Source organism: Canis lupus, chromosome 10 (assembly GCF_011100685.1).
Source record: "Canis lupus familiaris isolate Mischka breed German Shepherd chromosome 10, alternate assembly UU_Cfam_GSD_1.0, whole genome shotgun sequence".
In the NCBI taxonomy this organism is placed as follows: Eukaryota; Metazoa; Chordata; class Mammalia; order Carnivora; family Canidae; genus Canis; species Canis lupus.
The window spans coordinates 2,674,172-2,806,365 of record NC_049231.1 but is presented as its reverse complement, the minus strand read 5'-3'; the positions used below and the strand labels follow the sequence as shown (position 1 = coordinate 2,806,365).

General features: G+C 38.6%; 1 long non-coding RNA gene across 1 annotated transcript; it reads right to left on the bottom strand.

The window, feature by feature from the left end:
• Nucleotides 1-12,980: 12,980 nt before the first annotated feature.
• Nucleotides 12,981-72,044, bottom strand: LOC119873578. Its single transcript, XR_005365313.1, has 4 exons — nt 71,868-72,044; nt 32,854-32,962; nt 17,401-17,581; nt 12,981-13,328 (listed from the first exon to the last, which is right to left on the bottom strand). It is a non-coding gene; the product is annotated as an uncharacterized LOC119873578 (long non-coding RNA).
• Between the last annotated feature and the right edge of the window lie 60,150 nt (nt 72,045-132,194).

Genomic DNA, 132,194 nt, shown 5'->3' with positions numbered 1-132,194 from the left:
TTCTTCGAGAGCCAGGACTTTGCTATGTTCCTAAAAGCTATTAATGACCCATGTGTAGTAGATGCTCTATAAATATTTGTAGAATTATTGAGTAATATGCAAACAGAAGTATAGGAATAAAAAAAATCTCATGATGAGATGCAATTAAAGCCAGAGAAGTAATGAAGATGAAAAAGAAAGTATTTGATCTGAAATTGAGCCCTAAAGCAGAACTTTATTCTATGAATTTTTCCTAAGCATAAATTATCAACATCTCAAATATATATGGCAAATTATTTAAGGACAAAGAACTTACTTTTATCTCTTCGTACACTCCCTCTCCCATTGCCAAGCAGAGTACCTAGTGAAACTAGATAAAATGTTAGTTTATTTGTTTACAAAGACATCAGTTCAATGCAATGCCCCTGACAACTTACTAGGGTATTGATCTAGTACTAATTCAGAAGAAAGATAATGGCCCCTAGACAAATTATAGACATTGTTTATGTCACAATTATATTTCTTCACGATGTCTTGCCTAAATAAAACCAATGCTTGTAAAAATCTGTTAAAAATCACAGCCTGAGGTAGAGAGGAATGCTCAAGAATCAAAATTTATAGAAAAATATCTGTCTCTTCATGGATTTCCTCTGTTTCTTTCTCTCTTCTTGGTGTCACAACTCTGCAAGCTCAATAAAGATGGTGATAAATTAGGGGAGGAGAGATGGCTGGCGGAATGATTGGAGGAGGAGAAAAGAGAACAGAATGTAAGGAGATGGGATCCACGTGAGGGCAGATGGATATGGCAGGAAATCTATGAACCGGGAAGATCTAATTGAATGTGTATCTTGTCAATGACCTATTTTAATGAAAGCCAACTGCACAAAAGTACCTACAAAAATCTTGCAAATTGTAGAAAAAAAATCAAGGAGTAGTTATTTTAGCATATGCATATAAAGTCCTTATTAAAGCATTAATTATTCTTTTTTAAAAAGATTTTATTTATTTATTCATGAGAGACAGAGAGAGAGAGAGAGAGCGAGAGAGAGGCAGAGACACAGGCAGAGGGAGAAGCAGGCTTCCCGCTAGAAGCCCGATGTGGAACTTGATCAATCCCCGATCCCAGGATCACTCCCTGAGGGGAAGACAGACACTCAACCACTGAGCCACCCAGGCATCCCAGCATTGATTATTCTAATCAATTTACTGCATGTATATGTAGCAAATACTGACTGTGGGCATGCCACTACCAAAATACAGATTTTATTTTATCTTATTTTTATTTTAATTTATATTATTTACTTAAATATTTAGGAATATTTGTATCATATTCTTTGAGGGCATGACTAGGACTACTGTTCACTTACTCAAATTTGTCCATATTTACGTAGCCAAATGTATCCGTTTATTTCAACATTATTTAATAAGACTTACTACATTTTGAAAAGTTAGTGCAGGGGACTCAAACTATATGACTTTTTTTCTTGTCCTCAAAGCACTTACACAGACAGGAAAAGAAAACAGGTAAACAAATGAGTATGTCTAACCAACAACTGTATGCACTGTCATCGGGTTTGCATTGTATACCTATGTTTGTGTTTTATATTTATGTGTAAAAAGGAGCTGAAGAGATGCCAGCAGATACTCAGAGATAGTTTCAAAAAGGAGATACCATGTGTATCTTGAAGGGCACCCATCAGAAGAATAAAAAATGAAAGGACATTCCAGGTGAGGGAGAAACCAGAAACAGAGAATAGGTAAGATCTCTTTCAGGTGAGTGGACAGGAAAAAAAAAAAAAAAAAAAAAAAAAGATCTAGTTTCAGAACTCTAAGAAACACCAACATCCAAGGCTTAGACCAAGTAAAAGGAACTATGACTGATAGTTGTTCCAAATTTTCCATCCCCTCTTCCAATTAGGTTGGCTCTCGTGATTGGCTAATGGAATATGAGAGGAAGTGGATCTAAGGCTGATGCATAAAATCACCTTGCTTCCCCTGATTTCCTTGTCTCTCAGCCGGATACCAATGCCCAAGGCTACATGAGCCATCCTGAAGATGTCAGACCCTCCATCGACTTAACTCCCCAAATGGCTCTTTGAAACAGAACCCCTCATGCCCTGATCCAATCTCTACTACCACCGCCTCCATAGACATGACTAAAAAATAAACTTGCTATGTCAAGCCATCCATATTTATTCTAAGACCTAGCCTAGCATAGTGAATTCAGAGAAATTTATCTCAAGTTGCAGCATAATACTAGTAATTAGGGATTTCCTCAGCTATTTGAAGGTACCAAGGTGAAAGGAAAATTACAGCTGGCCTTTAGGAAATTTGCATGGATAGGAATCCTAGGAAATCTCCTACTGATAATCAGCCCTGGCTACAACACCAAAGCAGGCAATTTGCAGGAGCTCTCTGAAGCTGCTGTAAATCTCATGACTGTTGACTTCTCCATGCCTGCAGCTGCCACCAGAGAAAAACAGCTTTTCCTTTCTTCTGTCTTCCAAATTTTATGCAGTACTTCTTTTTTGGCAGAAGCCAACCCAGAATCCTCTTGGAAGGAGAATTCAGCAATTTAATTTAGCTCCTGAGATGCAGAAGAGTTTGGAAGGAGACCAGGATGACACTGAGTTGATAACAATCAGGCACAAGATGCAAGGAAGGAAGGAAAGAAGGTAGGAAGAAAAAAAGGGAAAGAAGGAAGGCAATCCTTTTATGGACTCCAAAGGAGAGGGAATTTAAGAAGGAATGGTATCAATGTTGCAGAAATACCATATAGGAGGAGTACTTAAAATAGACTTTTGGAGTCACCAAAATGGTCACTAAGGATGAGCAGGAAAATATCTCAGTAACATAGAAGAGTAGGTGCCTGACACAGCTGAGAAAAGGTAGGACATTTGGACCAAAAATATGGAAGGAAAGACTAAGTTTTAAAAAGGATGCCAATTTACATAACTAATAAAAGAGAGAATTGCATCAAAAATAAGGAAGATAACAAGAAGTTTGGGAAAGGGAACTAAGCAGTGTGAATGAAGAAAGATGGGAAGGAATTTAGGTCCTTATTTTGAAATCCAACAGAGATTTCAAAATGTGCAAGGAATATATACAGAAGGGTGTGAGAAAAAGCAGAGATCATCAGGGCTGGACAGGACTTTGGGGAGTGGCTATGCCAAGTTTTTCACTCTACAAGTAAGAGAATAGAGCTCTGTGTCAGCCCAGTGAATTGCCAAGTTTGCAAACAGAAAATAAAATACAGAAACTAGACTCCAGCTGGAATCAGGGGTTGTAGTGAACCAGACAGAAAGGACTCAGCTCTTTGTCACCACTAGCCCCTCTCTCCCCACCCAGGCCTAGGATTAAGAGAAATTTTCCTATGGCTAAAATTAGTGGGAATAAGAAGGTAGAGCCTTGTGCTACCCTGTTTCAGGCTGTCCTTTAAAATCAAACCCAATATCAGTCTCAAGAGCTGGCTTATCACTACACACTCACAAGAATGGCTAAAAGTAGAAACACTGACAATGCCAAGTATCTGCAGAGATCTGAATTAAGCAGAACTCCCAAAATTTTACTCCTGGTTACATGCTCAGAGAAATGTGTGCCAGTCCACTAAAAGACATGAACAAGAATGCCTATAACAACTCAGCTCATAACAGGACAAATCTGGAAACAACCTAGATGTTCACCAACAGTTGAATGGACAAATAAATTGTTGAATGTTCAGATAATGGAATACTAAACAACAATGAAGAGAAAGAAATATTGGTATACACATCAACATAGGTGAATCTCAAAACCATTACACTGCACAATAAAGCCAGACATAAAAAAGCACACGATTTGTGATTCTAATAATACAGAGTTTATTAACAGGAAACACTACTTACGGTGGAAAAAGTCAGAAAGTGGTGGTTATTTTATCATTTTATATGGCCTACTTGAATACAGATAATATGTGGAAATTCTCAGCCTCTGCAGCCAACTAACCCAGCATTTATAATACAGAAGACTCATGGAATACGTAACTGAAGAGGACAGTGATGGGGGCCCAATTCCAAGGCAACTTGATATTCTAGGAAGCCATTTTTTCACAAGGCCCTAGATTGTTGATGAATAGTGTTAGAAATAACCAACACTGAATGCAGGGAGCTTCTCTTTAGTAGACTCTTGGCATGGAAGAGTTTCTTCACGAAAGCATAAGAGATTAGAGAAAAGGTGCAGAGGCATGCAAATTGGGTGATATGTTACTGAGGCCACATTTCTAAGGAAAAAAAATCCTGCAGTGAAGGAAAGAAAGAGAAAGAAAGAAAAAGAAAGAAGAAAGAAAGAAAGAAAGAAAGAAAGAAAGAAAGAAAGAAAGAAAGAAAGAAAGAAAGAAGAAAGAAAGGAAAGAAGAAGAAAGAAAGAAGAAAGAAAGGAAAGAAAAAAGAAAGAAAGAAAGAAAGAAAGAAAGAAAGAAAGAAAGAAAGAAAGAAAGAAAGAAAGAAAAGAGAAAGGAAAAAAGAAAGGTCACATAGCTGCTAGCCACTATGCCCTGGAACACCCCTGTTTTGGAAATCCCTCCTTCCCTCTCCGTTTCATGCTCATTACCACCTGCAAGGCATCACCCTATAGCTTCCTCCTCCTTCAGGAAGACTTTGGGGATTAACAATCTTGAACACTTCTTGACTCTGCCTCCTTCCAATATCTCTCCTTTTCCCCTTGGTGACAGGATCTTTTGTCATTGTTTACATGGCCTTTCATATGTATGCTTTGTAAACAGCACTGTGCTTTCTTTTCCAGGAGGTTCTCCTTCTACATTCCCCTACAAAATAGTGCAAGACAAAAGAAGTGCTCAGTGAATGTTAGCTAGAAATGTGCCTATCACATAAAAGGTGCTCGGTAAAGATTTCCTGAATGAAAAATGAGCAAACATGAATGGACAGCATCTCACCAAAATCCTGACTAAAGGTCTCTGTTGGGCCTGGAACAGTCAGGGCACTAAGAATAATGGAGTTTGATGGGTATTTGCAGAAAGTATCTCATTTATAATATAAATTCCAGTTGACCATTCTCACTTTTGTTGAGCTAATAGCTTTAGTTAGATCAAGAGTGTTGTTTGATTTGCCTTTTAAATAGTGCATAAGCTTGCTTCAGATCTGTCTTATCAAAATCTACTCCATCAAATTCACCTTTTCAGGATTTATGATACAATAAGATCAACAATGGCTTAGAAAACAAACACTGCATTTTAATTGTAAAAGCACACCAGACTGGAGTATCTCCCATGCGGGTCTTCGACCACCACCAGCAACGTCAACAGCAACAGCATCACGACAGTAATACTGACTCGTACCCTTTACTGAGTTCTTACTAAGCCACGTCCTAAGCCAAGTGCCTTAAGCCCCATTTGGTTCTCACAAAAATCTCTATGAAATTGGTTAAAATACCTACATCCATATCGCATGAGCTTTCTGAGCTTCAGGTTTCTCACCTCCAAAGTCAAAGTGTTGAAGCAAAGAATAAGCAACTTAACAGCCGATTACCACATTCATTTCTAAGGCATTTTCCTAAAGATTATTTAATTTACCATTCAAGTTATCCACATGTTGAATTTCATGGGAATAGCCCTGAATTTACTAGAGACTGCCCTAGTGGCCAAGGGCTTACACCACGACATCTGGAAGTATGAAAATCAATTTCCAAAATTACTGCAGAGTGATGGGGTTTCATTGATGTTTTCTTGAGACGACCGAGGGAGGTGGCTCTATCACAAGGCCTCCATAGCTCCTATCTTTGTTGGAGACCCCTTGGCTCCTCCAGGTACACCTCCTCACCTCTGACACCGACAACAGCCTCCCCCCCATTGTTATTTTTTTTTAAGTGAGTCTAGAAACATTAAACAGAACCATAACTGATGGTTGGTAAAAACCATAATCCCCTATTGACATTCCCTCTCAGGCACTCTCTTGGGGAGCCCCTGGATCACCCCCCCTCCCCACCTGAGGCTCATCAGCACCACGAAGAGCCAGCACGAAGAGACCTCCGGTTAGTGTGCTACAAATCCAGGCCTCGAATCCTTATCTTCTGACCCCACACATGATGTTGTTTCTACTATGCCACAGAATGTTCTGTATGGGCTCTTACAGCTCGAAAAGAATAGGATTCTTGGAGATGGAGAAACAAACGCAATGCAACCGTGCAAACAAGAAACAGCATGTGTCATGTCCTTGAGTTTTTTTTAAATTCCCAAACTCGGTTTTCCCATCCCTGTTTTACAGGGCATGTGGATTGAATTTAGTTACTGCTTGCAGCAGTCCTCGTGCCCATTATGGTCATGGTTCAAAAACGCCTGGGATCACTTTCAGAGGTTTACAGCCCTGTCTCCTAGGCCTAATCCGAGAAAAACAAAAAAGAAGGAATTAGCATTCACGGAGTGTCCAGAATGGGCCAGGCACTCTGCTTAGCACTTACACTATCCCCAAAGGAGAGATTGTCCCCATTTATTTTATGAGAACACTGAGACACCTGGAATCGAAACCACTGTAGTACACACAGCTTATATGCGGTAAAGCTAGATTTTGAAATCAGGTATATTTGATACGAAAGCCCCCAGAACAGCCTCTCCCCCACACAACCCAGGATAGGAAAACCCAACAAACTTGAATACGTACAATCTGCATCCCCATCCCCTCTCTGCTGGGAAGGGGATTGTTCAGAGCAGCTCTGCTCCTGTAGGAGCACCAGGTGGCAGCCAGGGTGAGGAAGGTGAACCTAGTATCTCAGCCTGAAATTCTTCCTGTTTGGTGTTACGAAAAGAGACAGCTGGCTTTCTGCCAGTCTTCTAGAGAAGGCTGGAAATTCTTGGTATGGATGAGAAATGGCCATAGGTCAAACTAACAGTTGGCGGTGGTAAGGGTAGCCAAGGAGCCATGGATTGGAGAGGATTTGTTCAAAAGGCTGCAATGGCAGGCCTCACGGATGGAGGAGAGGTGGAGCACAGGACACAGGGACCAAAGATAACAAGCAAGGGAGGTCAGTGAGGTCTCTCCGAAAGGCCTAGAGAGGCTGAGGCCATGCAGCCACATTAAGGGTCCAGGGCCTAAGGTGGGAAAGAGATCCGCACCCTTGAGGAGCAGAAAGGAAGCTAGGATGGCAGCGTGAGAAAGCAAGAGAAATGAAAAGAGAAGAAAAAGAATTTAAGGAATCAGGTCATGTGGAGATCTTTCAGACTTCCGTAAGAAATTCTGAGTTTAATCCAAGCATACTAGAAAGAAGTCTTAAAAAAGGCAAGAAAATGAACTCCCTTCTGGAACCCTCAGAAAGGACCGCAGTCTTGCCAACACCTTAATTTTAGACCAGTGAGACCCATTTCAGACTTCCGATCTCTCAAATTTTAAGATAATAACCTTGTGCTATTTTAATGTGTTATAGCAGCAATAGGAAATTAATACACGTATTAGCTAAATTCCGGGCTTTTTTCTAGATTACACTATCTTGATTGATTTCCTACCTCTTCGACTCATTCTTCTTGACTTCCTTCTGAAGTTCTTCTTTCTCTCCTTAATCCCTTAAGTATATATATCTATCCAACATCTGTTTTTTCTCCCATTACCAAATGCCAGCTAAACACCTCCCCATGGACATTCCACTGGCACTTTCAAGTCAGCAAGTCCAAAATAAAAATGGGTGCTTCCCATCAAGTAGATTGACTGTAAATCTAATGAGGTTTACACTTCAGGCTGTTCACAGGTCTTTTCTGAGGACCTAGGAGAAGCCCAAGAACATGTTCACATAGTCCTACATTTCTGGGAAATTTGCAAAAGTAAGATATTTTAACCACCTTTGGTTAAGACCATTCTCTCTTTCCAGTATGACTTGAGTGCCATCACACTTTCCCTCATGTCAAGTGGTATTCAAATGGCCTGGGGCATTTGGGGATCTGACTAAAGGAAGAATGCTATGTGTTTGTTTGTTGGTTGGTTGGTTGGTTGGTTTGTTGGTTGGTTGGTTGGTTTGTTTGTTTAGGGATTCATTGATGTGGTTTGCAGTCAATTAGGTATATAATTACGTTATGGCAAACCATCTCAGAAATATTCCTATTGTCTACTGTATGAACTCGCATCATGATACAAGGTGCTGGAACACAGGACATACCTTAATATGAATGAGTCCTATCATACCTGCCCCTAGAAATATGTGCATAATGAGGAAGACATAAGGGTAAAAATGTACAAAACCAGAAGCTAATCTGTGGAAAATTCCTCCAACCATAAAACAGGTTAAATTATAAGCAGAGTTTGATTCTCATTGATGTCTAATCAAAATGGAAGTTCTTGTCTGTTAGGAAATATAATTTAGTGAATACAATTAGAAAAACATTTTTTTTTTTACTTTTTCCCTTGGGCATTGCACAGAATAGAATTTCTTATAATTCCTATAGTTTTAAAACACACTTTTGACAGTTCCACAAACAGTGAGACTGTCAATGAAGTTTCATGGCTTATAAATCCCAATTAATTTAAATTAATTTAATTAAATATTAATTTTAAAATATTTTGATTAAACATGCTGGACAAATGTTCCAATTACCTTTTTATTCTCCCTCTGGATAGTATTACAAAATCATTGCCAGAGATTCCCATAAAGTGAGATTGTTGAAACCGAGTATTTTATTTTTTTCTGAGTATGTTTTCTCTTGTTCAGATATTTTATAGATAATTCAATAGGCTTAATGGTAAATTTTCTCAGAGTCCAGATATCCCCTATACATATAATTCTCCTTCCTGCTTCTGCTAAATCTCACATGTGTCTCATCAGTAATGTCCTACAAAACTATTCAATGACTAGTTGGTCTCAAGAGGTAACTGGCCCAGAAATTTGGCTGGGTTGAATCACTATGTGCTTCAATGGGATGCCAACTGAGTTTGTATCTTACTGCAGAATGAAGGAATTGTACTGACTGAGAAGTTCTGCAAGTGAGAAGGGTAGGGGAAATCACAGTGTATGTAGTGAGAACATTTTTCTATTTCCTCGAGAGGTGGTTCCAGTGTCTGAGAGGTTCCACTAACAATGGAGCTCAAAGGCGAGCTTGTTGAAACCCAAGGATCTAACCAATGCTGTTCTAGACTCTATTGACTAAGTACATACAGCCTTTAATTGCCTAAAACTCAAGACACTTTGACCAACCTTCTTATGGACCAAATTTACACGTCTCCCCAACACATTTCTTCCTATGTCCAACACTATCATCTCCAGAGTAAGCATTCCTCCAAAATTGATTTCTGGAGAACTTCTCCATCCCTTTCTTTGAAAAGACTGGGATGAGGGCATAGAATTTCTAAAAAGAATCTACTGGAGTAATAAAAGATGTAGGTTTTCTCAACTCAAATTGCATTTTTAGCTGTGAGATTATTTGCTTTTATCCTAATTCATATGAGGCCATACCTTCTTTGTTTTTAATTCATACCATCACAACCTCCTAAAAGATTTGAAGGCAATTAAAACAATTTTCTAAAAAGACAATTAGGGATCCCTGGGTGGCGCAGCGGTTTGGCGCCTGCCCTTGGCCCAGGGCGTGATCCTGGAGACCCAGGATCGAATCCCACATCGGGCTCCCGGTGCATGGAGCCTGCTTCTCCCTCTGCCTGTGTCTCTGCCTCTGCCTCTCTCTCTCTCTCTCTCTCTCTCTCTCTCTGTATCTGTCATAAATAAATAAAATATTTAAAAATAAATAAATAAAAGGACAATTAAGTCCCCAAGTGAAAGGATTAGAGACTACTATTGAGTATCGATATGTTCACAGCATTGACTCCATGACAGGTGGAACCCAACATGCGCCCTAAATGAGACACCCCTCTTCCAAGCTGTGATGGTAGTGAGTGAGGGATTTGCAAAATGATTTGTCCAGTGGCTGTATTTCTAAAGCCTCAGAAAACACGGCTGTCAAACCGATATAGCACATCCTGACCCCACCAAGATGACACAAGATGTGGAAGGAAAATCTCAGAAAGCTGAACTGTAGCAACCAAACCCTTCATTCACCATGTTCAACAGCTATGACTAAGGAGGACAGCTCAGTGTCCAAGCGCATCGCTATTGAACACATTTCTGATTTAGATTTGCATTAGAATCATGATATTCTTGCCTAGAATTTCACTTATTTGGGGCTCTTTTCTTCTCGCTTAGTGTTATAACACAATTCAGCTGACCTTTGTTTCTTGAAGTAAATTAGAGACAAAATTATTTTTTCCTGCTTAACATTAATAATATGACATCTATTTAGCTTTGCTACTCTGGCAAACCCGACTTTTAAGGGGAAGTACCATAGTTCTAGTGGGTAATTAATAGTTTTCTGTTTCTGCCAGATGTGTGTACGTGTGTTGTGTGTACGTGTGTGTGCACCTGTGTCACAGAATTTGAATTTGGTTTCCAAAACAGCAATGCACTGTTTCATCTCTTCTGTGATGCCTCTAGGGATTAGCTAAAGGGCCACAATTGCTAATAAAATTTTACACCAGTAAACTTGGCTTGAAGAGCTGCTGTAAAAACCCCACTGATTGTCATAGGCATTCATTCATAAGAATGCACACTACCGAGCATATGTGGGACAGGATGTTTTGCTATGCCAAAAGCGAATTTTCATGCTGTTGAATTTATGCATTTCCCGCTGCTACTCAAAAGGCTTGTCTGAATGTTCGGGCAGGGGAGAGTGCTCTCTGTGGAAAAATGTTCTCTTCTGTTTGTGTCAAAAGGTCTGACCTGTACTCCAGTCCCCAATCAGAAGTAATTTGCACACTCTCTTAGATAATCTTCCAAAAATCCAAGAGGATAGAATCCTGGCTTATTTTTTGCTTAAAAAGAAAAGGGCTATAAAAAGAATATTAGGAAGGGAGAAAATGGTCTTAAAATGGAAACCAAAACAGGCATTTGGGAAAGATAAATGCAACATCCCCTTCACCCTCAGGAAATGAAATTTTTCTGACAGGGTCGGAGACTCTGCTTGGCAAACCTTCTTAAATTAATTACCTTCTTGACATTTTAAAGGAAGGTTTCAGATTGTAAATTTAACCCAGACAAAGCATTCTTTTTAATCTTGTCAGTATGCAAACTACTTTGCACTGCAGTCTGTGAATTATTTATCAGAGGAACGACCCCAAAGGGCGAAAGGAAAAAGCAGGCATATTTGATCTGAGATCCACAGCTAGATGTAGTTCTTTGCCTTAGATCTGTACCTGTTGCAACTACTTAACTTTTTTTTTGCTTTTGATGTTTTTAATACCCTGAGCATTCTTTGTCTCCTAGAGGAAGACATTCGGTACCATTTTATAATGTGCTTATTAAGATGAGTAAAATATATGCCTCAGCAGGTTTTATATGGCAGCCACAGTTCAGGTTGGTGGGGAAAACAACAGGGCTTCTTTTCAATTTTCTTTCACGTTCTATATGCTAGACAAGCAGCATCTCAGCCTACTCTTGGGCCCATGTGAAAGGGAGCCTGCAGGGATCAATGGTCAAGGAAATTAACTCTTCCAGGTATCAATAAACTTGTGTACATAAGATTTCAACAAACATTTTGCAGATTAGTTTAGGGCTTAAAGAAAAGTGAAATTTGCAATGCCTAGAAGCTATAAAACAAAGTTGTGGCTTTCGTTCTAAAATTGAGTGTTCTTAGATTAAATGCTTTGGGATCAAGAACACCCATACAATGGGACATGCTTATTAGTTCTAAAGCATTAGGCCTTAGACGTGGTACTAGAAGAGAAACAGGGCACATAAAGTAATAGAGAGCAGTTTTTGCTGCCTCCAAGGAGAGAGTTTGCAGAGTGATGGTAAACTCCACTCTGAAAGACCTTTCCCCTGGCTTTGGTCTTAGCAGGTGGGATCTATGCATAGGGCACAACATCTCACCTGAGAACTCTTCACATGTCCTGCCACTATCTCTTTTCAGGAAATCCCTGGGCTGCCCTTCAGAAAAAAAAAAAAGGAAGGGATGCAACTTTGTCTCTTTTCCTGCCACATGTGCTTGTTTCACTTTGAACAGATAGCCCCAGCCCATCAAAAGACTGGGGCACCTTTGGTAATTGTAAATAAAAACTCCCAGCATGCACAGCTATGTCTTCGTGAGAGACTCCTCTCAAAATTAATAAAAGGCACACATGTGATAGTTAAAATAAAGCTAAAAAGCAGACAAAATTTTTCATTTAACTCTTAAGAGCATGTGGGGCTGATTTATTCTCCTTCAAAATGCTGCTTTGTTATCATAAGAAGCTACCATTTATTGAGTAATTACTATGCTCTGTGCTCTTACAACTCACCTACAAGGAACGTCTTATTGTCCTGTCCACACTCTTCCTTTAAAAAAAGAAATATTTATTCATTTATTTTAGAGAGAGAGAGAACAAGCAGGAGGAGCATAGGGAGAAGGTGAGAGAATCTCAAGCAGACTCCATACTTGAGGGTGGAGCCTGACCCGGGACTCGATCTCACATGACCCTGAGATCATGACCTGAGCTGAAGCCAATAGTAGGACACTTAACCAATGGCACCACCCCAACACCCTTCCACACTCTTCCTTTTTTTTTAACAGCTGAGGAAGCTGAAGCTTGAAGGGCCATTAAGTCTTAAGCCAATGGTCTTGCAGCTTAGCTACCTGAGATTTAAACTCCGGTCTTCATGACCCCAAATTTCATGTGCTGTGCCTCTCTAATAGTGAGATGTGACCCTAATTCCATTTAATTGCCTGTAATTCTTCTCTTCATGAATGTTTAAATCTGGTAGAAGTGTAATAACCCTAACATAGAGGGCTGAACAAAGAACTATACTTTATAATTTGGGGGGTCATGCTAGAAATGTTTCAAACTTGTGCTTGTATCTTAACAATCTATTTTCTAAATAAACTATTGTGTGCAGTTTACATAAACCAACAAATGAAAGACAGCATATAAATCTGAGTTTCAACAAGTATATTTTCCAGAAGAATTACATAGGTACCTGCCAAGGATATAGCATGCAACCAGCAACAAGTAAATTGATGTTTGTTAGTCTGTGCTTTCTCAGATATGCAGGGGATTTACCTACTTAATAGGACTTATAAGAACAAATCCCCTGAGCATGAATTAGAGAGACTGGGCACTCTGAGGCTTATCCTTTCATAGAGCTGTCACACATATTAATTGAAGGACCACGAATGTCTTGCTCACTTTTTAAAATAATTCCTTTTTCATTCACCTCTTGAATAAGCACCAAATGGAGAGCACTAGATCCTCTACAACAAGGTCATCTTCCCTGGGTGAAGCTGAACAGTGATATCCAGACCCAGGGAGGACGTCATTTCAGAGTCATGGCATGTCACTGGCATGTCATTTTCAGAGCTGGAAGGAAACGTAGAGGTCAGCAGAAGTCCAAAATTTTATTCACAAAGAGATGAAGAGACAGGTGCAAACTTGTCTGAATTAGAGCAAGGGCCAACTAGACCACATGTGTCTTGAGACTCCTGGAGGCTTTAACTGGAGACAGAATTTTTTATTTTAATATCACCTGGATTAGTCAGAATTCTCCAAGAAAACAAAACCAACAGAAAGAGAAAGATGGAGATGAAGAGAAAGAGGGGAAAAAAAAGAGGATTTATTAAAAGGAATTAACTCATGTGATTATGGAAGCTGATAAATTCCAAGATCTACAAAATGGGTCAGCCAGCTGGAGATCCAGGAGAGCCACTGCTCTGGTTCCAGTCTACATCATGGGCTACTGGGCTTGAGACCCAGGAGATCCTATGTTTCAGTTCAATTCTAAGGCAGGAAAAAAAACCAATGTACGAATTTGAGGGCAGTCCGTTAAGGAGGAATTCTCTCTTATTCAGGGGAAGGTCATCTTTTTTCTTCAAATAGGCCTTCTGTAATAGGTCCCATCAGATTGGACACATAAAATTAAGTATCATTTCACCTAACCTGATGACTGTACTCTTTTAATTCACATTTCTGTTAAGAGTTAATTCTCACATTTGAAAGTTAAAAGAAAAGCAATTCAGATATTCAAAAAATACTGCACTTATTATCAAAGCATATCAAAAGCAGTATGCTTTTGTTTACCTATTAAAAGGTTATCAGTTCAGTGAAGAAGTTGCTTTACATTTAACAAGATCCTCAGTGACATTTATTGGCTCTTCCAATGTTTCGATCTCGATATTGAAGTTATCATATTCTCTAAAATGCAAGAGCAAAACTCACAGAGATAAGTAATACAATAAACCTTAAAGTCTAATTAAATTTAATGTTTATTTAGACAATTAAATCACTTAGGCCAACATATAGTGAAAATTTTGGGTATTGTAACTTGTTTTCTAAAGGATATGAGACGCTGGGGAGGACCTTTCTTCAATCACACAAATGTAATGATCCATTTTGTTCGGTATTCCATGAGCATTCGATACCAATGGAAATAAAACAAGTTTGTCATCCATTTATTAAGTAAATCCATACAAATGGACATATATTTAAGATCATGTAGGGGTAGTTTTAAAGTATATCCACAAACTCTTCCTACTTCCCCCTTCAAGAGGTAGAGTTTAATCCCCCTCCCCTTGAGTGTGGGCTACATCCAGTGACTCACTTCTAACAAATAGTATACAGCAGAATTGGTGGTATACAGCTTCCGAGATTAGGTCAGAAAAGATAGTGTGGCTTCCACCTTCCTCTGCCTTGGATTGCTGTCTCTGGAAAAAGCCAGCCATAATATCATGGGGGCTCAGAAGCAGCCCCATGGAGAGGTCTGCGTAGTGAGGAACTGAAGCTTCCTCCCAACAACCAGCAATGAGCTGAGGGCCCCTGTCAACAGCCATGTGAGGGTTCATCATAGTGGACATAGGTCCCCCAGCTCTGGCCAAGCCTCCAGATGACTGCAATCCCTGCTGAGGCTATTTTTGCAACTGACTATAACAGGAAAGACCCTGAGTCAGAATCAACCAGCTAAGCTTCTCCCACACGTTTGAACCACAGAAACTGTGAGATAATAAAAATGTGTTGTTTTCAGCCACTGAGTCTGGGGGTAATTTGTTATATAACAATGGATAGGTCACCCATGTGAAGTCTAAATTGCCATTATCCTAAGACTTTTTGTCTACAAATTATCATCCATTTACAGTATATTATATTTATAATTTATAGATCATGTATTTAGGGGGCCAAAATAGATTTACGTGTGTATCTGTGGAAATAATATAATTTTAATATCTGTAAAACATTCTTTTTCCCATGTGAATTTCACTCTGAGCACAAGTGATAGAATTGTTTTCAATATTTTGTTGAAAAAATTGCTCTACTACAATAGCAGAAGCTTGACAGTTGTGTTAGAACCCATTTTAATCTCATTCCCTTTTTTTCAGTTGCAATGTAATAGTTTTATGAGAAAATATGAAGATGGTTAGTACTTTCATTCTTTTATTTACAGAGTTCAAGCATAAGTTGAAAGCACAATTAGTTCTTCTAAATAAACTCCCTACTATAAAAAATAATTAAACATTATCTATACCTATTCCTCCAAGATTAAGAATCATACTCCCTTTTATATCAACTCATTTCTAATTTTTTTTACTGATCCATTCATTCTACATTGATTCACTTTACTGATCTTTTACTATCTGTGCAACTCTAGATTTTTTTTTCTAGCTACTTTCTATTTTCACCTCTTTCCTGATATTTTTTCCTACTCTTTCTGTTGGCACTAGCCCCTCCCTTCTCTTCAACTGTACTTATAAGGTAGCTCCTTAAAATAAAATACAGTATTGTTTTTATCAGCTTCCAGTTATTTCAACTGCACATTCCTTCGATTGTTTCTTTTTCCTTTATCATGCTTTTGATACCTAACCCAATGGTGGCACACAGGAAGCCCTCAGTAAAATTACGTCGCATTGTATTTATTTCCTTCTCTCAATGGTTCTAGCCTCCTAGGATCTTACTCTCTGCTTTGGGGAAGAGCTTTATCTGGAACTAACCACAGCTGCAAAGGAACATAGAGGTACAACAGACAAGTTGCAAGGGGTTATAGAAAAAGGAACTAACAAAGAAGAGACATGGCCATACCACTCTCATGGCTTCTAAATACATTCCTAAATACAGGGACACAAAATCATTGAGTCTCCTCTTTTTTCTATTTTTCCTTTGACTATCCTATGGGCAGGGTAGACATATATATGTAGTGTCACTGCCCTCTTTCAATAAAGTTTGAGCTTAAGGTTTGCTCATATCTGCCCAGCCAGCTAGGTTTATTATCTTCTACTTGAATGTACATTTCTGCATCCTTTAGAATTTCAATGTTCCCCAAATGCCCACTCCAATATATTTTTTCTCACATTTTCTATGGTCTATAATAGAGTTGGCATATAGATGGTTGGATGGTTTTACCTTCTATATATGTATTTGTTCATTGCACTTCCTAATATAGCATTCAGTATTTATTTTTCATCATTAACAGTTGACTGCTCTGTTTCAAATATTTGAGAAAGAGAAAAAGTGGGAGAAAAGTAAGTGAGAATTACTGATAACTCGGGTTTAGGAGTATTAACAGTAATGATTTCTCCTAGAAAATACAAGAGTGAAAAGGATGGCAAAGATATACAGGGTGGGACCAGGGGAGAGGCTGCACCCTCTACCCATTACTATTTGGTAGCTAATATTAGAGGGGTCTTTTTGGATAGTTTATTCAGATTTGCTCAGCTCTAGAACTATATAGACACATAATGACTGAGTTTGGTCGAATTATTTTCTCTAACCTGTCTTTGCTGGGTTATTTGTCTCCTCTAGAACTTGTTAGATGAACAACTTTCTTACACTCTTCATCTACACAAAATATTTATAAACAGTGTGAAATAGAAAGAAGAAAGTGAGAGAGTAAAAGCCGGTGTGGAGAGCAAATATGTAAACCTTTTATTAGAATAGATTACGTTTGTGTGAATGAGAGACAACCATAAGGCAGTAATACAGTGGGCTGGCTTATCGTTTTACTTTATTTAGAGACTTGTATTTTGTCTAAAGGAGTGCCAGTTTCTAGAAGGAGAAGAAACAAAGGGAAACCGAGCCAAAGAGAAGACATGGGACTGTGGAAGGGCATATCATCTTTAGAGAAATTTAACATGGCTAGAGTTTGGTATATATGATAGGCAGTCGTGAGAGTAATGATTCTGACAGGATATATTCAGACTAGATTGTGAAGAATTTTGTGCTGATTCATTCATTCAAAAATATTATGAGGGCAGCCCTGGTGGCTCAGTGGTTTAGCACCACCTTCGGCCCAGGGGTGTGATCCTGGAGACCTGCGATTGAGTCCCACGTCGGGCTCCCTGCAGGGAGCCTGCTTCTCCCTCTGCCTGTGTCTCTGCCTCTCTCTCTGTGTCTCTCATGAATAAATAAAAAAAAAAATCTTTAAAAAAATATTATGAAAAATACCTACCGTGCACACTGTGCCAGATGAACAAGACAGTCACAGGTCCTGCCCTCAGGGAGCTTGTGATCCGTGTATGTCATTGTTTGAACTTGATCGTCTATGGGGATGGCTTATTAGACTTTATTGGATCATTACTCAAACAGTTGGAGCTTGAGATTTTCCAGGGACTCGTAGATCAATTAGAGATCTGTGGTAATGGTAACCGAGATTTAAAAAAATAAGAAGAAGAAGATGAGGGGTTAATAAGACAGTAATGAGAGGTGTAGAAGAAAGGTTAGAACTGGGGTACATTTTGGACTTAGAACTAACAATTAATTAGGTACATAGATATGAGATAGAAGGAGAAAAAGTGAAAGGAATCCCTGAGGTTTCCAGTGTGGAGGAGAGATTGAACAGAACAGACAGGATTGAAGGAGGAACAGGTTTGATTTGGAAGAAAAGGAGCTCACTTCCAAATCTGTTAAATTTAAAGGGACCTCCAGAACTTCTTTAGGTATTTAATTAAACTACCCTAATCTTAAAAGCTACCCTTTCCCTCCTATTTACTTTTCACCTTTACTGTTCTTGACCCCAGAACTTTGGGAAGGTGGGGAGTGTGATCAGAGTGTGTGGGGCATCAGGGAACCGGACCTGGATGTGTAAGCCGAGGTCCTGGAAACACCAAAACCACAGATGGGAAGGAGGAATCTGTAATTGGGCGTCTGATTTACATGACGTCAAACAGCAGATTGTTTGAACTATTTATTTTATTGGATTGCAGTTTTTTAATTGGCTGTGCAAAATTATGGTTTGCCATATAGTGTGCAAACATCTTTCTTCCTCATAACATAAAAACACCCTAAAGCTACTTCTGGCAAGGCTTACAGGCGGGGCCGGCTGACTGGGTAGATGAGTTCATTGGTATGAGCTCAGAAACACCAAGAAGGGAATCTACTCAAATTATCTTCTCCAGAGGCTAAAATTTCAACATGAACGGATCCATTTATTTGGCCCAAACACTATCACCCTACAAACATGCCACAGTGCTAATGCATGTATTATGGCGGGGACGTGCATTCATATTTAGATGCCTTTATTCCTACTCTTTCCTGTCTGAAATAACATTCCCCATGTAATTTATCTCATTTTTCAAAGACAGTTCAATTGTCACTTCCTTCCACATATTTCCTTGAACTTCCCCCGTGTGCCTGCCCAACACACACACATACACACACATACACACACACACACACTTTCCCTGAGATAACATATTTCACCCTTCCTAGGTTCCTATATCTTCTATATGTGCTTCTAAATTAGCAAATATCATACTACACTATTATTTTGAGTTTGGGGATCTTTCTTCTTCACTGTGGAATAAGCTTTTTTAAAGATGGGAACATAGGGGCACCTGGATGGCTTAGTCGGTTGAGTGTCCAACTCTTGATTTCAGCTTAGATCATGATCTCAGGGCCATGGAAATGAGCCCTGTATTCAGCTCTGCACTCAGCAAGGAGTTGCTGGAGATTCTCTCTCTCTCTCTCTCTCTCTCTCTCTCTCTCTCTCTTTCTCTCCCCCCCCCCAGCCCCTTCCCCTCACCCCCACTGCCTTCTTAAAATAAGTAAATAAATAAGTCTTTTAAAAAATAAAGATGAATATATTCTTATCTTATACATTTTCACACCCCTAACGTGCAGCACAATGACTAATAAATAGTAGATAAATGTTTATTGTTGAATCCTAACCAGTATAACACCCCTAACTGGGTGACCCCCAGGGCCCAGCTAAGATAGTAAGACAGGGATAGGAAACAGATTCCAACTTATCAACTCCAGTAAATTGCTTACACTGCCTGGAGCTTTGGTGAGGAAGGAGGCCATGATCCTTTCTAATCTCAATGTGAAAGAGACATTTGCCATGACACAAGAGGCAAGAGTGACAGCGTCATTTTTTTCTGTCCCTGAACTAGGTGTATTCTCAGTAAGGTAATCATTTACTCACTCAACAAATATCCTTCATGTGTCTGGCACTGTTGCTGAGCACCAGGGGACAGAACATGAAGATAATGAACATATAGCTCCTACCCTCAGGAATCCCAGAGACCTGGGAAGTAAATGATGTGAAAACAGTTGTAATTTACCCAATTTTATTATAATAGTTATATAATAATAATTTGCTAGATAGGAGGTAAAGGTGATTGTAGTAAAAAAAAAAGAGTATATATGTCTGTTTCCTATATTGCCCACAGTAGACAGCATGGTGACCAGTGCTCAAGAGAAATCTAGTCTCCAGGGTGGGTGATTACGTACATGGCATTATTGTTTAAAGACACCATTCATTCACTTGAAAGAATGTTTAGCAAATTCCTACAACATGTCAGTCCATGTGCTAGACATTGGACAGACTCTGGCAAGTAATATAATCTAAAAAAGAGGGCAAAAAATAAACTGGTAATCACACAATAAAATGTATAATTACAAATTATGATCAGTGAGAGCCCCAATCTGTTTCTTCAGTCATTCTGAACAGTCTTCAGGGTGCAATTTTGATCCGTAGGTTGACTCCTTTACTGAGATCGAAATTCATTAACCATTTGCATAAATATTCCATTCTGCTTTTCTCCATCATAGTAAAGAAGCTTACCAATTAGTCTCACATTTTCAGTGCTTGTGCATCAGTCCTCCAGAGCCCAGCCACCTCCAGGGTAACCAACCTGCGCATTTCTAGACAGTAAACCTGTGGGCCTAATCTGGATGGTTTTGATCTCAAAAAGTCAGTGCTGCCCAGAGGGACATTACTTCAATAGCCAATCTTCCTCTTGACATCTTTTAGATGTTTTGAAATCTACATTTCTAATAAGCCTAACCTCTTACCAAAACATCACCAAAAAAAAAGAAAAAAATTCCACTAAATTTTATTTGCAAAACTTAAAAGCAATAGAAAATATCTCTAGAATGAAGAGAATATATACCTATATCTGACTGACAATGCCCATTAACTAAAAATCCATTTATATTAGCTAATATTCCTTTTACCATAAAACCCTCATGGTCTCCAAAATTTATTGAAAACTATGCCCTAGCATTTAGCTTTGTTTCACATTCCATTTTGCAGGGAATCATATTTCACAAAATTTTTCACATAACTTGTTCTTAGCTTTGTGTTGTTGTTTACTATTTTAGACAAATTTATATTGCCTGTGCTCTCTATCCTTTTTATAGACCCACTGCTACTGCCCATACAAGATTCCATCTGGAAGCCTACCTATACTCAACACTATTATACTGCACTAAAATAACTCTTTATTTCCTTTTTGTCGTGAGTGTTATAAAAAGGGGAGTTAAGTATAAGCAATTGAGGATCATAGCCACTTGGGGTTGTTTGCTTGCCTCCAAATCGAGACTCCCTCTTGGTAAAGAAATAGCCTCTCCAACATGTCCTAAAAGTCCCTTCTGAAAAGTGCCCTTCACTTAAAGCCAGAGTTCCAGCTCCACTGACACCTGGCTGTTTGACTCCGAAGTGGTCAGTCCTTGCAGTAGGATCTAGCTCCCTTTTTATACCTGTTTCAGAGATTTGTCTTAACATGTACAGAAGTGCCACATAATCTATAAGTTACTCCACTGATGCAAGCGTGAACTGAGAGCTCCATTTCCTCGTGGGCAGTCCTGTCACGCGGACAGTGATGTCCAACTAACATAGAGAATGGAGCACAGGCTCGGCCAACGAATAATGTGAATCTGCATTCAGTCCCTGCATGGCCTTGCACAAATAATATGCTCCCTCTACCCTTGGTCTCCTCTTTTGTGCAATCAGGCATAGGTGCCAGAGCTGGGCAGGGGCTAGTACAAGAAATGTGTGATTATCCAGACAACAGGCTGATGTTGAGTAAATGTTAGTTTGTTTTGCCAGTGGTTTTTGGTTTTGTTTTATAACTGCAAGTAGTGGTCTCTGGGATAACCCAGAACAACCCTAAACCCCCTTTCACATGGCAGTCCTTCAAATGCGGCTGGGAAGCTCTAGAGCCCTCCCATCACTTTTTTACCATCAAACAATTCTTCTTTCTTGAATCGTTCCCCCTCCCAGCCTCCCATCAAGACGTCTGGGTTCCCTCCCTGCTCCACCCATCTCTGGGCCTTCTCCAGCCTGCCAGTGGTTCTCTACAAAGAGAGCCACCCCAGGTTGCCTTCCCGGCTGCAGCAGTTTCTGGTGGTAATTACTTCTGCTGCATCTGTGTTTACCTTAGAACCTGTGGCTAAGGTAATTAGCTGGCAGCTGGCTAAGCCTTGGATAATAATGTGCCTGACATTTTAGGTATCTCTTTTCTAGAGATCTTTTTTTTTTTTTTAATACTTTCTTTCACTTACACAGTCAACAGATGATAATGGCAAATCATCCCTATGTGGAACACAATCAGGATTCATTTGCATCTGGGAGGAGATCCGCTTTTTTAAATGTGGCTGAGTTCAAAATGACAGCTTCTACACTTAAACAGTGTTTTTTGATTGCAGTCCTTTTTCACTTATTCACCAAACATTCATGGAGGTCCTGCTATGTGGAGGGCCCAGCGCTAGGTGCTAGGGACACAAACGCAAATATGACATCATCCCTTTCTGCGAAGATTTTGAAATTTGGAGAGAGGCAGGCATCAAACAATCAGGTGTCTGTGCCAAGTGCTGTGAGGTCGGCAGAGGGGGAGTGGGTCCTCAGGAGGAAACCCATGAGCAGGGCCTTTAATGGAAAATAAGTATGTAAATGTTTACGGGGCATATTGGAGAATCCAGCCCAGAACTTGCTTCCTAGACCGAGGCGTGTACACAAAAGTATTAAGGTCTCCTATCTTTGACCCAACATGATTAGTTGGAAATCAAAAGACAAGACTAGGGTAAGGCAAGCAAGGCACCTGAGTACAGGACTTAAGAAGGCACCGCACATACAGGGTTGCCCAGAGACCTTCAGAAGAGCCACCCCACTCACACCAGCCAGAGGGGAAGTGCCTCCTTAAATTTTGCACCCCTAGGCACTTCCCTTGCCTCACCCTAACCCCAGCCTGGATATATATAAGAATGTGTGTGTGTGTGTGTCAACAGGAACTATACATCAACAGGGCAATGCAAGACTCTTCCACGTATTTATTGATTTATTTAGGCCCAGAGGTGATCAATTGTGTAAACAATTCTTACACCTCCCTCAGCAATAAAGCTTGTGCCTGACCTCCTCTGACCTGATCAGAGGAGCTCACATTAGGAAATGAGGCCAACTTTGAAACACCCAGAACCCCAGTCATTCGACATGTGATGTTTTGTAGTCATCTAATATCTCCTTTACACCTAAAGAGCTATTTATATCTAGATGTCCTAAATTAAGTTGTCTGCAGAAAGAGGGTGATTGGATACAAAATCTAAAAAAAAAAAAAAAAAAAGCTAATGAAGCTCTTTATTCTTACGACTAAAAATAAAGGTTTTACAGAAGAGAGATTAAAAGGACAGGTCTAGAAGCAACTCCCACAGCAGGAGGAGGGTGTTGAGAGTCTGCTGTGCCCCAAGTCTGCGCGTCGAGACATGAGAATGATCTCAGTGGCCCAGACCGGGTGAACGTGGATGATAAAATCTCACAAGATAGGATTACTGAAAGAGTAGAAATCACACAATTAGGTAATTGCAGAGCCCACCTGAATGATATTACTGGCAGATGTGGATGCTGTGGAAATGTCTCTGTGCCACCCGATGGGATAACAGATATAATACTTCATTTCTACTCTGTGCCTAATGCTGTGCCGTAATTGCCCGACGACAACCATGTGAGATGTCCCTAAGTTTTCCAGTTCACTCCGTTGAACGTCAGTGATTATTCAAATTTGACACTTTTCACAACCTGTTGCTTAACAGCTTCAGTGTTCATTAACCTATCGATCATATATATACAGGGGATTTTTTTTCCAGAAAATTGTAATAGCTTTATGGCTGTACTTGACTTACCCCTGTGCACCTTGCCCGAGCAGTGCCCACCTTTCTCCCCCTTTCCCTGCACATCCTCAAAGCCCACTCAGGCTCGAGGCCTTCTGTGCTACACCCTCAGGACTCTGCTTCCCTGTCCTAGACTAACCTCCCTGCAGGAGCCAGCATTGCTCTTGCTGACCCTGGTGCCCCTCCACACAGTAGGATGTCTGGCACACAGTAGGTTCTTAATAAGTATTTGTGGAACAAATTATGCAGGGATGAGTATGTTGTTACATATCAGCGGATAAGGGTGCGTGTCTGTGTGCTCTCACCTCAGCAGCCCAGGGTGATACTTGAAAACCTATGTAGAAAAAAAAGAAAAGAAAGAAAGAAAAGAAAAGAAAACCTATGTACGATCCTGTCCCTCTGATCAGAACTTTCTGTAAGCTTTTCATCTCACGCAGAGTGACACCTCCCTGGAGCCCCAGACCATGTCATCCAGCTCCCAAGACCTCTCTGGCCCCATCACTTCTACTTTCCTCTGTAGCCCAGTGATTTCTTGTTGCTTTTTGTTTTTTCCTTTTGACATACTAGGCATGCAGCCTCATCAGTGCATCTGCTAGAATTCTCCCCTCAAGTTTCTCAGCATTAATTTGCCTCAGTTCTGTACTTCTCTGAGCCTTTGCTCAAATCCCACCTTTCCAGGGAGCCTCCCCCACTACTGGCCTTCCCCATATGTGCGCTTCCCCTTCATCCCCATAACTTTTATCCGTCCGAAACACTATGTGATGTACTTGATAATGCTAAGTTTTGTTAACTCTCTGTCCCCATTAAAGGTTGAGCTCTTCATGGCAAGGATCTTTGCCCATTTTGTCAGGTGATCCATCCCATGTGCTTAGAACCATGCTTGAAACATAAATATTTGTTGAATTAATGATTTGCAAATCACAGCTGAGCAAGTGCTGCCAAGTTTAACTTAGTATTTCATAAATGATGCATCATTTTCTTGCCTTGCTTTATCCCAACAACTTTTGGTGACAGGTATTTTTATTATTATTCTCATTTTTAGTTGAAGAAATTTCACCCTGAGAATTGAGTGGCTTGCTTTTTGGCCACAAGGTGAGTTGGTTCACCCAACCTCCATATGTGCCTCCTGCTATTTGGAGATTTTGGGAAAATAAAAACTACATTCCCTAGACTCCCTTGCAGTTCAAGTTGAATTCCCAAAGAGATTGCAAGCAGGAGTGAGGAGAGGACCATCCTTCTGCATTTTTGTCTGTTTCTGCTGGCCTGCATGGTTCTGTAAGAGCATTCTGGTGTCACTTCTCCAGTTTTCTGGTTGTTGAGAAAGCATGTTGGAGATCATAGGAGATCATAGCAGCAGCAAGGCTTCCCAATTTGGTTTCCTAAGCCCTGGGTCACATGACGTCATTCTTTAGCTCCCTGGGCAGAAGAGGCACTTGAAGGAGGAAAACAGAAATGGCTACACCAAGGTCTTGATCCCACCTGGTTCTAGTGTGGCCTCAGAGGTAGCAGCTTCTAGAACTTCTACAGTGGGGCAGTTCTGCTTGGTGCTCAGAATCAGAACTGGAAGCCAGTTTATAACATACTCCTTTGTCCTTCCAACAATTTTGCAAGCCTCTACTTTTGTATATTAAGTGCCTCTGTACTTAAAATATCTAAAGTGGCTTCTATTTTTATTCTGTAACTGATAGACAGGGCCACAGATTATATCATGAAAACTAAATTCTCCTTCTAGTGCCTTTTGATTCAACAAAATATTTCCTGAGCACCCATCTTTGGTATGTAAGACACTGGATTAGGTCCCTGGCACGAATGTAAATATACAATAATGCATAGTAACTAGATCTGTTGAGAGTTAACCCATTTGCAGAATTTGGGAATCCCTGACCCTTTTCAAATCCCTCACAATTCAAGAGAGCTCAAGGGGCTGTTTCACTTGTGCTTCCAAATGCAACTCCCTGTTAACCATCAGCAGCTTTCTCCATCCCGTGATCAGTCCTGACCACATGAAAGCAGCCTTGCTGTTCCCAACACAGGTTAAAAATGGAGAAAGTACCAGAGTGGAGTTGTGCCATCCACTGCCATCCACAAGAAGTGGCTTCTCCTTCATTTCACTCTCCAGGGGAGAGAAAAAAACTCCTCCCTCACCTGCCAATTGATGGTTGTGAGATTTAACTTCTCTGAGCCTCAGTTCACTCAGCAGTAAAACAAAAACATTTACATACCTTAAATTCTGTTAAAACAAGATAATCCCATTTATGAGGGAGGAAAACTAACAAGTGCTACTGCCACTACTACTATCACTATCACCAAACCTGACACCCTCATGTTTCTCAGACATTCGAAGAATTCAGCTCTCTACCTTGTTGCAACACTCTGCTCAGAACCTTCTGGAAAGAGGTAAATGGCCAACACTATGCAGTGCTAAGTGAGAAGCAATCTGAGTAACACGGTCCTTGACATTCAAAATAGTCTCTCCACTGCTAATGTTCTTGGGCCAAGTGAGTTTACAAACCTTCATCTTTCCTTCTTAAGAGGAAGAGAACCTTCCCAAATCTTCTTGGCCCCTCAGCTCATACACAGCCCCCTCATAAGTCATAGCCTACTCCCCTATTCCTCTAGATATGTCAGACATTTCTGAAGTCACAGAAGGCATACAGATTGGACATTAACTAATAGTCTTTACTGACACCTCTACTTTACATAGATGAATAAGCCATTGTCCTGCTCTCAGGAAGCCTACAACCTTACTATAACGATGAGAAAAATAAATGTTAATTTTAACAAATGGACCATACAAAAGGATGGGATGGGATGTAAATAGCAATAGTAGGCAGGCAAGCTCAGAGTCGAGAAGATTCTAATTACATCCTTCCTTTGTGCATTCCAACACTAGGATCATGAGCAAGCAATGGGGGCCTGCCAAGTCTCAGCTTCCTCACCTGAAAAATCAGATGTCTTTGAGGACTAAATGAAATGCCTGGGTAGGGCACTAGGAAGGTAGTAAGCATTGGATAAACAGAAACTTTTATTATTTTTCACTAAAGTGAATTCATGAAAACTTCTTGTGGAGTAGGGCAGACACTTATGGTGTCTTCTAGGTTGAAAAATCTAAATCCCATCACTAAAGGGAGACTAGCCATCATTTAGAACAAGGATAATGGAAGGGTTCACCACCTGTAAATCTGTGGGCCAGAGAGCCAAAAAATGTTTATTATTGTACAGGTGGCAAAATAACATCCATAGACCAATTTCTCTTTGCATATTGGTATCACCTTCTCAAAAAGACAGGGTATAGAATGCAATGATACACTACTCCTTTAGTTTATCAAAATGTATTATACAGTGAACAATACAAAATACTGACATGTTTATAATTGGTCAATATTTAGGCCTCGGGTAAACAAATTTAGATACTAAATGTAGCCTAAATCAACTACTCATAATTATTTTTTCTCATGATAATACTATGTTCCAGATGAATAGATTTCTTTTCAATGTAATCACCCCCATTTCCAACTACATTTTGTTTTTGTTTTTTTTTTTAAGATTTTATTTATTCATGAGAGACACAGAGAGCGAGAGAGAGAGGCAGAGACACAGGCAGAGGGAGAAGCAAGCTCCATGCAGGGAGCCTGACTTGGAACTCCATCCCAGGTCTCCAGGATTAGGCCCTAGGCTGAAGGCAGCGCTAAACTGCTGAGCCACCCGGGCTGCCCATCCAATTACATTTTGATGTTTGTTCTGGTATGTGAATTTTAATTGTCAACTCCAAACTTGGTTACAATATTTAACCCACCACAATTTTAAATTTTTATCAGGTTTCTTTCCCCTTTTTTTAAAAATTTTTTTTTTTATTTATTTATGATAGTCACACACAGAGAGAGAGTGAGGCAGAGGCAGAGACACAGGCAGAGGGAGAAGCAGGCTCCATGCACCAGGAGCCCGACGTGGGAATCGATCCCGGGTCTCCAGCATCGCGCCCTGGGCCAAAGGCAGGCGCCAAACCGCTGCGCCACCCAGGGATCCCCTCTTTCCCCTTTTTATAGACACATAAGAAAGAAAAGCTATTAATGATTTCTGCCTGGGAGGCTCCGAATTAAATACCATCAGAGTAGGGAAGATGACAGTTAAAAGGATAGTCGTATTCTAACTCAGTCTTGTCCACCTGCTTTCGGCTAAAAGTCTTCCTGCTGTACATCACAGTGACCCAGATCCTAAGACTGAAATTCCAGGCCTGATACCAAAGCCCTGAAATAAAAATAAACAGCAAAGAAAATTCAGAGATTGGAGTTCGATAAATATCATCCACTTTATGGGAATAAAGAACTTCATGTTCCCATTAAAGAGCTTGCTTTCTCTCATATCTTGGAGACTCCGTTTAACTTGCTTTGTTCTTATCACCAGACTCAAGACTTCTTGTCCAGTTGAAAGCTGTTCTTTCTTACCCCTGACTTTCAATCAGCCAACAAATCCGATTGCTTCTTCTTTTACCAACCCCCTCTGCCTAATTTTCTATAATTGTTATCTAAACTCAAGTTCTTTGTACTTTATGTCTGGATTATTGCAACGGTCCCCCTCCTATCCCCCTAACTTTCATTTCTGCCTTATCCAATTTGACAGGCACATCACCACCAAATCAATCTACATAAAATATCACTTTGATAACTTCATATCTTTGATCAAAAATAATCAGTGATTCTTTAGAGCCTTCATATACAGTGAATGCTCAAATTTAGATTGAATATCTTAAATACATGAATAAGTAAATATATTCACAAGAAAGTTCTAGAAATATCTCCACTCATTTTTACCTTAATTTTGAGCACCTGCTATGTTTATAAATCCTCTGCTTTTTTAAATTGTTAATTAATCTATGTAAAAAATAAAAACAAATAAGAAAATACATTCTAAAAATGATATACTCCAAAGGAAGCCCCAACAAAGGAGGGACCAACAAATTTTCCCAAGCATTAAAAGAAAAATAACACCAATCTTCACTAATTTTTCTAGATCATAAGAAAAGAGAATACTTTCCAACTCCTACTTTGAATTTGGAAGGACTGTGACAACAAAACCTGACAAGGATGTATAAGAAAGCAAGCCAGAGCGTAGTTTCACTCATCAACAAAAATGTAAAAATCCCAGACAAAATGTTAGCAAAATGAATATAGTAATAAAAATGATAATACATCATGATCAAGTTGGATTTGCTCCAAGCATAAGAGGTTATGTTGTACTTTAGGCAGTCAATCAATGTAATTCAACACATTAACAGACTGACTATAGGAGAAAAATTGTATGATTGTCTTCACATATGAAGAGAAAGCGTTTGACAAATTTAATATCTATTCATGATAAAAGCTCTTGGCAAATTAAGAGTCAAAAAGAATATCCATAATTTAATAAAGAGTAGCTACAAAAGGCATACGGTAAATATATTTAACAGTGACACATAGAAACTTGGCGTAAGAATGAAACAAAGTTGTCTGCTATCCCCACTTCTATTGAGCATTGAAAGGAGGCATTAGGCATTAGGACAGGGAAAAAGAAGGGTTAGGAACTGAAAAGGAAGAAATATAACTGCCATCTTACAGATAAAATGATTGTATACATAGAAAATTCAAAAGATCTTCAGATAAATTATTAGATTTAAAAAATGAATTTACTAAGGTCACTGGAAATTCAATTAATATATAAAAATCAATTTTATTTCTAAATACAAGCAACAAATAAACATACAATGCCATTTTAAAATATTACTTAAAGTAATATCAAATATTTATGAATAAAAGTTAGTAAATGTAATGCACAAGACCTTTATATAAATAACCATAAAATGCTGTTAGGAAAACTATAAAAGACAAAATAGAGGAATATATCATGTTCATGGATTTGAATATTTAATATTGTCATAATGTCAATTCTCTTCAAACTTATATACAGAATTCATACAATTCAAACCAAAATTTCAGCAGATATTTTTGTGGAAGTTGATTTTAGAATTTACTTGGAAAAGCCAAAGGCCAGAAATATTCAAAACAATCTTCCTTTTTAGAAGGTTATATTCCCCAATATCATGACTTATTATAAAGCTATAATAATTGGGCAGCCCGGGTGGTTCAGCAGTTTGGGGCCACCTTCGGTCCAGGGCATGATCCTGGAGACCTGGCATGGAATCCCGCATCAGGCTCCCAGCATGGAGCTTGCTTCTCCCTCTGCCTGTGTCTCTGCCCCTCTCTCTCTCTCTGTCTCCATGAATAAACAAATAAATAAATCTTAAAAAAATAAATTTTAAAAAAGCTATAATAATTAAGACAGTATAGGACAGTCTGTAGAAAGATAAATACATAAACCGAAAGAGAGAGTCTAGAGGTAGACCAGTATATAAATAGACATTTATAAGAAATGTAGCAATGCACATCAGTGGGGAAAGAATAGATTTTTTTTTTTAAAGAATAGATATTTAAGTAAACTGATGCTGGGTCAATTTTACACCCATGTGAGGAAAATGTGAATCTTGACCCCTCATCTGACACCTGTACCATTCCATATGAATTATAGATCTAAATGTAAAGGATAAAAGAATACATTTGGGAGAGGCAATAATATATAAAAATAATATTTTCATGACCATGATTTAGGCAGATTATATGGATCCCTCTGAAAACAAATACTCGCCATATAATATAAGACTAATAACTTGATCTTCATTAAAATTAAGAACTCTTGTTACATAAAAGATACTGTTTTGAGAGACAAAAAAAAAAGAAAACCCTAATAACATACCATTGCACACTAGAATGGCTAAAATTTAAAAGTCTTACAAGATTAAGTGTTAGCAAAGATACAATGCAGCTGAAATTCTCACACACTGCTAGTAGGAGTATAAAACAGAATAGATGCTTTCAAAACATTTTGGTAGTGCTTACTAGAGCTAGACATACATATGTACCCCGTGACCTAGAAATTCCATATATTTACATATACTATATAGAAACTGTCACTGGTGTACACAGGAAACAAGAAACAAGATAGTCACTTCATCATTGATGGTAATTCTGATTAACTCCTGAAGAGCAGGAACTTTGATTATAACTGCTATATCCCAATTACAGTAACCATCATACATTTCCATAATAATATTTAAACAGTAACCATAACATTTAAATGGCATGTAGAATTCAAAACAGAGATTAATTACTATATCATTAAATAACTGTTTCTTTTTCTTAAAGATTTATTTATTTGAGAGAGCAAGAAAGCAGGAGGAGGAGCAGGAAGAGAGGGAGAAAATCCCAAGTAGACTCTCCACTTGAGCGACGAGCCTGACTCTGGGCTCAGTCCCACGACCCACGAGATCATGACTTGAGCTGAAACCAAGAGTCGGACGTTTAACTGACTGAGCCACCGAGGTGCCCCTATAACATTGTTTCTTTACTAAACTAAGATAATCAATAATAGTCACCTCTTATTGAGTCCATGTAATATGTCAAATATTATGCTCTATACGTACAGTATCTTCTTTAAGCTTTGCTACAGCTTTGGAATATAAGGATAATTATCTACGTTTATGGATAAGAAAGATGAAGTAAGAACGAAGAAACTTTCCCCCAAACCAACACAGCTTTGAACTCCAACATGGTAAATTGCCTCCTATTACTTGTATCTTTAAACTCATTGAAACACATATTAATTGAGATTATTAAGGGAGGATGGCTAAAATAAATCAGCTATATCTAATCCAAATTAAGCATCACACCAGAGTATATCGTGAGATTCAATACCAAAAGAATTTTTAGTCACTGTTTAAATTTAACAAATAATTAAGTAGGATAATTATTTATGGAAGTTTATTTCAGTCCTTACAAAACTGAAGACAAAATGCTGTATTTACCAGTGGAGTACTGAATATCTTTTGATTGAAAAAATGAGTATATATATATATATATATATATATATATATATATATATTTGGTATTCCTAGTTTACTAAATATTATAAAACCTATATGTTAAAAGACCACTGTTTGCAGGGCACTGTCCCAGAAAACCAGATGCTGCCCATGAGGCTGTCTTCACTTGGCTGATTTCCTGCACATGCAAGCAAAATGGAGTTACCTTCCTTGACTGTTCTGGGACTTCCTGTCCCCACCTAAGCCCCTTGGTGGGTCTGATAAATGAGAAGATCCGATCCTTAATTCACCTTGCAGGAACTTACATAAAACACAGTAAATTAGTATGAGGAAATGGGTATTGATTCCACTAAGGGAAATAACCTACCACACGTATGACGTCTAATGTTTTGGTTCTGCATGTTACATTTTACATGGGCCTGACTTACCCCTGCTGTACGAAGCTACAAGGATTTGAACAGGTTAAACAATTTATGCCATCAAAAATTTAAACGTTAAGTGAAACAGAGTGGACATCACTACTCTTCGGGAAGGAGAAGCGGAATCATTATCCTAATGCCCTGGAGCCCATAAGATGAAAGAAAAGCTGAAGCATCAATGATAATGACTTAGTTTCACTAGGAACAGAGATGGTCTCTTGTTGACAGCTAATCGAAAAAGAAGTGGTTTCAGACAAAATGTTGGTGAACATCCTCTGTATATTTAACTAAGATGGTTAGAATCAACGGGTGCATTGTTATGTTGTTAAATAATACTTTTGAAGTCAAGATAAAAATTAAGAAGGAAATACTTTACTGAAAGTCATTGTAAATTTTTAATTAGATCAGAAAAGCCCCAGTCCTGATGTTACTAGGAACTGTAACACGCTTTTGCTGGTGGTGAATGATGTGTATTAGAGTTAAGGGACCCTTACTGGGGCAGAGTTAATATTCAACTTGTGGACTTTGCATGGAGCTCCAGCCTGCGCGTCTCCCAAAGACATACTTAACAATACTAATTTCCTTTCCATGAAACTAAGCTTTAAAATTTATACTGCACATGAACAAATTAGTCCCCACATTACCTCTGAACACCAGGTCAGATTCCTAAATTTTTTTCAGAGCAGAAATCTCTATTTATGAGACATTTACAAGGCCACATAAATGACAAGTGATGGAACTTGGGATTAAAAATTTAAATTTCCAGGGCCGCATCTCATAGCCACATGATTTCAAATTCCTGTGGCTTAATTCCATGTGTCAAGATCAAATGATCTTGTGCTATGTTTCCATAATACGTTTTCTGTGTATTTATACATACCTTTCCTTATTCTAGAAAGGACTTAAAGTGACATGTTGAAATGCAACAACAAATGCATAAAATCTAAAACCAGAAGCTAAAGATGAGAAAGGGGAGTGGAAATGAGGAGAAAAAGTAAGATAAAGTCAGAATTAAATTAGGTTTTGCAGTGTAGGAACCTTATGCTTGTGAGAGGGGGTATACGGATTCTGGAGCTTTGCTTTCTTGTGGCCAATGCAGAGATCAGTGTCCATAACATAAAAGTAAATGTGATGTTTATAAGAAGCACAATTATTCTCATTCTAATATGAGAAAGAAATCACTCACCTGCACCCACATAAATAGACCATCTGTAATATAATGAGCCACCATCTCGACAATATCCTGCAGGTAAATACACACATTTCACAGTGTAGATTCTTGAAAGTTCCTCAATCTAAATAGAAGGAATACAATGGAGTTTTAGGGAATGACAAAGAGAAAATTTCTTTACTTTCTAAAAATACAAACTTCTGGTGTTGTCCTTCCTGATTACTCAGAGAATATTACTGGTCAAAAAAGACCAAAGTCATTGCTTGACTGAGACTGTCAGCTGGCCTGGCCCTAATGCAATCACCTCTTATTATCAGTCATGTTTTTCCTTCCCTGAGGTTGTCACAAACAAAGGAGTCAAATGATGCTCACCCCTGCCAAAATTGTTTTTCCTGTCAGTCAGAGATAGGGAGGCTTAAAACCATAAGTGTGGGCAGACATGTTTTGGTTGTTTTGTTTTCTGTTTTTTGTTTTTTCAAATTCCAGTCTATTAAAAGAGAATAATAGTAGGGGGAAAAAATAGCCCACGGCTGTTGGGGAACCATGTGACCGTGTTTCAGGATGATACTTCATTATTGAGGTCTAGATTGAAAGTAACATATTACAAGCTTGAATATTCTAATATTAATAGAAAATATCCACAAGTAAAAGCCACATGGAGATCAGAGTGTTAACTTTACTTGGGGGCTAAGCAGGTTCTCAACAGCTATCAATATACAGGCTTGTTGAGTAAACTGTGCTGACAAACAGGGCTTGAACCTGAGGACAAAGGTGGAGTAATTTAATTGGGGATGTAGGGCCCAAATTATAGGCTGGAAATGTTGACACAATGAGGAAAAATCTGGTTCACTGCCTGAAAACTGGAAGTGAAAGGTGACTTCCCTGAGCCTGAGCAGAAACAATCCAAAAGGTCAATGAAGAGGCAAGAGTGGTTGCCTTCAACCCATCAACCACCCCCCCTCCCATTGATGAGTATGGTCCAGGGATATACACTCTTACTAACCAGTTTTCCTATTCTCGCCTTCCCAGAGAAGACAAAGCCCAAATATAGATGGAGAGGCTGGAAGCATTTACTCTAACACTCTTCATTCACAGAGAAATGTCACAAGCTCCTTCATCCATTACAATGAGAGGGAAGGTGGATAAGAGTTCCCAACCAGGCAAGGCTTCATGGCTGTGTGACCAGTGCAATCACACAGGCAGACCTATGCTCTGAAGAACTCTGCATTTGGCTTAATGCTCTGCTATTGCTGCCTTGAAATTCTTAGCAATCTTTGTACAGAGACTCATATTTTCATTTTCTATTGAGCTCACAATTATGTAACTGGTACTGCAATAAAGAATTAAGACAATGATTACATTAGAGAGAGTGACAGTAAGCCAGGGGCAAAAATCATCTAGATATGAGGGAAACTGACACCAGGGTCGGTAAATGACAGCGAAGAAGGAATAGTGGTTAATGTAATCTGATGGCATGAACATCAAAGTGGAGTTAGGAAAGAGAAAGAGAAGAGTGCAAGGAAATGCCTTTCTCACATCCGGGTCCAATTCTTTAAGGACTGTAGGAGAAAAACAGCCAGTGCTTGAGAGGGACGCAAGAGAAGTGGTGCCTTCTGAGGACAGTAAATCTGACTGTGTGTGTGTGTGTGTGTGTGTGTGTGTGTGTACACACATTCACATCCAGTGAGATGAATCAAAAAGGAGGAATCCAGAAATTTTAAACCAGCAAATAATCACATAAGGTGAGACTAGTGTAAAATGTTGATTATATGACCTGCACAAGAATTACAACCCTGCGAAGAAGTAGGCCATGAGTCTCCCCAGTCTTCTGGGATGAGGCTTTTTGAATAGCCATGCTTGAAAAGTCTGGGAGAAACATAGGAGGCATGTGAAGCTTCCACTGAGGGAAAAGGATCTGATCCTTCTGATTTACGGGGAAAGTTTGCCTTCTGTTGCCTCTGCCAACTGTGCTTCTTGCTGGCTATTATAAAAGCAAATCAGAAATCCATAAAATATATGAAAGACTAAGAATGAGGTAGAAAAAATATTTTCATTGTAGCAAAAGTATTAGGAGATGCAATGGTAAAAGAGCTAAAGGAAGATAAGATTAAAAAAAAGGTGAAAAATAAGTAGAATGCAAAAAATAAAAAATTACAAGTTTCAAATGTAAAATAGATAAAATTTCAAATAAAATATAAAAGATCAATAAAATTAAAGATTAACTCCTCCCCAAATTATTTTTTGTATTTGTTCATTGCTCAAAGCTAATAGATACTTAACTTCGTGCCAAAGCCGAGTGCAAGTTAGCATTCAGTGTTCTTCCCACCACAGGTAATAGGCAATGTTTTGTCTTCAGAGTGACTTTGATGCCACATAAATAAAAGCAAGCAAACATATTAAAAATGCAAAGAAAAGACATTACACAATGAGATAATAAGGCCAAGGATGGTTCAACATATAAAAAATCAATCAACGTGATATATCACACTAATAAGATGAAAGGAAAATAAACATTGATTATATCAATTAATGCAGAAAAAAATTGACAAAATCCAACACATTTTCATGATAAAAACACTTGGCAAACTAGGAATAGAAGGAAACTACCTCAAAATACTAAAAGACATTAAAAACTCACAGTGAACATCATACTCAACAATAAGAGACAGAAACTTTTTCTCTGAGATCAAGAATAAGGCAAAGATGCTTTCCTTTCACTACTTATATTCAACATAGAACTTGAATAGTTCTAACCAAAACAATGAGTCAAGTAGAAGAAATAAAGATACCCATTAGGATGGCCATTATAAAAAAAAAAAAAAAAAAAACAGAAAATAACAAGTATTGATAAGGATGTAGAGAGATTGGAACCCTTGTACACTATTGGTGGGAATATAAAATGTTATAACCACAGTGGGTAATAGTATTGAGAGGTGATTCCTCAAACAATTAAAATCTTTTAAAAAAATTAAAAACTGTTTAAAAATTTAAATTTAAGCTGGGGTGTCTCAGTGGTTCAGTTGGTTTAGCATCCAACTCTTGATCTCAGCTCAGGTCTTGATCTCAGGGTCTTGATTTCAAGCCTCATATTGGGCTCCATGCTGGGCATGAATCCTACTTTTTAAAAAATGTTAAATTTAAAAAAATAAAATAAAAAATAAAAAATGTTAAATTTAAACAAATTTAATTATAAACAACATAATCTAGTAATTCCGCTTCTTGGTATACACCAAACAGAAATAAAAGCAGAGTTTTGTTTTGTTTTGTTTTGTTTTTAAAGATTTTATTTATTTATTCATGAGAGACAAAGAGAGACAGAGGCAGAGACACAGGCAGAGAGAGAAGCAGGCTCCATGCAGGGAACCGGACGTGGAACTCGATCCTGGGTTTCCAGGGTCACACTCTGAGCCAAAGGCAGATGCCCAACTGCCGAGCCACCCAGGCAGACCAAAAACAGATTTTTGAAGAAATGTTTGTACACCCATGTTCATAGCAGCATTATTCAAGATAGCTAAAATGTGGAAGTAACACAAGTATTCATCAATGGATGAATCGATAAACAGCAAGGCCTACATACACGCAATGGAATATTATTCAGCCTTGAAAAGAAATTCCAGCATATGCTACACTGTAGATGAATCTTAAGGACATTATGCTAAATGAAACAATCCAGTCACAAAAACACAAATACTGTATGATTACATGTATATGAGGTACTTAAAGTGGTCAAAATCAAAGGAACAGAAAGTTAGAATGGGTGGTCATCAGGGCTAGGGGGAAGGGAAGGAATAAAGAGTTCTTTGTTTAATGGGTAAAGAGTTTCAGGTTCGCAAGATGATAAGAGCTCTGGAGATGGATGGTGAAGGTTGCACAACAGTACAAATATGCTTAATAGCACTGAATCTACATTTAAAAGTAGTTAAGATGGTAAGGCTTATGGGTTTTTTTTGGTTTTTTTTGTTTTTTAATTTTTTTTTATTTATTTATGATTGTCACACAGAGAGAGGAGAGAGGCTGGTACACAGGCAGAGGGAGAAGCAGGCTCCATGCACCGGGAGCCCGACGTGGGATTCAATCCCGGGTCTCCAGGATCGCGCCCTGGGCCAAAGGCAGGCGCCAAACCGCTGCGCCACCCAGGGATCCCGGTAAGGCTTATGTTATATGCACTTTCCACAATAACAATTTGGAAAAAATGCACTTGAATTTGAATTTCAGAGGGATAGCCAAATGGTTTTGTAGTGTATGTCCCAAATATTGCATGTGATGTACTTATATTCCAAAATTTTTTGTTATTTGGAGTTTAACTGGATGTCCTGTATTTTATCTGACAATCCTTAAAAAAATAAGAAGGTAGAAAGAAAAAGAAAGAACGAAGGAAAGAAAGAGAGAGAAAGGGAGATAAGAAAGAAAGAAAGAAAGAAAGAAAGAAAGAAAGAAAGAAAGAAAGAAAGAAAGAAAGAAAAAGAAAAGAAGAAATAAAAGAAAAAAAAGAAAGAGAAAGACATATAGAGAAGAGAAGACAGATAAAGACACGACCCCATACAAAAGCCCTCCAAGACATCAAGAAAGCACGCCAGACAAGAAAGAAAGAAAAAGGGAAGAGAGGGGAGGGAGGGAGGGAGAGAAACAGACAGACAGACAGAGACAGAGAGAGGGAATAAGGCAATCCCAAGAAATTTCCTAAGGATGCGTTTGCTATTGCTTCTGATGCCCCAGGTCAGCTCTGTCTGGCTCAGCGATGTGAACACATACTGACCATCTAATCAAGGGGTAAGATTTTACTTTTACTTTAAAAAATATGATCTTTCCCGATATAAATATAAATAAGACCAGGATGGTTGATTTTGGATATTTGGCTATTTCCAAGAACAATCAGACGTACCTGTATCTTGATTTTAATTCAGGATATTCTAAATGAAGAAAGCTTTTTTTTTCTTTTCTTTTTTTTTTTTTTACCAGAGAAATTTTGTCTTGAGAAGATGGAGACATCTTGTGTCCAAGCTCTTTATTCCTCCTTTGCCCTTTTGTAGCCTCTGCAAACGCTTGTGCGATTTTATTTATATTAATGGACTTGGATGTGAAGGTTATGAGGATCCTTTAATAACGTGGAAATAAGCTGTTACATTCCGTACTGATACTACCTCCCAAATTTCTTCTCTCCTTCAATGAAACTTTCAGCTCTTTCATATACTAATATTTGCAGATAACTGCTTTATATTTCAATGTATTGAGTCATTTTCCCATGCCTCTCATTCTATTATGTTGATTTTAGTCTCAGCATTTTCTTTCCACAGAGATCGAGTTTATTGTTCATAATTTCTGCCAAGGTCATTTACTCTTAAAAGTTCAAACAGGCACTCCTACAAGACAGAAGACTTTCATCTTGACTCCTGAACTAATACACCAAATATTTTTTCCCATTACATCTACAGCATGCACATGCTGCCTTTTTAAAACATTTTTGTTTTGCACTTTATCTTGCTGCTGGAGAAATTTCTGCATGTTTCCTAAGTCTTCTGTTAAATTCCTCTTGATCATTTCCTTTTCCTCTCCTCTCAACATGATGCATGCAACTCATCTCGACTCTTAGCCTTCGCATTAACAGTATCCAGTCATTTATTTTCATTTTACGACTAAATGTCCAGTAATAGCAGACATATTTTATAAGAGCTGGTTTTTCAAATCTCAGGTGAGCCCCTGAAGATGCAAGTGTGTTTTTAATTCTTCAAGGCTTGAGATCTCCCTGTTTACAGTGAGAGCAAACAGGTTTTGAATGGTGGTGGCTTTTTGGATTTGCCCAAATCAAAAATAGTAGAAATGACTTTCAAAACGAAAACAAGGAGGTTCTCCACTGTCCTAACTCTTTGTGCTTTCGTCCTTAACAATATTTTAGGCTACAAATGGCATCAAACATGTCTTTGAACACTCCCACTCCAATCTCAAATCAACTATGTTTAGTATCACTTCATTAGATTTTACAGTCAATACCACCATTACAGACTTGATTAAATGAACTCCACTGGGTTCTATAACATTAATTATAGCTGCACAACTCCTGCAGCCATCAGAGAACATTCATTATGTATGACTCCATCCACAGAAGAAGAAATCGCTGACTATTTGGGTGATGCCTTTTCAGAGATCTATAGAGTCTTTTTGATCTCTACAAATATAAACTATTTGAGGAATCTGTCTGATAATAGAAAACTCCGAGGGATCATTTTACCCCTCAGATACGACAGCAGCAAAAGATAATGTGTTCTGGTGCTAGTGAATCCAATTTAGGTTTTGCATCCTTCTTTAGCTGTGCATGATCCAAAAATAAATAGTTTCCCCAGAATTAACCATTTTTCAATGTTTATTAAGTAGCAGTTATGTTTCTTACTCCGCACTGGGATATGCAAAGATGGAGAAAACATGCAAAGATAATGTCTCAATCTCAAAACGTTATGTAGGCTATAATATCAACTGTATGCAAAAAAAAAATGAAAAATAGGAAGTTTACAATGTTTTTGGTGAAGCAAAAACATGTGGATTCAGAAATAAAAGAGTGCTTGAACTCTCATGTTACTCTTTGTCTCCTGTCACTTTCCACATAGGAAGAGTTCGTGTTTATACCCAATTCTGGGGTGGGTCGATTCAAGGAACAAGTAGCCTGGACATCCAAGACTACTTGGATTCCATAATAGTGACCTCTCTAAGATTGACTAATTCCTCCCTGATTGGGGTTTTCCTGCTTCTAGAAATGTTCTTAAATACAGGAAAGGCTAGAAGCAAAGAAATTTGTTGAAAGGAGACAAAATATTATGGATTTTAAAAATATGTAATTGGGAAACAACTAATTTAAAAACACATTTGTGTCTATACAGGTATTTATACCTGAAACATGCAGGCATGCTTCTTGGTTGATTCTCTGAGTTTCTAAACGCAATGCCAAATTCTGACTCTAAGTAGGAGATCATTTTATTTCCATGAGAACAATAAATTTTTCTCTTCAAGGAGAAGCTACTTGCCTCCAACTCATGAATTTGAAAGTTCTGCAGCTTCTAAAGCCAGGAAGACACTATCTCTTCATTTTTCACGTCAAAAATCTTCTGGCCATACCACTCCGGAACTGCAGGATTTGGCTTGAGACCAGCAGAGAAAAACATTAATCCTTTCCTGCACATCATACATGGATCCCACTAACTTTCTGGAATTGGCTTCTGGTGCCAGTAGCCCCATAAGCCATAGCATTTAAGGAGGAATTCAAAGAATTCAAGGAAGAATTCATGCAGAAGGTAAAAAAGACTCTTTGCTCTTTTCAAGAATGCTAGTGACAGAGATTCTTTGCTTAACCAAACTTTAGTCCAGCTCCTGAACCTTCTCCTAGGCACATCTGTATACTTCTTTGTAGAATCTAGTTTTAGCAAGAACGCTGCTTAGTCAGTTTAAAGAACCATTTCCCCATTTACCCTCCTATCTAATTAGGTTCCTCATCCTCCATCACCCCCCAGGTAACTTCTGGTCACTTTGGCCTTTCTTTAGCATAAATGCTGTTATGTTGGTTTAGCCAGGATCTCCTTCTATCCTTGATGTTTCCTCTTGATACTTTCACCTCTGACTCTCACCCAGCTCCTTGGTTAAAAACTCCCACTTGCACAAGCTAGGTTTAGAGTTGAGCCCAACCCTTCTCCCCCACTGCAAAATTCCATTGCAGTGGTCCCTAGCCTATTGACATAATCTTTTTTTAAAGATTGTATTTATTTACCTGAAAGAGAGAGTGTGCAAGAGAGAAAAAGAGAGCATGAGGAGGGAGGAGAGGTAGAGGGAGAAGCAGACTCCCCACTGAGTAGGGAGCCAACGCAGAACTTGATCCCAGGACGCTAGGATCATGATCTGAGCCGAAAGCACTTAACCAACTGAGCCATCCAGTGGCTAGATCTTGAATAATGCCCACCTTATGATCTTAACAAGTGTTATAAAAATTGTTTTCTTTGACACTGGCCAAACGGCAAATGTAATTTCCTCTACTCATCCCAGGCTCTGCTGAACAAAACACAGAAAATTTCAGACATGTTCTATTGCTGCCCCCTCATTTAAACATATAATATCCCCCAACCCAAGAGATTTCTTGCACATTAAACACAGTGTTATTTTACACCAATGTATTAGAATAATCAGATTCTTCAAAGAGGAACATCTGCTTATTCTGCATTTTTCCCAACTGCAGGGAGAATTATCTTTTTGTGAAGAGCTCTTTAGAAGTGCCCTTTTAAAAATGAGCTTGTGATGTGTCATCATCAATACCTCATCTCCTGTGTCAGACATCATCAAGTGCACTTGCCGGTGGAGACTTTTCCAAAGCTGGTACTTCAAAGAGAATTCCCTGTGAGATTCACTGTGAGCCGCAGCGACCACAGTCATCCCTCCAATCAAGAGGCCTAGAGTGTTTACAACACAGGCAGTCTTATCTGCTGCAGGTAACACAAGGCATCCAGAACCCACTGGCAATCAGACCCCTTCTGTGGACTTTCATAGAAGATCTCTTTGTTCAACAATATGCTTCCTTTTGGTAACATCTGATGATACGTAAATCTAGTCAAGAAAAATGGTGACAAGATCATAATGAGCAAGAAAATCTTTGCTCAAGATTTCTTTGCTCAAGATTGCCAAGTTTTCCAGATTTGCAAAATGAAAGTTTATTAGGGAAAGCCCATTATGCATAAAGAATTCCATGTCAAACCTAAGCTACAAGGCAGAGTCTGCTGATTGGTACTTTTATCAGATCTTCAGTGCATCTTAAGTTCAAGCAAAAATAGGAAACACTGTTTTAGATCATCAGCGGGGAGTCCGACATGAATGAAACAATGAATATTAAATAAAATCCAAGCCCCCTTAGCCTAGCACTCAAGGCCCACTAGCCTGCTATTTAATTCATTTCAAGGGAAATGGTAATTGTTATATAATGGAATAAGCACTGAAACCAGAGCCATATCTCACATATCCTGTCTCTAAATGTATCCAACTTTATTACCTAAATTCGTTTGAGTTTCCATTTGGTTGTCTGTAATAGAATTATGAAGATTGAATATATAATATAAAGCAATATTTATTAAATACCATGTGTCAAATTCTATGCCAGGTATTTTCTTCTAATCTTGTACGTCAAATATATCTCTGTCATTCGAGAATTGTTGATGGGATAAATGAACTATGATAGATGATAAGCAATAGCTGTTTAGTATTTTAAAAATCATTAAAAAAAACACTAAGTCATTATAGGACACTGTAAAGTTTATAAAATACTTCTATTAAATACACATTTTGAAGTATTTATAGAAGAGAAGAAAGTTTGATGGAGGAGATGATTGTGGAGTCTACTGGCATAGGGCTGTGTCTCCATTTCAATGTCCATTCAAAACAATAAAATACTCAATGATAAATTGCTGGTCAGAGCTAGACTAGGTCCTGAGTACAGAAATAACAAATTCTCACAGGGAGTCAGAGAAACCAGACCTGGAAGCCACTGTGTGTGGTGGTGGTAGTGGGGGGGGGGGGTCCCATTGTGGAGTATGTTCCCCATGAGGTGTTTTACTTAATTCCAGATGCAACATACTCACAGTGACTTTAACAGACTAGAAGACGATGAGAGGGCATTTCATTTATCAAATATCACTGTGTTTCTGCCAAATACTACTACTGTACTAGCTCTTTGAAGATACAAAGCATTTTTCTTCAAAATGCTCAGGGTTCAAATACCTGGAGAAACTCAATGTGTGTCAGGGAGGAAGACAGTTAAGCAGGTGATTAAAATAGAGTTCTATCCTCTACACTCTCCTCTCAAAAAAGGAATCTGCCCTTCCCCCAAGATGAAGAACTCTTGCACAGAGTTGGCCAGATTCTATGACATCTGGGGACCATATTTTCCAGGAATACAGCTTTCAAATATGGTATATTTGGTATATTTTCCTCTTGCACCCAAGCCTACAAAAAGGTAAATTAATAAATGGACAAGAGGCATGTCCAGCTATTGTTTCTTTCTCTGGACACTTTGTCTTCTTCCCCTGTGACTGCCAGGATGGAAACATTAGCCAGGCCACATCTTAAGACAGCTCAACAGTACTCTTTGTAGACAAATGTACTGTCCTTTGTGTTTTGTCCTCTGACACTAGTGAGTGGGTATTAAGCAGGCACTTCCTTATCGTCTAATGTTAACAACCATTAGGTTTTAGGTGGTGAAGAATCTGATGAACCTCATGATCTGCTCTAATCTGAAGTTCTTTAAGCACAATTTGCTTAGAAAAAAAGACTTTGGTATTTAGTCAATCAAATCTATTAAAGTTGTGTGTTGCAGCTTAAAGTCAAAGTATCTAAGAGATCTACACAAGGAAGGAAATGAACACTAAGAAGGGGTACCCAGTTCTAGTGGAGAGTCAAGGAAGAAGCAACAAGGGATAAGACTTCTAGGAGAAGAGAAGTCAATCAGGCAAAGACAACAAGTGTAGATATTTTCTGCACAGTGAGTAAGCACCATGTACCTAGCTAGCTTCAAGGGTTTGAGAGACTACAGAAAACTCAAGTTTTACCTGGATGTGGAATCTGAAAGAAATATTTGGAAGAAACAAGGAAGTCTGTCTTTCTAAGAGAAAGCCTGGGTAGAGGCATTCTTCTACTGTAAGGGTATCCTGTGGGTGATATATAGTGTTTACTATCATTTTTCTAGAGGATGGAATTAGTAGCAACAAGGAAATGACCAGACAATGGACTCTGCTCAGGATAATCCTTCTACAGGAGCTGAGTAGCAATGAGGGACTGCTTGCCCCTAGATTTGTTCAGAAAGAACCAGAGAGACATGTGTCAGTATGTTAAAGAGGACATTTCTGTGTGGGATAGGAGTTCAACCTACATGAACTGTCTTTCCAACCCCTGATTCTATCACCGGCCAATTAATTCTTTGTTCTGTGCAGAAATGAAAAGACCTCATTCCCTCTTTCCTCCCCTCCCCCCACTCCCAGCCCAAAGGACCGGAAGAGGAGTATTGCATTCAAATACTGCAAGCTTTTACTTAGCTAGTTAGGACATGGATAAAGAGGAATTATTATATATTCCAAATAACAAAGTACTCGAGCTAAAACTCTTCTAAAAAATTATTCTGATTTTTTCAAAATTCAGAAGTTCCTTCCAAACCTTACGGGACCTCTCTTCACTTTTCTTATATATAGCACAGCACTTACAGCACTGTATTATAATTTATCTGTTTATATTGCTTTCTCAAATAAACTAGGAGTTCCTTTAAAAGCAAGGACCTCTGTTTATCTCTATGCCTATTACATTGCTGGGCACACAGCAAGTTCACGGTGAATTAATGAATCAATCTCTTGATTATCACAAATTTCTCAAGTTGCAGCATTCTTAGTGCATTTGCTACAAAAGATAACAGAGTTCAATGTAATGGTATTGACACAAGTGTTCATTCTCTGTATCTCTATAACCTGGTTTTCATTTTTCTTTCCATTATGATTCAAAGGATAAGGCTCCCCTACACTGACATCTCAAGTTTCTGCTCCAAATCTTGCCTCACTCTTGTTTTTCAATATTATTGTTAGCAGTTTTTACAATAATGACTCTTTTTTTTTTTTTAAAGGTTTTCCTTGTTATCTGTCAGGTAGAATGAAATTATTAGCCCAGTTAAGTGTGGGTCTATGTAAGTGACTGTGTGCTAGGCATGCATAAAATTCTCACCAACCTTTCCCTGGAACTCAGAGGTTCTCTGAGGGATGATCAGCTCGGTTCATTTAGTGATGCTATCTGATATTTGATTGACTAGGTCATTTACACCTTCTTATCTGGTTTTGTTTGTTTGCATATTCTGAAAGCTTAGCCAGGATCAAACTCTCCCCGTCAAGTCCTTTTAATAATTTAGAATGTTCAATTTACTTCCAGCTTACTCTTTGTGTGGGAGCTTTGTTTTGTCCCCCTAATGACATAAGGTACTTTTCACGGGCGCTGAGTGGATCACATGCTTCCTTCACATCTCTGCAGTCCCATATCTTACTAGAATTCTCATTATCCATAACCCAAAGTGAATTTCCTAAATACATTTGCCTCTGCATTCTGGTGGATAGGTGCTAGGATTTGCCATATTACATTTGAGGTTTGGCTCTGGTTTCTTGGGGAGCATTTGTTAGCCCCTTATAGGTTTAAATATCGTTAATAATATTAGGTTATCTCTGTATGCTGAGCACTGTGCCTGCCAAGTGAGGGAATGATAAATGACAGCAACTATAAATTATTATGCCCAAAAAGCACAAAATTAGACCCACAGAATTAAATTCACATGGGATTTTATTTGTTTTTTTATTGGTGTTCAATTTACCAACATACACAATAACCCCCAGTGCCCGTCACCCATTCACTCCCACCACCCGCCCTCCTCCCCTTCTACCACCCCTAGTTCATTTCCCAGAGTTCACATGGGATTTTAAAAATTAGAGGCAAGCAAAACAGAGTTGGTATATTAAATCGCCCTCTCTGTCAATTAGACATAGCCTCCTGAATTGACAACGTTTACAGACGGAAGCAAATAAACCAGATGAGGGGAGGGCAGAGCAAGGAACTCCATACGAAGACACTATTACAGGCTCGACCACCTGTCCAGGTGAAGCAAACTGACCATGAAGTAAGGAAACAATAAAATCCCTAAGTTATCACCGCTAGAGAAAAGGCTAGTGATTGCCTAGAAAGAAGCACATTATGACAGAGGTAACTTTTTACAACAGTCAGGAAAGGTCATCACAAGGTCAGCATCCATGAACAGCATGTCATAGGGAATACAGTCAATATGGGGTAATAACGTCCTAAGGCAACAGATGATGACTATACCTTCCATGGTAGGCACAGCATAATATACGGAATTGTTTAATCACTATGTTGTTGAAACTAATATAACATTATATGCCAAGTACATTTCAATTAGGGAAAAAAAAAAAAAAAAGACTGCATCCACTCCAGGAAACTCCCTCCCCCCACCTTTTTTTACTGTATGTTGAGTGATCCATGCCAAGCAATGAACTAAGCAATCATCATATATTATCTCATTTAATCCACACAAAATCCCTTTTGAGGAAGATATTTATGCCCCAATTTTGCTGATGAGGGAACTGAGGAGCTGAGAGGTAAAGTAACTCACTCAAGTGGCAGAGCTAGTGTAGAAATCCAGATCACTCTCTACAAAATCCATGCTCTTCACTACCACACCAGGTTTCTAGACCAGTGAAGTGAAGTGGTCAGCATTTTGTAGACCATATTTAAGAAAACTATCTCCTTAGAGCCCAATTTGTGAGTATTTTGGTTGAACTTTAAAACTTTTTTCTTAAGATTCATTTATTTATTTGAGAGAGAGAGAGAGTGAGCACAAGCGGGAGGGGCAGAGAGAAAGGGAGAGAGAGTCCTCAAGCAGACTCCCCATGGAGCGCAGAGCCAGATGCAGAGCTTCATCTCAAGACCCATGAGATCATGACCTGAGCCGAAATGAAGAGTGGCATGTTTAATTGACTGAGCCACCCAGGCGCCCCTAAACTTCAAGACTTTTAAGATGCAATGAAGGAGAACTTAGTAATTAGAGACTCAAATGCAGAACACAGAGAGAGGCAGACCTGAGCAGCGTAAGGCTGAGTTCTCTCAATTACAATCAAGGTTCCAAAGCCCAGGGCTAGAAAACCCAGGTAATGTCATCTTAACAAAGTTAATCTCTGCCTGGGGTCCTAACATTATAGCAACAAGCATTCTCCCAAAATATGATACTTACGACTTAAAAAATGGACTGATTCTGGGAAAGCCAGGTGAGCAGCTTCTGTTGCCGCCTCACTGCCATGCACAGAGATCCAGGCTTTAATTTTCTTTCGCTTTATGGGTTTATTGATATTTCTAACTCTATATACAGAGCATTTTTACTCTAGGAGAATTTTCTCTTCTATTTTAGATTCTTCTTTTAAGAAGCAGTGGTGTCTTTGTGTAGTAGCTTGATTCAAATAATCAGGCATAGCTATAAACACAGTTGCTTGTAAGAAGCATAGGTTTGAATTATTTTTATAAAAATCAGTCCTTCATTAAAACAGCTGTGAAATATTTTTTAAACACACATAGTGTTTATGAAGCCAAAGTCCCACACAAAAACCTGAGTAGGATTTAGCCTCATTACACAAAGTATTAACTGTTATTGGTTGCAGCTGATTTTGACTTTAGTCTGGTCCCCTGATTTGAGTTTCCTCTCTTACCTGTTTCAGTACTCCTCACAAGGGAGATGTGGGGCTCCAGAGCTCCTGGCCAACCCATCAGCAAAGATCTTTGCAACCACTTTGTGTCAGCCAACATCAACCTGATGATTTTGTTTTGTTTTTTTTTTCTAGAATATGCCACTAAAAAAATTCTCAACACTTTCAGCTTTGGCTTTTTTACAGCAGAAGTCCAAAATGTGACTCGTTGCCTCTTGCCTAAAATACAATGGGAAGACTGTCCTGGTGTTGGCATTTTGGGGGTCCAACTACTGGGTCATAGATAACCATTCATTCGAGAGCATCCACTCATTCAGCCCCTGCTATACGGGCACTGTTTTTGATGCTGAAAATATAACAGAGACTAAAACCAAGTCTCTACCCATGAGATTACACTCTAATAAAGGGATTAAAGAGCAAACATGTACTTTGATACAAGGAGGAAAAATAAAGCAGGGGGTGAGGGGATTTTAAAAAGGTGGTTAGAAAAGACTTCACTGATAATATAACACCTGAGCAGAAACCTGAAGGGAGCAAAGAGAACCTCTCCCACAGAGGCTTGGAGACAGAAGCATGCCTAGTGATTGAGTGGAATAGCAGGGAGACCAGTGTGGCCAAAGCAGAGCGAACAAGGAACAATATGGCTCCTGAATAGGCCGGAAAGGAAGTGGGGCTCTTGCAGGCTATATGATCATGAAAATATTTGAAGGAGGACAGTAGGAATACTGCTCACTTTTAAGTTGAATTTGAATTGTGAGTGTGGCAATGAAATTTTGATGACAAAGCTATGAAGAAGAAAAGGCCTCAAATTGTCCAAAGTCTCGAAGTAAAGTGGTACGTGATACCTTTAGAGAAAAACCAGTTGAGTAATAAATATTTAGGTTAACAGCCATTTATTAAGCACCCATTTGTATCAGATTCTATGCCAACTGCCAAAAAAAAAAAAAAAATCCAGTGTATACTGCACTGCTTTCTGATAGGGTTTAGAGCTTCCTACTTAGAAAGTATAAAATTCCTCATAGTCTGAAGGAGATAAAATTTATAGCGGGCTCTGTGATATAATAAGAAGTGGGGATTTTTACATAAATCTGGTTTAAACCCCAGCTCTGAGAAAAGCATATGTTCAGTGAGTGACTGACATACACATGATAGTAATTGTTTTTATCATTATTTTAAGCGAGAGTGAAACATTTCCTATTCCAGATGCTTTTTAGGTACCAGGTAAATCAAACTTGAAATGTGCACACAAAGACTTTTATTAACCACTTCTTGCCAATGTTAACAATTCACAAATTCCCTCCAAAGAAAGTAGTGCATGTTTCAACTATCTATTGCTGGAAAGGAAGCAACCCTAAAACTTAGTGGCTTCAAACAGTAATTTATTGCCCTTTCCCAGGTTCTGCATGTTGTCTAGGCTCATCTGGGGCAGTTCTCACTTGTAATCTCTCATGTAGTTGCAACCAGATGGCAGCTGGGGCTGAAGTCATGTGCAAGCTTGACTGAGCTGGACATGCACGATGCTCCTTCATAGGCCTGGCAGCTGCTGCTGGCTACTAGCGTGAGGTCAGCTAGAGCAGTCAATGACCGCTCCTGCAGTTGACCTCTGCACACGGGCTCTGAGAGGGGGTGCCCCAAGAGCGAGTGTTCCAAGAGGTCCATGCAGAAGCTGAAAGCCTTCTTACGAGTGAGCTGCAAAAGTGCCAGTAACTTCTGCTACATTCTCTTGGTCCAGAAAGTCAGTAAGGCCAGTCCACATTCAAGCAGAGGGGAACTGAACACCATCTCATGATGCATAAAGCAGAAAGCATGAACAGGGAGAGAAAGAAGTGATGGCAGTGGCAGCTATCTCGGAGGCTATGTTTTACAGCCTCATACTTAGAAATTGCAGTAAAAGCTGGTGTCCTTTATCATGGAACATGCTTGAAAACCACTTTTTTAAGAATTTTTTTAGTTTTGATTTTAAGTAGGCTCCACACCCAATGTGGGGCTTGAACTCACAGCCCTGAGATCAAAAGTTGCATGCTCTACTGACTGTGCCAGCCAGGTGCTCTGAATACCACCTTTAAATAAAGCTTTTGCTTTAATGAGAGACCTTAGAACTTATGTGTATTTTCTTTGTCCAGAGTGTTCTATTGAGAGTAAGCATTTAATAAGTCTTGCTAATTAACCAGGCCTCCATCGCCCACTTTCGGCTGTTGTGAGTCTATAAGGAAATTTTGGATGTGTAGGATCCTTAAATTCTCACACTGAGTTAGAACTTTTGTCCAGTCATGTTGTATCAGTCAACACACAGATAGCAAAAAAGAATAAAAATAATAGTGGCCATTTGTCAATACCTTTACCCTTCAGAAAGCATATTCACATTCATTCATTCACTTGAGTTTTACAACTACACACAAGAGGTGAACAGAAAAAAAAAAAACAACTGTATTACCACATGTTCAGCAGAGGGATAGAATCTCAGAGAAGTGAATGGCTTGCCCAACACATAGCTAGTAAGTCATGGAGCTAAACTTGAAAACTTCAGGAACTAAATTCAACCTCCTTGCTACTAAGTCACACTATCTTCCCAGCAGATATCTTAGGAGAGTGCTTGATTACTTTCCATGGCATCAATAATAGTAATAACTAACGTTTGTTGAATGCTTACGCGCCAGGCACAGCACTGAGTACTTTGTATATATTAACGCATTGAATCCTCATACCAAATCCATGAAATTTAAGTAGCCTTATCCCTGTTTTGAATCAGAAAAGTTAGTTCACATCATTAGAAAGTGTCAGAACCAGCATTTTAATCCAGACGGTCTAGGTTAGTTAGTATCTGTGTTCTTAATTATCACATTTTGTCAAAATATTATTGTCATACCTCAAAACATGTCTAACATCTCCTAAAAGAAGCTGATATCCAAGACTTATTTTTTTTAAAGATTTTATTTATTTATTCATGAGAGACAGAGAGAGAGAGAGAGAGAGAGAGAGAGTGGCAGAGATCCAGGCAGAGGGAGAAGCAGGCTCCATGCAGGGAGCCTGACGTGGGACTCGATCCCAGGTCTCCAGGATCACACCCTGGGCTGAAGGCGGCCCTAAACAGCTGAGCCACCCAGGCTGCCCCCCAAGACTTATTTGAACCCTCCTTGAGTCTCCATTCTGTTTTGGACTTGGACCTATGTCTTGTGGTAAGACGTACTAAAAGTTCAACACCGCTTCTGAGAACTAGAAATTAGTTTGATTCTCATGTGGGTAGAAAATCTGTTTTGCTTCATGGCCATATGTGCTCTTGTCCTTGAATAGCTATCCCATACATATGGGTCCTTGTTCACAAGGGAACATTTAAACAAGAGGATGGAGAAGTCAACACAGCTCTACCTCTGCCTGGCACTTAGCATCTCTGAGGCACATTTTGTTTATATAAAAATGTGAACTTGGATAAGATGCTCTTGGAGGCCTCTTCCAACTCTGAGGTCTATGATTATGCCCCATGGTGTTATAAGGCACATGACCTCCTGAGGGCCAATTATGAGGGCACCTTTGTATAATTAAATGTAGAATTTCCTTTCTAAGTAAGTAGTTGGTATGTTCTTGCATATTGGCAGGAAGAACAATGTTTAAGTCTTGGAATATATTAACATTTCTGCTAGCACAGTTTTATATTAGGCCTCTAATATAGATTACAAATATGTTTGTGGCCAGAGAAAAATAACTGAGAAAATAACTCTGCTCTGCATGACATTCTGGGGAAGTTTTCCCTTCCATGGTTTAGCCTAAGAGGTTATGTGATAGAAAGAGAATATTAAGCTGACAGTCAAAAGTCCTCAGTCAGAGCTCTGTTCACAGTGCCTGTGACCTTGGACAGGTCACTCTCAAGCTTGTTTCTTCATCTGTAAAATAAGAAGCCTAGGATGAGGTGATCTTATAGTCCTGTTCAGTTTTAAATTCTACATTTAAACTTGGGCTGATAGTCAGAATTTGAAGATAAGAATATAAATGAGAAAGCACACTATTTTCTTTGTAATTTATATGCTGTTTTGTGCAGCAGAGTTGTGAATACATTTGACATAAGGGGAAATGAATAGATATTAGTGTTACTACATAAAAAGTCTTTCATATTTCCTAGGAATTGGGAAAGTGGGGAAGAGGACAGATCAAAACATCTTCTAACCTGTCACTTTAAAATGTCCTGACTTTCTTTAAGAAAGAAAAGGAAAAAAGGATATAGCAATGTGTACTCTAAAAATAAGATGGCTATACCAATTCTTGGTTTAGTAAACATTTTGGTTTTATTAAAAGGCAAACTTGTTTGGCATATAAGATACTCTTTGACATTGTAATTTTAAGTGACTTATTTAAGATACTGCTCTTTGGATAGTTTTGAGATATATCCATGCAGAGAGAAAGAGAATCATTTCCTAAATGAGTTCATTTTCATTATTACTATCCATGACAGGTGCACAAAATGATGTGCAGTGAAATGAACAGGACCAGCAGATGCCTCCTATGGCATCAGTGTCAGTTTTCCCTTGAAGTCCCCTTGTAACCTGCTGATATATCTCAATCTTTCTTTCACTCCCCCTTAGAGTCACAGAATCAATTTGTCACCAAGAACCTTGACAATCTTGTTCGACTTCTTAACTTTGTGGATTACAATGACATCATTTTCTTGACCAGGAACCCTCATGTTCTATAGCTCTCCTTTGATTTTTGTTTCTGGTTCACAACTCCTGAACCTCTTTCTTAAGTCTTACCTGGAAACCATAGTCATAAGTAGTGTCTAAAATCTCCCTATTATAATTACACAATAAAGGTAAAAATGGCATAATAAATATTATTAAAACAACTATGTAATATATATGGTTCTTGATTTTATACCTATGTATTAGTCATTCTTATACATAAAGCAGTCATAAAATTCCAAGTTGGAAAAGTGAGTTAACTAACTCACTAGCTCAGATTTCAAAAATTAATAATAAGCACTTTATATGCAGTTTAATCATCACCCTCCCAAAAGTAAAAAAAATTAGTGGCACAATTTTATGACTAAGTGAAAGAAGATAAAAGGAGATATTACTTACCCTTACAAAATAATAAATCTGAAATATAGCATGCCAAATTTCATACTAGTTACATATGATTTAAATCTTATATTTCACTTCTGGTTTATAATTCACCTAGCCTATATCTTATCTCTCCAAAAAAAAAAAAAAAATAAGCTCCCTGAAGGTGGAAAACATATCTTACCATTTTTAGCATCCTGTCAAATGTAAAGCATCTAGGACAACTTTTTTTTTTTTCTAATAGAAACTTAGTAAATATCTGTTCATTGGAGAACAAAACTTTGCCTTAAATAAGCGAAAAATGAAGGAAGGACTTCCTTTGTGGCTGGTTTTAACATCAATGAAAGTTTGACACTATTCTTTCCCTATGCCCTATAATAGTTTTCCACCTAGTGCGCATTTAAGTCAGCATATCACTTTGTCAAAGCACCTTACGTTAACAATTCTTAGAAGCAACTCTTGGGATGCCTGGGTGGCTGGTAGGTTATGCCACTGACTCTTGATTTTGGCTCAGGTCATGATTTCAGGGTTGTAAAATCAAGCCCCCCAATGGGCTCTGCACTGGGCTTGGAGCCTACTTAGGTTTCTTTCTCCCTCTCTCTCTCTCTCTCTGCCCTTTCCTCCCACTTGGATGCTGTCTCACTCACTCTCATTCTCTCTTTTTAAAAAAAAAGAAGCAAATCTTGCTTAGAGAAAAATATAAATATATTTCTGAGAAACTTGTTTGAGAATCTGTCAATGAAGAGGAAGATTATGTGTTTCTCTTTATGTTTTGTAAATATTGGAAAATATTTCTTTAACTGTCATCCCCTCTAGTACATGGGAACGCATCTTCCACCACAATCATAGTCCTTGTGTACTCCCCAGAAACAGGCAGGGAGGAGGGAGCGTGTGGTCACCAATACCGCTGCATTTTAAACTCATGGAAAAGTCAAAACAAAGAGTGAAGATGAATTAAAAAGTGACATCCAAGAAGTAAATTCTGGAATGAGAGTTTTTGAGGAAAGAGGAATTCAACCACAGAAGCTGGAAAACCAGAAATAGTAAAACCAAGAATGGCCCATGACGGTGGCAGTGAATAAAAGCGACCAGGTCAAAACCCAGGAATAGTGGAAGACATAAAGGGTACAAATTGAGGGGCATTCCTGAAGCTCTCACAGAATTCCAATGAACTCAGTTGCCTTTTATTCCCCTAGGAGATGGTTTCTAGCCATGTAGTTCTTTATAGACATCAAAGGGTTTTTATAATATCAGATAATGATAATGGAGAACTCTGTATTTTCTTCTGTTACCTATTTGCCTCTCTTTACGCATATTTCATGAGATCAGACCTTCTGCACACAAAGCAGTAACAAATTATGTGGCTACTTAAGTACTGAGTAAATGTTAGACAAAGAGGCATGATGATACTTCACAATGGCACCACTCATAGAAATACCACTCCCTCTCACTGTGTCTGTTCACCAAGGACTCTGTAGAGTCTTTGTGCAAGCAGCTTCTGGTTTTGAGATTTAAAAATAAAATACAGCTTATTTCAAGTACTCTTATCTTTTCAAGAATGGCTTTACCTCAAAACATCAATCCCTGAAGTCTAGAGCATACATGAAGATCTTTTTACTTCTCCATGAACACATTTATTTAAATTCCCTACCTCTATCTTCCATGATAATACAAGAATTCTCACAGAGTTTTGACATGTAATTTATCAGGAAATTTTTCTATCATTAAGAAAATGGCTCTCTACAGCTATCTTTACCCAATAGCAATTAGAGAAATTTAAGATTTATGAATTAAAGCTAAAGGAGTTGTGAAATATGAGTCAGTGTTTTGACCTCTAGTAATCCAGAAATCCAGAGGAAGTTTTGGTGGCTAAGAAATGTTCACATTCACTGATTACAAAAATAAAAAATAAAAAATAAATCACCGCTAATGCACAACTTCTCTTCATTTAATCTCCTGAATTTTGTAACCTGCCAGGGTGGTTAATAAGCATGTTTGAATATCATCATTTAAAAAGGAAAACAAAGCTCTCCTGAAACCATTCTTGGTAGCATGCTGTATTTTAAAATGAGTTTAACTTCATCAGTTAATATTTTCCGTATATTTCCTAATCAGTCTTTTGTATTAATCTTGTCAATGTATAATTTGTTTATGATATTTACAACTTGACTATGATATTTTCATCTATGCATTCGTCATGACATTTACAGATATCTAGAGGTGGATATTCAACATGGACATAATTTTTTCATTTGGGTTGCTGTTATCAATTATCTTCTCCCAGTGAATGCAATTCTTTTAGTTATTAAGTTTCTATATATTCTAAGACTTTCTTGTCAACTTGGTCTTCATAGAAAAAAAAAGATTTCAGGTACAGCCTGTCAGATGTGTAGATCTCAATGTCCCGGTTAACCCAGATCTACAACTTCAGTAGAATGGGCCTATGGATATTTCCACTTTCAACTTTATTATTAGTTCATTTAATGAGTGCCTGCTACTTTTCTTATGAATGCTAATATACTACATGCTATTCATTGCTAGAGGAAAACTGATGACTTTTCATCAGTTTTCCTCCAGGAATCATTAGTAATAATTTTATCACACTTTGATAGGCTAGTAATACTTAATGAGGAAAAGAAATGACCTTTATACTAGTAAACAGGGCCAGTCTCTTGCTTGGTTTATCTTTTGCTTTTCCACAGACTTCGGACCCACTGCAAAAACATGTAAGAAGTTGGCTACGTGTGTGTGTGTGTGTGTGTGTGTGTGTGTACATATAAGCACACTCTTTTCTATACAATTGAAAATATCATCCTACATTTCCAAGTGCAAATTGCACAAGAGAACATTTTTATTTAGAATTATGAAGCAGACATAGTAGTTGTAATATTTGACATGATATGGAATCAATCAATGAGTTGGAGGCTTACCGGGTCCCTGAGAGTTGTGTGAAATATGAAAGTTCATAAATAATGCATGAATAAAAAAATTGGGCATGTGAAAGCAAATAATCTCAGGACCCAGAAAGCCCACTCTGAAAATTCAATCTCCATACCTGGAGAATTCAGTCTGTCATTTGCATCTGGCAAAGAAAGAGTCAGAGCATTCCACTAATAATCTTTTCTGCTTTGGGTTTCCCAAAGAGGCTATTAATCAAGGTAAACATAAGTTGTGATATCAAACTCTCTCCTAAAGTTTCCCTTTTCTTGGATGAATGCCAGTGTGTTTGTTGAAGCAATGATTAATTATGTGGATTTTTTTCATTACTGTAGTCTAATGCTGCTACTACCTGCTTTAGCTTTGAACTTTTCACAAAGAAACTAACACAAAAAGTTTTTAGAAGTTTTCCTCAGAAGTTAAAAATTTGTCATACAAATGAAGAAATAGGTAAGTACCTAAATTCAATATTAATCAAAGATGCTAACCCTTTAGAAGCTGATTTTTATGTGACTTTCATGAATCCATTAATCAAGAGTGTACCAAGAGATGGCTGGGTTTCGAGTTTCAAAGATCTACAAGATATTTATTTTTAGAGCAATGAGACCATCTGTAACCTTTGAAGCTGTTATAAAACAAACAGAGGGGGCTCTGGAATTTCTATAAAGGAGGGCCTCAGGCAGCAGTCTGTTGGAATGGAATACTAGAAATTCTTTTGATGATATATTTCATGGCAAGCACATTCTTTTTCTTTGGATTGTATATTCATTTGGTATAGGTTGGAAGAGGCAGAGATTGATAAGGATTATGAGAAACTCAAAACTCCCTTCCCCTTGGCATCTCCATTAATTATCCTGGTTCATTTTCTATAATGCAAGGTGCAAACCTTCCCCGTGCATCACACTTCATATCTAAGCCTCACAGACTTCTAGCCTTCATATTACTGTATAAGCCACATCAACCACTTCAGAAACAGGGCAGTGAGGAGTCAAGAGCATGGTTGCTAGCGCCGGGCAATCTGGTTTGAATCACTTACGGGTTGTGTGACATCAGGCCAGTTCATCAACCATCTCGTCACTCCATTTCTCATCTATAAAGTGAGGGAAATTTACAGTTTTTTCATCACTGGATTGTTGTGAAGATTAAGTGAATGCCTAGAAATAATAAGCACTATATAAGTGTCAGCTAGTGTTTTCACATATGATGGAAGGAAGTCCAAGGCTGGGGTTTCATTTTCCCAACAGAACAAAACCTATGGAGTGCAGGGTGGTACCATGTGAGAAGCGTTTTGTCTTGATGGTAATGGTTCTTCATGTTGACCATTCAAAGAAAGAAAATAAATAACAACCAAGACATGCCTCATAAGGCAAAGGCTAAAATCCAATAGCTAGTATACAGTATAAGAAGATAAAAAGAGCACATCTTATCTAACCCTCATATGCAATGGAAATTATTCACACGAGGTTGGGTATACAAGAACAATGGAATTACTAGGCTCTAATTTATTTTTGTGTCCTGTATGCTCACAAATATGCAAAAGTGACTTGTACATTGTAAATGGCCACAGAGTGCAACAGCCATTAATAAAAATAGGGCTGTCCCATTAAGTGTCACATGCTGAACAAAGAACATAAAGGGCCTGAGAAAATACTACATCTGTGATAATGGGGAGTAAAGCCAAGAACTGAAGCTATGACCAGATACCCTAGAGCCTCTAGACAGGGTTCCATTTTGAGAGGAAACAATGTTCATAGACAAAGCAAAGGGTAGCAGAGGACAGAGTCTAAGCAATCCTAACTCTAGTTTGGGGAGGAGCCACAACTGGAAAACCTGAGTGTCTAGGATAGATATTCAGATTTTGGTGTTTCCCAAAGGAAAACACCAAAGGAAGTGTTGACCTTTGGGTGGGAAACAGAGCACTGAAAAGAGATACTCTGAAGTATCTGAGAGTCTTCATGTAGGGGCAACTGCACATTCACACAACGGTGGCGTGCCTACCCAAACATCTTGCTCACGGGTAAAACAACTTTTGTGGGTTAACATTCAGAAATAGCTTTTAATCTCACTTGTAGCACCTGGAAACAATTCTCAAAATTTGTATACTCTCAAACATCATGCTTTTGTTTCTCCTAAATAATACCTCTGGTTGTTTTTTTTCTTTTAGCAAACATGTGAGCTTAATTTTTCCCTGTTTTGATTTTATTCTTAGATTATTTTACAGGTTCCTAAAAACTGGTAAAGGAAAGAAGGAAGGCTTGTTGCTTTTATAGTTCTAGCAATTTTCCATGGCTAAAACTTCTGAAGTATGATTGAATTACAATATATAGAATAAACTGACTTAATTCCCAAATGCTCTCTGAGTAGTAAGATCTATTTTTATCAATTGAGCAGTATTGCCTCTATTATTTATTAAGCACTGTCTACACAGAGCTATAAAACCTAATGAAGATGTCAAAGCTCTGCCCTGTGGTTTTATAATCTACTCATAAAAGTTGAACCATTTAGCTAAGTTAAAAACTTTGATGTACCTACTCAGGGTCCTTCATGATCTCCTCTTGGATCATGCAGATAAGCAAAATTAGACCGTATCTAGCTGGTCTGGGGAATATTTGTTTTGTTACTTGTAGCACGCTAAACATCTCAGTTCTTAGTTCTATTAGCCCCCAGGAACAGAAGTTACCCAATCCACTTTATTTATAAGAAAAATGGAAATGTATAAGTCAATAATTATGGGGCACATGGCTGGGGCCATAGTCATGAAAATGCATGGGAAGCAGGATCTTGCTTGGAAATCCATACCATTCACACTAACGCAGGTGCACCTGGGCTTCATTTCCATCCCCAGTATTGGCTATGGTGGGACCAGAGTGGTCTTTAGGGTCACTCTGGGGCAAAGGTGCTTTGGACAAGGACAATTTAGAAACAAAAATAAAAATTAAAAAAAGAAGAAAGAAAGAAAGGAAGAAAGAAAGAAAGAAAGAAAGAAAGAAGAAAGGAAGGAAGGAAGGAAGGAAGGAAGGAAGGAAGGAAGGAAGGAAGGAAGGAAGGAAGGAAAAGGAAAAGAAAAAGAAAGAAAAGAAAGAAAGAAGAAAGAGAGAGAGAGAAAGAAAGAAAGAAAGAAAGAAAGAAAGAAAGAAAGAAAGAAAGAAAGAAAGAAAGAAAGAAAGAAGAGAAAATACAGGTACAACACAGAACACAAGGAACCAGTTTCCAGCAGCACAGAGATTGACTTGGCAGGACATACTTGCAGGAAACAGAAACCACAAGAGAAGAGATGCAGCCCCAAGAAGAAGGCAAATATAAATCAGAAATATGAAGCTTTTCCATTAACTCAGTGCTTTAACACATATGAATCTCATTCGATTCTTACAATGTATTAAAGTCATAAGGAATCAAGTTTTTGAGGAATCTCCCCTGATGGTCTTTAACCATGAAAGTTTTAATTTCTCCAACTTCTACTTTCAACCATGCCAGTCATCCGAATTTATTATTCAATATTATCTTGGGGAGACCCCACTTTGTAAAGATTTTATTTTTAGAGTAGTTTTAGGTTTATGGGGAAACAGCACAGACAGTATAGAGTTCTTATTTAATCCCGTCCCTTCCCACACATAGTTGCTTCCATTATTAATATCCCGCATTAGTATGATATATTTGTTACATTACAAATGTACAACCAGACCCCCTGGTTTATTCATTTCTTTAGATGGCTTTCTCTCACCCTTGTCCTTCCCTTTTATTTGCCATCGTCTTTTCCCCTAGAGGCTAGTGGTTGTTCGTGAAACACTAAAAAAACAGCAGTTAAGAGGGCGAACTCTGGAATGAGGCTGCAGGGGCTTGTATTCCAGCTCTGCTTCTCACTGCCACGTGACCATGGTCAAGTTATCTAAATTCTTTGTGCCTTGGGGACAATAATACTACCTACTTTATAGAATTGTCCTGTCAGGTAAGTGCGTGTAAGAGACTCAGAAGAGTGCCTACCTAGAGTAAATTCAGTAAGTATTGGTTTTCTTGCTCCTATTTTTGCCATTGTTACTACTCCTCTTATTCTCATACTCTTATTTCTCAAGCTCCCTCCCTGCCAGTTTGATGTCAAACCCAAGCACCAAATCCTAAAATAGAGCAAGAAAAAGCTCACAAATGGCAATGACCTAGAATCCAGCCCACAGCAGACCTGACACCTTTAGTCAAGTTTGGGCCTAAGGAGCCTTGGAAGCTGCTGGAAGGAAGTTCAGGATCAGCCATTGGCATTGGGCCATGCAGAGCAGCCCGTGGGTTCACATCTACTTTCTAGGGCAGGGTCATTAGCCCTGTCCTGTCCCACACTCAAACCCAATGTCCTTGCCCTTTTCTTAAAATTTGCCAGAGGTGAGGGGTTCTATGAAAACAAAAGCAGGGATCCCTGGGTGGCTCAGCGGTTTAGCACCTGCCTTCAGCCCAAGGTGTGATCCTGGAGTCCCGGGATCGAGTCCCACGTCGGGCTCCCTGCATGGAACCTGCTTCTCCCTCTGCCTGTGTCTCTGCCTCTCTCTCTCTCTCTCTCTCTCTCATAAATAAATAAAATCTTAAAAAAAAAAAAAAAAGAAAAGAAAAGCATTAGGGGTGAGTGGGCTCTTCTAGGGGCCTGGTCTGACTGAGGTTCTCTCAATAGGCCTCTGCAGTGTGGAAAGCAGCCCGTGAAGGTGAGAAGGGCTACTGAAAGAAGGAACACTGGTAAGACAGGAGTCTTCTCTTCATTCTCCATCTAGGGAAATCAAAACCGTCCTGCCCAAGTAGGCTGTTGGAGTTGGTTATTGAGCAGACATGACTGCCAGTTAACCCATGAGTTGGACTTCTGCAATGAGAGGCTCCTCACCTTCTTCCCTATCCTTGGAATGCACATTCCACTTGCCTTCCCTGTTCCCGGAAGCTGCCCCAAGGATGTAGCCTTGAGATAGAATTGAGTGTTGAAACCATTTGGTTGGTATATATGTGAGTGACCTCAGTTAAGGTTTCCATACAAACTTTCAAGATTCTGGCGGGCAAATGCTAAGATCTGTTGATCTTGCAGTCACCAAAACAAGCCTCATATGTAAGTTCCCTTGCTTGTTAAACGTGCCATCTGTCAATCTGGAATGGCCTCCATCTTTCATCCATCTCTCCCTGTCATTTGTGTTGGGGGCCTGCCTGGTTTCAGATGACACCCAGGAAGCGTCTGGGGAGGTTGCAAACACTGGGATTGGCCTCATAATCATCTAGTCTGTGTGTAGGATGGAAAATTAGTGGATAAAAGAGGATAGGAAACAAAATTGGCCATTTACTAATAATTTTTGCAGTTGGATAGTAAGTACATTGAGATTTGTTTCACAGTTTTCCTTTTGTTTTGTTTTGTTTTTGCATGCCTGAAAATGTCCATAATAAAAAAAAGCAACAAAATAAAGCCAAACATTCTCTTCTAATAAATCACTAAGAATTGAGGGTGAGAATTCTTATATTTTATCTGAATTCCTGGTCACCAGCACGTTCCCCCCCAGAGAGCAGTACTCAGTATATAGAGATTGATTGAATGAATGTTGGAGGGTTAAAGGTCAGAAACAGAATCAATAAACAGAGATACCAAGGAAAAGAAATGCACACAAGTGTGCACCTACGCACTTGCACACACACACACACATACACAGGCAAGCACGCACTGGGACCTATGATAAACAATGATGAAAAACACAGGTCCTGCCCTCATGCTGCTGCTACGTATCTTTTTCTCTTGATCTCATCAACCACTTGCCCACGTGAGTAGATTTGGAGCTGAGAGCAGCATCTGTGGGGAGACAAAAAGCAGTTGGATGAAAGGGCTCTAGGAATGAAATCATCTAGTTAGGCTTCTGCTTACAGGCTAAGAAAAGATTGGAATTCACACCTGACTTAGCTCCCAGTCCTATATTTTGTTCATTAGACTTTCCTTCCTCTATTGAACATTGATTAAGCCCTTCGATCGATTACCTCCTGCATCACTTCAGGCCTTACTGGCAGATGAGATGCATAATTCAGGGACAGGACAATAGGCTGGCCAGGGAGCCTGCAATATTGACATGGACTCAAAAATTGTGATAGAAAGTGTGTCTACCTAAGGGTTTATCTGAAAGAGCTGCTCTAAGAGTTTACTCATTTAACATTTGTGAAGGTTTTTAAACATAAGGGGAATTTAAGTTTAGAGCCTTGTCTTTACCAGCCCAAGTGTGTTACAGGTTTATGATTTGTTTGTTTGTTTTGGTGTGCTTTGGAAACAGGGTTGTTCTTGATGCTTTATTTATATCTCTGCTCTTTTATACTAGAGAACAATAATAAAACATCTTTCTCCATAAAAATTAGTGTGAAATTAAGGGAATAGCTCCACAGTGAGGGCATTAGTTTCCAGGTGAAAATAAAAATGAATGGCCTCAGATATTAGCATATTGAAAAAAGCTGTGGAGGGTAGAGGGCGATTAGGGATTGCTCAGAGGAAGATGGAGGGTTGCCTTTATCTTGCAAATACGTTCTGTATCTCTGATGGGGATACTTTAGAGGAATAAGATAAATTGTATTTATAGGGCATAATACAAATAAGAGTACCAAACAATACTTGTAACAAAATATGTAGAAGAGAGACAAAGAATAGGAGCCACTATTTATTTAAGTATCTTTCTATGTTCCAGGCTCTGCTAAGTGCTTGCCTGCATCTCATTTAATCCTCAGGAGAATTCTATGAGTTGATCTGATATTATTTCTATTTTACCATTGAAAGTTTCTTTGGCAGTGTTTAGTATCTGTCTCAAAACAACACATAGTAGGTGGTAAGATTTGGAATTCAACCCTAGGCAACAGTATTCCAGAGTTCATGTGTAACTATTATACATTCCTGGCTCTGGTATTCTAGGGTACGTTGGTAAGGAGACCAGAGACAGAGGAATCAGCTTGAAAGGAAAAGTCTAATAGCATTAACAGAGGAGCAGTTAGGAGCAGGAGGGGTTTGGATACCTTCTGGTCTGGCAAGTGAACCAGGCAGCTGCCAGGACAACAAGCTCTACCCAGATCCAATGAAGAGCATGCCTTAGTCCTTCTGGAGACTAAGCAAGGGCTAAAGCCAAAAGCAGTTCAGAACTATGGTGAGGAAGTGGAGCAGAGCCCAGAAAAAGAATCTAAAGACTTGTGGGATGTTGTACCAGATGTTAATGAAATATTTTTAATGTTGAAAATCCATTCAGTCTTCTACGTTCAATATGCAATAACATCTGTGATTTACCTCAACTTTAGAGAGTTCAATTCAACCAACTTAACAGGTGTCTCTAAATGCAAAACATTGTCTTAGGTATAACAGAGTTATATAGACTTCACCCCCCAAAAATGGTACTTCCAAACTCGATAAGAAACCAGAAATGTATATAAAATAACTTCAGCACAGGACAAAAATGTGGTACATTATATAGCAGACATTCAAAGTTTAGAAAGGAGAGGGAAGGGGAAGAAGAAAACATTAAATCCTCCTCGGGAAGTCTGGGGAGGGTGGCAATTTAAGCTGAGACATAAAGAATGTGTAGAACTTCCATAGGCATTAAGCAAGAGAAGGTATTCTAAGCAAAGGGAATAGCTTGAGCAATGGCTGAGCATTAGTTGACAGAAGGCCACATATGAGAAATGATGAGGGGATGATTGTGACTGATGACAGGTGAATGGAGAAATGCACTGAGAATTAAACATGAAAAAAAGAGAAAGGTCAAATTGTGAAGAGCTCTAAATGTCAGGCAGAGTTTGGTAATCTTAATCAATAGCAGGCTTTCCAATAAGCTGAAATAAAGGTAGCTCCAAGAGCCAAGACTCTGCAATGCAAGATTCCGACAGATGCAGTTACCAGGCAAAGGTTACTGAGCCTCCAATGCCACCATGAGGTCTGAGAATAAGTCTTCCTAAGCATCCATGCAGCCCCTCAGAATACTGACCAACTCGTCTTCCCACTGCATCTAACGGACCTGACAGGGGATGGACCCTGGCAGGACCCAAGTTCTACTCTCCACAAAGGAAATGTGACCCTGAATGACCTATTTGGAGACCCAGACTGCACGCCTGAACATCTCTGTAACATCTCTGGCTTTTGGCTCACCCAGGCCTGGAGGTATCCAAGCCAACTCAGTGCCACCCAGACTTTCTCAACTGAGATACTTCTTCCAGTAATAAAACATTTTCCTCACATTCACTGATCCCCCACTCTGAATTTCATCTCCTAGGCAGTGAATATCTCCATGTTATCTCTTTCCTTATATGTATCTAATTAAGTCATAATCTGCTTTGTCTCTCATAATGCTATGGTTTCTACTTCTTGGCACATTTGTCTCTCAGTATCAGCAATATTCTTATAGTGTCTGCATCTTTGCCAGAGTTAGAAATAACCTTGAGAGTGGTGGCCAAGAAGAAACTCCTAAAGTATGCAGTAATATAGAGTTTAGAATCCTGAGACATTCTTGTCAGGTTCCAAGAGAATCTGGGCATCATAGAGGAATCTAGGAGATAGAGTGTACCTGACCTAGACACTGGATAGGGAGTAGTAAAATTTGGCTGGCTTTCAAAGCTCTGTGAGTTCACGTCACCTGAGGTCGTGACATAAGAGCTAGAAAGCTCTATGCCAGGGGGAGGGATGGATCATACACCCCCAGGAGGACACAAAAAGGAGTCAAAGGATTAGAGTCAGAGGATAGTTTGTTGAGGTCACAGAGAGGAAGCATCAGGCTCTTGTCAAAGCCCAGGGCATCATTTTGTACAAAGAGGTACCTCATGAAAAAGACAGACAGCCTCAGAGATGCTTGGCAATCACTCACATGGATCACACAGATCTGAAGAAAATATCTGAGAAGGACATCAAGCCAGAAGCCAGCCCTCTCCAGTACCTCTCCAGTGCCTGGCATATACAAACCTCTCAACAAAGAATTACTGTATAAATTGATGGTGTTCATGGACCTTCTGTTGGATAAGCCCTCTCATCAAAACTCACATGAGGCTTATCCCCCTAACTCTTCCCATCCCCATCTTCACTGCCATTTAAATGCCCCTAAGATGAAGGGGAAAGGCAGCATTTCTATGAAGGAAGGATATTGGGGATTATCTGTCAGTTAAAATGCCTAGAACATGAGGTAAGACTTGAGTTAAGTTGTGGCAAAAGTGTCAGGAAAATTAGACCATTACTTGGACTGACCTGTAGTGTCAGAGTCTTTACATCAAAACCAGGCAACTTTCTGAGTAGCAATAACTAATACAAATAGCTTTCTTAGCAGGTGAGTTCCTCAGGAGATTTTAGAATCTCCTCATTCTGGTCTGATTTTCCAGGTACCAGTAACCACTGGACATCTGTGCCTGAAAAGCAGACATTTCATCACTCCACCTGTACTAACCTCCTCACGCTGATGTTACAAATCATCACAGATTTGGAGGCTTACAACAATAGAAATTTATTCCCTCACAGCTCTACAGTCCAGATGTTCAGAATCAAGATTTCAGAAGGCGCATGCTCCTTCTGAAGGCTCAAGGGGAGAATCTTTTCTCTTCTTTTCCCCACATTTGGTGATTCCTGGCCTTCCTTGACTTGTGGCCATGTACCTCCAATCTCTACCTCCATCTTCAAATGGCCTCCTTCCTTACCTGTAGCTCTGTGTCCTCTCCTCTCTTCAAATAACAGAATTTAGGGCCCATCCTAAATCTAGGAGGATTTCATATGAAGAACCTGAACTAATTACATCTGCAAAGGTCTGATTTTCAAATCAAGTTGCACTCTGAGGTTCCAAGTGGATACAAACTTTGAGAGGTCATGACTCAAATTACTATACCACCAAATTCAACTATGAATAAAGCTTGAACTTGTTCACTACCTAGCTTATTTGGAACCAAGGTACATTTTTCTCACTAATTTTTAGTCAGTAATGACTGGCATCTTACTTAGTTCAGGCTTATTAAAGATTGGGGAACTATAAATCCAAAATCAGGGAGGTTGCCAGCATAGGTTCTGGTGAAAACTCTCTCTGAATTCTAGAATGGTTTTCTGGTTATATTCTTATACGGTAGAGAGGGCAAGAGAGAGGTTTCTAGGGTCTTTTTCTTAAGGAACTAATCTCATTCATGAGGGCTCCACCTTTTGGATTTACCACCTCCCAAAGTCCCTACCTCCTAATACTATCACATTGGGGGTTAGAATTTCAACATATGGATTTGGAGGGGGATGCAAACATTCAGTCCATAATAATGGGTCAAAAAGGAAAACAGAAACCAAATAAGTATAAACCATTGTGGCTTCACAGTGGAGTCTTTCTCTCTTCATTCATATTTAATAAGACTTGATGAAAAGTTGCTCGTTGGAGGATGGATGGAAGACACAATGGCATTTAAATTCTTCAGCCCCTGGGCAGGTCTGTGCTTTTTTTCCAGGCAACCCTGAGCCAAATAGACTTTGCCGGGAATAAGATTATTCTTCAAAAAGTCTTCTCCACTTAGATAGGAAAGCTCTTTAACACACATGTCACAAGCAAACCTCATTCTCTAGTTAGGTCTACAGAAACTTTAATTTTTATAAAATCAAGTTAATGTTTTTGGTCTTACATCTTATATTGTTAAGGGCAAAGATCTTTATTAACGTGTTATTAAAATAATATTTTTATGACATTAAGAAAGGACAGAGGAAATATTTTTGGGGAGTTTTATGTCAAACAACATTTCTGCCCAGTTGAACATGAATCTCTTCTAATAACACTAGGCTTCTGCATTACTAGGATAATTTAAGGATTTTTTCAACAGAACATGTCATGGACCAAGTTGACAGAGACATGACAGATTTGGAAAAGGTATTTGCAATGTCTGAAGTTGACAGGGATTCCTGCAATCAACAAGGAAAAGACAGGAACTCCAACTGAGAATAAGCAAAGAAAACAATTTAGGGAAGATGAAACACAAAAAGTCAACATATGAAAAGAAACAGTAAAAATGTATTAGTTTTTAAAATGTAAGTAAAAAAGCAATAATGGGATACCACTTTATATCCACTGGACCAGCAAAAAGTAGAGATCTGGATAATGCCAAGCTGGCAAGAACACAAAACGTAGGAGATTTCATAACTGCTGGGAGGAAGGCAGACTAGGAAGTCATTCTACAGAGAAAGTGGCTGCAGTTAAGTAAAACAATTTTGCACATATGCCTCCTTAATCCCACTCCTGGGTATATATGCTCTGAAAAATCATCTACATCAGTAGAGTGATAGGTACCAGCACGTTTGCCCCAATACCACTTTTGGAGTGGGAAATCATAGGCCATCTGGATATTCAACACCTGAAGAGTAAGTAGATCACGTTACAGATGGGCCCCATGGAGGACCACACAGCACTAAAGGTTATGGGTTGGAAATTCACCCAGCTACCCAGTAGATCATAGTATTCACAGAAAAAAAAGTTAAAACAATAATAGAAGATCTGTAACCCAATACCATATAATTAATACACACAATATAATAACTCATATTTTACAAAATATAGAAGCAAAAGGTCACAAAAAACATGAACATGGTTATAAATTGAAGAGCAAGTGGAGGATAGGAATAGGCAATGGGGATAAAAAGAAAACAACCACATTAAAAGGTTACTTTCTCTTATGGAAGAATCTAATATAGAGAACCTTAGAAGCTAGAAATTTTTACATTGGAGCATTTTGAAAATCCAGCCAGAAAGGACATTGAAATGGAAGAAAAAAAGTGCAGTCTTGTTCCTTTCATGTTGACTATAATACAAATCAACTCAGACCAGTAAGCACTGACATCCTCAATGTTTCTGAAAATCAAAGTAAAAAGAGCCATTTCTTCCTATTTTCTCACTTATTTAACCATTATTAAGTCTTCATTATGTGTAAGGTGCCATGGAGGATACTTCTTTTCAGGCCTGCGCTGTGTAGAGACTATACACTTTCGAAGAAACCCAAAAGCTGCCTGACCCCCTCATCTTCTGCAAGGTCAGAAGCTTGGGCCCTGAAACTTGTGCCAAAGGCAGAAATCTGAAGAATAAACTACATGAATAGCTTTCCTTTTCCTTGCTTCCCCAGCAAAGCTCCATATTTTATATTACCTAAAAGTCTCTCAGAAATCTCATAAAATCTCCTGACCTCCTAAAACAGCAGAATTTTTTCTCCATGGTACTAGAAGAACAAGGATCTTATATTTTCTAGGATACAGGAAGTTAAGGAAGCCACCCAACCAGTCCTTCCCTTTCCCCTTTTCCAAAATTCATCTTAATAATAAGAAAAACTTGTTAAGAAAACAGGTGTATGTCAGGATCTAACAGAAAGGGTCACAAAGAACTCTTGAGACTAGAAAGGAAGACAGTAGGGTATGCCCCCACCTCAAAGTGTGCCAAACCTGCTGATAAATTTTTACCTATTTAAGAGTTGATGAAACTTCTAACTGAAGAAAGAGAATCCAATTTGTGCTTAAATCTTCTCAGTAAGCCCTACTCAGTCCACCCCATTTAATGGAGTTCATTATCTGTTGTTCAGTTCTATGTAGAATTCCTCTTCCCATCGAGAAACAGAAATTGAGTGTAGTAATTAGAATTGAGAGCTGAGTTAGGAAATATAGATATATCCTTAAAATGAAATATGTTACTGGGCTGGTCGGTGGTACATGAATTATTCAAAATGTAAAAATGAATATCATATAGGTTGGCCCCAAAAAGCACATGTAGGATTAATTTTAGGAATGGATATTTGAGGCCAAATTCAAAACTCTTCCTAATTCCCTCAACAGAAATTTAGTTCTCTATAAGAACCCTATCCTTGATAAATTATGTTTTGTGTGCCTCCCTAGATTTCCAATTATATATATCTTTATAATCTTCAGTAGGAAACTGAAGGATACAGATAGAGTTCCCTCCCTTCTTCTAGTTTTAGGTCATGACTTTGGAAGAAAAAGGTAGCAGTTGGAAAGGAAGAACTAACCTTGAAATAGGGTCAGAGATGAGGACTTGGCCTTGTGGACCTGGCATATAAGAATGAAGCTCTCAAGGTCAGATTCTTGAGTAACCTCTATTCAGAGAGGGCAGGAGGAGGAAAAGGAGGCACAGAGAAAGAGCCCCAAGAGATGTGCAAGAAGAATTAGAAGAGTATATCATTCCAGGTGTCAAGGCATGTCAAGGAGCAGGAAGTCAAAGGCTCAGAGAGGTATCAGAGGATGAAAAATAAAATTACACTGATTTCAGCAGCTTAGAGGTCACTTTAAGAGAGTAGCTTCTATAAAGTAAGTAGCAAGGGCTAAAGGGACCAAGATAAAGTGCACAGTAGGAAGTTGATCAGTCATGACTGCTAATAACTGTCATTTCATTTCTTGGAAGTAGAGGGATAATGATTATTATAATAATAACCACCACTTACTGAGTACTTGCTACAAGCCAATAACTATGCTGAGTATTTTATACCTATTATATGTTCATTAATTCTACAAATATCTATTAAGGACCTCTATAAAACTCATCCCAGTTCCATACACTTCCATCAACACTATGGCCAAATCAGTCTAAATTCCCTCTTCTCTTGCCCCAACTACTTCTATCTACAACAGCAAACAAAATGCTTAAATCCAATTAGAGCTAATTTTTTAAAAAAATTTTTAAACCTTCCATGACTTTCAATTTCACTTGTATAAAATTCAAAGTTCTCCAAAGCTTGTGTGCTCTGGCCCTCACATTTATCTCCAAATCCATATCCTATTCATCTTCTTTTTGTTCCTCATGCTCTAGCCACATTCATTTAATGTACCGAATTCATTCCCAAAGGTAAAAAAGTTAGAAGGTAAATAAACAGAGATGGAATGCATGAATGGTACTAGGAGGCCACAGTCCAGAATGATAGGATGTTTTTTAGTCATTCAATCATCTAAGATAGTACTGAAGCATGATGGGTAAAAAGTCAGCTCCTGATCTTGAGTATTCTGGATTCAAATCTTGGCTTGACTACTCACTGGCCATCTGATGTGGATAACCTACTTAATCTCTCTAAGCGTGTTTCCTCATCAATAAAATGGATCAAATAATAGAACCACTATTGAGAAAATAATCTCTCTTATGTTACTGAGAATATCCAATGAAAAATGCAAGTAAAGCACTCTGTATATATGCCTTGCTATAGATATTAGCTATTATTCTGCACTCGATAAATACTGGGCACAGTTCTAGACCGCATGCCAAATTCCAAGAAAATGATATTTGCCCTCTTGAAGCTTTCATTGTATACTTTTAAGGTGGGGAAGGTTTGTTTTGTTTTTTTTTTTTTTTTTTGTATTTTTAAATACTGTGTACAATAGAAAAAAGAAAACAAGTTCGTGATCAGCTCCCTGATATAGGAAGATGTACAATGTTCATAGATGTGAGAAAAAAATGCTGAACTCCGTTTTATTTGTCAAGAAGCATATTCTATTTTCAAAGAACAGAAAACTGATTGAGAGGATTATTTGATGTTCAAGACCCAGTCATCTTTTGAAGACTTTATGACAAGCACAGAGTGTAAAGATGACCAAGAAAAAAGAGCTCCGCTTCAAGAAACTCACAATCTGAGGATGAAGCTAACTTGACCAATAGAGAGAGATTATTGCATTTTCACCACTCCTTCCTTCTTTCCTTCCTTCATATGAAAAATACCCGGAGTTACGGCAACTGCAAACTCAATTCAAGATAGGAGTAGACCAAGCTACCTGAGACATGTCAGGGTGGCTTGTACAAAACAGGCACAGAACAAATGTTTTGAATGAGCAATACTTAAAAAGGTAAATGTACCATTAAACTGCAACAGAAGTATTACAGCATGAGTACAAGGAAAGTAATAATTCCACAAGGGTCTGCATTAGTCTGTTACATCTGAAATATCATATCCAGTCTTGTACAACAGGTTAAAAGATAAAGCTGTGCTGTTTTGCTTTTCAGATTATAAAAGTAATATATTCCCATTATTTTTTTTAAAATGGGAAAGTATAGAAAAGCTTAAGATAGAATGCTGAAACTGTTTACTGGTAACCACTATAAATTATTTCCAGGTACTACACTTTTTAACTTCATTACTTCAATTCATATTTATTGAGTACTTACAATACGCCTATGATTCTAACAGGAATCATGTTAGAAACCAGTGACATAGTGGTAAACAAGAGGCATAGTCCTTGACCTCAGGGAACAGGGGCGTGGGAGAGACAAATCTGTGACCTGGCAGTTTTATCAGTAACAGAATGCCCAAGACAATCACAGGTGTGGAAATCATGTTATTTGAGAAATAAGATAGATGAAGGAAGTAACTGTTTCATTGGCAGAAGAGAAAACTAAAGAGAAATCCCATAACCATCCTCAAATACTAAAAGGAACAAATCAATAAGCAGGACTAGGTTTGATTATAGTATATAATCAAGACAAAATCAAGATAATGTATGGGGATCCCTGGGTGGCGTAGCGGTTTGGCGCCTGCCTTTGGCCCAGGGCGCGATCCTGGAGACCCGGAATCGAATCCCACGTCAGGCTCCCGGTGCAGGGAGCCTGCTTCTCCGTCTGCCTATGTCTCTCTGCCTCTCTCTCTCTCTCTGTGTGTGACTATCATAAATAAATAAAAATTAAAAAAAAAAAAGATAATGTATGGAAGTTGCAAAAAGATAAATTTGGCTCAGTATAAGAAATTATTTTCTAGTGATTGGAGTGGACCAAACTTGTTAGAGGCTTTTTTTAGCAGTGGTGAATTCTCCACTCCGGAAGTGGCAAGGCTGGATGTCCATCATTAGGAATGCTAGAAGGAAAGTTCATGCAAAAGAGTGATCGGACCTTTGTCTTCTTTTAGGAAAGAAAAACTCAGAAGTAAAGCATTAATGACTTACATAAAAGCAATCGAAATCTCAGACACTTTGGGAAATAACACTAGATAGAGTAACCCTGGTTTTGCTTGCTTGGTTTATCTCAGGGTATGAAGACATTCTTTTTCTTACCCTGAGACATGAAGTACAAGGTAAGATTATATTCTGATTTCAAATTCTGAGATTCTACAGTGATATGATGGCACTAGGGTTACCAAATTATAGTGCTTTATGTGAGTAAACCTGGGGTCAACCTAGAAGATGACCTAAGGTTGGGATGGACAATACATTGGGACACCCAGGTGGCTCAGTCAGTTAAGCAACAACAGACTCTTAGTTTCAGCTCAGGTCATGATCTCAGGATTGCAAGATTGAGCCCTATGTGAGGCTCTGCCCTGAGCATGGAGTTTGCTTGAGATTCTCTCTCTCCCTCTCACTCTGTTTCTGCTCCCCCACCCTCACCCCTGCTCACACTCTCTTGCCCACTTGCTCTCTTAAAAAAAAAAAAAAAAAAAAAAAAAAAGATGGGCAATATATAAATTGTTGGAATGTAGGCACTATGTCTCTAGTGGCTGAAGCCATTTCGAGGGCATAAGACAATAAGCATAGAGAAAAGGCCAAAAGATTTTCACTAACTGCTGATCAATACTGAGATCCACCTACCAGTGAAATAAGACTCAAGGAGCAGGATGTATTTTTGAGATGATAATCTATATTTTGTCCTCTCTAATCTTTCTTCCATCCCCATTTCTAACAGGTAATAGACTTGCATCTCGTTACCATAGGAGATTCACAGAAGAGAAAACAAAAGTCCCTTGAAGTCATCTATTCTTTCTGTTTTTAGAAAAGCCCCAGACCATGGAAGAGATTGTCCAGGTGAACAGAAGGGGGAGGAAAGAAGAGACAGGTCGAGGGAGAAAATAGTGAGCTTACCTCAAAGCAGACAGGACATGAAGGCTGATGGGTCACTAGATTCCCTTTATGGAAATGGCAAAACACTAAGGAAAAACCACACAGTTCACTGACTCCTGAGCAGCAAATTCCTAAAATCCCAAGGATACTTGGTGTAGGAGCGATGTCTGAACCTGAGGGAAACCACATGGTGTGAGATCACAGTGCCCGGTTAGTAATCGACAGTGCCCTGGCGTCTGGCTATATTTAGAACTGCAAGTCATTGGCGCATCCCCAGGGTGGATGTGAGGTTGGGGAGCTCAGTAGAAGAAGGATTTAGCACCAGATTTAAACTGATGCATAGAAAAATTTAAATACACAATTTCTTGCATACCTGAGTCTGTGGACCAACACATCAGGACTCCACCCATCCTGGCTGATTTACCTGTTTTAGTTTCAACATCTCACAAACTGCTTCCTTGATATGAAACATGCATGGCCTCTTTCCTCACACAACTCTAGCTTACATTGGCTTGCCTCAAATTGGTATTTCTTAAATTTTTGGAGGTGAAAGCCTTCACATATACAATAAAAAATGCTCTCAAAATCCACATACAAAATATTTCAACCAATTTCAGGGGTACATACATCCCTGAAGCACATCTTCCAGAGGTCTTGAACCTCCTTTTTAAGCATGTCTGTCTCTCTATCTCCGGTACTCTTAAACCTCTCTTTCTCTCTCTCTCTCTGCATATGTTTCACTCCCTGTTGGTTACAAATTCAATGCATCTTTATGCTTACTATCTCCATATGAGCAACATCTGGGGTGAGCAATGTCTAGGTTGCCCACTGTAGCTGACTCTGCTTTTCAAATAGATAAGAAATCTACCTAACATTGGCTATTGCATGGCAATCCTAACACAAGGCTACAAATTCTTGAACATTCCTCACATCAAGGGGTGAAGTCTATGCTTCCTGTCCTTGAATTTCAGCAGGCTTGTGATCACCTTAATCAATAAAGTACACAGGAAGTAACGCTCTGTGACTTCTGAAGCCAAGTCATAAAATGCAGCATCTGCCTTTTGCTGCTGGAACATCTGCTCTCGCAGTCCCAAACTGCCATGTAAGTTGTACAACTACCCTGAGGTCACCATGCTCTGAGGAAGCTCCAGCCACATGGAGAGCCACGTGTATTTATTCTGGTTGAGAGTTCCAGCTAAGCCCAACATTTGAGGCGCCCCAGCCCAGGCACCAGATATGTATGAAGAAGTCTCTGGTTGATTCCAGCCGTCAGCTAGTCAAGTCACTCCCCGCCCCCCATTGTTCGAGCCTTCCCAACTGAGTCTCAGACACCTAAAAGCAGAGACAAACCATCTCCCCTAAATCCTGTCTGAATTCCTGACCCAAGAGTCGATGAGCATAATAAAACAGTTGTGTTTTGACACCACAAAATTTGGGGTCATTTGTTATGCAGCAGTGGATAACCGAAACACTGGCCGGCTGTGACAGAGACTGGAAGACAGCAGACTAACACGACAATATAAACAGACATGTCCTGAGCATGATCTCAAAAAGCCAGCCAGATTTTAAGTTGGGAAGAAGGTAAGATGAGCTGAGACTGTAAATTTTTTAAAGCAATATATGATGAGAAATGAGAAATTAGAGTCCCCATGTTAAGCACAGTGTGGGTCAATTATGAGGCTAATTGCATGCCAATAAGGCAATAGGGAATTGGAGGGAGATTGTGCCCTGGGACAAGAGTTATTGGATGAAAGGAAGAGAAACATTGTGTGGAAAAAGGAGCTAAAGATCTCAAAAGGTTTCAGTGTTTAGGAACTTTGCCAGCAGCTTCTAACCTTGTGAAGGTTAACTTTCTAAATATCGCTGTGCAACTTAAGGGATGAAACTCAAGTTAAATTGGTCTGCTTTTGTTAACACGTTCATGATGATTCTTTAGGTCTAGCAACTCCCTACCCCCCGATGTAGATCAAATTTTGTCAAAAAAGGAATCCTGCAATTATAGTTGCAGGTATTTTGAGGCTTGTCAAAATTATGCTGGCATAAGCACAGACTTACAATGAACAATCATAGAGAAAGATATTGCAAAGGAAAGTTTATAATGTCATTCTGCTCATGGTGGCAAGTTTTTTTCACTTTTTCACTGTAGCCTTCTTTTCTTTTTCTTAGGAAATCACTTTAGTTCTCCACAATTCTCCAAGTGACAGTATTATCAATGTTTTTTGCCTACTGGGGAAGGGTCTAGGGGTGACATTTCTCATTGTTGCTTTGAATCAACTAAGAAGTTTCACATTTTATAAGTTCAGTGGGATTCAGATAAGGTCCAAAAAGAGATGTTTATATTTCCAGGACAGTTTATTTCCCATAAAATGATAGGATATATTCTTAGCTCAACTATAATATAGTTTTCCATCTCACCCTTGCTTTGACTCAAAAAACTCAATTATCACAATGTTTGATATGGGTCTGGGTCAGCTCTGTAGTTACCATTGGACTCTAGTAGATTCCTCAAATTCTGATCATCCAAAGGATAGAGTTAAAGCTTATTTCTTATGTTATCACTTTAAAAATATATCACATACTTGGCTAGAGGATGGGAAAAGATGGTAAGGACAGGCATTAAAATGACCATGGCTCCCCCTATTTTAGGGTGCACTCATTCCTTCCAATTCTTTTACATCGTATTAAAATCCACTCTATTTATTAACTGTTCCTGGAAATGGATCTCATTAAATTAGGGTTGTCAAATACAGTACAAATGTTGACACTAAAAAATTTATTGTTTATCTGAAATCAAATTTAACTAGGCATCCTCTATGTTTATTTTCTAATAACCCTACGTGTAGTATTACTGGGAGAACTGTTCTCCCTTCTTAGGAACTCGTCTCAGCCCTGCTGGGAATTTGACACTAGTACTATTACCGCAGAGCTATAGCTGAAGACCAAACAAGTACAGTCTATATTACACATGTACAAAATGTTTAGTGTCTGGGTTTCAAAGACAGTGGTGTTTTCTGAACTGCCTTGGTGTTTATCTCCTCCCATATGCACGCGTGTGCATGCACACACACACACACACACACACACACACACAGGTAATAAGCACATGTTCGTCTCGCTTTCCTCCAACAAGATGGAGCAGATCATGCAAGCGAGAAGAAAACTTCTGTGTCCCAGCACCAGAGCCCTGCTGCAACCACCAACCAGACTCCGCAAGGCTGCCCCACATTAGCTGCCTTACTGAATGATTCTACTTGATGGACCACAGTATCATGTAATTGAACATCTCCATAAATAACATCTGGATTATTCTGAAACTTAAAAATGGAACAATTTGTGTTATGGCAAGATTTCAAATCTTCCCTCACTACAGTTTTTTCCACACTGGGTAGAGAATACCTCCCATCCCTGCTGGATCATCTTCACCTGGTTAGTCTACCAAAGGCCCAGGCTGCTGGCTCAGGCCAACCTCTTTGATTAGTACTTCTCTGTATTACACTCTTGCTGCAGTTAGAAGAAGAAAGAATTAACAGCCCTCTAGTCTAAACCTCGTATTTTACAAATGGGCCTGCTGAAGCCTGAAGGGGACATGGTACACTCAGGTCACAAAGGTAAGTAGTTGCCAATACTGGACAAGGTCCCCAGTCTTCCAACCATGCATTATTCCTTCCAATACCTGTGCCTCCCTCTGCAACTCAGCTTTATCAACTAAAACAGAGTTGATCAAGTCCAATCCTAGAAAAATGATTCTTGCTGTGCAGTCTTATAAGAAATTGCTTTAGGAAGCAGATTATTACAGTTGACTCTTGAACGACATGGGTTTGAACTACATGGACCCGCTCATATGCAGTGCTTTTTCCAATGAATACAGACAGTACTATTAATGTATGTTCTCTTCCTTATTATATCCTTAATAACATTTTCTTTATTTTAGCTTATTTGTTGTAAGAATACAGTCTATAATACACATAACACAAAATATGTATTAATCAACTATTTATGTTATTGGTAAGGCATCTGGTCAACAGTAGGGTATTAGTAATTAAGTTTTTGGGAAGTCAAAGTTATGTATGGGTTTTCTACTGCAAAGGGAATTGTTCAAGGGCCAATTGTAATTTGCCCATTTATTGGAAAGAACCACCTCCCTTGTGGGATAAATCATACTTTTCATCTATACCAAGAGTTGATAAACTTTTTTGGTAAAGAGTCACATAGTAAATGCTTTAGGATTTGTAGCCATATGGTTTCTGTATTGCCACTTCCAATACAATGTGTTGGCAATCCCTTTCTAACCAAAGTATTTAATTAATGGCTACTTAGGATCTCCTTATGTGGCAGTCACAGAGATGCCCCACAAAAATCTCCCTATATAAGAACCTGTTATGAGAAACATATCTTATTAAAAGCTTCCAACTCCAACACTTTTGCGTCTACCCAGAGGCAGCATTTGCACCAAGACCACCTTTTCTTAGGGCTATTCTCAGGCAGTAACTAAACATGATGAGGGTACCATAATGGGCCATTCCCTCATAATATTACTTGAAAACAAGAATCAGTAAATGTTTTTCTCTAAAGAGTCAAGTAATAAATATTTTTAATTTTTCCAGCCATAAACTCTGTTGCAACACCTCAAATCTGCCATTTTATTATGAAATTAGCCATAAATTATATTTAAAAGAATGAGTGCAACTCTATTCCAATAAAACTTTATTTACAAAACCTGGAGGCAGGCTGGATTTGTCCCATGAGCCATAGTTTGCCAATCCCTACTCTAAGGGGTAGGGAGGACTTAGCTCAGGGACTCTTCACTGACCTGCTCAGAATGTCTCAGACCTGTGATACTGCGGGACCTCTTCCTACCCAGTCTTTCCATCTTTCTCTCCTTTCAAGGGTGTCAGTCCTGTCTACTCCTACTCTCCCTGCCTCCTCCTCCTTGTTCTTCCTTTATTCTTCATGGGCATTTCAGCCAATGAGATTTCTTGCACATCAATCCCCTGTTGGTATCTTCTACTCCGAAAACACAACTGGCATTCCTTTGTGTTTATTTCAAATCTGATTGGCTGCCAGCAGATTCTGTGTAAATGATGAATAAAATGAGACATGAGACATGAAGTACAAATTGCAACATTGGTCTCATTCAAGAGAAAAAAATTAACTAAAAATAAAGTGATATACTCAAGTCAAATATACTGTAAGGTGGAAAAGAGGGACAAAGTATGATATAATGGAAATCACAGTGGACCAGCCTCAGAAGATCTGAAATAAGCTCTCCCTTTGCCATTTTCTGGTCCAAAAAACGTCAACTCTTTAAACTCAGGAATGGGTTAATCCTGCTTTGCCTACCTCAAAGGACTGTTGAGAGAACTATGAGTAAGTGTGCTCGTGGCATGCAAGACACTGTATTTGGCACCACATTTAAATAATTGCACCTCTTTTTATCCCCAGTCAGATCCACAGCATTTCATTGAGAAGTTGAATTGTTGATTTTAGAGGAAATACAAGATCATTCCATGTAAAAGGATGGCAAAGCTTATGCATAATTCAAATAAGTTGGTCTGGCTATCGTCCTTATTTGAGGTATGGAGGTAATGTAGCCTACACTGCAAGTTTAACTCCCTCACTGACCAACTGATTGTGAACTAAGGACAAATGAGGCATTGCTCAACTATGTCAGTAGCCCCTTTTCCAAAGAGAACAAACTGTCACCGTTACAGGATTAAATATTCAAAATATTTATCCTGTTTACACTGGACTAGGAGTATTGTCTTCTAATTCCAAACACATTCCCGCCACTGCCAGGATCAGGTCACAGATCTCTCTTACTGACCCTTCAGACTGAAATGGATTGGTATTCACTCCCCAGGTATGAAAGGAGGCAAGAGAAATAACTGAAAATCTTCTCAGGTTTGTATTTTATTAGAACAGGGAGGCACAGAAGACAACAACCAGAGCAGTTCCGTACCTGTGTGAGCTTCAAAAGTCAACACTGGTGTATTGGGCAAGCTACATAAAATAACTCTTTTGTCAAGAGAATGGACTGAGAATAACAAGCCCAAGAACTCAAAGTGCAAAAAGGATCATGTAAAAGGAGAAAGACAAAGGCTTTTAAGAATGTTTATTGAATTGTGAGACATTAGCGTAAACTCGAGGAAAAAGACTTTAAGTTTACTTATTCGTTCACTCAAAAACATTTGCTGAGAGCCTCCTATGCCCAAATACTGCTCTAGGTACAAGGATTTGAGGGTAACTAAAACAGACAAGAGTCTGCTTACATTTCATAAGACAATGTCCCAAAAAAGCAACACATATTTCAAAATCACTTTCAGAGGATGATAAAGGTAAAACGGGGCATAGAGAGGGGAGACATGACATTTGAGCCCAGGCACAACAGATTCAAAGGAACCAGCCACAGGATAACTGGGGGGAAGTGTTTATAAATAGAGAAAATGGCATGTGCAGGCTCCCAGAGGCAGAGACATGCTCAGACCATACCAGGAACACAGAGAAGAACAATGTGTCTGGAGTTTAGTGAACCAGGGGGAAGTCATGTGAAATAAGGTCACAGAGGCAGGCAGAGGCCAGATCAGTGCCTCCAGACCATGATAAAGAGCTCAGATTTTATTCCAAGTGAAATGGGAAGCCGTTGGAGGCTTTTAATCACCAGATTAATAAATAGAGACAAGTAGATCAAGCATGACTCCTTAAAGATGCAGACCTTGTCTTGCTCACCTCTTTCCTTGGGGACCTGGTCAGTGCTTAACACATAGTGTCTTCTCATTAATGCTCATTGCACTGAATTGAGAAAAACAATTTATGTCCAACCTGTACTGATCCTTACATATTCTGAGGCCCCTGAGGGGTATACTTGTTTCTTACTTTTTTTTTTTTTTTTTGTCATTTTCAGTGACTGGAAAAATATCTGGTGTTGGACTTTTCAGAAATATTTGTGAATGAATGGATGAAGCACATTCATTGAAATTGGATGTGGATGAAATTCTTGTGAAAGGCAAAGTTGCTAGGCAGATAGACTCCATCTTGAGGAGGACTGTTACTTTTAGATTGTGCTCTAGCCAACAAAACATTTTTGAGAGTGAAAGAGAGCTGCTATTAATGATTATGTTGGGATAATAGGTATGAACTGGGACTATCTTGGGTGCCTGGAACACATGGTTGCCCTGAATTTAGTTTTTATTCAATCTTTCCACACCATCAACTCTATCCACTGTTCATTGGTTCCATATTCGCCATGAACACTTCTGATGACTAACTTTTTATTGACATTGTTTTAAAAATCAAACTACCATTGAGATCAGGTGTCCATTCAGAGATTAACATGTGCATTCAAAATGTAGATTGAGGAAAGCGGGGCAAGATGGCGGAAGAGTAGGGTCCCCAAGTCACCTGTCCCCACAAACTTACCTAGATAATTTTCAAATCATCCTGAAAACCTATGAATTCGGCCTGAGATTTAAAGAGAGAACAGCTGGAATGCTACAGTGAGAAGAGTTTGTGCTTCTATCAAGTACTACTTGTTTTTGGCCACTCTGCACTGAACAAAATGATTAGAAGGAAGAACTCACCTCAAAAGAAAGAATCAGAAACAGTCCTCTCTCCCACAGAGTTACAAACTTTGGATTACAATTCAATGTCAGAAAACCAATTCAGAAGTACAGTTATAAAGCTACTGGTGGCTCTAGAAAAAAGCATAAAGGATTCAAGAGACTTCATGATGGCAGAATTTAAATATTGTGAAAATGTCAATGATACCCAGAGCAATGTACACATTTAATGCAATCCCTATCAAAATACCATGGACTTTCTTCAGAGAGTTGGAACAAATCATCGTAAGATTTGTGTGGAATCAGAAAAGACCCCGAATAGCCAGGGGAATATTAAAAAAGAAAACCAGAGCCGGGGGCATCACAATGCCAGATTTCAGGTTGTACTACAAAGCTGTGGTCATCAAGGCAGTGTGGCACTGGCACAAAAACAGACACATAGATCAATGAACAGAAGAGAGAATCCAGAAGTGGACCCTCAGCTTTATGGTCAACTAATATTCAACAAAGCAGGAAAGACTATCCACTGGAAGAAAAAAAAAAAAAAACAGTCTCTTCAATAAATGGTGCTGGGAAAATTGGACAGCCACATGCAGAAGAATGAAACTAGACCACTCTCATACACCAGACACAAAGATAAACTCAAAATAGATGAAAGATATAAATGTGAGACAAGATTCTATCAAAATCCTAGAGGAGAACACAGGCAACACCCTTTTTGAACTTGCCCACAGCAACTTCTTGCAAGATACATCTATGAAGGCAAGGGAAACCAAAGCAAAACTGAATTATTGGGACTTCATCAAGATAAAATCTTCTACACAGCAAAGGAAACAGTCAAAAAAACTAAAAGACAACCTACAGAATGGGAGAAGATATTTGCAAATGACGTATCAGATAAAGGGCTAGTTTCCAAGATCTATAAAGAACTTATTAAACTCAACAGCAAAAGAAACAAACAATCCAATCATGAAATGGGCAAAAGACATGAAGAGAAATCTCACACAGGAAGACATAGACATGGCCAACAAGCACATGAGAAAATGCTCTGCATCACTTGCCATCAGGGAAATACAAATCCAAACAACAATGAGATCTCACCTCACACCAGTGAGAATGGGGGAAATTAACAAGACTGGAAACAACAAATGTTGGAGAAGATGTGGAGAAAGGAGAGCCCTCCTGCACGGTAGGTGGGAACAGTGGGTGTGAACTAGTGCAGCCACTCTGGAAAACTGTGTGGAGGTTCCTCAAAGAGGTAAAAATAGATCTGCCCTACAACCCAGGAATTACACTGCTGGGGATTTACCCCAAAGATACAGATGCAGTGAAACACCAGGGCACCTGCACCCCGATGTTTCTAGCAGCAATGTCCACAATAGCCAAACTCTGGAAGGAGCCTCGGTGTCCATCGACAGGTGAATGGATAAAGAAGCTGTGGTCTATGTATACAATGGAATATTCCTCAGCCATTAGAAATGACGAATACCCACTATTTACTTTGACATGGAGGGACCTGGAGGGTATTATGCTGAATGAAATAAGTCAATCGGAAAAGGACAAACATTATATGGTCTCATTTATTTGGGGAATATAAAAATTAGTGAAAGGGAATAAAGGGAAAGGAGAGAAAATGAGTGAAAATATCAGCGAGGATGACAAAACATGAGAGACACCTAACTCTGGGAAACGAACAAGGGGTAGTGGAAGGGGAAGTGGGCGGGGGGGTTGGGGGTGACCGGGTGATGGGCAATGAGGGGGACACTTGGCAGGATGAGCACTGGGTCTTATGCTATATGTTGGCAAATTGAACTCCAATAAAAAAAATTTTTAATGTAGATTGATTTTGATTCTTCCATTGAGAAATCAGGATGGTAATTTTTCCCCAAAGCTATTATTTGTTAATATATTGACCCGATCATACAGTCAAGATTAGAAAATCATGGCATACTGTTCTTTATAAAGCTTTTATTTCACAATTATTATCAACCTTTGGAATCAAATTGTCTGTCTGATTTTTTGGATTTTCTCCTTTTTTAAATAAACCTCTGACCTATCATTTTCAGCAATGTATTGTTGCTTGTGGTTTGTTTGTTTATTTTCACTTTGACAAGCCAGAGGTATAATATAGCACTTTACTACACTTTGCTTTCAAACATGAGTGATTTTCCTACAGTTTTGTCAGTCGCAGGAATGAGAAAGTAGCTTTGTTTAAACAAGTTCTCTAATAGAGTAATCCTGGTAGGCTGGATCTCTATAATCATATTCATTTGTTTAAGTTTACTTCTCAGCTGATTTGCCAAAAAAGCCTTGGCTTGTCAGAACAGAACCTGAACAGAAGGGAAAACTATAAAACGGAAAAATAAAATGATAGACTTGAAGTTTCCTATTTGAGTTTGCAGTTTCCTCTATATTATTCTGAAAATTGACATGGATCAAAGCACAGCCTGAGGAATGAGGGAAGCAAGAGTATGCCCCCTTGACACAGCCTCTCAAAGGTGTGTTAAATTGAATTCTAATGTTGTAAGTTCGGCTCCCTGCATTAATGTCTGTGACTCCCCAGTGGAGCTTGGAAAAGGCCATAGTTGTCCTCTACTTACACACAGCAGGAGAAGCTTACTAATTCTATTAGTCCTACAGAAATAGAAACCCACCACCTCCTAAAAGTCATCCCTTTTCTGCCCTAAACATGCCAAGAGTGATCCCGCATGAGGACAGCTACAACAGCTGATCCCTTCACCTGAAACATCCTTCCCCCAAATCTTCACATGACTATCTCCCTCTCTTCATTCAGCAGAGATGTCATCTCTGTAGAGTAGCTTTTTTGCAACACTAATCCCACTCATTACTCTGGTTTTCTTTTTCCAGTAGCATGTGTCCAATCATTTATATGTCACTGCCTTCATTGTCTGCTCCACACATTTACACGCTTCCAACTAAGTTCTCTGAAGGCAGGAAACTCTTCTGTCTTGTTCACCTTCATAACCTCAATATCTGGAATGCTGCCTGGCACAGAGTAGTGCACAGTAAAATTTACATAAACGATAAACGAACGTTTTTTAGGGTCAACAATTTGAGACCTTCTGCAGTAGGCATCCCGGATCCCTCCCTTCTGGAGCACCCACTCACTGCCACCATCACTCCAACATGAATCACCAACTGCCTTGGATAATAAGCTAGCTAGTTTCCTGTGTCCTTCTCCTGCCTCTAAACAACTAACCTGTGGGCACCTCAGGGACATAGGCGATGTCTGATCCTCTAATGTCTCATTTAGCCTAAATGTTTACATAACAATTTCCCTTTCTATATTGTGAGTGTTGTGTAGACACAAACCACTTCTGATTCATCTGTGTAGGCCCCGCATTCAACAAGAGTCAATCACATTAGAAGTGCTAAAGCAGGGCAGCCCTGGTGGTGCAGCGGTTTAGCGCCGCCTGCAGCCTAGGGTGTGATCCTGGAGACCCGGGATCAAGTCCCACGTCGGGCTCCCTGCATGGAGCCTGCTTCTCCCTCTGCCTGTGTCTCTGCCTCTCTCTCTAGCTGTGTCTCTATGAATAACTAAATAAAATCTTTAAAAAAAAAAAAAAAAAAAAAAGAAGTGCTAAAGGATTTGTTGAACCACATTTTCCCAACCAGGAGCTCATTATGGTGAATATTAATGCTTCCAAAAGAAATATTTTTATCTCATTCCAAAATAATCCACTATCTTTCTTCCAACTTTACTGAGATATAATTGACATATAGCATTGTATAAGTTTAAGGCATACAATATGTTGATTTGATTCACTTATATTTGGAATTTGATTACACCACAGTGTTAGGTAATGAAACTCGAAAAGAGGCATTATGCAATACAAAACAAACAAAAAAAAGGTATTTTTTCCTTGAAAGGTTCTAAAGTTAAAAATGAGTTCAATAAAAGTGCGTTTTAATGGCACCCTTATCTAAGGAATGACTGAAGTCCTTTAATTCCCTGATGGATACCCAAAACGAGTTCAATGTTCTCAATTGGCAGGTTGTCTCTGATATGCCCCTTGCATTTTCCCCACCAATGGAGTTCTGTGCTTACTATTGACAATAGTCCAATGTATTTGTTTTGCCAGTTCTTTGTTATTGTAATTGTCAATTTAATTAAAGATTTGGTAAATATATGAAATACGAATTAGGGAAAAATGATTTTGTTTATGTAAAAATTAAGTAGAAAGTTTAGAGATCAATAAAGAATGAAAATAATTCCTGTCCAATTAAGTCTAATAAAATAATTATAAATGACCAGAAAAATTTTGTAAAAACTTAGAAGAATTCCATACACAAATTTTCTCCAATATTTAAAAAACTAAAATTGGAAAGCATAAGACATGCATTATGGGTTTGCGTATTATAAAAGAAAATAAAACTATGCTTAAATAAATGGCCTGGACTTAAACCAAAATATTGGCAAAGGTGTATCCAAGGCATGGTGACCGAATAAAATGTTTAAGATTTGAGTATGTCATTTTTTTAATATCTACTACATTAGTAGAGTTTTTTATTATTTTATCAACTATTAGTACTAATTTCAGTTTATATCAAGATTTTTGGATGCATACAACTCTTGCGAACTTAACCCCAAAAAGGAATTGATTAGAAGGAAGTGGAGTACTCACCAAATCAAAGAAAAACTTGAACAACCAGGCTCTAAAAAATGACAGGAAGTAGGAAATTTCCAATAACCTGAGAGTAGGACCTACAGAATGAAATAGTCAGGGAGACACTGATGTGATTATTTGGTCCTAACCACTTTTCATCTTCTATTCAAGATATGAATTCTAAGGTTAGAGGCACTGCTTGTCTTGTCTTGCATCATGTGTTCTTCCTTCCTTTGGTGAGGCAAGACATCTTGACTGAGAGTTCAACTACTACTATAGGTGATGGAGAAGAAATAATTCTTCAAAGGTAATAGAAGTGGTATTATTTTGAAGAAGGAGAAATACATCCTGGAAGGAAAACACATCAAGAATCCAACAAACAACTAAACATTCATTTAATGGCAGAGAAGAAAGATGTCCATTAATGTGCTCCATGATGGTTATTGAGAATTTTGTCTTCCATCCATCAAATATTTACTGAGTATCTACTCTGTGCCAGGCATTGTCCTAAGTGTCAAGGATCTAAAAATATAGATATTATATATGCCTATATATAATGCCTTCTTGGAGCTCGCAGGCCAGTGGAAGAGATTCCTGGTTAAGCAGACAATCCTGCCTTCCTGGAGCTCACAGGCCAGTGGAAGAGATTCCTGATTAAGCAGACATTACAATGTAGTATAATAGAAATGTTCAAAATGAAGAATAAGACCCTGAGTAGAGTGCTCATGACTCAGGAGGAGGACCTCAGAGAAGCTTCCGAGGGGAGCTAAGATTTGAGCTGTTCCTTGCAGTTTTTGAGGCAGTGAGGATGCCTTCCAGATTGAGAGAATACAGGAAAAGTCAAAAATGTAAGAACTATGAAACAAAATAAAACATGCAGAGAAGAGAGAGAATGTGAAGTAGAGGGAAGGAGCTATTACTTTTTAAAATAAAGGAGTTAGGGAGAGCCTCACTAAAAAAGTGACACCTGTCAAAGGAGGGAAAGTGAGATCTGTGGATATTTGTGGGAGGTAGAAGCAAGAGAAAAAGTCCTGAGGTAGGAGCACACCTCAACATTTCTATTTGGCTCCCTCTTTTCAACTTCGCTTTACAAAACTGGCCTCATTATCTTCCTCCTCTACCCCACCTGTCAAACTTACTCCTCCTCCCAGGTTCCATGGTTTGATAAATGATGTCACAGCTAATCAATTCAGAAATGCAGGTGACACTCTTGACTTCTTTCTCTCTTTCCTTATATAGTCATCAACACACTTAATCTACCTTTTAAATATCTCTCAAATTTGTTAATTTCCCCCTTCTTGTCACTCTTGTCCAGGCCACCATCATTGTTCACTTAGATTATTACAGTGGGCATTGTAACCATTCTCCCTGCCCTGCTCATTTCCAGTCTACAGCCAGAATGCATTTTGAAAATGCAGGCTAGATCATGTCACTTATCTGTTAAAACAAAACAAGAAACTGTAGTAACTTTTTATTGCCTATGGGATTAAATCCAAATATATGACATGGTTTCCAAGGCATTTGGTCTCTGTCTACCTTTTCAGACTCTTTTCATGCCACTCCCTTCCTTGTTCACAATGACCCATATGAAACTTTTTTCAGTCTTTCACACATAGCATACTCTCTCTCACCTTTAAGACCTCATAATGTGTTCTCTGTGCCTATAACATTTGCCTCAACTAAGGCAGCGCCATCACCTCCACCTCCACAAGACTCAGCTTGAACATTAGTTCCTCAGTTAAGTGCTTTCCTGGGTCTCTGTTTATTCCATTGCACATTGCATGTCCCCCATCATAATACTCATAATGTGCTGTTGCACACTACTGTACTTAAACCATGTGATATGTTTCTCCCTATGCTATGCTACAGGGTATTCCTTTGTAGGAGCAAAGGGGAACAGAAACTCAGGAAACTATTCTCTATTGAATCATACTTTGTGGTATATGCCCCTCACTTCTCTGCAACTCACACCAAAAGTCCTAATTGTGTCCACTGGTGACCATGAAGGGAGAAGCTTCTTCTTATCTGCTCCTTATATCACTTTATTACCAGACACTTTAATGAAAGATCAAGGAGTTCTTTCCTGTAGTGTTTAGGCAGTTTTGCAAAGACAGAGATGGGTTGGGGTGGTGGGATAGAGGACTATGCTTTGCCTCCTAGTTTTAATCCTTCACTCATATACAAGGAGAAAGTTCTCATTTCCTAAGATTTTAATATCTCCACTTGGATGATCCCTTGTTCCCCAATTCTTCCCCGCTCTCTTCAAACTCTGAAGTACTCTCCCTTTAATGTATTTTGTATCCAGTGTCTACAAGCTCTCCACCTTTCCCTAGGCTGCTTCACTCCCCTTTACAAAAGTAATTAACTCTTATTCCTCCAGTCCTTCCTTATGTCCTACAGATCTTACAACTCCTCTTAAGTATCAATGGTCTTTTTTCTCTGTCCAGTTTCTTCCCGTTCCTCAGTGAAAAGGATCTGGTGCTACAGATGGAGGGAAAACAATTAAAATATTCTCTGTGTTGTAGCTATTTTTCCTTGGAAAATCTAAAGTCAACACTATCATAAAGATTTCTTTTGACATTTCTCCAATCTAGGAACTTAAACTTGGAGTTAAATTTTACATCAAAATTTCAAGGATAATCAACAAAATAATAGAGATCTATTAATAAATTTCAGACCCACAGAGAGAAAAAAGTGGAACGCACAGAACATACATAACTCAATCTCTTAAAAAAAAAGGAAAATAGGAAAAATGCAACAAGTAAATATCTATGTGTAAAACAGTTTAAAATCCTAAATATATGAATCATAGTAAATATTAATGGACTAACTTGCCAGTTAAAAAACAAAGGTTGTCAGATTGTACATATACATAGGTGTGTGTGTTTATGTATTTTGGGAGAGAAACCCTTAATGCATGGCAAGTTTGAAAGTAAAAAAAGAGAAGAGTGTATATTGGACAAATGTATGGCTACATGAATATCAGACAAAACAGATTTTAAAACAAAAAAAAATTAAATGATAAGAATATTGATATGTAATGATAAGATTTAATTCACAAGGAAGATAGGAATAGTCTAATATTTATACACCTAATAAAATAGCCTAAAATATGTAAAGTGAAATTGAAAAGAATTATAGAAAAAAAGAAAAGAATTCTAGAAATAAATTGAAAAATTCATCATCACAGAGACTTAAAAACATTACTCAATTATTAATAACTGAGTCAAAAACTCAAAAATATATAAAATATTTTAACACAACTAATAACCTTGATCCAAATGATATTTTACACTTGGTACTCAAGAACTAGACAATAATCATTATTCTCAAATGCATGTGAACACTTACAATGATTGATTGAATACTAGACCAGACATCACTGATTTTCAAAACATCAATATTATATAAAGCATGTTTTCTAAAAATACTACAATCAAGTTAGAAATTAATAACAGGATGTGCCCATATCTTGGGGCTTTTATTTTTTTTAAGAATTTATTTATTTATTCATCATAGACACAGAGAGAGAGAGAGGGAGAGAGGCAGGGACACAGGCAGAGGGAGAAACAGGCTCCATGCAGGAAGCCTGACGTGGGACTCGATCCCAGGACTCCAGGATCACTTCCTGGGCTGTAGGCGCTAAACCGCTGAGGCTCCCAGGGATCTATCATGGGGATTTTAAAATCACACTGTAAATATGGGTTCAAGAAGAAATCATAATGGAAATTAAAAATTTTTAGAACAAAAAAGTAATGGAAATACTATATAGTAAAATTTGTGGGATGCAGTAAAAGTGGTAGTTATGTTCATATACTATGAAAGACTGGCCTGTGATTTAGGTATCCAGTTAAGCATATTTAAAAAAAAAAAAAAACAATAAAACCAATGCAAAGAAGAGAAGGAAAGGAGATAACAGCAGAAATTCATGAAATTAAAATATTTATAAATGAGAGAATCAATAAAGTCAAAAGTTTGTTCTTTAAATAGACTGATTAATAAAACAGGCAAGCCTCAGGCAAAACAGATCAAGAAAAAAGAGAAATGTCTTAAAATGTCTTCTGCATCTGTAGTTTTGTCCCATTTAGTCCTTCCTAATACTCTTTATTTGAAAACTTATACAAAATGGACAAATCCGTAGAAAAACATACTTTACCCAAATTGACTTAAGAAAATGGATGTTCTATAACTATTAAAGAAATCAAAGCAATAGTTTAAATTTTTCCCATGAGAAAAACACTAAGCCTAGATAATTCAGAAAGAAATATGTCCAACCTCCTAGGAACTGAACATTTCAGTCATAATTCTCTAAGGGTGCTTGGGTGACTCAGTCAGTTAAGTGTCTGCCTTTGGCTCAGGTCATGATTCTAGGGTCTTGGGATCAAGCCCCATGTCCGGCTCTCTGCTCAGCAGGAAGTCTGCTTCTTCCTCTGCATCTCCCTCTCCTGCTGCTCCTCCTGCTTGTACTCTCTCTCTTTCTCTCTCTCTCTCTCTATGTCAAATAAATAAATAACCTTTAAAAAATTGAACAAAGACTCTGAAAAAATAGAAAAAGAAGGAATGCTCCCAACTCATTCCATTGGACCAGTATCACACTGACACTAAAACCAGATAAGGAGAAAACAAAAAAAAGGAAATAATAGGTCAATATAAATTATGAATATAAACGCAAAAATTCTAAGTAAAACAATAGAAAACTTAATCCAGGGACACAAAAACGGTCTAACATTAGAAAAATCAAAACAGGGATCCCTGGGTGGTGCAGCGGTTTAGCGCCTGCCTTTGGCCCAGGGCGCCATCCTGGAGACCCGGGATGGAATCCCACGTCAGGCTCCCAGTGCATGGAGCCTGCTTCTCCCTCTGCCTATGTCTCTGCCTCTCTCTCTCTCTCTCTCTCTCTCTCTCTCTGTGTGACTATCATAAATAAATAATTTTAAAAAAAAAGAAAGAAAAATCAAAACATATTGATCTTTTTTTAATTCTACTAAGTGACCCAGAGAAAGCATTATTCATATTATGAAAACATTAGAAGTAGTTTGTTAAGATCAAGACAAGGATGGCCACTGCCCTTGCTCCTATTCAATATTGTGTTTGGGGTCCTAGTTAGCATGAAAAGGGAAAATTAAATATATAAAGATTTAAAAGGAAGATACAAAATCAGCATTCTTCACAAATGATATGATTTTCTACACAGAAAAACTTTTAAAATACATTTGGAAGAATGTGAGAGTTTAGCAAGGTAGTCAGTCATTATTAGATCAACATATAAAAGCCAATAACATTTTTATATGCCAGCAACAGTTACAAAACATAAATTTTAAACAACACCATTTCCAAAAGCAACAAAAACTCTTAAAGATCCTAAAGATCTTACCAACAAATCTAGAAAAAGGTTAATAAGGTTCATAGTTTTCTTAAAAACATTAAAGATCTCCAAAACTGAGAAATATTCTGTACCATGTTCATGGATAGTAAAATTCAATACCAAAAAGATGCCAAATGTTCTAAATATCCCTTTAGATTCAAATTGAAAAACTGTACAAGGAAAAACAAGGGCCAGGAAAAACCAAAACACTGCCAAAGAAGAGAAAGAAGTTAGAAATAGTTACCCTACCAGATGTAAATTCTTATTTAAAGTTATAATAATTAAGACAGTGAAATATTGAAGCAAATACAGATAAACTGACCAATGGAAAGCACAGAAAGCCCAGAAGCCAATCCACACATATACAAAATTATCATTACTAAGACAATCATATGTAAACCTATTTTGAATGCAGAACTTGGGATTTTTTCCATCCAGTTCTACAGAAGAGAAACTGAGGATCTAGAGGGTAATTAACATGTCTCAAGGATGGTCAATTACAGAGCCTGAATTTGAAGACAAGTCTACCTGAGTCCAAAAGCTGTACCATCGTGGAGCAGAAACCTTCACTTACTCACCCCTGTACCCTTAGCACATAGTAGGTCCTTACTGCTATATACTATCTGATTGGTCTATTTGCACCCACTTTATTTTGATTTGGCACTTAATTCACATAGAGACAAGGAAAAAGCATTTCCTTTTATGTAAAACTGACCTGATGGCTGATATTTTGAGTAACATGACAAGAAAGAAACATAAGGGAATAGAAACTATTCTTTAATAAATAGCTAATATACACCAGACATCATTCTAAATGCTTATAAAACTATCCTATCTGTATTACATTCTAAAACATTGGAGAAGTGGATTTGAATTTTGGTTGTCCATTATTAGTGGCACAAACTTTAGTAACTCAATCTCTTTGAGCCTTTAAATTCTTACCTATAAATAGATAGTAGCAGCTAGCTTCTATATCTAGGAGATATTGAAAGATCCAAATGAGTTTCTATATATATAAGCATTGCAATGCAATATCCAAATCAAAGAATGATGATATTTTATTGTTGTTATCTTAAACAGAGTAATTCTATTTCATTAGTTTATAATGGCCTAAAACATAAAACTTTTAACTTAAATATGTAACTCTTCTTCCTCCCACTATTTTTAAGCTTATCACCATTTGCTGGGAGTCCTGAATGACCCACAGTGGGAACTGCTACTCAGTGAGCTGTGTGCTATCTTTTAAGACTTAGACCATCATTTCTCTGAGCTGACAACCGGGAAGGAACTTGGGACCAAATAGCTCAACGAATATTTTCAAATTGTTTCCCTTTAGAGAGTTCTAGATGAAATGACATTTTTCTAGCAAGTAGAAATGACAGATGATTACCAGGGTTAAAACATTTAGATTCTTGCTTTCCCTGAATGCAATTTGCTTCTTGCTTTTCCCAAATGCAAAGGAAATTGAGTTGAATTAGTCTTTACACAAACTGGAAATATAGTCTTGATTTTAATATTAAATTGTATTAAAGCGTAAGCTGTGAGTAGATTTCCAATTTTTACGTTTATTAAGTGAACCAGAGTGGTAATTTTCAGTTCATGAGAAATCAAATAATTATGATAGAAAAAGTTGTCTGGGAAATAGGATTAAACTTGCACTACATACTAGATCAGAATAATTCTGAACTCTCAAACTCTCTGGGCCATTGAATGCATCTAACAATTAAAATTTTAACATATGCTAAAATCCATTACCAAAACTCAAGAAATGCTAATGACTAAAATATCAATATAGAGATATTTGTTCTAACACTCACATCCCTGGTTAAGATATAAAAGAAAGGTATGTGGGTAAATTCACCAAAGCATACAATTTGAAACATGATAAAAGAAAGTCAAGATACCTAATCCTTACTAAATAAAGAGAAATAAAACTCATCTGACTCTGTGGCTATTTTCAGAGCACAGAGATCTTGCTAGAAGGAAGGAAAAGTATGTTTAACCCCATTTTTATTACATGGCTACAGAGCTATTCCATTATTCAGTATAATGAAATTGGACCTTCTGTCAATAGATGGTGTTAAAAACAAAATTCAGCTGAGTAAATTTAAAGATCCAACTAGTTTTATTAAACAACTCACGAATTGGGCAGCATCCCATCTAGCAAATAGAAAGGATCTCTGAAGAGCTGTGCAAAATGGGAGACTTTTACAGGCAGAAGGGACAGGGACAAAAAAAGAGTGAATTACCTCATCTTTGTGTGGAGGGACAGAAGGAGTCTATCAGGAGAATAACCTGTGCTGTAAGACTACACTCCTGGGGGAGGTTGCAACTGAATAAAGCTGGGTATTAAGACTGTCTGGTGATGTGGCCTCAGCACAGGTGACTATTTTGAGCCTGTTGTCTCCTTCTTACCAGTGGAAACTCCTGGATTTTAAAATAAAGGATTTCACTCCCCACACACCCTATTAGTCTAGTGAAGCTAGTGGTTTAAAAATCCAGAATCATTAGGTAAAAAGCTCCCCTCCTCTGCTAAGGACATCTCTAAACTCCAGAAGATAGCATTGAACAGCGACATTTGACTAAAAATATTTAATGAAAAAGAATTTTTCTGAGTTGATGCTGAGTTTCTATCAGAATTTGTTTATACCCTGGGAGTGGAAAAAAAAAAAAGAGAGAAACCAAAACTTTCAGTTTGGGGCACATGAAGCAGTAATTTCATTTGTTAATATGCTTTTTAAATTCGTTATCAAAACTTGAATTGAACTTTTATGGTACATTAGCTGAGCTATTTCTATCATTCTTTTGAAAGGACAAGATTCATGTCAAAAATTAGCTATCTGTGACCTATTTCTAATAAATAAATGGATAGGTGAATATCAGCTGCCTCTGCAATTCCCACTGACTTGAAAACTGCTTACTTTGGACCATTTTGAGATAATTCTAGAAAGCTATAATGATTTTCTGGGGCCATAAATGATGAAACTCTGAGAAAGTGATTACATTACCATAGTTTTACTCTGGAGTTCACTATAATGAAACTGAACCTTTTGTCAACAGTTACAAATATTTCAGGTTTGCTGAAGCAATCAGGATATTGCTAATGTCTTTGGGTTGACTTTATAATTGAGACCATCTGAGGCCTACTGAATGCAGCTGTTATGATAGTAAGTGAACCTAAAGAAAGTAGGGACATGATGCACCGCACACGTTCTCAAGCAGTCTCAACCTGGTCTGGCAGTTTTAACAGTGAATGTATCGGACTGCTGAATATTTTATTGTTGTATAACCACCAAAGATACTGTGCAGACAGGGAAAATATTTTAATTTTCCCCCCTCTGGTAACCATAGGACCCATCAATGTCAGGAGTGGCACACCGCAGTTGTAAAGTGAAATTTTCTTTTGCATTTCAACAGCAGAAAACATCTCTGGCTGCCAACAGTATCTGCATTTGAATTCTTCAGAATCACAGTTGCTTGTTCTTGCAAAGGACAAACATTAGGGCCTAAATGGCCTTTGAAAGTCATCTCATTTGGATTTGAGTGAGGGCTAAATTATATATCTTTTCCAAGTAGGAAGAAAGAAAGTGGATTAAAGGAGAGAACTGTTTGAAATGCACAGTGTCTTCCCCGGGAACTGAAGGCATTGCATTCAGAGGGCGTTGAATTCCAGACTAGTAAACACGTCGGTCGGTAATCCTCTCTTTGTTTACTGAAAATGAATCACTCCTCAGTTTCTGGAAGGAAACAAAGAAATGTGCTTTGTGTTTGCTAAAGCCATAAATCCTCAAGTGGAGGCCACTTCGGGCTCACTGAAACTGCTGGCATAGTTGAGTTCTGCTCTTCTGGATGCCATGGCAAAGTTTCAAGAAGAAAGTCAACAGAATCGTTGAGCAAGCTGATGGTAATGCTCCAGGAGAATCAGCCTTCAGCCCATGCCCACTGTCAGGCCCCTGATTTATTCCTCTGTGTCAAATGGCAAATGTGTTCAAGCTGGTAAAGGTCGGTCTCCATGACAACAAGTCCAACTCTTACCCCTGGAGAGAAAGCTGGAAACCATTTTGGACACTTCTTATTGGTTTAGGAATGTCAGCCACACTTGGAAACCTGCCCAGACTCTATTTTGCCATGACTGGCAGAGACAGGGCCGGGGTCCTGCACTGACTGCTCACCACCACACTCATGAAGATTAAAACTCTGCTGTACAGGAAATACCAGCTTTCAGAAAAAGTTAATGACTCTTTACTCCTCGTTCCTTAAGCAGAGCCCCCGTTAGGTGATGTTTTGTTAAAGATACACTGAAGGATATTAAACATGTTAATCCTATTTGAGCAAAAACCCGTTAGAATTGGGCAGCACCAAACATCAGTGAGGACCCATCAGTGAGTGACCTCTTCAGGGGAAGAACTTAGAACTTGTAGGAGCAAAGAAAACAAACTATTTGAATGGCTATAGCTTGAAGCCTAGCCGGCTGTTTGTGATTGGCTGTTCTTAGCCTCTGGATTTCCTATCCTTGAGGCATTTACAGCCTTAGGTTTTGGGTTGTTTAGGTAGGCCACCAGGGCATTAGAGCCGCCTCGGTCTGATGGCCTCCTTGTTTAATCAATTTAACAGTCCTTAAAATTTTGAATTGCAAGAAAATGACACAGCCAGTGAACAACAGTATAGCTGGCATCAAAAGCCTGGAAGAGCTTCTTTTTAAACATATTTAAAAATTCAGAGATGAGGGGGGAAAAAAATCACGTCACCGGTGTTGGGTAGACTTTTAGGGGATCTGTTTTTAGCCATCAGGTCATTAGTCAGAAAGGTCATGAAAAAGCAGGTAGAGCCTCTTTTGCCAAAATAGCAGCAGTATTAGAACTTTTTTTTAATACAAAGAAAACAATCTAAAAGCACCTCCCAGGTCATCTAACATTTCAAATATGCCAGACAGTATTCTTACATAAACCTGTGCTTCCAAGTAAATTACCTGAACCAGAGACCTCTAGCATCTGGAAATCTTCTTAAAAATGCAAGTTCCTAAGCCTCACCTAGGACCCACAAAATCTTGAATCTTTACTTTTTCTAATGCCCCACAAGTCATAGCGATGATTGGAAATCACTGGCCATAGGTGGCATTCGAGTTCCTTAAGGAAAGATACAACAAAACCTGTAAACCAAATCAAACATTTCAGATTGAAACTGTGCTTGCCTTATGTCTTGAATAACTAATCTTGAAATGCGTATCTGGTTATCAAAATTTAAATTTGGTACTTAAAAACAAAACTTTTCCCATTATTTGCTCTACTTAAGATAGAATCTGTAGGTTTCTAATATTATCATGTTATATGATTAATAATACAATTTAGGGGATCCCTGAGTGGCTCAGCAGTTTAGCATCTGCCTTCGGCTCCGGGTGTGATCCTGGACTCCTGGGATCAAGTCCCACATCAGGCTCCCTGCATGGAGCCTGCTTCTCCCTCTGCCTGTGTCTCTGCCCCTCTCTCTCTCTTTCTCTCTGTCTCTCATGAATAAATAAATAAAATATTTTTTAAAATAATAATAATACAATTTAAAGATTTATACATGTGAGTGGTTTCAGCACAAGTCAAAAATTTTAGTAATTAGTGCTTTTGAACCCCATTTAGCCTAAAAGTACTAAGTTGGCCCCATGTCTTATTGAGCTTCATTAATTAACTTGTCACCATGCTTCCTTTTTTTTTTTTTTTTTTTTACTAAACTTAAGTCATACCACCATTAACATAGGAATCCAAGACACGGATAGTTTAAAATCTTGTGATCCTGAAGCACAATGAATGAACATTGCCTTTAAGTGGAGTATTGATGCCTATAGCAAAGACTGCTAATTGTCCTGCCTGTCAGGCCTGGCCTCCAGCTGTCCCCTAACATTACATGAGAGAGGAGTAAACTTCTGTTTTATTTAAACCACTGTTATTTTATCTGCTGCAGTGAAACCAGCACCTAATATATAGTGATTGCTGGGTTTTCTATTTTAAGTATGCTCAATGTTAAGGAACAAAATTTTTCCTCCACCCTTTCGAAGTTCTTTTGTATGATCTAAGAATTGAATTGACATGAGACAGATTAACAGAAGAAAATCAAATACAATTATGTACCTAATAGGGGCTCCATAAGAATATGAGGCCCACAGGCTTGTCAGACAATTGAGGTTTATATGCCAGCCATCCAGAGCCAAAGAGAAGGGGAGTAGGGGTCTGGGACTTCAAATGGAAGGAAAACAATTCACAGGAAGATGAAAAAGAGTAAATGTTTGGTAAATAAAGGTTTGCTGGGCCATATAGAAACAATGGGACAGAGAAATTTTTAACAAATTTTGCTAAATTTCCCCCTGTGTACCAAACCTAGTTTATATTATACTATATATGGTGATAGTTCCCTTCATACAGCAGGTCCTCCATCTAAATTCAAGAAGCCTGTTAGGTCAGTTTAGCTAGAATCTCCCCTTACCCCTTACATTTCCTCTCAGTAATTTTCCATCCACTGACCCCACCCCCACCCCCCTACCCCCACACACACTGCTCTTGGGTTATAAATTTTCACTTTTCCATGTATTCAGAGTTGAGCACAATCTCTTTCTCCCACTACAAAATCCCATTGCAATTGTCTCTACACCTATGATAGTGCTGAATAAGTCTCCCTTACCACTTTTGAGTATTAAGAATGAATCACTCTTTTCCTTGACACCAGTCAATAAGTTAGCAGAGTCTACGTGATGTAATATTCACGTTAACTGAAGTACCTATAGAAGAGATGAAAACAAATGGCCAGCTCATAATATGTGGATGCATCTTAGACTCAGGGTTCAGATGCTGAGAGGGTTGCAGTCCTTCCCTGGATTTATTGTATCTGCAACAACCTGTTCTGAATAATGTACAAGGGAAAAGGAAAGGGAATAATTGGATAATTAGAAATCGATAATTTTTAATATGAATTATGAATACACTTATGAATATTTAACACAAACTCTCATTTAAAGGAGTCATAATCTCTTTACTACAATTGTCCTATTTTGAGGCAATCTTTTCACTGGACTATTTGCCCTTGATGGAAATTGTTAAAGTATCATGGAGAGCTTTGGCACAATCAGTAACAGGGTGTTTTCTGCAGCAGAGGGAAGATGTGGACCATATCCTGATGTGAGGAATGTTTTTTTGTTGTTGTTGTTGTTTTTTAAAGATTTTATCTACCTATTTGAGAGAGAGAGGGAGAGAGAGAGCACGTGTGCAGAGGAAGGGGCGGTGGGAAAGAATCTGAAACAGACTCCTACTGAGTATAGAGCCTGACCCAGGGCTCAGTTTCAGGACCCAGAGATCATGACCCTGAGATCAGGATCCTGATATGACCTGAGCCAAAGCCAAGAGTCAGATGCTCAAAAAACTGAGCCACCCAGACATCACCGACCTGAGGAATCTTTAGATGACAGATATGAATTCAGGTTAAAGAATTATGTCAAAGAACTTGGCTTCTCCTGAAAGATTGTCTTTTAATCTCAAAAGCATTTAATGATACAAATGAACATTCAGTGTTGTCGGGTAAATTCTCATGTGAGGTTACCTTGGGAAGGAGGAATGATCCTCCTTTCTAATGCCTGCTTTTCTTTTCCCCTTTTATCTTGTACTCCATCTTTAAAAGTGAATTTCTCAAAATTTTGATTTTACTGTATGATTTACTTCTTTTTGTCACTTTTTCGTCTGTTTATTTTTTTTTTGTCACTAATTTCTTTCATGTGGTTTCCAAGGCAATACATGCTTTTGTAATGAATGCTTTTAAAACACCTCTTCTATTTTCCATTAGAGTTATCCAGAGAACAATAATACATTATTTGTCTAGAAAATATATTTTATTGTGGATCATTTCTGTTTTCTTTTCCATTTTGAGCTTCTTTATACAGTCAGATTCACAAAAAAACCAATTTCATAAAATGTGAAAAGTAAAATACTGAGCATTGGAAAGGCTCTCTTCCTGGTCTGATACTCTATACACCAGCATATCTTCCCTGCTTTTCTCCACATTCACTGGCAAGATTCACTGGAGGAACTCCAGCATTTGGTCAATGAGCCAGTGAATGTAATGCTCCCTTAAAAGCATGTTCAGATTATTTAGATAACAGAATTTTGTCATATAAAAGTACCATTTTCTGCTTAAAGGATCATCCTCTACCAGGTATAAGAAAGTGTCTCTTCTCTTTACTGTAGAGTCCCTTGCATTAGTCTAGTGCAAGGCACCAAATACATATTTGGAAACAGAAAATGTTTCCTAAATCTTGCCTGCCACGAACAAATGACATGAACAAAAACTGGTGGAAGTTTCTTGTCTTAAAGAAGTAAAATCTAAAAAAAAGGAAAAAAGAAAAAAGAAGTAAAATCTTCTTCAAAAGTACATTCTACTACTTCTACATTTCAGTGCTTAAAGATGGACTTCCTCATGTTTAACTCCAATCACTTCTACTTTATTTCAATTCCAGTTTCTCCTACAGTTCTCTGACTCTACCTATGCACCTGTCAGCCTTTTCTTTGTTCATTATATCATTTTGAATAATTTCATGACATTAGAAACTTTTATGCTTGTCAGAATGAGAATGGCTACCCAATCCATGAGTTAATATATTGTTTATCACTGGCTACCTCCCCAATTAGACTTTCTCCTCAAAGTACAATCTCAGGAACCTACTTTTTAATCCCCCCCTCCAAAAAAAAGCTATCTTCCTTTAATAGGCTTATTTCATCTTTGTTTTCTGATTGTAGGAGCACATCTTGAAAATCTAAAATATAACTAGAGTCACATAATATATAAGAAAATTCTTCACAACAGAAGAATTAACTACAAATCTTTTATTTACCACCATTATTTTCATATGTAACAGTCATAATTTTCCCCTAAATCTATGACTAAACAAATATATTCAAAATAAAATAGGCCTCATGCATGTCACTATTCTGTGAAATATCTTTTTTTAAGATTTTATTTATTTATTCACGAGAGACATGGGGGGAGAGAGAGAGAGAGAAAGAGAGAGAGAGAAGCAGAGACACAGGCAGAGGGAGAATCAGGCTCCATGCAGGGAGCCTGATGTGGGACTGGATCCCGGGTCTCCAGGATCACACCCCGGGCTGAAGGCAGATGCTAAACCGCCGAGCCACCCAGGGATCCCCTATTCTGTGAAATATCTTATTGGTGTTCCATTGTCTAGTAAAAAAAACAAAAAACAAAACAAAACAAAACAAACAAAAAACTACAAATCCTGTAGGTTAGCATCTAAAGTTTTCCATTATATGGCCCTGATCTTTCCTTCTAGCCAAATCCAAGTACCTTACATTACAGCAAAAATGAACTATTTCTTATTCCTCAAGTGTATCTTTTACTTTCCCATCCTCATGATTACACTCATTCTCTTCCCTGGTACAAGCCCCACCTACCTAATCCACTTCCACCACCTATCCCGCCTCTCCCTGTCATTATTTTTACTTGCTTTTAACCAAATTGTAATTATCATCTCTTCCTCATGGTCTTTCTTGATATTACCCAGGTGGCTCATGAATCTCCCCATCCCCTGTATTAACATAATATATAATTTGTTTCTCTCTGCGGGTCTGATATTTTCACTTTTATTAGAATTTCTTGCCTTACCATTCTTCTACATAAGGGTAAATATCAAGAGGGGAAAAAACTGATTATTTCAATTCTTTGCTATAGTCTCAGCCAGACCAACACAGTGTCCTGAACATTATAGGTCCTCAATAAGTATTCAGTGAATGTATTAGGTTCCTATGGCTGCTGTAACAAATCACCACAAACACAATGGCTTAAAATAAAGCAAACTTGTTCTCTTACAATTCTGGAGACCAGAAGCCCAAAATCAGTTTCACTAAAATGAAAAGGGCAATGCTTCCTGCAGAGGCTCTAGAACAAAATCCATTTCCTTGCCTTTTGCCATTTCCAGAGCTGCACTCTTTGCATCTCATGGCTCATGGCCCCTTTCTCCCCCTTCATGGCCAACCATGGCCAAGGTAGCATCTTCAAATCTCTATCTCTGTTATACAATCTTCTCCTCTGCAGAGACTCTCCCTCTATCTTCCCCTTTAAGGATATGTGATGACATTTCAAACCCACTTGGGTAATCTCTTCATCTCAAAATCCTTAACTTAATCACATATTTTGCCATATTAGGTAGTATTTCATAGGTTCTAGTGATTAGGACATGAATGTCTTTGGCAGGTATTATTCAGCCAGCCACTGGAAGTTTAAGTTAAAAGTCTTCACTGGTGCTGCTCATGTTTTGTTTTGTTTTGTTTTGTTTTGTTTTGTTTTGTTTTGTTTTACCCATGGTTAAGATGGTGTCAGTAAATTCTCTGACCAATCCAAGGTTATGTGACTTTTTAAGAAAACAATTTTATTATGTGCCTTTTTGATAAAAAGATAAAAGGATACTGAATAGTTTACAGAGTGCTTTCCTATTTAATCATCAGGACAACTCAATGAGGCCAGTATTGTCATTATCTACGTTTAAGCCACACAAAGGACCTGCCCAAAGCTGTAGGACTGCTCTGCAAGCAAGCCAAGGCACACTGACTTCTTCCTCTTCATGCTCTATAACCACCAGCTCTTGACTCCTTTCTGGGCATTTTTCCCCACTTCCAAAGTACCCCCTTCTGTTAAAACTTTGTTAGCCACACACACTTAATAGGCTTTTAAAATGTCACCATTCAAGGCAACCTTCACAATATTCACACATGCTGAGACTCCATCTAACAAGTTTTCCATCTGGCAACATCAATGTCATCAAAGGTACAAATTCAATACTAACAGCCTCAGCTTTTGCCTGTTGAATTCTTTTCAGTAATAACTGTCTATTCTAATCTGGTAGGGAAATGGCCATGTAGGAGCAAAAAACATTTCCCTTTTTCCCTTCTAGTTTATTTGGCTGGTCTAATAATTAAATTGGCATAAGACAGATTAACAGGAGAAAAAAATTAATTTGGTACATATAGAACTCCAAAAAGTGATCAAAGCTGGCAGCATTAATGCCTTTTACACAAAGAAACAATAAATTTGTGAAGAATTGATAAGACAAAGCAGTTTGGACTTGGGGTAGTAAATTAGTGAGGAAGTACCTCAGCCCATCATGGTGAAAAAAAAATTTCCTTTACCCTTCTAGATTCTTCTGGTTTGTCTAATAATCAAATTCACATGAGACAGATTAACAAGAAAAAAATTAATATGTGCACATGGAGTCCCCATAAGAATATGAGACCACAGGCAGTCAGATAAATGAGACTTCTATCTGAAGTTTACCCTGAGCTAAAAAGAAGGGGATAGAGGTTTAGTTCTTCAAAAGGGAGGAAGATAATTCACAAGGCAACAAGAAGAGCAAATACATGGTAAACAAATGTTTCACATGCCACTTGGAGAAGTCTTTCTTATGTAAAACAAAGTCTTCTTTGGTGATAGTTCTCTTCCTGGTGCTTCCCTGCAGCACTAAATTCCCTTTTTCTGGTGATGAGAATAACTTCTCTTTTTTTGTATATTTTTTTATTGGAGTTCGATTTGCCAACATATAGCATAAAACCCAGTGCTCATCCCGTCAAGTGTCCCACTCAGTGCCCATCACCCCGTCACCCCATCCCCCAACCCACCTCCCTTTTCCCTACCCTTGTTCCCTTCCCAGAGTTAGGGGCAGCCTGGGAGGCTCAGCCCTTTAGCTGAGGACCTGGAATCAAGTCCCACATCAGGCTCCCTGCAAGGAGCCTGCTTCTCCCTCTGCCTGTGTCTCTGCCTCTCTCTCTTTGTGTGTGTGTCTCTCTCATGAATAAATAAATAAGATCTTTAAGAAAAAAAAAAGAGAGAGAATGCCTTCTAAATCCTGGTATGGGGAGGGTATTGTAGGGGATGAGGGGAGGCTGCTGCAAGATGAGACACTTTGGACTGAACATTATTTTGAGTTTAAAGCAATCAAAACCCAATAAATTCAAGAGAAGCTCTTTATTTCCCCCTTGACTGCTTGCTTATACCAGAAAGAGAGCTATTAACAGAGATTCCCCTTTACCTAAGAAATTTATCTTCATAATAGGGCAACCTTGGTTTACCAAACATCTCCTTTCACCTTCCTGTTAAGATCTTTCTCCTTTTTGTATCCTCAGGCCCCTGCCCCTCTCTTTAGCCCATAGAAGTATTATATTGCCTCAGAGTCTTTGGAATTTCCATGTCTGAGTAGATTGCCTGTATGTACAGTATTAAATTTTATTTTCTCCTGTTAATCTGTCTCATGTCAATTTGATTCGTTGTCCAGCGAGAAGGACCTTGATGGATAAAAGAAATTCTCCCTCCCTCCCTCCCTAAGCAATACCTTTCACATGGGAGATTTATTTACTGCCTTCAAGGAGACAAAGGAGGCTCAGAGTGTCTTTCCTGCACTGGCTGTATCTTAAGTAACTTTAATTAAAAATAACCAATATGAGAGAGCCTGGGTGGCTCAGTTGGTCGAACATCCAACTCATTTTTAGCTCAGGTCATAATCTCAGGGTCATGAGATCAAATTCCACTTTGGGCTCCACACTTGACATGGAGCCTGCTTGGGATTCTCTCTCTCTCTTCCTCTGCCCTCCCCCATCCTCCGACTCACACTCTCTCTCTCCATAAATAAATACACAAATAACCAATATGCTAAAATTTCATATTTCAGAGTCCTCTCTTGCCCTTCCTTTAGCACAGTCTAAATATTTCTAATAGAGTCATATTCCTTATGCACTGGACACCATACCACAGCATACTCCACTATCTGGCTCCTGCCTGTGTCTCTACCCTGTCCCCACACCGAGCTGTGTTTCTGCCCATAATGTTGACTGTAGATAGAATAATTTCACCCATCCTTTGTCTACTTGAAGACACCCACTCTTCCTTCAGGGCTTAGCTCCATTGACTACCTCTGTGAAGCCTGTCCTACATATAACTTCCCTCAAGTAGACTAGCCTTGTCCTTTAACCCAGGTGGGGATCAAAAATCTACTACCCCAAAATATATCTCTCCAGATTGTTGATTATTTTGAGCTGGTTATTTTTAAGAGACAATAGACACGGGTGAAGCTCTGAAAACTGAATAGAAGTTACTCTCTTATGAGAGACATTTATAAAAGAAATCTCCATTTCTTTCTAATTCACTTTTATTCAAGGTTCCTTCACCTCCACTACTTTCTGTCCAGTCAGAAAGGTTTTTGCCAGGTTTTTCTCTGGCAGTTAAAGAAACTTTTTTTAAAGTAGCAGACAAGAAGTCCATTTAAATTTAAATTAATTAAATCTAAATAAAACTTAGAACTCAGTTCCTCAGTCACACCAGCCACATTTCAAGTACTTGTTGGGGGCGGAGGGTGCAAGAATTATTGTCGCCTCAAAGATCCTTCTAGCTGAACTAAGAATCAGATTAACATGAGACAGATTAACAGGAGCAAATCAAATTTAATAATAGCACATGTATACAGGGCATCCATACAGATGTGAAAATTCCAAAGATAGGCAAAATGAGATATATATGCCACTCTGAATGAACTAAGGAGAAGAAGGGCAGGGATCTGGGACTTCAGAGGTAAGGAATGCAATTCACAGGGCAATAAGAAGAGCAGATGTTTACTCTGCCTCACAGATGGGCCACTGAGATAAAATTATCTCTGCTAATAACTCTTATTCTGGGAAAGACCCCAAATTTAGATTCTTCTATGTAGTTAAAGGAGGAGCAAAATTTCTCTTGAGCCTGCAGGGTCTCAATTGCCTTCAGCTCAAAATAATCTTCATGCCAGAGTGGCCCATCTTGATGTAGCCTGCCTTCAGCCTCTACATACTCAACAGCCATATATGGCTAGTGGATGCCATCTTGGAAACATAGATATAGAACATTTCCATCACCTCGGAAAGTTTTGTTAGACATGTTTGATATAGGCTATGCTGTAGTAACAAACAATCTCCAAATCTCAGAGGCTGAACAAAACAAAAGTTTATTTCCATGCACTAAAAATCTGCTACAAGTCACGATGACTACAAGGTAGTACCTTCCATGTGATAACTCAATATTATAGGCTATGTTGGTTTTGTGGCCCTTCTGAATCCCCATTCACTCCCATAACCACTATAGTAGGGAAAGAAAACATGGAGAAACATGAACCAGTGTTTAAGTGCTTCCACCTAGAAATGACAGCCTGGGAAGTCTAATGCTCATGTCCATAGAGATAGGAGATTAGTAAACACTGCCTGCTTTCAAACTGCTCCCTTCTATTTGCCTTCTTAAAATTAAGATGATGTATGTGAAAGTACTCAGTATAGTTTGGGGAACACAGTAGGCTATCGGTAAATGCTACTTTCCTCCCTCTTTTTCCTTAATAGCTTTTTATATGATATCCAAGGCTCTGGCCTCAGCTTCATTTAATCCATTTTCTATAATACTATCAGAATGGCCAGATCATTTTCCTGCTCAAATCCTTCTCAGGATTTGAATGCAGATTGAAATATAATCTCTTTAGCATGACATCCAAGGCCTCCCAGAGTTTGGGCCATCTAGCCTCCCAAACTTATCTTCCACTGTCCCCTGTGCTCCAACAGTTTTATTCACATGGCTATTCTATCCCCTGGTCTTATGTATAAATCCCCAAACTTATGCTCTAACTTTGTCTCCCTGAATTGTCCTTCCTTTCCTTCCGTACCACCATAGTTCCCTTAAATGCCACCTTCCTTGACTTCCTCAATTAAAATTAACCTTTCCAATTCATATCTTCTCATGTCTTGTATCTTACTCTGGTTATGTATCTCTTAATAAGCATCTTGAGAAAAATAATGGAGTCTTACTCATCTTTGATGCTCTTACTCAAAGCCAGGAACATAGTCTGTGTTTAGTAAATGTTTGATGAATTTAATAAAACCTTCCTCTGGGGAGCCTTTCCTCAGAAATGTTCCACCAAAACTATTATCATCTTATAAGAGAAACAATAGGCTCGTAGATTAGAAATACAACCTTTTTTTTTCAATAAACATTAATATAGCACCTCTAATATTATACAATAAGACAAATTAAAACCAAACAGACTCAGGCTGAAAATATAAGAAGTGGATTTTACCTTAATTTTACCTTAAAATTAAAAAGGAATTACTTGGTGTTTTACTGCCAATATAAGTAAACATTTTAAGTAGTGTTGAATCAGCATTTTCTGAGACTTTAAAGGAGAAGATTATAATTTAAATACTTTTTAAGTAGAAATCAGGAAAGTGAGAGCTTATTTAAAAATAGTCCACAAGAACTTCCTGTGTCCTTGAAATATGTGTGTATGCTTCGATGTTATAAGAGAAAGTAATGTGAATTACCTCTAAAATTTCAATATCATTAAGAAGGCATTCAAAAGAGATTTGAAAAGAGATAGCAAAGCCTTAAATTGGAAAAAAAGGAAGTATAAGGAAAGATGTGATATAATTTGTTAAATTACACAAGAATAAGAGGAAATATTTTTTGAAAGAATAGAAAATGGGAAAAGGAAAGACATTATCTCAAAACATCTGGAGATGAATGATAATCACTTCCAAATAGGATGAAAACCTAGGAGAAATATTATCTCAATGATAGCCTACATAAAAAAAAGAAAAGCTAGGAGATTTTTCTTAGTTCCCTACAGAGATTATCTGTAAAACAGAAGATAGATGACTAACAGATAAAGATATAACAGGCTATTCCCTAGGAGAGTGTTCTCTAGGGTCTCTGGAAGAGAAAGGATTTTACATCTGATTTCTCTATTTGAGTTTTTAAAAGTTTAGCTTTATTTAAAAAATAGATCCATTTTTCAAAGGATCCCAGGAAATGTGTAATTATTCTTTGATATATCCCTTGGGAAGTAAACAGCTGGTTTTCTCAAAGATACCCTATATCATAAAAACATCATGGTGGATAGGCTTATACCTGGAAAAGTCAAAGGAAAACAACACCCTCTGATGAGCCAATCACAAAGAAGAGAAGAGAACATTTGTGCCTGTGTAGAAGGCAACATCCTTTAACCCTCCCTTTTGATTTTGCTGTGCTGCCCATACTAAAAAGATTAAGCTCAATTAGAGAAAAATCCCCTGGGATCAAGGCTACAGATGTAACCCCCATCCAGGGCAATGAGCTGTGCTCAAAGAAAGACAGTTCTATAGCCACAGAAGGTCCTTCTTTGTGGTCACCAGATTCACAAATCAATGTCATTGGTTATAAGAATCTGAGTCAAGATCCTTGAATAGAGAGGGAGGGATACCGTTTACTTTTAGCCTTGGAAAGCTTTCTTTTAAAAAGGTTTCCAGCGACTCTGATGAATGAGTCTCTACCAGCGTAGAGGCCAAACCAGCCAACTGGGCTCCAATTTGTCCTAAGTCCTAAATGTGTTAAAAGGACATGTAAAATGAGAGTATCTGACTGACTATAAAGAATGCAGGCCCCCTTCTAGGACGGCGGCACAGACCCTAAGAGATTCACCCCTTTAAAGTCTAGATCAAGCTACCTCAGAAATGAGGCTGCCTGGGAATGACTTCTGCTGCCCTAGATAAGCCAGTAAGATCCCGTATGTTCCCGCAGGTCACTGAACCATAGTCTGCGCTGGCTGACCTCAGTCTGATTACCAAGCCTGAGCTAGTTTGGAATAGACATCTTTTCTTGGTATCTGATCCCATAACCCATTGGTATCTGGTGCCAGTTTTCCACATCTGTTCTTGCTTTGGCCTTACAATCCTTATCTTGATCTTTGTCCATCTCTTAGGTCCTCCCATGCCATGCTTCCAACCACCCCAGCCTGCTGGCTCCTATCTCCAGCAGAAACTAGCAGAAGCTACAGAAACAAAATGGAACCTTTGCTCCATTTGGCCCAGCAAGAAGTTACCTGAGCTGCAGCCTGGGGAACAGAGAGGGTACACATCCATCACATCACTCTGAGCACACCTCCCACCCTGAATGCCCTGGTATTTTCCTTCATATCTTTTTTGCAGAGGAAGCCCCTTTCCATCAACTTCCCCCTCAGTGCCCACCTCCACCTTCACTGTTTTTCAGGATCCATATCAGATGTCACCTCCTCCAGGAAGCCTTCTCAGGCAGTAGGTTCTCCAAGTACTTGGTACATATATCTCTCCATGATAGCAGTTTTCATATTTAATCACAGCTAATTTTTCAACTTCTGTCTCTACCATACTGTGACTGATTAAAAGCTGAAGATGTTCCTTTCCTTTCTTATGTGCTACCTTAGCATTTAGCATAGGACTTGACCTACTGTAGATGTTTAATCTATTTTCTTAAATATATAAATGTGGCTTTCCAGATCAGAACTTCGAGATGACTAGGAAATGTCACCATGTTGGACCAAGTATATTTTCTTTTCGCCAAGTAGGTGTAAGATAAGTTCAGAGGAGACTGAAATCAGCAAGCAATTTCTTTACCAAATATCTGCTCTCAAGGAAGCTGTGGCCATCCAGTCATCAACAACTTCCCCTCTTAATACAGCTGACCTGTACTTTTGAAGGCTCTGACCTGCCACCCACTATGGGGACATTCTTAAATGGACCACTCTTACCTCCTACCAGGCAATGGAGAAACCTCCTTACCGAATACAAGTGAATCTTTTAAATGTTAACAATAAGGGAAGGGGCATCCCAACCACCAGAGCTTGAAGTTTAAGCAAACATACAGGGACTCTCTTAACTGCATCAGTGTGTTCACATTGAGTCCTAGGGGTCTATACTCTTAAAGGGGTCACCCTGGAGAACTGATTCCAGAAAGTTATCAGTGATCCTGCTCTAATAACACTTCATAGAAAAATCTACTCAGGTCTTAAAATTGAAGAAGACTTTGAGCAAACCCTCTGCAGGGAGCAAATGCCACCTCAGCCCCTACTCGGACTCTTCTTCCAGAGAAAGACTAAAATGTTGTGAGCAGGTCCACTTTGCACCCTGGCTGAATTAGGATATCAACATGAGGGAGTCAACTGAAGGAGGCAGCTAAAATCATCAGCTTTGAAGTCAAGCAGATCTAAGCTTGAATCAGCTCTACCCTTTAGCCTCAGTATGATTTTGGGAAAATGCTTTTAACCCATCTAAGCCTGATTTCCTATCCCTAAAATGAGGATGAAACGTCCTCATATGATTAAGAATTAAATGAGGTAACTCTTCAGTATATAGCATTTAGTGAACAACCAATAACAACAGGTTATTATTATTGTCATTATACACCCTTCCTCTATCAAGGATCCAGATCATCATCACTTATGCAGCCTGAAAGAGCATCCATGATCTAAGGTTCTGAGATCCAGGCACATATCCTTGTCTAAAGCCAACCTATGGATTTCATCTGGCCTGGGGATCTGTTGTGTGGGAATTATCAATGACCATCAACCTCGAATAATGCTTACTATATGCATTATCTGTTATAACACAATATCTAATCCTCTAGTTCTGAGACTAAAAAAATATGATGAGGTAATGAACTCCTTAAAGGCAGAAATCGGATCTCCCATAGATTCAGCACCTACTACCCATATGGACTAAAAGTCATTCAACAAATATTTGATACAATAGGAACCTGGAACTTCCTACTTCTAGGCTTCTAGTCTGGAGTTCCTCCATTCAGTTCAATATGTACTGAGTCCCTCACACGTAATCAATCATTATATTAGATACTGAGAATACAGAGATAAGACCCTTAACCTTCAGAGCATATATATATGTTTGTTTGTTTGTTTGTTTTGTTTTGTTTTTTTTACTCATTCATTTGAGAGAGAAACAGAGCATGAGCATGAGCAGGGGGGAGGTGGGAGGGAGAGGAAGAAGCAGGCTCCTTCCTGAGCAGGGCTCTCCATATGGGTCTCAGTCCCAGGACTTTGAGATCATGACCTGAGCCGAAGGCAGACGCTCAACCAACTGAACCACCCAGGGACCCTAAGAGCTTATATTTTTGATAGCGTTACTTTCCCAAATTCTAGTAGACATTGATCTTTTCAGATGATTGATCCCTTAGACCATCCCTAAAATCTGTTTCTGCCCTGGAAATAATGCAGTTTCAAACATATGCTTAGCTCTAAAAATACCAGACCCAGCTTCTCTATTCTTAGCTCTCATTAAGGCAGTACCAGGGCATGTACATATTCCATTACAGAAACAGAGCCACTGAGGATTTCCAAGTTGGTTAGGACTATGACCCTTGAAGTCAGATAGAACGCTGACCCCCCCACCCCCCCACTCACCAGTGGTAGTAACATTTATTATAAAAAAATCTCTGATACTCATTTTTATTTTTAAATGTCTAAAAAAGACTAGTAATATTTATTTCACAGCTTTGCCATGAATATTATTTAAGGCGGCGTGTATGGTGCTCTTAATACAGTACCTGGCTCATAGCAGGCATTTAATAGAGTAGCCATGTTATCTTGAGTCGAGACAATAAGACAGGGGTAATGTCTGTCACTTCATCATTATATCCTTAACATTTAACACAGTGCCTAGAACATAGTGGGCACTGAAAAATTACTTAATGAATTAATTAATTATCTCATTCATTAATTAAAAGCATGGGTTTATTCAGCTTCCCTCTTCTCCCACCTGGTCCCTTATAACAAGAAAAAGAGCAATGCCAAGTAAAGTCTGGCAGACATGATATTGCTATTTAATAAACCTGGAACAGTCAGTCATAGCGGAAACAAAACTAGTTTTGGGGAGACTTACAATCAGGTTCAAAGTAGGGTAAGGGACAATGTTTGAGGTACGTCTTGGCCAGGTGGCCAGATTGTTAGAGTCAACCTGTGCGATGCTCTTTCACTGGTCCTGAGCAATGGCTTCCAAGATCCGCAGACTCCTGCCGAGCTGTGTCCTGGAGGAATGTTCTGGGACTCCTATGCCCAAGATAGAGCCTCTGTCAGGTGTCCCTCTCAACCCTGGAGATGTTTGTGTCAGTTAAGACCTGAGTTTGTCTGCAAGTTACAGAGATCTGATTACAGTGGTTTAGATACATAAGGGTTTATTGACATAACAGGAAGTCTAAGGGCAGTGGCTGCTATCCCTGGTTCAGCAGCCACGGTCTCTATGATTCTCTTGGCCTTTTCCTCATTGTCTGCAGTGTCCAACTATGAAGTGTGTGTTCCAGGCATTGAAGAAAAAGTGAATGGAAAAGCCAGAAAGCACAGCATCTGTAGCAGGAAAACAAAAGTGTTTCCAGAAATCCTACACTTCAGTTTTACATATCATGGGCCAAAATTCTATCACGTGGTCTCCCCTAGGTACAGGAGAGATTTGGAAATGCATGGATTTTTTTCCAGCTAGACATATTGCCGCCCTGAAAAAACTCTGAGTAAAACAGAATGGAAAATGAAGATGAGGTAAGCAGCCAGAAGGCTCTGCCTCAGTATTGCTCACTTCCTAAAACTTGGGATGAATGACAGTCAACGTTTCTCACTGAACTCTTCATCTTTAATTACCTCCTCTACCAAGCTGTTATAAAAATATAAAGTCTTTCAATGGCTGCCCAAAGCCTGACTATCTGTCAGCCTCTGGATCCGGAGAGCTAGCCCTGCTACCAAATCAGTAACGGCCATTCACTTTAGAATAAGATGCTTTTAATATACCGGTACAGTCAGTCTCATCCTCAGCCAAGAAAAGCTGCCTCTCCCCCCTCTTAGGAAGGCATCTTCAAACCAATAGAATAAACAAGATCAATATTTTTCATTACCTTGCAAAGCAAGACAGTCATTGAGCCTTGCCCTTCTGCACAGTAGAGTCCATATGGGAAGCCTCACCACACCTACAGTGCTTCCCAGCGAAAGAGTCTCCTAGAGTGATGTTTGAGTCCCCCCCCCTCTTCCCAAACATACATCATCCTGATGACTACAGAGAAAATTTTTATCTCACAGAGGTAGTTTATCTCACAGGTCAGTTTGGAACAACCTCTAGAACAGCCTCTGTAATCTTCCAGGAACCAAAGAACCAAAAGATGGCTTCAGACATCACTTGCAGTAGCAGTACACCAAAATACAACCCCCACCAACATTCCCAGCTCTCTAAATTCTTAAGGAGTGAGTCCACTCTCAATGAAAATTTCCAAACCCATAACCCATGAACTCTCAACTCCCCCAAAGCATAAATAATTACTCCTTTCACTGTATTAAAGCAGGAACCAAACAACACCCTCAGTTAACCCTCCTCCTTCATCCAAATTTCAAGCTGATTCTCAAGACCAGTAGAAATGGCTACTTTACTTAGACAAGAGGGCATAGAGCCTAGAGACCTTGAGCCTCACTCCCAGCCGAGTCCCTAACAGGGGTGTAGTCAGATCATAGAACAAGAAGGTAACCATCAAATGCCCATCTCCCTGAGCTAACAAACTAGAAGATTTCAGCGAAAAACCTGGGGCCTTCAGGATCTCGTCCCACCCACGTCTCCAGGCTCACCTCCCTCTGCCCACCACCTTGTACTCCATTTCCACACCAAGTCATGCTCTCTCTGACCTCTTTGCTTTATGCGTCTTGCTCCCCTGCCTGAGCCACTCCTCCTCTTTCCTGCCCTATCCTGGCTTATTCTCACTGGTTCTTTAGGGTGCAACCTGGACACCCCTTCTGGGCTGGATGCTTTACCACTGTGCTATTCATTCTATTTCCTCATCAAGCCCTTATTATACACACAACCAGATATAATTCTCACTTGCCTTTGATAACACACTCTCCCCCTTTCCACATTCCCCAGTAAACTCCATGAGGGCAACCACAATGTTGGCCTTGTCATAGGTGCATTCCCCATGCCCGTCACTGTGCCTGGTAGTGTGAGTTTAAGAATGAATGAGTGAGGTGTGTGAAAGCAGGTACAGGGATGCCTGGGTAGCTCAGGGGCTGGGTGTCTGCCTTCGGCTCAGGGTGTAATCCTGGGGTCCTGGGATCGAGTCCCACGTCAGGCTTCCTGCATGGAGCCTCCTTCTCTCTCTGCCTGTGTCTCTGCCTCTCTCTGTGTGTGTCTCTCATGAATAAATAAATAAAATCTTTAAAAATAAATAAATAAAAGCAGATGTAGATCAGTGGCTTTGTGCTCTCTCTTAGAACCTACTGGGCAGATTTTTCTCCAGCTCAGATATCTAGACTCACTCTGCTGCTAAGAAAGTGGAGACGGAAGAGAATGCCAAGGAATCAGTACAGCTCCACAACCAGGCAAACAGCTCATTAATAGATTAATTAGTGAAGGGTCAGAAGCATCACAGTGTATGCTGTAAATCATTGTGTCTGTGTGTTTCTTTATAGATTTGGGAGAAGGATTGTTTTGTTTTGTTTTGTTTACAAGTATTCCTACATTATTTTCTTCTTCTGATGGGTTCCATTTTGTCTGAGGCAATTTTAAACATCTGGTACAGATTCAACTACCACCATGACTTTTTTTTTTTTAAGGATTTTATTTATTTATTCGAGAGAGGGAAAGAGCGCGAGTAGGAGTGAGACAGAGGGAGAGGGAGAAGCAGACCCCAGGTTGAGCAGGGAGCCCAACAAGGAGCTCAATCCCAGGCCCCTGGGACTACAACCTCAGCTGAAGGCAGACACTCAAAAGACTGAGCCACCCAGGCACCCCTACCACCTTAACTTTAAAGAGGAATAAGCTTACTAGAAAGGATTGTAGTTCCCAGACAAATCATCGCAGACTTTTGTCATTAAAACTAAAGTATAGCATTTCCTTCTTATCCATGGGAAATACTTTCCACACTCCTCAGAAGATGTATGAAACTGCGGATAGTACTGAACCCAATTATACCATTTTTCCCCCACATACATATTTTTGGCAAAGTTTAATTTATAAATAAGGCTCAGGAAGAGATTAACAGCAATAACTACTACTAAGATAAGCCGCATAGAAGAATACATTGTAATAGAAGTTATGCGAATATGTGTTCTCCCTCTTTCTCTCCCAAAATATCTGATTGTACTGTACTCCCCCTTCTTGGGATGATGTGAGATGATAAAGTGCTTACGTGATGGGATGAAGTGAGATCAATGATGGGCCTACAACATGGCATTAGGCCACTATTCATCCTTTGACAGTTCATCAGAAGGAAGATCATCTGCTTCTGGACTGAGGTTTGACCATGGATAACTGAGACCGCAGGAAGTGAAAGCATGGATAAGGAGGGGACAACCGTGGATACTGTAATGTTAGGAGAACCTGAACAGTAAAAAGAAATGAGGAAAAAGCATTAAGTGAATTGTTTGCTTTAGATTCTAGTCTGTCTCCCCATAGACAGAACAAGTCTGGCTGAATCAAAACCTACGTCCCAGTGTGTTAGCCTTGTCCTAACCAGGCTGTAGGTAATCAGAGGACGTGGGATCATAAACCCACACTCTTCCCTGCTTCAAATAACACAACTAACAGCACCAATGAATGTCAATCTGGCCCTTCACAAACTGGCCGTAGCATAAGATCTAAAAGTCTCAAGCAGTTACAATACTTTACGTGGTATTCAATACGTAATATATATATACACATTATCTACCACCACAACTGGTTGTGAACTCCTAGAGGGGGAATGAGGACCATTCTTTCCACCCTAGTATCTGCACAACACCCAGCCATCTGGTGCATTGTTTGTTTGTCTCTTGATTTTTTTTTTTTTTGAGGGAAATAATTGTCAAAGAGAACTGAGATGTTGAACATTTAATTAGAGCTCACTAAATATTTTTCCTTGTTTAATTGATGTTTAATTCCATGACATCAACAACATTCAATTCAAAAAATAATTATGCTTTTCATCATTTTCCTCCAAAATCTTGCAACTGTTTTGCCACTGTGTAGCTCTAGTGTTTTTAAATAGTTATTGAATTACTTCAAAATTCCATTAACTTTTACTTTTAATCTAGCATGCTCAGTCTTTTAATCCATGAATTTGACTAATGGAAATTGATTTCTTTCCCCTAAGTGTCATTTTTTGCCACATCTAACCTACATCTCTTGCTACTAACTCATAGGTTTTGATGCAGTTATTCCTGGTGTTAAATTTATAAATTATACAATGTTTCTTAAACTTGAAGAATATTGCTTTGTTATCTCTCTGGGGGTGTTTAATCTATATGGTTATTTTCCATTCTAGGAGAATTTTTACTTTTTTAAAGCAGAAATTTCAACGAGATCAACTCCTTGAACATTCAAATGCCCCTTACGCTTCAGGTCTTTGGGAGTGACTTGCTGCTCTTACCATTTGTTACAATGGTCTAGGAATCGTTCATTATATAAAATAGACCTTCGTACCACTCAGTGAGTACAGAGGGTACCTTGGTTATGCTTGTCTTTGATAAGTCTTACCTGGTACTAACCATCTGGGTGAACTTGGGCAAGTCACTGTACCTCCCTGAGCTTTTGTTTTCTTATCTGTACCTGAGTCACAGAGTTATTGGAAGATTTATATAAGAAAATGTCTGGGAAAGTTCCAGGAACAGTGCCTACTACATAACAGGGAGCTAAATAAAGGTTCAGCATCTTCCCTAATCATCTTCCTGGAGAGTCTCCTTCCAATTCCTGTTCTATACCCTAAGGGCCTTGCTGTCAGAGTAGCTAATGATCCTTTAATAGGGACTTTTAATACTGAAAGCCTGAAAATAAATCAGTGTTCAAAAGAAATGAATTTGAGGCATCAGGGGAGGTGATAGGGAAGAATTTTGGGTCCAAAAGAACCTCCAGGTCCCATTATACTACATTGTTTTGGGGGCTATAGCTTCTGTCATCACCCAAGGGTCTTTCCCTTGTCCTAACTTTAACACTCAGGCAAAAAAAAAAAAAAAAAGAACAAAAAGTTGAGTTTTTCAGGATATTTGAAATTAGATGAGGCACTTGGGAACAGTGCAGCTTCCCTCTAAATTTTGGCCACAGGGTTCCATATCACCTTAATGAGAAAGAACAGGATAAAAAATATCTCAAAAGAATTAAAGACATGTTGGAGTCTCTGAAGCCGGTGTCTTATTGACTATCAGTATATTCTGGTTCCCCACGTCCCAGGCTCTTGAAAGCTTTGTAATGGTGTCCTTCGAAATTCAGTGACAAAATAAAATGATGGGTGTGGTCAGGTGTATCTCACAGCTTTCCAATGCTCCTGTAAGGTGAAGATTTTCTAGGAGGGTTTAAAAATGCTTCTTCCTTTTATTAAGTGTCAATTCTGCTGCTCAGCAGTAATTAAACTGAAAGGAAAATGTCAAGAATGATAAATTACTGTTACAGGTTTATTCTTTCTTTTCTTTTCAGAAACTAGTCAGCCCTGTATCATGAGATTCTAAAATATTAACTTCGAGGGTATCGAAGGAGAAAGCCTTCCTGCTATGTTATTTTCAATAAATGATGTCTCAAATCCATGTAAATGTAAGGCCTATGATTTAAATATAATCCATAGTGTCTGAATACCCCATGTTTATTCAATTTCATTTAAAACTATTTGACCCTGCAGAAGTAAATTGCTGTAGCTGAAACAGGCGTACATGGCCCAGTTTGCTATATGACTAACAGGAAATAACTTTATATTTCAATATTCAACATAGGAAATAAAGTGGGGGTTAGTGAATGATTTTTCTAAATAAAGTCAATCATTATTAAAGCTTTTAAGAGACAAATTTCCAAGTGCTTCTGGCATATCCATTGAATCCAAATAGAGCCTTAGGGATCATGAGGAAGAGCATTAAAAGCCAATTACTTTCTCTGAGCATCATATTCCAGACTGTAAGTCTCATTATTTGAGATAATCAAATTTCCAGCTTATTTCTCAAACAAATAGAAGCTAAGATAATAAACAGGGTGGAGGTATGGAGCAATTTAAAGACCCCAACAATTGATTAGTTTTGGATGAATGTATCCAGTTGCAATAAGGGTATGTGTGAAATGTAGAAACGTAGTTTTCAAGTCAGCAGCATGTATTAGTCAGGGTTCTCCATAGAGACAGATACATAGACACATAGACGGAGATCTATTATATTAGGAGGACCTGACTCCTACAATTATGGAGGCTGCGAAGTCCCACAGTCTGCCTTCTGCAAGCTGAAGACCCAGGAAAGCCAGTGGTAAAGTTCAGTCCAAGCCTGAAGGCTTGAGAACCAGAGTGCCAACATTTTCACTAGATATAAGGAATGATTAGAAAATTAGTCAATAGCAAGTAAAAGGCCAGAGATTAACCCTATAGATAACTAACATTAATTGCATTATTTATTATAAACCAAGCTCTGTTAACATTTATAATCACATTTTATATTCACAAAAACCTATTTTACAAATGAGGAACCTGAGGCCCAGGGGGTTTAAGTAGCTCGTTTAGCATCACCCAGCCAGTAAGAAGTCAGTAGGTCTGACCAGTCGTTGCTTTAATCACATTTCGATGTTTCTTCTCATTTTAGGAGGAGCAAGGATAGTATCCAAGGTGGAGGAATCACTGTCTAGAAGTATAACAGAGGGAAGCAGCAGAAGGATAAACTCTGAGAAGTTTTATCAGATTTATTGGATTCTTAATAAAAAATATTCAATAACAAGGGGACACCTGGGTGGCTCAGTGGTTGAGTGTCTGCCTTTGGCTCAGGGTATGATTCCGGGTCCCAGGGATCGAGTCCCCCACAGGGGGCCTGTTTCTCCCTCTGTCTATGTTTCTGCCTCTCTGTGTGTGTCTCTCATGAATAAACAAATAAAATCCTTTTAAAAATTAATAAATAAAAATAATATTCAATAACATGAATTAAAGCTCTATTTTTCAGGTTCTGCCTACCAAGTTGTAATTTAATACTGCACAAAAAAGGAAGAGCTAACAATTAAGTGGCCCACTTTTGTAAGAGACAACCACTCTTTTGGGCAAATAGCTTGTAAATAGATTCGAGAGTATTTCTGCCTTTGGGAATAAAAGAATGTTATGAACAAAGAATCTGCATTTCAAACTTTCTTATGTGTTTTTTCAAATCTACATCACTCCTTTCAACCGTAAAATTCACTTAACAGAGTTAGATTCTAAAAGCTTGCCGTATTACTATGCATGTCTTTTATTATGCAGTTAAAAACAGGATTGTAAAAATAAACATTTTATGTTCTATTCAAATCAAATTTTCCAGTTAATCCTCTCAGTAAATGAAGAGAAAACTTCACACACACACACCTTTTTTTTTTTTTAATGGAGCTTACCTAAAATAGCAAGCCAATTATAGGGTTAAGGACTTGTGTATTTATTCTCCTTTTCAACAAAATTATTTAGAATAACTCCACTCCAACAACAGTAATTCCTAACAGACTTCCAAATTACTAGCATTCTTTCCTCCTATTTTTTCTTCAGCTTTCTTCATTCTCTTCTGTCTCCTAAAATCTTGCCAATTCCCATGATACACCAGCCCATAAGGATCAATCATTTCTTGCCTCTGCACAAGAACAAAGAAATTAGTCGATCTTTTGGCATTATATATGGAAGTTGACAGACTCGAAGATGGCCCCCCATGATTCCCATCTCCTAATGTTCGTGCTTTTGTGTAATCTCCTCCCCCTTAAATGTGGGTGGGAACTGTGATTTGGTTCTAATCAGTAGAATATTGCAAAGATGATGATATGCTACTCCTTAGATTTACATTAAGTTATATAAGATTTCATCTTGTCAGCACACATTCTGGAAATTTTCTTTGCTCCTTTGATGAAATAAGTGGCCACATTGGAAAACCCTCCTGGCAAGGACCTCTGGGAACTATGGCGAGCTCCTAGGAACTAAAGATGAACTCTAGCTGACAGCCATTAAAAAGCTGGGCCTTCAGTCCCACAACTTCAAGGAAATTATTTTCTACCAACAATCAGAGTGAGCTTGGAAGTGTTTTCTTCCCGTCATGCCTCCAGACGAAAAGGCAGCCTGCTTGATGCCTTCATTACAGCCTTGTGGGACCCTGAGGAATGGACCCAGCTAAACCATGTCCAGACTCCTAATTCACAGAAATTGTAAGACAATAAATGTGTGTTGTTTTAAGTCATTGAGTTTGTGTTAAATTGCAATGCAAGGAAACTAGAACATATGTTTTCCTCTGGAATCTTCAAACCAAATGCCTTATACTGAAACCTCCCACTCTTCCAACTCTGTCTCTCAGTTGCTTAATTTCATAGAATCCTCTAAACCCTGCTGCCCTTCTTCTTTGTCTGTGTACTAACTTTCTCCTAGGTATAAACCTTCCATATTCAACTTGGAATCCATGCTCCATCCACTTTTTTGCCAATATTCTCAACAATCTGTTCCATTTTTCTTCCATTGCAAATACTTGGCAAATCTCCAAACCTGAATCAATCTAACCATTTTTCTATTTCATTCTTGCCTTGTGGTCATTGAAAAAATCATTCAGCTGCACAAACTGGTGATACTGAAAATTCATGGGTACAGAAACATTTATTTTATCAAAAATAATGAAAAATGTGTATATGTTTTGCAAAGAATATTTTAAAAGTGACTGACAAAGTACTAGATGCAATTTTAAGTGAGAACTCTCTCCGCTGGTAATTAATGCATTAAAAAGGTGATTTCTTTAGTACTAAAGCTATTTCAACTATATTTTTAAGCCCTGCAAACACGTAATTATTCAGTCACTCCTGATACACCTGGCTCAAAGGAACAAAGGAAATGAAGATTCCACAAAACCTTCCTTGTCACTTAGTGGAAATCATGTCATAGACTTTCTGTTCTCATTTCAGAAAGAGTAATATTCTTCATATTATTTGGTGGGAAAAGCTACTTTGATGTTCTAATTTGCTTTGACTTAAGGTATTATCAGTTAGAATGCCAGTGGCTCCTAAGGGCATAATGAAATTGTTTTAATGATTTACAATCCTTGGGAGTGTGAAAGATACAGCTAAACATTTTGTCAAATGTATTAGATTGATTATTCTTTGTTACTGTCCTTGTCATATACTAACAAAAACTCTTAACTGCTTTTTCCCCTACAGATATTCCTAAATGCACCATTTACATATTTTACTTCTTTTCAGACACAGAGAATCCAGAAGGTAGGCAATATTATTTTGATGAATTCTACCTATTTTATAATATTAATTTAATGAATAATAAAATTACATTAAATAATTAGTATTGTATATTGAAGACAGCTTTGTCATCTGAGAATGTTTTTTTCAATTCTAAAAATGCATATTCCTAAAATAAGTACAATTTTTTATGTTTGTATTTATAACTTTGGCAGAGAATTTTCTTCTAATTTTTTTCCTTCCCTAAAATATATTATATTATTTCCTCTTCAAGCTTCAGCATTTTCTGTCTTCTCTCTTCTTTTCTCTAATAGTTTCACAAAGATAGCCCTAGGTATCAAAGTCAAGACCCAAAAGAGAAGTTTTATTCCCTTTTTTTTATAGGAATTATGTTTAGTTGATAATGGGCCATGAAATAATGTTTTAAAATAGATACGATATTTATGTGTTCATTACTCTTTCTACTTACTTACTTACTTACTTACATACATACTTTTATGTAAAGCTATGAATTCACTTTGGTTATATGTCTGCGAGATTCTGCGAAGGAAGTGAAGTTAATCGAAAGTTTCTTTTACTCCCCGCCTGCCATCTTTGCATCCTTATAACAACCACTTACTATAACAAAGGAAAAAGTGCCGTCTACCAGCCTTAGTTCCTCTCCATAAGAATCTATTCATTCAACAGATGTCTACTGAGTGCTTAATATATGGAAGATGCTGTGCTAGAGGAGCTGTGTTCCTCCTCGCTATGCCCTCCCTTTCTGCCTCGAATAGCTCTCCTTTGTACACTGTGCTGCACTTGATTTGGGCTGGTTAACCACTCACCTTTCAGGTCTCAAACTGGTCAACACTTCTAGAAAGCCATTCTTGACGAAGCTCAGTGCCCCTCCCAAGTGATACCATGGCACATGTTTTTAGCTCTTTTGTGTCACTTTGTTACAGTTATCTGTTCACTTGTTTGTGACCCAGAGTACATCATAAGACCTTTGAAATTAGGGGCTTATTCCAGTCAGCATTTCCCAGTGCCTAGCAGAGAACCTAATGCACCAGTGGTGGTAAATTAACATGGGGTCAGAGACGAAGGGCTATGGGAATCAAAGAAACAATAGATTAATTTTTCTGGGAGGATTATAGAAAGCTTGGCAACTCATAACAGACTTAATGGGATCGATAGAATTTGGAGAGAAGACATTTTAAACAAAAGTTGAACCAATAATGATATAGGCTTTGTAAAAAGTAGTGGGACATAGTGTAGATTGGAACCAGAATGCTTAATGAGGGTGTTCTGGCTTGGTTTTCTACAGGCAAATAGATTAGGGCAAAACCAAAAATAAATGAAGCAAAATTCATCATCAACTACCAGCTTCCATTTGAGAGGTTTGTTGTCCATATACATACCCTATGTTTTACCTCAAAGTGCTTTTGCTAACCTGGTCCCTCTATCTAAAATGACCTTGAACTCAAACACTGAAGAAGATTTCCTTAAGTACCAGCCCCTCAATAAAACTACCAACAATATTAATAACGATTATGATGATACAACAGCTGCTGAACACCTATCATATCCCAGGGACTATTTTAGGCACATTAAGCACACTTCCAATAATCTTATCAACCCTCAAATGTAGTTGTTTTAATCTGCATTACAAAGAGGAAAATGGAATCAGAACTCTCAAGGTGAATAAAGAACACGAGTATTCAAGGTCCATTAACTTTAGAGTCTACACTGTCTCTACCATACTGCCTACTTCCTGAGCTTTCCTTCTTCTGGAGCCTAGTGGCACCTTATCCATGTCTCAATCATAAAAACTGTCATGTCCCTTTTGTAATTATTTTTATACCATACAATCCTCCCTTCTTCCTTGAACTCCTTGCTTTAGACATTGTGTTTGATGCCACCAAATATCAAGCAGTGCATAAGTTATCGAATGTGGTCAATAAACAGTTACTGAATAAAAATACTCTAAAATCATTTTTTATTTTTAATTAATTAATTAATTAATTTATTTATTTATTTATTATTGGAGTCCAATTTGCCAACATATAGCATAACACCCAGTGCTCATCCCGTCAAGTGCCCCCCTCAGTGCCCATCACCCAGTCACCCCAACCCCCCGCCCACCTCCCTTGTCACTAACCCTTGTTCGTTTCCCAGAGTTAGGTGCCTCTCGTGTGCCCATCCTCACTGACATTTCCCACTCATTATCTCTCCTTTCCTCTTTATTCCCTTTCACTATTTTTTATATTCCCCAAATGAATGAAACCTATAACGTTTGTCCTTCTCTAATTGACTTACTTCACTCAGCATAATACCCTCCAGTTCTATCCACGTTGAAGCAAATGGTGGGTATTTGTCGTTTCTAATGGCTGAGCAATTAAAATCATTTTTTAATAACAGTCAAATTTAGCTGTGTTAAAGAGAGGCACAAAATCAACTTACTTGTGGTTAATAATATTTGAGGTTAAGCTCTCTCAAACTGGGTATCGTTGTTTATATGTTTCTGTAATACCAGAGAGAGGAAGGAAGGAAGGAAGGAAGGAAGGAAGGAAGGAAGGAAAAAAAAGGAAAGAAAGAAAAAAGAAAGAACAAAAGACAGAAGAAAGAAAATCTCAAAAAGAGAAGACCTAAGACCACTCCCCCCCAACCGCACTCATCCCGATCCCCCCGCCCGTCGATGCCTACTCCCACTACGACCAGAAGAGAAAGAAAGAAAGAAACCCTGTTATTGAAATGAGATCTGTTATCCTTAGTCACACAGACTTAGGGGGAAATCATCTTTTATTCTTATTCATAGAAAGAAGCCTATCCAAGGCCCCTTTTCAAAAGGGTTTTGGCTTTTATCACAAGCCTTCTCTGCAGTTTTTGAAAAGAAACCTTGGCCAGTAACCAGTTCTCTTATTTTATAAATATACACCAGGAGTAATTGATGATTCTTCTGCCTCTACAGGCAGGGAGAAATAAATTCCTACTCTCTGATATATACACAAATTCAAAGCCTCTTCAGTGATCTGCATGCTTAAGTTTTCCTCTTTGAAAATTTGACTAAAGCAATAGAATTTAACCAAATTGACTACATAGCCCAGTTTAAGATTCATTCATCATACAAAAATTAAAGTCAATTTAGTCCCATCAATAGGGCTTCTATTGCAGTTGTCATCAAAATAACTTTGCATATGTTTGTGAAGTCAGATTTTAGTCATCTCAGCATTTGTTCCTATATAGCCTACTTCCCTTTGGATTGCATAAGCAAGATGAAATGTATGAAATAAGAACTCAAAGGAAAGAAAGCAGTTTGGACACAGAAGAAAACATTTTACTATTATCTTATGAGGGTGTGTGAGTGTGCACACGTGAGCACGTGCATGCATGCTCTTGCTCCTTGGGGTCTATGGAGCTGATCTGAACAACGTGTTAGTTTTGAAATGAAACATACATAAGAGAGCTACAGAGATGGAAGCTATAACGCAGGCCTTTAGGTTATTAAAGATCTGGTCATAAATGTGTTCACGTTTTTCTTAATCTTTGGCTGCCTAACATTTTTTTTTTTTTTTTGGTGTGCCTAACATTTTTGATAAATGTATATCCATAATATCAATCTCATTCTGTAAAATTAATTAAATAATTTGTAAGTCCAATCTAGTATCCCATCATGCCCATTTCCTCCCAGATCAGATATAGCTAGCTAAAAAGAAATAAGAAGTTGAAGAAATTCGTACAAGTTCTTCCTTTGATCTTGACAGTCTATGTCATTGCTTGTGGCTCAATTACCCTTTGTCAGAAAAGGACAAAATGTCCTAAAAATATGTGTTAAATATGCAATCAGAATACATATGAACAAGTCGAAAAAAATCTGATCACTCCATGACTGTGGGCTCTAGCCCACAATTGGTGGGCTAGAATAAAATCCCCTTCCCCCCCAAAAAAAAATCCCCTTCCCTTGGAAGAGAATAGAAACTTGAGTGTCAGAGAGAAACTTGATTTGTGAGCCACCCATCATCATGTATGACTCCAGCTCTGACATTTTCTGTAAAACCTAAGGGGAGACTTTCTAATGAAAACCAGGTCAGCAAGGGGCAAATACTTTTTAATTTAATAGAGTCAGATTTATTATTTAGCAAGAAGGGTCAAAAACATAGGAGGAATATTAAGTCCTTACATAGACCAGACTGTAGTCTTCAGAAGAAAATTAATTCTCACTGTGTTATGTATTTAATGTTAGATAAATAAAAACCTGCCATATCATGGGTGAAGAGTTAACTGGAGTTAAAGCACTAACTGCATCTTATCCACCTCAACTGCAAGCCTGGAGTTCCTTCTCTTCTCTGTGGAGCAACAATAACCAAAAATTATAATAGTAATAAAGGCATAATCAAAGATTTCATTTCTATCCCATCTGAACTTATGGAGATAGAATGTATAGGACGCCAAAGAAGCCGGAGACAAGATTATGTTATCCTGTGAGAAAGGAAAGCCACTATGAGGAAGGGACAGAAGCAGCACAAAGAAACCAGAAAAGGATGAGCCAAATGATAAATAAGCCTGCCAGGATGAACATGGGACCAAGTCCTGAGGAGATGGACTGACTGAGGAGAGTGGAAGAACAATGGAGATGGTGAGATTCTGTTACCATGTTTGGACAAGGCGATGAGTTGGCAAAGGCAAAACAATGACCACATTCCTGGCACTCTGCTGCTTTGGGATAGCCACTTGGAGCCCTCTTAAACCCTCACCAGAGTTAAGTAAGGGTGAATTGAGTCTGAGGAAACAATGGCCAACATCGAAGTGGGAGTTGGATGAGATGGGGAGATGGTAGGTGGGCAGCAGCAGCCTCAGCCCCAATCTTCTGACAGCTATTGGTTTGCCAAGATTCCACCCTATGGGAGCCTGGGTGGCTCAGTTGGTCAAGCATCCAACTCTTGATTTCAGCTCAGGTCATGGTCTCAGGGGGTGAAATGAGCCCTACCTGGGGCTCAGTGCTGGGCATGGAGCCTGCTTAAGATTCTCCATCTTCAGCGTGCCCAGGTGGCTCAGTGGTTGAGCATCTGCCTTGGGCTCAGGTCGGGATCCCAGGGTCCTGGAGGCAAGCCCCGCACTAGGTTCCCCGCAGGGAGCCTGCTTCTCCCTCCGCTGTGTCTCTGCCTCTGTGTGTGTGTGTCTCTCATGAGTAAATAAATAAAATCTTAAAAAAAAAGAAAAGAAAAGAAAAGATTTTCCCTCTCCCTTTCCTTCTTCCTCTGCCCCACCAGCTCACGCTCATTCTAACTAAATAAACAAACAAAACAAAATAAAATAGATACTACCCTGAGATGATTCCCAACCTGCAGATTACTTCCCTACAGTGATTTTAAGTTTGATTCCGGATATCCATGACTCAGAGCATGGTGAAGGCAGCCCCATTAAGGACAGGGAAGGAGAAGAGATGGCCATAGAGATGACATAGAGTTTTACCAAAGACATATCTTACATTTCTTATGCCTAAGAAAGGTAAGCCCAAAAGAATCATCTTTCATGAATATTTGTAAACTCTATTTCGCTAGGAACACAGCTACTTTTTCGGGGGAAAAAAAAATTGTGTGACCTGCTTAAAAGGATAATCAGAAAACAAGAGATTTTTAAATATTTTTCTAAATTTTTTTAAAGATTTTATTTATTTATTCATGAGAGGGAGAGAGAGGGAGGCAGAGACACAGGCAGAGGGAGAAGTAGGCTCCATGCAAGGAACCTGACAGGGGACTCCATCCTGGGTCTCCAGGATCACACCCTGGGCTGCAGGAGGTGCTAAACAACTAAGCCACCGAGGCTGCCCTATTTTTCTGAATTTTATTTAAAACCAAGGAGGAAACATCTTTGTCCTTCCCTGGTAGGTTTGCAAATTTCTATCCCATTCCTCCACTTGAGCTAAGAGGCTCTATACCCTCCATTCCATTCCACCAATCCATTCTAAAAACAAGAAAGGCAAGCAGTACCATTGAAGGCCTCCTTTTCCTCTTGTCCTCTCTGGGATGCATGCCTTCCTGAAATCTTGGGCCGCATCTCCAGCTGGCAGCCCTTCAACAAGAACGAGGACAAAGCGGCTATTTGCAGGGCCCCGGGGTCAGCTGGAAGACACTTCTACTATTACTAATTTAAGCCTAATTCATGATCTAATGATAGATCTATATTGATAGATAATGATAATTATCCTGCTTATTGACATCATGAGAGCACAATATTTGAAGGAAGATTTAAAGAAACATTACAACCAAGTTATAGCTCATATGCTTAGCGTATTAATAGAAATTAATTTTAATCTCTGTTGAAACTTAATCCAATCTTTTTTAAAGATTTTATTTATTTATTCATGAGAGGCACAGAGAGAGAGAAGCAATGACACAAGCAGAGGGGGAAGCAGGCTCCCTGTGGGGAGCCAGATGCGGGACTCGATCCCAGAACCCCAGGATAACTCTTTGAGCCAAAGAAAGACGCTCAACCACTGAGCCACCCAGGTGCCCCTAAACTTAATCCAATCTTGATTTCATCTTTTCTGAAGAACAAAGACCTCAGTTACATGCTCACTTCAATGTGGAGGCACTTCTGTGTTCACCGAGGCTGACCCCTGAAGTTCTAGGCAGACCTCTTCAACCCATGTCACAAGCCACCCGGGGGTACTTTTATTAATTTTCTAACAACATGTGCCTAGTCATTGCCTAGAATGGTGCCCAGCCCTGCACTGATGCTCTCTATTCAATCATTTAAAAACATATTTTCTGTTCTGCTCCTTTCACCTGCTCTAAACTGAAGAAAGCAACCTCTTTTCACTGGAAACTTCTGGGCTCTTCCTTCTAACTCCAGATCCCATTACCTCTCATCAATTTATGAAGACCTGAACTGCTGACATGTTTCTTTATTTGTGCCAATGAATTCAAGTCTGGTTGCTAGTTGAACAATTTTACCTAATGCGGAATAGAACAGAAAATAAGTCATAAAAAATGTATGAAGTATATGTTTCCTTTTATACCCTTTATTTCATTAACAAATTTCAAAAATCTAAATGTTCTGCATTAGTCAAAAAAGGCCTCAAAAAAAAGGCCTCACTGCTTTCCTACAACTTATCGAGCAGGGACATAGAATCCTGATGGCTACTTTTCTTAATTTCCTTCTAAAATATATTGTGACTTCATCTCTCTCTGTTCCTTACCTCATCATCTCTCACCTTTCCCAAAATAAATCCTTGAGCTCCTCCTCTGCAATCATAGTATTTTTAGGTACCACATGTGAATGAATAGCATTTTTTTCTTGATATCTATAAGTACTTGTATTTGTATCAGTAGATCATAGTTTGGATATCTACAAAGGAAAAGAAAATTCTAAGTATTTCCCTCTTTGTGAAGGTTAGCAAGGTAACACATGTGAAAACACATTTCATTCATGGATTTCTGTCATAATAAGAATCAAGATCATCCATCTAGTGCTCTCTCCACTAGCCTATACTGCCCTCTTTATAACTATCTTGCATTTCAGAAAATGAACAATCTCTCCATTTCCATGACTGACTACTCAGGGAAATTTGCCTGTCAATATAATAACTGTAATGTGATGATAACACTTCCCACAGTTAGATTTAATGCCATGTGGACATAGATCGAATATATGGATCCTGTCAGAACCAATTAATTCAGTCAAGAGACGTGCTAGTAATACACAAAACCATGAGGCTGGGACAATAGTCACAGTGATACAGATCTGATAGATGGGAAGTGTGTACATTCAGTCTATACTGGGTTCAATAAGGCAGCATGACTGCAGGATAACTCTGTCAGGTGATCTTCAAAACCAAATGTGTGGAGACACAATAATGACGGAAGAAAGTCATAATTATAGTTCCATCCTATGAGCTTTAACTTGAACATAACGAAAAATTCTTATGATTTATTTTAGAGTCCTTCACCATACCACTTCATGGAGTTCGCTTCGAGGAGCTAGCTGAATCATAAGATCTGGCCCAACTTACTTTCCCTGAAAATGCCCAAGAAGACTAGCTTCTTCCCAAACAGCCCTGCTGATGCTGGAGCTAGAGGAGTGCAGTCAGACCTCCTCATCTCATGAGAATTTCTTTTTTTTTTTTTTTTAATTTTTATTTATTTTTTTTTTTTAATTTTTATTTATTTATGATAGGCACAGAGAGAGAGAGAGAGAGAGGCAGAGACACAGGCAGGGGGAGAAGCAGGCTCCACGCACCGGGAGCCCGACGTGGGATTCGATCCCAGATCTCCAGGATCGCGCCCTGGGCCAAAGGCAGGCGCCAAACCGCTGCGCCACCCAGGGATCCCTCTCATGAGAATTTCAATTGGAAATTAGAATACATATATTTAAAAACAAAAAATGTTTGCTTCCAAATAAACTCCCCCTGCCCACCACCGCTCTGCCCCAAGTTTCTGCACAAGGGACAAATTGACCACTACTTGGGGTAGAAATGAGGAAAGAGTGGTGGAGACTTTTGCATCTGCAACACAGAGACACATAATATAAAACTTCAATCAACTAGAACCCAACTAAATGATTCCTCACTTGCCAGTTTTTTCTACTTCCTGATTCCATCCTCCACCTCAGCCATTGCTTCAAGCACAAAGGCAGTAAACACACCCATAGCATGAATTCACCTTTTTAAACCAGCACATCAGGGGGTACATTCCAGATCTATTCACCTTTAGCCCAATCTTCTACACATTCTCTATTTTTGCATTGACCACTTATGTCCAGATTAATGACACCTAATGTGGTGCAAGAGCTTCAATCTTCAAGAAAAGATTCAATATTAGCCATGAATTTCTACTTGTTAAATCAAGAAGCATTTTTCAAACTGTCAAAGTAAAAACATCTGGGTATTTTTTAAATCTCTTGTTAAAATTTTTAATTAACCAAGAGTTCATTCCCTCTGCATTTTTATTGATCATTGTATCACTTTTAAGTGGTTAGGGAATTGTCCATTTTTTGGTATATCCCACGTGTCTCTTCCCTTTCATTTAAGTCATCAAAAATTGTCTGCATCTGAAAATGAGCTTGTATGATTTTAAATAAACAGTTAACACATGAATGGATTCCGCCGTCCTCAGGAATTTTGTACTCGAGTCCCAGAGAGAAAAGCCTCTTAAGAGGTATTTTCCAATAATGAATTCTGAGTCTGATATAATTTCCTTTCAGGGTCTATTTTGTAAAAATGTGACTGTCCCACTCAATCCATCTTTGAAGAATCTCCATATACCCTCAAGTAACATTGTTCAGTCCAAATTCCGGTAGCATACTAAATGTCGGCTTTAAATGGAAGACAGTGTGAGCATTGATTGAGGTTTTAAATGATAAAACAATACGAAATGATAAGCTGTGGTTATCAAAATAGCTCCCATTCAATGGTCCTATCAACTGTGTGTTTAATATGTGTCAGGGCTATGCTTTATAATATATATCATCAGCCAATGAGTCTCATTTCATAAACCACATACAATCTTCAGACGCATCAATTTATAAACACAGCTTGGGTATCCCATTAGAGAAAAGCAGAATGTATTGAAACCCTCAATTAACTAAACATTGGCTGCACTCTACTTTTATGGAGAAGCCAATCACAAAAAAAAACTCAAAGAGTGAACATTTTAAAATCCATTAAGTCCTAGGGTTCCATGCACTTTAAGGGCAAACTCCTACATCAATGGCTTTTAATCATTTTTTAAGCAATAGAAGTGTTTTTTTAATAAAACAAAAAGAAGAGAAATTATTTCAGTTGAGGGGAGGCATAGAGAGTGGGAGGGGGGCATTACCTTCAGAATCTGCCAACTTCTACCCATGGATCACCCAGCAGGGCTGAAATATGTTGAGGTATCAAGAAATCCCCAAATTGCAGTGGCTTAAAATAGCAAAGATTTATATCTTACCTATTTAGGCTGCACAGTCTCCACCTTGACACATGCTTCTATTATTTCTATGGAAGGAAAAAACCAAAGTAGAACATTCAAACATGGCAATTAAAGACTTTCACCCAGAATATCACACATCACGTCTGTTTTTTTATTTCCTTGGCCAGAGGAAGTACATGGCCATGCCTCATCTTAAGGTGGTAGAAAGTGTAATCTTTCCAGGGGAACAAGATAGCAGTGGACAGGAATCATACCTGACATATATACTAAGCAATAGTGTCAAAGCTACAGTATGGTTCAAAGCCACTGCGCTTCATGTCTTCACTTAGTGCTACTCTGAATAAAAAACTGCAAGATGTGAATTGATCAGGAAAATATTTTCTCCCACACAGTAGATCTGTTAGGAAGATTAAATGGACTAATATAATAAGGAAACAACAATAAGAAGGATTTCCAGACTATCCTTTCAGTAAGCTGGAAAATTCAGTTAACCAGAGCACAATTTCCCAAATACATCCTCTAAGTCAAGTTTACTTGTTTTAGTTTTTTTTTTGTTGTTGTTAAAGATTTTATTTATTTATTCATGAGAGAAACAGAGAGAGAGGGAGAGAGAGAGAGAGAGAGGCAGAGACACAGGCAGAGGGAGAAGCAGGCTCCATGCAGGGAGCCCGACGTGGGACTCCTTCCCGGGGGTTCCAGGATCAGGCCCCGGGGCCAAAGGCAGTGCTAAACCACTGAGCCACCCGAGCTGCCCCTTTGTTTTAGTTTCCAAATGAGTTTCAGTAATACTTACTCTAAGATGACTTCCAAAAATTACAAAAGAACTAATACTTGCGCATCTTCTTTTTTCTACTCTGTCAGCCTAGTCATATGACCAAAAACCAGAAGGAAATGAAAAAAGACTCAGAAACATCAGTGAAAACAACTTCAGTGGCCATCCATGTTATATATAGTTCTTAAGTCACTCTTGGGTGACAACTGATTTAATATTGTGTGTGAAATTGAGGTTATCAGCTTATAAAGCATGATTAGCCTTAGTGACCCTCATTCTTTTCCTATCATACAGCAGACATAAGATTAGAGGCAACAAGAATGATCAAAGAACTAAAAAAAACAGCAGTAAAAAGTGACAACTAATTGAAAAAGATAGCTGGAAAACCTTCTAGAAAAACACCTCCATTTGTGAGGGGTGAACACTGTCTATGTATTATAAGACAACCTAACAAATAATGTTAATAATGATGACCCTAAGTCATGAATAAAATATTAAAACTATAATGATCTTGGGTGCATTATTTAGCCTCATTAGTGTTCAGTTTTATTATCTAAAAATACGAGAGAAGGAATAAAATGATCTCTGGTCATTTTGTGATCCTATGAGTTTCATATTTATTCTATCAATAAGCAATTGATCATCACTAACAAATATAAACCAGAAACCAAAAGGAAAAAAATGAAAGTGAAATAGGGGAAGAAATTAGATAAGGAGAAAAATCAATGAAGCAGGCTGCCAAAATGCTTATAGGATTAAATAAGCTGAAAATACAGTATATTAGTCATAAGGATTTGGGTTGCAAAGAGAAGAAACTCAGCACAAACCAGCTAAAGCAGTAAAGAAACATATTGGTTCTCATCTCTGGTTAGTTCAGAAATAATGTGGATTTGAGGTTTGGTTTGAGGCAATAACATAAAAATTTCCACAAAGAAATCTAATCTCTGTCTCTACGCTCTGCCTTCCATAATGTTTACATCATCCTAAAGCTACTTTTCTCATAATTGGACTACGGCTGCCAACAAGTCCCAGGTCTACATATTGTTTCATCCACATCTGGTATAAAAGAAGAGCATCTCTATCTCAGCCTTCCAGGGAAAAGTCCTGAGATTCATTGCAATTGGTCTCGGCGGAGTCTCACATGCATTCTTCAACCAAACACTGTAGCCAGGTTGTAGAGAGTGTTGTTTGGGCTAAGTCAATGAAGGCCCACTTCAGAAGCTTACAATGAAAGATCCTTCCCCAGACATATACAGGACACAAGGGGGTGTCCTCACATGGTCCTTCCTCCATGTGCATGCATACCTGGTATCTCACTGTGTGTCCAAATTCCCTCTTTGTATAATGACAGTCAGACTGGATTAAGGCCCCCTCTAACAGCCTCATTTTAACTTAATCACATCTTAGAGGTCCTATCTCCAAATATAGTCACTTGTTGAGGTACTAAGGGTTATGGTTTCAATGCATTAATTTGTTTGGGGTTGGGGCGTGGCGGTTGGACACAATCCATGTCATAACAGATTCTAAAACCAAGATGTTTCCTGGTGGTTTCTTTTCATTTGAAGATTTTTTTTAATTATATTATCCAAGTAGAAAAAGCAAACAACCAAGTAGTAACAACGAAATCTAGATAGCTTAGATAACTCACCTATATTGCTAAGCACCAGAAGTTTTCACTGGAAAAAAGTCTTCAGAGTTTTGTTGACCCAAAGAATTCATGTACAACCAAGATAACAGAAACACTCTCAGACTTAAAAAATATTAGATGCATACTACCCATGTACTCTTTCCAAAAATAATTACTTCAAAGAGAAAAAGAAAAAAACTAAAAAATTGGTGATTTATGTTACTAAAAGATTACAACCAGTAATGAAGATATTTAAATATAGAGTTACATCTAACTAACTGTAAATAACAGTGTCATAAAATATAATGCATTTTTCAAAAGTAGTTCTTGAAATAAAATACCATGGTATAAAGAAATATATATAAAATAAAAATCTGGATCTACCAAATCAGGTCGTAGCAAGGTAACGGAGAAGGGAGAGAAAAGAAGGAAAAAAAATACTAAGTAAGAAAAAAACTGATTGATTTAAATATGTTTAAATGATATGTAACTGATTATACTGAATAAAAATAGGATAAAAAATTTCAAAATTATTGATAATACCAAAGAAAAATATTCCCTATAGCAAAAAATTTTTTTCAAGGAAGCACAAAAACCAAAGAATAGAAAATAAAATTCTGGTCAACCAAACCTATCATTTGCCATAATAAATATGAGTGGATTAAACTTTAAGACTCAACAAACATAAAACAATAATGGCCTCTTCTTCGTGCTCTTCTCTAGTTTCAAAATTGATTTCAAAAAAGATGCTTCAATTTTATAATTATAAAAATGACATTGTTACAAACTATTTTTTAAAAATAAGCAACAGGATCTGTTTTAACATACACAAATATGGTAAATTTGTCCATTCCTGCAGTGACAACTAGATGCTACTGAGTACCACACTGAACAAACCTTAGAAGGATGCCCCTTCAAATGCAAACTGTCCCATCCACAATCCCCAATTAAGGGTCAGCATTCGGCTCCTGAGACAGTCTATTCAACCTACTCAGCGCCCTGGCTGAGTTGATTAGACAGGTTACACAAGGCCAACCAATCCATGGGCTTGCTTATGGTCTACTGGGGGAAAAATGAACTAGAGCAATTAGATTGCCTCTCTGGGATGTGTTGGAGCTGGAAATGTGGGAAGAGAAGTCAGTCGGCAGTGAGAGCCAGTTACTCTGCTCCTGATAGCTCCCTGGATATCTCTGTGACAGATCGTCCCTTGTCCAGAGGCAACTGGAGCAGCTCTCTGTTCCAGCAGCCAAAAGAGCCAAATGAAAATGTGATGGGAAAGTGGAAGATTCCATTAATAAAATAATCTGCTCCACACCAAATCTAAAAATTGACTATATTGACTGAATTGATTCCTTTTCAGCACTTCGTGAGTATATGATTTTTATTCCCTACTCAATAGTCACTTATTAGAGTTCTGCCAATAAGATATGCTAAGGAGCTCTGTACTCAAATTGCTTCAAGTACTTAAGCAAGTAACAAGTTGCCTGGTGTTTTCACATCCATCTGTGTGAAGATGCACGTTCCTATC